Source organism: Malania oleifera, chromosome 4, assembly GCF_029873635.1.
Source record: "Malania oleifera isolate guangnan ecotype guangnan chromosome 4, ASM2987363v1, whole genome shotgun sequence".
Taxonomy (NCBI): domain Eukaryota; kingdom Viridiplantae; phylum Streptophyta; class Magnoliopsida; order Santalales; family Ximeniaceae; genus Malania; species Malania oleifera.
In genome coordinates this window covers 41,303,902-41,448,080 of record NC_080420.1, presented here as the reverse complement: position 1 = coordinate 41,448,080, position 144,179 = coordinate 41,303,902, and the positions used below count along the sequence as shown (strand labels likewise).

Sequence of the window (144,179 nt, the reverse complement as noted above, 5' to 3'; positions counted from 1 at the left end):
ATATATTCTTGTTATTGGGTTACCCTAACACGATTAGGGTTAGCCTTTTATAGCTAGGTTTGAAATCTAACCGTTTTCCCAAGTTTTGGTAACAATATATTTCAAAATCAAAAAGAAATCATGTTGTTCACAAAATATATTGCGCACTTCAGTCTACTAAACTGGGAGTTTGGTCACCCGAACCAATTAAAAGTATGAATTTTGAAGCAAGTAATAGCCTTTCGGTTGACTAAACTCTTGATTCGGTCACCTGAACCTGTTCGTTAGGCTGAACTATCATTTCGGTCGCCTGAACCAATACTATTTGGACTTTAAACAATGAAATTAGCCATTCGGTCAACTGAACCACTTGTTCGGTCGCCCAAGCTCTTTAATGCCAAACCAGGTGTTTCATATTCTTACATTCGGTCGATTAAGCATAAGCCTCATTTGTATCCGTTTGAAAAAAATATTTGGACCTAGAAAAAAAAAATTTCAAGTTATTAAAACAGGTCTCTAAGTCCAATAATTAATCCTTAGAGCTTCACAACAAACATAAGTTTGAGAAGTATTTACATGAGACTTATATTACACTATACATGAAATATTATCTAAGTCTTTTGTCTTTAAGTTTGATCTTCATCCAAACTCTTCTTCAATATCAGTAGCCATTCTTCATTTTGCTTGTGTTCTTCATGGCTTTAAACTTAAATATGTTCCATTATGCTTGTAAGATATAACACCTGTAAATACACTTGAAAACACAATCAGATGCCTTGGTTTATCATTATCAAAATGAGATTAAGCCTTGTTAGGCCAACACAATAGTCCTCCAATAGAGTGTGTCTCCCTACAACCAACTTGGCACATATCTCTATATAGCCACGCAAGTGCGCCGCTACCCTAGCTATAGTTGGATGTCCTCTCCAAGTTGCCGAGGGGAGGTAGGAAAATTAACAAGGCATAGTATTACAACTTTTTGATGAACAATAATTCATAAATGAGGCGCAATATGTATGCTCGGGTATGCTACATCATTTCCTCCTCTCAGCACACCACTACGTGTCTAATGTGTGTGCACACTGACATGCTTCAAAGGTGTTAAAATGATTATCCTCTCATGCTTTGTAAAAGGGATGGAAAGCCCCTAATGTCAAGATCGAACGATCGATCAGATTAGGATTTATGTTGTGGAAAGATATGAGAAAATAAATACATCCTTAGTTAAGATGTTTATTAAGTATTAAAGAATTTTAAATATATATATTCAAAATTTTTTTAACTAAATATTATATTAGAGCATGAATCGAGATTTTTTGGGCTAATATTATAATTGTATTTGTGGTTATTTTAATGTAGAGTTAAAAGAGTGAGTAGGTACATGATATAGAAGACTGATGAATTTTTGAAACAATAACAGAAGGCATAAAAATTTAGTGGTTCGACTATAAAGCCTATGTCCACGGGAACCGGGTTATTGTTCCACTATTAAAAAAAATAGTACATCAGGGAGATTATTACACTACATTTACAAAAATTACAAATGGAAGACAAACAGTATGCTAGTAACATGTACAAAGATGAACAAAAAATTATAAATAATATACACATTAAGTGGACATCAATGTGATGATCTAGCTCCATCGTGACCTATAGTCCTCCTTGGACATCGATTGGGTTGTGACCTACTTTGTGGCAGAAACCACACCTTATCTTCCTCCTACCTTCCCGTATGTCTATTTTATTGTGCAATCTTGAACTCTTCAGTCAACCTTTCTCTCTAATCAACTGTCGATTCCTAAATAACATTGATGCTACTGGATTTGTCCAATTATCTTCATAGAGGAGTGGGATAAAGTCCATTGCATATGTAGCATAGTGCTTCATTGTTGTGAAACAAGGCTCAACATAGCGGTTGTACCTCAATCTCCTAAACCCACACACAACTAACAAATGTGAACAAGGGTAGTGTAGATTTTACCACTTCCCACATTTACACTGTTGTTCCTTTATGCCAACAAATTGAACATTTTGACCTTTATTTGGTTAGCGCGGTGTTGTTTGAATGCTAAACAATCCCCTTTTAATATTAAAGTTTATAACCTCATGTCCAGCATATATCATTTCCCTCTTTTGCATTTGCAACAACAAATGTGGGGTGTAACCATTCCCCGACTCCATTACCTGGCGAGACGCCTCCTACGGGGCACTAAAATACTGTGTAACACGATAAAACGTCATTTGTATAATGGAAGTTATCGGTAAATTGTAAGTTCCTTTAAGGACTAAATAAAATCATTTAACCAAATTAGTGGTCATTCTTTCATACCTTCGACCACCATCATGGCATTACCTCCACATGTAAAGGGGGATCTTTAAAAAAAAATGATTTCATAGGTGGCCACCTTCACTTAGGATCCTTTCCATCATATTATTAAATTTCCTAATTTGGTGTTCCCTTCCAATTATTTCAACCATCCTCTTCAACATCGTATTTTTAACTCTCTTATTGAAGTTACTAACTACATGCACAAGCAAAACTTATGATGTGGACGAGGCAGTTCAACATTATGATGAACGACACCAGCAATATCGAGGCATCTATTTGATATAAGACATAAATCATCATGGTCAGTCACTTTATCTTGAATGCATTGAAGAAACCATGACTATGTTGGCAAACTCTTCTTATCAACTATTGCAAACGCTATAGGAAATATATGTTGGTTTGCATTAGGGGCTATTGCAATTAGTAATTTCCCTTTGTACCTCGTGTATAAGTGCATTCCATCTACACAAATAATTGGAGGACAATGAAGAAATCCCTAACAAACACATGTCAACATTGCAAATTTGTTGGAATTGGAAATATCTCTTTATACTCACTTCACTTTTGTCTTAGGATTTAACTCACACATAGTATGCATCCACTTTGACAGCATTTGATATGAAAGATCCCAATCTCCAAAAATACTTGTAAGTGTCAATTGCTTTCCAAGCCATACCTTTCTATAAGATACAAGATACTGATACTTTGACCTTATGTGTGCCTACAAAGCTACAATTGAAGCACCAACATCACTCTTAATAATTTATGTTATTTTGTCCATAACCAAGGATGACTTCAACTATAAATGGTCTTGCGAAAGAGTCTTATTGATGCATGTATGGGGGCCTCTATACTATGTAATTTAAAAGAGCGCATATTGCCTACATGGACAGGTACGCAAGCTCCAAGCATAGCTCTCATTTGCATTGCGCCTAATAATCGATGCTTTGGGCTCAATTGCACCACTTTGAAGTTGTGGAGTGTTTGCACATGGTGCATGTGCACAGAGTGTATCAAATCATCCTTTGTGTCAAAAATCATACCCTTACAAAATTCTAAAACACCATCCTATCGAGTTCCCTCAAGGGAACTCTCAAAATGGTTTCCTATATCACCAGCTTCAACGTCGATCACGTACGCAAATGGTAGCACATCATCTACCCATTTCTCTCTCACAAATATATTCTTAGGAGGCATGACAACTTCTTCATGCTCAACCCCATAATAGTTAGGTTCACCCACCTCATTTACCCTGCCTTCTGCCTCTTCAAAATCCTCCTCTAAATTGTCTTCTTCCTATAATTCATAGTCACATTCAATGTCAGGTTGCATTCACTCGACCTTATATGCCCTCTTTCGTTCATTACAATTCATGGAACCATTTCAAAGTCTGACATGGACAGAGCTCCAGCTGAACTTTGGTCACACCTATACTCAATTGATGGTAGTAGTTTATCATGAAATTTGGGTCTCTTATTAAATTTGTGAAATTTTTTCTCCTTACGTGCAAACTTCGTTAAAAACAATTCTGACTGAAATGACGTACCTAGCACATTATTCAAATCCAAAGCTGTTGTCACCTGTGCAAGGTGATCATACAGCTTATTAGTCTCAACAATATGGAATTCATTATATGATTGATGATGAAAAATGTTTCCCTCTATACAGTTGAAGCTCCACTCATACTCCTAATTCGAGGGACATGTTTACAAAAATTTCATCTATATACACATAAAAACAAGAATTTTGCGCATCTAGTGCAATTAGTACATCCAAATCATCCTTTATTGGCATATCAACATACACAACACTTCCACCACCTCCTCGTTGCGGATATCTCGAACTCAATTCTAATATGTAATCATTCTAATCAATGTTTAATCCTTCATATATTTTCCATTTAGGACTTTCTATCTTTATCCTCCTTCTAACTCGAATCGCCTTCGTTGGCCCACTACTATACTCAATACTGGTCGGCCCATATACAATCTCACCGTCAACGTGTAATAAACCCACAATTTTGTTAGCTAACGAAGTTGACATCATTCTAAATTTTCAATACCAAATCTCCATCACTTCTTAATTCTATGCAATAGATTCTTCTTTGATACTATTCTAAAATTATAAACAATAAATAACTATCACTAAAACACAATTACCATAACTAATTACTAAGTCACGAAGTCACTATTTAATATATATGTTTTACGTAATTGAAGTCAATAATTTTAACTCTATAATTTGAAAACAAATTAAGATATTTAAATTTTCAACTAAACTAATACTTTATTCTCAGAAAAATTTAAAATTAATGACAACTTACATATTATTTCAATTTGACAGAATACAATATTATTTCCCATGTAACAACTAAACTTTCAACTCAATATATTTTACTTAATAATTCCAAATCAAATTCTTATTATTCCAAATTTCAACTAAATTAATGTAACCTAATAATTACTTTTTCCTCAAATAATTATTTTTATCTAAAAAAAATTGAATATAAATAAATTCTTTAACAAAACGTTAGTGGTACTGAATTTTTTTTTTTTAACAATTATTAACTTCTATTCCAAACAAAAATCTGAGTAAAAATTTCTCAACAAATATGAATTCCTATTTGCTTCAAGTCAACATCATTTCTAACAAAATATTAACAAATAATTATTTTCAAGTCAGTTAGAACTATTATTTTCACAATAATAATCAAGGTTTAAAAAAATAATTTCATGTGTAATAAAGTATTACAAAAGTACAGCACAATAATAAATATTACAATTAAATCATAATAATATCAAACAAATCTTATTTTACATACATATTTCCTAATCTCACAAAAATATATTAATATAAATGCACCATAATCATAAAAAGAACTCAATATAAAATGAAATCAATGCAGGAAATCAAGGCCCAAACTTAAAAACAACAAAAATATTCTTTGACAGTGTGTTGAGTGTTGATTGAAAGAGAGTTGTTGGATAAGCAAAAGGGGGAGGGAGGATGCAACTTTGCTAATGGAGGTTGGAGGGGAAAGGAAAAAGAAGGAAGAAGGAGGAATGCGCAAGAGGAAGGGAGAAAAAAGGGAAGAAATAGGGTTGGGCATGTAGGGGAGGGGGCGGGGGCACATGGGGTGGCAGTTGGGTAAGGGGCACATAGGGGGCAAGGGGAAGGGGAATGACATGTGGCAGTAGGGTAGGGGGTCTAGGGGAGGGAGTGCGGGAGGCAGGGGCCATGCGTCGCGTGACGCGTGACAGCGGGGCAGAGGGGGAATGACTCATTTTATTTTATTTTTTTATGTTAGAATCGACTTTTGGAAAGTCGGTTATGACTTTGAGTAGACAACACTAGCTTTTTGATTTTTTTTTGTTTTTTTTTTATGGGAATCGACTTTTGGAAAGTCGGTTCTGGCTTTCTATTCTGCTCCTTCTGTTATTTAAATTTTTTTTATATTGAAACCGACTTTTCAATAGTCTGTTGGGATCATTTTTATAATTATTATCCCAACTACCCTACAATTATATTTATTTTATTTTATTTTAAATATTTTTGAAAAAAAATCAAGTGGGAACATCCAACAAAATAAAATAAAATGGAAAAAGTCATGGTAACACGTAGCCACCTTGTAGAACCCACTAACATGGAAACATGGTTCCAAACCAAGTGCTAACCGCCCAAAAGGGGGGGGGGGGGGAGAGAGAGAGAGAGAGAGAGAGAGAAAAAAAAAGAGAGGGAGAATGAAAATTTTTTTCCTACCCAACCTATTCCTCTTCTCAAATTGCCATCACCCTACTTAACAATTACAAATTTATATATATATATATAGATATATATATATATATATATATAAATTTGTAATTGTTAAGTAGGGTGATGGATATATATATATATATATATATATATAATTTTTATAATTTTTAATCAAGGGGGATTGTCAAGGTCAAAAACATGGAACCCACTATGGCTATGAAGTTTGCCAAGATAATTTGTTAAAGTTAATATTTTAAAAAATAAAAATAATGAAAAGATGTGATTTCTTTAAAATCTACTTTGTATGTAATTGGCTCATGTGATTCATATATGATCCAACTTGTATAAATAAAGCCCTTTGCGACCACAAAGAAATACAACCATCATTCATTAAATCTTTATGTTTGGCTAACAAACATCACTTAAAGCTTATAAGCTTCATTGTGAAGAAGTAAAATAATATGACACAATGACAATTTTTTGTTGAACAAAATATGACTAATTTGTGATAGTAAACTCTTAACTATAAAATAATTGATATACCTTATGCAATTCTAATAAGAATTTATTTAATTACGCATTTATTCCACACTGAAAAGTTTTTTAAGTAGATGATGGGTGCTTATATGCATGATTGAGTTCAATATCTAATATGCTTAAACTTTTGGTTCAAATTGGTACTCATCCATTGTTTATTAAAATTGGACGAGAACTCCCACATAACTAATAAGTGGTATTAGAGTTGATAGTTTGTGACTTTGGGCAAGTGATATCATGAATTTAAGGTGCAAAGTTAATTCTCTAAATGAGCTAATAGTTGAAGGGTTAAGTATGTAACCAAGGTCAATAAGAATCATCTAGGTCTGATACATACATTCAAACATAATCAAGTTGTGAGAAGTAGGACTGATTTGAAGGCACATAAGGCATGGGGATAAGGCCTAATTGACCAATTATTGGAGAATTGAGCTTACACCCAAAGAGATGATTTTCTCTTAATAAGGAGAGTTTGAATTGGGGATGAGTTTTCATGTATGTGGTTGAGTAGATAATGGATGTTTATATGCGTGGTTGGGCCCAAGACCAGATAGACTTAAACTTTAGGTCAAGTTGGTGCTCACCCATAAACAAAGCCTGGAGGAAAACTCTCCCAAAACAAGCAAATTCCAATAGAGAGAATGTGACTTTGACACAAGTACAATTTTTTCATTTCTTGTTTCCCTTACATCAAGGCTAGAATTTTAAAAAATTGTTTAATCTTTGCTTCTTCTACTCTTTTCTCTGTTAAATTTAAGTGGCAAAGTACCTATATATGTTGTTTTCATTCTTTTATAAGGCAAATATAATTTTACATTTCTTCCTTTGAAGCAAATATAATTTTACATTCAAATAAATCCTATGATGTTGACTTTTTGAGTTCGATCCCTATTTTGATGCACTTGGAACTAATGTGTGTGCTTAGTACTTGAACAGGTTAATATTTTAGAACACGCACATGAAAGAGGATTGATGGAAGCTTGAGGAACATAAAGATCATACCGCCTAGCGTATTCCATGATCAGAGGAGAAGAAGAAGAAGAAGAAGAAGAAGAAGACCTTTATTTCTCTTTGTAATTACATTTAGTTTTTTTCTTTTTGGTGTGTAATAATGCATGACATGCATGGTATGAATGAAAGCTCAGTAATGACCGTAGACAGACCGTAGGAAAATCAAAAGACCATAGAATCGATCGACGCCAGGTTTTTAGGCTTAATTAAAAAGCCTAGGTCGTAAACTGACCATAGGTCCCCAAGCACCTTATAGAAAATGCCCCATAACTCAAAAGTTATAACCATGTGAACAGGGGAGAATTCCAATAAAAAACAGGACCTAAATCTTACTTTCAAAGGGCTTTAGGCAACCGACCATAAGGAGTTATAAATGGCCCGGTCGACCGAACTGGTAGAAAGTCAACATGTTGACGAAAGCCCAAGCAACTGAACCGAAATTGAACTAAACGTCCATAGTTGACCAAACCTTAAAGCTAACTTTTTCTACCGTCCCTGGGCGCCCAAACCTGTAGTTCAAAAACACCCTGGGTGACCGAATTGGGAGGTTTGGCAACCCGAACTATAGGTCAAGCGCCCAAGCCTAAGAAGGCTGGGAAATCACCTTGGCTTCAGCCAATCGAACTCACCCACAGTCACCCAAACCCAAAAATAGGCTTGTGTTTATTCGGGCGACCGGCCCTAAAGATCAAGTAACTGAACCTCTCAGGTTTATACATTTTTACCGTGGTAATTAGGGTTAAAACTTAATTAAAGATTTTTTAAAATCCCAAATGTCCCTAACGGTCAAAAATCCCCCAACTCTATATATGCCCCTCCATTACTCATTTTTAAATATGAGATTAGATTTGAAAACACTCCCAAAATTATTTTTGATTTTAATTTCCATACTCTCTTATTTCTTTTGGCTTGAAAATCTTTTTAAGAGAGAATTTATTTTGGGCATTGATCTTTCATATCAAAATCTTTTATCCTCCTTCCCACACTCATTTTAAAAATTCTTTTTGAAGGAAAACAAATTTCTTGTGGGCATTCATTCTTCATCCAAGGCATAATACTCTCTCTTGTTTTATTAGTTGAAAATCAATTTTGAGAGTATAGCTAGAAGTTTCCCCATATATTTCACTTGATAAATATTTTTGGAAAGAACTCATTATAGCTTGTGGATCTTAGCATACTTTTTGCAAGATTCTAAAGCTTATCTTGTGTTTATTGAAAATATTTTTGGATAAACTAATTTGAAATATCTCTAGTGCTTTATATTTGAAAATAATATTTGAGATATCATTTAGTCCATTTGGATCTTTGAAAAGCAATTTCTGATTATTATACATTTGAGTCAAAGATCACTTTTGTTGTCATCTCTCACACTACTTGACAAACATATTTGTGAGAGATAAATTTGAATTACTCTACTGAGCATAACTCACATTAAGCTTCATATTCATATCATACGTGAGTGCGCGTTGTGCTTATTGTTGTACATTTTGCTTGTGTAAGAAACATTTCATAGTATAAAAATATTGATATTTGTTGTATTCCCGACGAGTTGTTGAAAGAGGGAGACTAGCCCTGTGAATAGTCACAGACTTGTTCAGACCCGGTTAGGAGAGCACCGGACTAGTTCAAAGCCGGTTAGGAGAACTAGGTGCATCATCTTGTAAGGTGCTGTATTCGGTGCCGCTCCACCCGTTAAGCGAGCCTGAGTAGAATCCTCTTGCTTGTGGGCTTGAGGCAGGGACATAGACAGTATTGGTCGAACCCTGATAACCTTTCTTGTGCCTGATTTTAATTTCCGCAATTTATTTTCTGCACTTGAATGTTTATGTTTTTATTATTGTGAATGATTGAGAAATACTGAGACTGCTTTAATTGTTTAAATATTTGCTCAATTAATTACCAATGTGTTTGAGATTGCATAGATAGACCCTAGGTTGCGAATTGAATTTAACTAAGGTATAAATTTTTAAATACCCAATTCACACCCCCCCCCCTTCCTTTGAGAATACACCAATTCCAACATATGATTTGGTAAAAAAGATGAGACTTCCTTTGAGACTTAAAAAATCAATGTACCACCCTTGAGGCTTGACAAACACATGCATAACTCCTTAGAGGTTTCAAAAATCCCAAGCGCTTTCAAATATTTGATTTTTGGAACGCTTATATACTAATTGATTTTTTTTTTTTTTTTTTTGGCCAACTATTAGGAGTAGTTCATGTTTTCTTGCAAAAAAAGTCTCTAGATCCATAAGATTTAAATATCAAGGGAGGTTTACGTTTTTTTGACAAATCTCAAGGGAGATTCATGAAATTTTGAAATAAGATTACATTTTTTTTTCTTTATTTGATTAGGGGAAAACAAAAAATACTTACCTCCTTTGAGGTTGGCAAAAAAAAATTTGACCATTCTTAAAGCTTGACAAAATGGCGTATCTTCCTTGAGGTTTCAAAAATCTTGACCTTCATAAGCATTTGATTTCTAAGATTAAGGTTTCAAAATAAACTACTTTTGAAGTTTAGCAAAGGATGTGAGCCTTCCCTATCTAAGCTTTAAGGGTGAGATTTTTAAAACTTTAGGTAAGTCACTTGATAAAACCTCAAGAAAAGGTATGTCTTTTACCTTTTATTCTTAATACTCTTATTTAATAATATTACTATAAAGATACAAAAGTATGATAGAATCGTATGGTATAATAAAATAAAATTGTACTTATTTGTTATATTATTATCATATTAATATATTTATATACCATTTATGATATACATTAAAAGTGATAAGTGGGTGCTTTTTCGTTAATACATAGCACCCCTTTTACATATTTTTAGAGAAATGTGTTAACTTTTTGAGTCTTATCCCTGTTTTAATAATGACAAATCACAACATCTTATTTGTGCATTAAGCGTATGAACAAGTTTATAGTTTCGGAGCACAAATGATAGATGAAAAATGGAAGCCATGAAGCTCTTACATGGACATCAATTTGGCGTATTCCATGGAGATTGTTTTTTTTTCTTTTTCAATAGTAATAGTAATTAGGTTTAATTTGTGCATGCATTTCATATGATTTAAATTGAAACTTATATCGACCTTAGATTGACCTTAGGAACCCAAGTTTTTCATGAAAACCTTTTATTTATAAAGTCAAACTTATTTCAAAAGGTTTAAAGGGGTTTTGAAATTAAACAAGTGTAATTTAAAAAGTGTTAGTTGACTGGCTAGTTTAGCCAGGTCGATTGAATAGTGTAAATGGCCAAATGTCATGTTTTTGTAAAGGCTCAGTCGACCAGACTCTTAAGCCCAGTTGACTAGACAGAACAAATGGTCAAAGCTCGTTTTTGTAAAGGGCCAGTCGATCGGACTCTAAAGCCTAGTCGACCAGACTTCGTCTGAGGATGATCCGGTAGACCAGATCATAAGGCCCAACCGACTGAAGTACGTAAAATTAGAAAATTACCTTTGCCTAGTCGACCGAACCTCTGGTTAGTCGACTGAAACTCTTGGGTCGAGGCTATTTTGTGCTCCAACGGTCAGATTTTTCGAAATAAATTATTATTATAAACACCCCAACGGTCATATAACGACTATATTTTGAAATTCTCTAAATATATATGGACAAATCACTTGAAGAAGTTGGGAAAAAATGTTGGGAGCATACTTGCATATTTTTTTATTCTCAAACATATTTTCTTATACCCATCTTGCACATCAAAACCATACTTTTCCTATTCTTCTTTGAATATATATATATATATATATATATATATATATATATATATACACATATTTTGGAGAAAATTTTTTAGGGTTAGTTGAAAACTTTTGTAAAGACCCGGAAAAATAATAACAATAAAATAATAAAGGAATTTTAAAAAGAGACATCAGCAAGAATTCGTCGACGAACTCAGGGTCCTCGTCAATGAACTTATTATCTTCATCGATGAACACCCTTCTACGGTTCATCGACGAGTACCCGTGTCTCGTCGACGAAGCCATGTGGCCATCCGTCTATAAAAATGCAAAAATCACATTTCAACGAGTGTTTCAGTCTTCTTACCTGTTTCTCTCTCTATAATTCGGCCCACCCTCCTTCTCTCCTCTAATTCGACTCTGTTTCTCCCTATTTAGATGATCAAAAGTTGCTACGATGATCTCGGGGATATTCTCTACAATTTAGCCGGAGTCTAATGTTGATTTGAGTATCTTGGGCACCATCCCAAAATCATGATAAGTAAGTAATTTTAGGGTTTATATGCTTATTCGGAATTGTAGAACCTAGAAAATGTGTTAGATGTTAATATACTGGGGTTTGAGTTGAGTGAATTGAGGTGAATGTGATTTCAGGGTTTGGAGTTTGGAACGTAGTAGGCGTGATTTAGGGATTTTAACAGGCTTCATAGGAATCAAGTAAGGGAATAGATTAAGTTAGGTATTTTCAGAAATTTATTTATAAATTAATGTATTTTGGAAGTACTGGTGTTGAATAGAGAAAAAGATTTTATAACATATTATGGTATAATACATAATAGTACCCACTCATGTGGCATGAGTATAAATTTAATGTAATATCAGTATGTTAGAAATGTTATTATTTCAAAGAATATGTATGGTTTTTTAGTAATTTTTAGAAGATCATAGACAGTATAGATGTTAAAGATATTTCCAGTATATTATGATATAATAACCGACGCAGATGCCGAGATATGATAGCCGGCATAGATGCCGAGATCAGTTTTATTATAATGATTTATTAAGAAAATATGAAATAACAGTTTTTATTCAGAAAAATATAAGAGCCAGATTTTATTACAGAAATATGAAAATGTTATTTATGAACAGAAATATATTATGTGAAATGTATTATCTAGTAACAGAACCTGGATGGTTACGTATATTAAGAGCATGGTACCGTAGCTAGTTAATCAGATCAGTGTAGTAGGATACCCACTGAGTGTCGACCCCCATAGGTTTTCGGTGAGTACGTTGGGTGGACCAGTTTGGGTATAGCCGATAATGCAACCACACTATTCAGGATGTGTGGGTTGGTGGTCGATTAGCCCGAAAGTGTAGGTGGTGTAATAGGATACCCACTGTGTTACTGACCCTTAGAGGTTGTCGATGCAGCAGGCTGGGTAGGCCAGGTTGGGTGGGCAATCGTGCATAGTTATGTTATGTTTGATTTAACCTAGAAGGCCAGCTAGCGTTAAGTCCAGCCTACGGGCCGCACAACCCGAATCATAAGGGGTGGAGTCATGATACACAAATTTACATCCAGGGTATGAAAAAGGTGAGAATGTTTAAAAGGGGTTTGAGGCATGATATCCATAAACAGGTAGCAGTCCTAAAGGTACAAGATTTCTATGAATTAGTGGACAGGACCACGGTAGCAGAGGAGAGCAGTTAAAGGGATATAGAGACGTTGAATCATAGGAAGAGGCTCGCACCTCCAGGATTCTAAGCAAGGTCTAGGTGAGGCCTTTGGAGGGGAGATAGATATGGAAGAGCTCCGAGGCAGGAGACTAGGAGACAGGAGTTTTAGGGTGAGCAGGTGTATCCAGTTTATCCTACATGTGGAAAGAGACACCAGGGAGAATGTCGAGTAGGGAGGAACATCTACTACCGATGTGGTGGACCGGGTCATGTAGCACGAGACTGTCATATGCAGTATAGTACTGCTTCTGATCCCAGACCATTTGAAGGGAATATCCAGACACCCAGGGGTGGTGGCCAGTAGAGAAACATGGTCCTGGAGAGGGTTTATGTGCTAACACCAGGAGATGCTGAGGTAGCAAGCGATGTCGTGACAAGTATAATTATTGCTTTATCATATAAAGTTGTTGTTTTATTTGATTCAGGTGCCACCCATTCGTTCGTATTATTGGGATATGTCAAGTTGACTGGGGTTGAGACACAATTGCTAGATACTGATCTGTCAGTAGTCATGCTAACCTGATCAGTAGTGAGATGTAGAAGAGTATTTAAAAACTATCCAGTGGCCATTTAGGAGAAAATATTACCAGCCGATCTTGTAGTGTTAGACATGCAAGGATTCGATATAATATTGGGTATGGACTGACTGACAGCTAACTACACCAGCATTGATTGCCATTAAAAAAGAGGTGATTTTCTGACCCCTGGGAAAGCGGGAATTCAGGTTTGTGGGATCGCGTGTGCATGTCTCGCCACAGTTAGTGTCTGCTATTTAGGCTAAGAGGCTACTTCAGGGTGGTTGCCAAGGGTATGTTACTTATATAAAGGAAATGCCAAGGGAAGAATTGAAACAAGTTGATATTCCAATAGTCAGAGAATTTCCAGAAATTTTTCTAGAGGAATTACTTGTTTACCACCAAATCGAGAGATTGAATTTGCCATAGATCTTCAACCAGGATCGGCACCGATATCTAAAGTACCCTACAGAATGGCTCTAGTTGAATTGAAAGAATTGAAAGACCAATTGCAGGAGTTGTTGGATAAAGGATTTATTAGGCCTAGCGTGTTGCCTTGGGGAGCACCAATCCTATTCGTGAAGAAGAAAGATGGGATGCTAAGAATGTGCATCGATTATAGGGAGATAAATAAAGTGACGATCAAGAATAAATATCCTCTACCTAGAATCGATGACTTATTTGATCAATTACAGGGGACCCACGTTTACTCCAAGATTGACCTTCGGTCTGGATATCACTAGGTGAAAGTTAAAGCAGAGGATATTCCAAAGACGGCATTCAAGACCAAATATGGCCATTATTAATTTCTAGTTATGCCATCTGGTCTGACTAATGCACCTGCAACGTTTATGGATTTGATGAATCGGGTGTTCCACCCATACTTGGACCAATTTGTTGTGATATTTATTGATGATATACTAGTCTACTCGAAGAGTTTTGAAGAGTATGAAGATCATCTTAGATTAGTACTACAGTTACTAAGAGAAGTTTCCTTGTTCTGGCAGGGTACTACCACTGTTTTGTGGATGGTTTTTCCAGAATATCGAGTCCATTGACACGACTCACCGGGAAAAATGTAAAGTTCGAATGGACCGATGAGTCTGAACAGAGTTTCTAAGAGTTGAAACAGCGGCTTGTCTCTGTACCAGTGTTATTTATTCCATCAAGAGAAGATGGATTTGTTATATGTAGTGATGCGTCCCAGAAGGGACTTGGATGTCAACATGGGAGGGTTATTGCATATGCTTCTCGGCAACTTAAAGAGTATGAAAAGAATTACCCTACCCATGATCTGGAGTTTGCTATAGTGGTCTACGCGCTGAAAATATGGAGACACTATCTCTATGGAGGTAGGTGTGAAATTTAAACTAACCATAAGAGCTTGAAGTATTTCTTCACGCAAAAAAAAGTAAATATGATGTAGAGGATTAAAGCTGCTCAAAGGAATTATCCAGAATTGGAAGAACTAATGGATAAAGTGTAGAGCGGACAGGGAGAGGAGTTTAATATTTCAGATGATGGAGCTCTGAGGTTTTGTACCAGGCTGTGCATATCTACATATGCTGAAATTAAGAGGACTATTCTAGAGGAGGCGCACAGATCACTTTACACAGTACATCTTAGAAGAGCTAAGATGTACAGGGACCTCTGAGAGTCTTTTTAGTGGAGCAGTATGAAGAGGAAGATAACTGAGTTTGTGGAATAGTGTTTGACGTGGCAGTAGGTAAAGGCTGAGTACCAGAGACCTGCGGGACAGTTGCAGCCACTCCACATTCCTGAGTTGAAGTGAGATCATATTTCTATGGATTTTGTTACAAGGCTACCACCGGCGTTGCATGGGCAGAATGTCATTTGGGTGATTGTAGACCGGCTGATGAAGAATGCTCATTTTCTTCCTATTAAAGTCAACTATTCCATGAGTAGGCTAGTAGAATTGTATATTCAGGAGATAGTTCGACCTCATGGTGTGCCGGTATCTATGGTATTAGAACGAGACTCACGATTCACATCAAGATTTTGGAAAAGTTTACAGGAGGCTTTGGGGTCTCAAAAATTATTCAGCACAACATTTCATCCTCAAATAGATGGACAAGCGAAGAGGACGATCCAGATACTAGAAGATATGCTCCAAGCATGCATTTTGGATTTTGGGGGTAGTTGGACCCAGTATATGCCGCTGGTTGAGTTCGCGTATAATAACAGCTATCAGCCCAGCATCGAAATGGCACCTTACGAGGCATTGTATGGTAGGAGATGTCATTCTCTGCTATATTGGGATGAAGTGGGTGAAAAGCGAGTTTTGGGGCTAGAGTTAGTGCGGTAGACATATGATAAAGTTCAAATTATTAGAAATAAAATCGGTGTAGCTAGAGTCGGCAAAAAAGCTACGCAAATAATCACCACCAGAAGTTGAAATTTGATGTGGGAGATTAGGTATTTTTGAGATTATCATAGTTGAGAGGAGTTATGAGGTTTGGGAAGAAGGGTAAGCTGAGCCCTAGGCTTATTGGCCCATTCGAGATACTTGAGAGAGTGGGTTCAGTCACCTACAGGCTAGCTTTACCACTAGTTCTATCTGGGATTCATGACATATTTCATGTTTCCATGCTGAGGAAATACGTTCCAGATCCCTCCCATGTGATCAGCTATGAGAAGTTGGAGCTTAAAGATACTTTGGCATATGAAGAAGTACTAATGCAGATTCTAGATACGAAAGAACATGAGTTGCGCACCAAGAAAATTCCACTAGTAAAAGTATTGTGGAGGAATTATGCAATGGAGGAAGTTTCGTGGGAGCTAGAGGAGGAGATACGATAGAAGTACTCACATCTGTTCAGGTAAGAAATCATGTCAATAAAAAGATTTTGTTTTTGTGCAGGTTAATCAGTAATATGTAATAAATTTTCTATTTTGGTTTGGTTTTGGGAGAATTTTTGGTTGGTTATTGTAATCTCCTAGAACCGTAAATGTAACCACTGTATTCTTCCACCATAAGTGAGGGTAATTAATAAAATAAGTAGCGATTTTTTCTTTAGGGGATGGTGTATAGCATAGATGACAAATTTCAAGGACGAAATTTTTAAAAGAAGGGTACAATATAGAGACTCGGAAAAATAATAACAATAAAATAATAAAGGAATTTTAAAAAGGGACATCAGCAAGAATTCGTCGACGAACTCAGGGTCCTTGTCGACGAACACCCTTATAGATCTCGTCAATGAAGTACACATATCTTGTCAATGAGAAGATACCGAAAGCATGAAATTCAAGCCATTAAGGGTTCGTCAATGAACTTATTATCTTCATCGATGAACACCCTTCTGCGGTTCATCGATGAGTACGCATGTCTCGTTGACGAAGCCACGTGGCCATCTGTCTATAAATATGCAAAAATCACATTTCAGCGAGGGTTTCAGTCTTCTTACATGTTTCTCTCTCTAGAATTCGGCCCACCCTCCTTTTCTCCTCTGATTAGGCTTTGTTTCTCCCTATTTTGGCGATCATAAGTTGCTACGATAATCCCTAGGAGATTCTCTACAACTTAATCAAAGCAGAATGTTGATTTGAGTATCTTGGGCACCATCCCAAAATCAGAGTAAATAATTTTAGGGTTTATGTGCTTATTTGGAATTGTGGAAACCAAAATATATGTTAGATGTTAATATACTGGGGTTTGTGTTAAGTGAACTAGGGTGAATGTGATTTCAAGGTTTGGAGTTTGGAACGTCATAGGCGTGCTTCAGGGCTTTTAATAGGCTTCGCAGGAATCAGGTAAATGAATAGATTAAGTTAGGTATTTTCAAAAATTTATTTATAAATTAATGTATTTTGGAAATATTGATGTTGAACAGAGAAAAAGATTTTATAACATATTATGGTATAACACAGAATAGTAGCTACTCGTGTGGCATGAGTATAATTTTAATGTAATATCAGTATGTTAGAAATGTTATTATTTCAAAGAATATGTATGGTTTTTCATTAATTTTTAGACGATCATAGATAGTACAGATGTTAAAGATATTTCTAGTATATTATGAAATGATAGCCGACACAAATGTCGAGATATGATAGGCAACGCAAATGCCGAGATAAGTTAGTCAGTGCAGATGTCGAGATATAACAGGCGGCGTAGATGACGAGATCAGTTTTATTATGATAATTTATTCAGAAAATATGAAATGACAGTTTTTATTTAGAAATATATAAAAGCTAGATTTTATTACAGAAATATGAAAATGTTGTTTACGAATAGAAATATATTATGTGAAATGTATTATCTAGTAACAAAACCCGGATGGTTACGTATATTAAGAGCACGGTACCATAGCTAGTTAATCAGATTGATGTAGTAGGATAACCACTGAGTGCCAACCCCCAGAGGTTGTCAGTGAGTAGGCTCAGCGGACCAGTTTGGGTATAGCCGATAGTGCGACCACGCTGTTCAGGATGTGTGGGTCGGTGGCCGATTAGCCTAGAAGTGTAGGTGGTGTAGTAGGATACACATTGTGTTACTGACCCCTAGAGGTTGCCAATGTAGTAGGCTGGGCAGGCCAGGTTGGGTGGGCAATCGTGCATGGTTATGTTATGTTTGACTTAACCTGGTAGGCCAGTTAGCGTTAAGTCCAACCTATGGGCCGCACAACCCAGATCATGAGGGGTGGAGTCATGATACACAAATTTACATCTAAGGTATAATTTCAGTAAAATACAGATTTAACGGATGATTTTAAGATATGGAAATTCATTATGATATAGTATGTTTAAAAGTAGAGATTTTCATATGATATCAGTTACAGCTTAAAATATGTATATATTACAGTTACATTATTTGCAGTATATGTTTATAGTATGATAATAGTGACATTGCCACACACTGATATTAGTCTATTTCCCTTATGGAGAGGTGTCTCACCCCGGCATTACAAATATTATAGGAAATCCTGACAGACGGTGGAGCGAGCTCTGTGATAGAGGAGTTTGTAGGTACTACCCAATTGCAAGGTAAGTAGTCGGGTCAGACTCATGATGGATTTTGGGGGTATATATGTGCATATGTAGAAATAGTGAAACTCTAGTATTGTATATATATGTAAGCATAATTTAGTTCCTCTGCTTAGGTAATATGTATGCATAAACAGGTAAATCCCCGGTACTTATGGGTCTGGGTTGACTTTGACTGTGTATTATGGTATCAGAGTATTATTAGAGTATTTTGTGTGAAAAAAAATGGTTCTAAAGTTAGGGCGTTAGAGCTTTGAACATTATTTTATTTTCATATTCTCTACATCAAAGCTTTATTATATTTGATATTTTATATCTCTTTTAAGCATCAAATTTATATTTCTCCTATTTTGAAAATCATTTTTTGGGAAAATATTTTGGAGGTTTTTTTGAAAGGCTTGAGCATATATTTACTCTCATATATATATATATATATATATATATATATATATATATATATATATATATATAAGCCTTCTTGCATTTGATATTACAAGGTTATTTGAGCAAATCATTTTTACTCTATTCTTTTTACTTGAAAAAATATTTTAGAGAGAAACACCTTACTCTATTAAGCTTCAATTTGCAAATCATTTGAGAGTGCATTTATATTTTATTTAATTGGACAAATTGGCTTTTTGAAGAAGCAATCAATGTACGAAAATTTTATTTTCATTCCTACTCTTTGCAGTTCGGGTTGTGAACCGTGGACCAAGTGAGGGGATATCACTAGGAGTGGTGGCTCTACCTAGAAGGTGTGGTTTACGGTGTGATCCGTACTGAGTAAGGGTACATTGCTCAAAGAGGGGGGCTCTACCCTATTGAAGGAGTGCCGAGCATGGGGTATCGCTTAGAGAGGTTGGTCTACTTATAAGGACTGGTGAAGAGGGTGACTCCGCCCTATTGAAGGAGTGGTATAATGAAAATCCTTGGGGGGTTTGCTCAAGGCGAGGACGTAGGCGGGGATAGCCGAACTTCGTTAAAATCTTTGTGTTTTTCTCTTTATCCCTTATCTCTTTTTATTTCCAAACATATATGTTGATTTATATTGTTGTGATTGTTTTACATACACACATTTAGTTTTTGATTGGGATATTGTTTGGTAAATTGGTTAAATATTTCGTAATTTCTTTTTTTTTTAATTCCAATTCACCCCCTCTTGGGATTACACTAATCCTCATAATTGGTATCAGAGCCCGGTTGCAATAAGTTTAAACATTTTTGTTAAAGATCACATGACTCATGTTGGTGTATCCCCGTTTTGTGAGGGACAATCATTTTTCAAGGCCTCCAATTTTTTTTGTGGTGAAAATTTTACTGTTTGGAAACTAAGAATGAGTACTTTTATAAAATCAATGGATTGTAGGGCTTGGCAAGTGATTATTTAAGGGAATTTTGTGCCAATGAAAATTGTTAATAATATAGGAATTCCCAAGTTAGAAAATGAAATGAATGAAAACGATATTAGTTTAAAACAAATTAATTCTAGTGCCATGAACATGTTATTGTTGTGCTTTAGATACTAATGTCTTTCATAAAATCATGGCATATCAAAATGCAAATGAAATTTGGGAGAAGCATGATAGGAAATATGGAGGAACCAAAGAGGAGGAGGCCACCACGCCAAATATTTAGAGCTTAAATGATTATGAAGGAGATAAGTGTTGCTTTATTGCTTTGACTAACGAAGAGGTACATCTCTCTCCTTCTACTTTATTGAATGATTCATGCAATGATTCTTGCAATATATCTTGTGATAATTCTAGTGAATCATGTGATGATTCTGGTAGTGAAAGCATGCCTTCTTACGAAGAACTAGAAAATGCTTTATTTAAAATGCATAAGATTCTAGTTAAGATGTCCAAGAAGAAAACAATCTTGAAAAATGAAAATAAAAGGTTGGAAAAGCAATTAGAAGGTTTAAAAGAATATCATTGTACTTTAGAAAAGAAAAAGATTGAGAAGGTTTTGAGAATCACCTGCTTGGAGAGAGAAATGGAAGATTATTTTGGAATAATATCCTAAGCTACAAGTGTAAAACATAACTCAAATAAATCCTTAGGAGTTAAAAGAAATAATTTTTCCAAAAAGGAATTGAGTTCATCTCATGGATTCCATAGTCATTTTTATGCCTCATCAAGTAAAAATATGTTTAATAAGAAAAATCTTTCACATGAAATAACATATACTCATATTGTGAGAGAAAAGGGCACATTCGATACACTTGCCCATTTAGAGGTGCTAAAGGCAAAAATAGGAAGATGATATGGGTAATCAAGGGAATCAACCCCTTGGGACCCAAGGAAGAATGGATTCCAAAAGGAATTACATAATCATTTAGAACATTTCTTCCTTAGATTTTAGGATTGGTTATAAAAAAGGGTAGTGATAATTAAATGATTGGGAAGTGGTTTGTGCTTAAATTGTCAAGTCTTAGTATACTCTATTATTATACTAACCATAGAGTAGCAAGCCAATATGAGAACTTAAGTGATAATATTCAATTAATCACTAAATGTATATATCATAATAATTGGTTAAAGTATGAAAATATTGGTTATAGCATGCTAATTTTGAACCCAAAAGGTATGAGAGTTGCATCTGCTAGAATGGGACATTCGTCTCCACACAATTCATATCATTCCTTTGAAATGTTCAAAGTAAAGGTTAAGGGCATAATTGGTTATAATGTCAAGAACCTTAATTTTCTGAGATGAATAACATAGATAATCATCAATTCTATCAGAAGCATGCTTGGGAAAATTCACTTCCAATGGACAAATGTGGCTTTCGTAGTTAAATATTTCTCAATGCTATATATATGCTTAAGTATGAATATTTTAAATATAACACATTTTGTTCATCACACAAAATTGAGCTTTAGGGAACTAATCTTATACTATGTATCATATAACCCTAAACTCATTGTGGAGCTTTATTGCTTGATCATACTCAAGGGCTTTCAAAACTCATCCCTATAATAGTTAATTTAGTCAACACTGAAAATTCACGATCTACTAGTGAAACCTTCTCAATCATAAGCATTGATTTTCATAATCATTTCTAAATCTATCAGTGCTTACTAAAATCCCTTCGTGATCAATTTAGAAGCATCTAATAAGGGATTCAAGGTCTTCAGTAAATCGATGAAAATATTTCTTCTATGCTTAAATAGCGATAAACCTCTTGGCTACTATTAATTTAAAAAGTCCTCTCTTCTATAGGAACTACGAAACATCGATTATACTTGGTAACGGAGTCACTTTCGTTATTTTGTATCCTTGCTCAAAGAAGTAAACATGTTGAAAGGATACCTTCCATTAGTGATAAATCAGGAGAAAATGTTCTCTCACTATCAAGCATTGGTAAAAAAATATTCGTATAATTCTAGCTTAATGCTCTTGGTTGAAGCAGTTAGGACTTTCTCATCACTACCATGAAAAATATCCTAGTTAGTCTGAATATTCTTCTGAATTCATTATTGAATTATTCTTTAAGAGTAGTTATGCATACTCCCTTCACAAGTTCTGGACTATAAATCAAATTAATTAGATCTTTAGAATGGTGTTGAATGGCTAAGATGGTTGTAATAGGTTTCAATCTAGAAGAAGGAAAAAATTTGAAGGAGACCTATGCAAAACCAGTTAAAATGGAAAGTCATTCGAACTTGTGTCATTCACATGCTGCAAAGAAGCAAAATTAGGCTTACTTCTTTGAAGGGACATAGTTTGTGACTTTTTGGTCCCTTAAGCCTATGTATGCAAAGTTAAATTTGAATTATTGAAAACTGAGAGCATAAGATGGTAGTAATGACTAGGCTGCATTACTGAGGGGGAGCAGCAGAATTGAAATTCATCTAATAAACACATCATGGTTTTGTGCTTATTTTCGAAATATCTTTTTGCTTATATGCCTTGTAAGAACAGAACTACAACTTACTATCCATTCCCTGCTACATAGTTTAATTCGTTTGATGGATAGTTGATTGCTATTACAACATGAACTGATATTTTGAATATACTGAATTGCATGCTATAGAGATAATTATAATACTCGCATGCTGATTATATTGGATGCCATCTACATGGCTGATGCATAATCTTGTGAGCTGCATGCTGATAGTTGTTTGGGTTGTTGCATGCAAATTGATTTGAAGACCATCTGCATGGCTAATGCAGACTTTGTGTATTGCATGCTGGTTAGTGGACACTAGGATGATGCTTGAAAAGTTAAAGTGATGTTGTGTTATATTCTGAATACCGAAAGCACAAATGAAATTCATCCCGTGCCTTAACTAAGAAATTTAATCTCTTCAATACATAAGTTTTTTTTTTGGAATTCAAATATCTTGACTAGCTTTATGTGCAAACAGTATAGGCTCATGATCAATCTCATACATGACTGCTCATTTGTTGTTTATTGTTTTTGTATGTTGATTGGATAAGAATAGGAAAGCTACTACATGTTGATTAAGTATAGGCTTAATGGCTATTGCATGTGAATTGTAGCATCTTATGCAAGTGACCGTGTGCTAAATGATTTAAAAATATGAAGCATGCTGAATTGTTTTTCGTAAAGGATGTTGTATAATGAATAGAATTGATAAATAAACTTCATCCTTAACTGAAAATGCTTTTAAGAACTTACAAAGGAGCTAAGCTCCATCTTTAAGGAAAAAACATTGAAATAACTACCTTATGGACTCATATGCATAGTATTTGTCATTGTTTTATTTTTGAGTCCCAAGGATCTTTTGAAATCCATGAACATCATATCCTGCTTTCATGTCATATTTAGATATGGATTGTTTTTGGGATATTTGAACACTACATTAGATTTATTCTAGTGTTTTCTGATGCATGCGTGTTTTGTAGAAATGATTACTGGTTGGATCATAAATGTGCTTGATCTATAACCAATAGAATTGCCTTAAATAATTCAAATTGATTTCTTACACTGTTTAACACTTAATGAATTCTCACAATTGGTATCAGTATAAGTGATAAACTGCAACTAAGCTCGTATTCAAATCAAAAGGGGGAGCCTTTAAAATTAAAACTCTATCTTTTTAAACTCTCCTAACTTTTGACTTAGATCTCTTTTGAGTTTACTATGGCATGTACGTTTAACATGATGATCTCTCTTTGCTCACAGTGAATTGTAAGTGAAAATATGGTACTTAGGCATATTTTCTCTTGACTTGCCATATGATCTTGCATTGAAATTTTCTGATTTTTAGGATCTATATGGTTGCCTTTTTCTAGTTATAATATGAAATGTTCTTAAATGTTTACCAAAAAAATGTAAGCTTGCTTGACCTTAGTGTTAAGATTATTTCTTTAGCAAGCATAATCCCTTATTCTTATCGATAATTTCAAAAGGGATATATTTTCAACAAAATGAAATCTTTGTGGCAAGAAATGAACTTATAAATGATAAATCTTAAGTCTTGTTGCAAGCTTGTATACTTAATGGCATTCATAACATGTGCTATTCGAAAAATTATATCTTTTTTGTCATGAAATTCATAAATTTTAAGGACTCTATTGTTTAGCCCTTTTGCTTATGGCAAAAGGGGGAGAAGGCCTTAAAGCAAAATTATTTAATTCATCTATAGATTGTATGCTCCTGCCTTGATCTTGAAAAGACAGAACTGAAAGTAACATAAGGGCAAAGTAGGAAGCATTGAAATTAATGAGAGGCTGTATAGACACAAAGGGTACTCATTGCTTTAATACAGAATAAGAAGATAACAGTAGCCTTTGTAGCAAACACTTTGTTTTACCTGAATTTTTTTTTTTCAAAGAAAGCTTCAAATACAAAATGTACATTGAACCAAACTAAACTTAAATTCTCAACTTGAAAATTTCAGAATTCTTCATCTTGTATATGCTTGAGTTATATTGACTATTTTTTTTGAATTTATGCATATTGTAAGGGGGAGCCTTGTCAGGAAGACCTTATTTTGCTCTTGTGTTTGTCATCATCAAAAAGGGGGAGATTGTTAACTTTTTGAGTCCTATCCCTGTTTTGATAATGGCAAATCACAACATCTCATTTGTGCATTAAGTGCATGAACATGTTTATAGTTTCAGAGCACAAATGACAGATGAAAAATGGAAGCCATAAAGCTCTTACACACACATCAATTATAGAAACTCGAACCCAAAAAATAAAGAAATAAATAAGAAAAGAAGAAAATGGAAATTAAAGAGGGCATAACAGTAGGCTTCGTCGACAAATCCCTTATTTTCATCAATGAATGCCCTTTTGTGGTTCGTCGACGAAGTTCAGGTTGTCATCGACGAAGAGATACGGAATGATTGAAAGTTCAGGCTTAGGGTTCACTAATGAAGTTCCTTCTTTCGTCGACGAACGTCCTTTTGTAATTCATCAATGAAGAATTCATTTCATCGACGAAGGTGACCTGGTTAAAGGATTATAAATTGATTTTTTGGTTGCTTACTCATTAAGAAACATAATTTCTCTCTCTCTCTCTCTCTCTCTCTCTCTCTCTCTCTCTCTCTCTCTCTCTCTCTCTCTCTCTCTCTCTCTATGATTTCTCACCACTCGTTGCCAGATTTGACGATCAAAAGTTACTACAAGGATCTAGAGGAGATTCTCTACAAGTCTAGCGGAGCGGATCTTTGATCTAAGCTTTTCAGGCATTACTCCAAAATCAGGGTAAGTAGGATATTTTAAGGCTTTATTGTTTCTTTGGGGTATAGGGAGCTTAGGAAATACTAAATGAGGAATATTGTGGGGTTTGTGTTGATTTATCTGGGGGGAATGTGGTTTCAGGATTTTGAGTTGCAAACGTCGTAGGGCATGGATTTTAGGGTTTTTAATAGGCTTTCTTGTAGGCCAGGTTAGGGGATTTGTTTACATTAGTTATTTTTGAAATGTGAACTGGTTAAACTGTAATTTATGGTTATAGGTATGATATGTATATTTATTTGGAAAATTTCACCTGGTGGAATTGCCAATTTTTTGGGTTTACGGTTTCATGAAAATTAGGGGTTTTGGGGTATGGTCTCCATTTTTCTTAAAACTTATGTTTTGTATTAAATTAAAGGTTGGAGATGCTTGGACCCTTGTTTTTAAATTAAATTATATTTTTCCTAACCATTTATTATACTATTGTGTATTAAATCAAATGAGTGTGGCATGAGATGCTAAATGGAAATAAATTGAACTTGTGGAATAATTGGTTTCAAACGTGGGAACTAGAGTTCCAAATTGTATTCAGGAAATGTGGAAAACAAGGTGTCAGTTAAATGTCGAGAGCTATGTGTGTCTGGGTTAAATCGAGAGCTATGTTGGCCAAGTTTAATACCGAGAGTTGTGTGTGACGGTTAATATCGATGAATGAATGAGTTTGTGAAAAATACTAGAATTGCTTAAATGCTTTATGGAATGAAAACAGGTTATTGTGCTTTCATTATAAATTTTATATATGATGTATGAACCACCTGAGGAACTGGTTACTATGAGAGCACGGTACCATTGCTAGTGATTGATACAGTGCAACCACACAGTACTCTGAAGTGTGGGTATCTGGAGAGTAGATTGGTTCAAAGGGCCCTGGTGTATGATCCAGGGTGGGGTTGGCCAAATTGGACTTGTAATTGAGTGAAGTGACTAGCCTGGTGGGCCGCCAGTGTTAGATCGGGTCTATGGACCGCACAACCCTTACCATAGGGGAAGTAAATGGTATTCATGTGAGGTTCCAAAAGAGGGATGAGTTTGATATGCATATACATGATTTAAAAATAAAATGGGCAAAGTTACATCTTTGAGTACCAAGCAGAGGGATTGTACAATGCATGGGCCTGTATTCTACCCCAACCTCGGGAACTCTCGCTTATAATAAGCCGAACTATCTTTTACAGGAAAAATAAAAATAATATATATATATATATATATATATATATATCCTATATTACAGAGTTGAGAATGTCTTAACTGCATAATTCATTTTAGTTAAACTTACTATTGTTTTCTGTTGGAATAAACTCACATAACCACACACCGATGTAATCTAATCCACCTTACTGAGAAGTATCTCACCCCAATATACAAATCTTATTGCAAGTCCTACAAGAAATCAGACCTAGCGTTCTAGAGGGTTCTGGAGCATAGTATTTTGTGAGTTGTTGTACGTACTTGTGTAAGTACTAGATTATGGCCAGGTTGTCTTTTTGGAATTGTAATAGAAATACTAAAGGTATTTATGAAATAGTATTGACTTAGAACTCTGGTATGGTATTTTGAGAATGAATGTTTTCCGCTGCTTTATTGTATATTGATTATGGTATCAGAAAGTACTTTTATGTTTTCCTAGCACTTCAGGCCCACGTGGTGTGTCGGGGCACTACAGGTGGTATTAGAGCTAACCAGGTTGTTAGGTCTTGTAGACTTGGTTAGACGAGGTTAGGAGGTTATACCAAAGTATAGGAAGATAGGAACGGGTAGAATATGAATGATAAGTTTTGCTTCGTAAGCCTGGAGGCAAAAATTTCTTAACAGACTTCTGTGTTTTTCTAGATCAGTCGACGAGTTCGTAAAACCACGGCAATCCATTGATGGTTTTGTTTGTAAGTGGAGGGGCAGGAACTTGAAAATTAGAACGTGAATATGAGATTGGCAGAGTATGTCGTTAATTAGGGGGGAAAGGACTTAGGCCGCTAGTGAAATTTATTTAAGTAAATATTTTAGTGTTATAATTGCAACATACATGTTAGGATATGGCAATTCTAACTCGTTTGGTTCTTTCTTCAAGATGGACTCCAGGGACAGTAATGTTGTCGCCGGAGGTAGTAGCAGCGAGGGAGCTACCTATAAGGGTGGCAGTGATTCTATAATGGAATTTTGGGATTTTGCTCAACATTTTATGGCTTAAGTTACGTGAAATTCTTGGGGGCAGAATCATCCCATTGCTAAGTTGGGAGATTCTATTGAGAAATTCACTCGATTGAAGCCTCATACTTTTGTGGAAAGCACCAACCCAATTATTGTGGAGAACTGGATTTGGGAGATCGAGAAGATTTTGGTCGTACTACAATGCACCGACAGACAGAAGGTGCTATATGCTGCGTTTAATTTGATCAGAGAGGCCAAGAGATTATGGGAAGTAGTAAAGCTGCTAGAGGAGCAAAGACACCCGGGTGAGTGTCGATCTGGGCGAGGTATCTACTACCGATGTAGGGAATCAGAACATATGATGAGAGACTGTCAGGCTCATATTGGAGTTGTTCCCACTCCTAGACCTACTCGGGGAGGCGATCAGGCACCTCGTAGAGGTTAGCAAAGGAATATGGCTCCAGCGAGAGTTTATACTTTGACGCCCGGTGATGCTAAGATAGCAGGCGACATGGTGACAGGTATGGTTAGCATGCTTTCATTTAAAGTTATTGTATTATTTGATTCATGAGCCACACACTTATTCGTGTCTATAAGGTATATTAAATTGTGTGGGGTAGAAATATAGTTGTTAGACACTAAACTGTTAGTAATCACACCGACCGGGTTAGCAGTGAGGTGTTGTTGGGTGCTCTGAGGCTGTCCAGTTGATATCCAAGGGAAAATTTTGCCTGCTAATTTGATAGTGTTGGACATGCACGGGTTTGATATAATATTCGGCATGGATTGGCTAGGAGCTAATTTTGCCTGTATAGATTGCCGTTCAAGAGAAGTGATATTCAAACCTCCGGGAATACCAGAATTCAGGTTTATAGGTTCGTGAGTGCAATACCTGCCTTAGTTAGTTGCAACTATTCATGTGAGGAGACTACTCCTCAGTAATTGTCAGGGATTTGTGAAGGAAATGTCAGGGAATTAATTGAAGCTCACTAGTACGCCAGTGGTAAAAGAGTTTATAGATGTTTTTCTAGATGAGCTACCAGGCTTACCACTTGATTGTGAGGTAGATTTTCCTATTGATCTGCTTCCAAGTACAGCGCCGATCTCTAAAGCACGTTACCAAACGGTGCCAATAGAGTTGGCAGAATTAAAGAATTAGTTACAAGATTTGCTTGATAAGGGTTTTATACGGCCTAATGTATCTTCGCAGGGAGCTTCAGTGTTATTTGTGAAAAAGAAAGATAGGTCCATGAGGATGTGTATAGATTATAGGGAAATTAATAAGGTGACAATCAAGAACAAGTATCCTCTACCCCGTATAGATGATTTATTTGACCAGCTCTAAGGTACACGGGTGTATTCCAAGATTGACCTTAAATCAGGTTATCATCAAGTAAAGGTAAGGGCAGAAGATGTATCGAAGATAGTCTTTCGGACCAGGTATGGGCATTATGAGTTTCTTGTTATGCCTTTTGGTCTAACGAATGCTCTTACAATATTCATGAATTTGATGAATAAAATCTTCCACTAATATTTAGACTAGTTTGTTGTTGTGTTTATTGATGATGTACTGGTTTATTCGAGGAGCTATGAAGAGCATGAGACGCATTTGAGGTAGGTATTATAAACGCTTAGGGAAAAGAAGTTGTATGCCAAGTTCAGCAAATGTGAATTCTAGCTCGAAAAGGTTGTGTTTTTAGGGCATGTCATCTCATGGGATATATTTCTGTGGATCCTAGTAAAATTGATGCGGTAGTAAATTCGGCTAGACCGAGGAACATCCAGGAGATCAGGAGTTTCTTAGGGCTGGCTGGTTATTACTGTCATTTTGTTGAGGGATTCTTGGTGTTATCAGGGCCTCTAACGTGATTAACTAGGACGAACATTTGGTTTGAATGGGATGACAGCTATGAGCAGAGTCTCCAAGAATTGAAGCAAAGGCTTATCATGGCACCAGTGTTGATCATCCTGTCAAGGGGTGAGAGTTATGTTATTTATAGTGATGCTTTCTTAAAGAGACTTAGTTGTGTATTAATGCAGTATGGTAGGGTAGTAGCATATGCTTCTAAGCAGTTGAAAGAGTATGAAAAGAACTACCCTACCCACGATCTTGAATAGGCTGCAGTAGTACATGCATTGAAGATTTAGAGGCATTACCTGTATGATGAGCGATGCGAAATATTTTTTGACCATAAAAGTTTGAAGTACTTTTTTCACTCAGAAGGAACTAGACATGAGGCAGAGAAGGTGGTTGGAGCTTATTAAAGATTTTGATTGTACTATCAGTTACCACCCAAGAAAAGCAAATGTGGTAGCTGATGCACTGAGTAGGAAGTTCGTGGGACCAGCGCTAGTAGTTATGGAAATTCAGTATCTGATCATTATGGATCTGGAGAGACTCGGTATAGAGTTGGTTGAGAGTGATTCTCAAGCATGTATTTCCAGTTTAGTGGTGCAACCTACTCTGCAAGAAAGGATTAAATCTGCTCAGAAGGAGGGTCCAGAATTAGTAGAAGTAATGATCAGAGTACAAAGTGGTCAAGGAGAGGAATTTTGTATTACAGATGACAGAGCTTTGCGGTTCCATTCTAGATTATATGTTCTTATTGACGCTGATATCAGAAAGACCATTTTAGAAGATGCTGATAGATCTTTATACACAGTTCATCCCAGTAGCACGAAAATATATAGGGATCTGCAAGAGTCTTATTGGTGGATTGGTATGAAGAAGGAGATTGCTGAGTATGTAGTACAATATTTGACGTGCCAACAGGTAAAGGCTGAGCACCAGAGGTCGACAGGTTAGTTATAGCCACTTTTTATCCCAGAATAGAAATGGGATCACATATCTATGGATTTTGTTTCAAAGCTGCCATTGGCATTGCATGGCCAGAATGCAATCTAGGTGATTGTAGATCATTTGACTAAGACCACCCATTTCTTTCTCATCAATATCAGCAACTCCATTAATAGAGGGCAGAGATATATACTCAGGAGATAGTTCGTTCTTATGATGTGCCTGTGTCTGTAGTGTCAAATTGAGACCCGCGTTTCACATCACGATTTTGGAGGAACTTGTACGAGGCTCTAGGGTCTCAGTTATCTTTCAGCACGGCGTTCCATCCTTAGTCAAATAGGCATATTGAGAGGATGATTCAAATATTAGAAGATATGCTTCAAGCATGCGTGCTGGATTTTGGGAGTAGTTGGACTCAGTTTATGCCGCTGGTGGAGTTTGCACACAATAACAGTTATTAGGCTAGCATTAGCATGACACCGTTTGAGGCACTTTACGGTAGAAGGTGTCATCCTCCTTTATATTGGAATGAAATGGGTAAGTGACGAGTTGTGGGACCAGAGTTAGTACAGCGAGCATATGATAAGGTTGGGCTCATCTGAGATAAAATCAGTGCAACTCAAAGTCGACAAAAAAGTTACGTCGATACCTGCCGCAAGAAATTGGAGTTTGATATCGGTGATTATGTGTTTTTGAAAATAGCTCCGTTAAAAGGGGTTATGAGATTTGGAAGGAAAGGTAAGCTTAGCCCTAGGTTCATTGGCCTATTCGATATTTTAGAGAAAGTAGGGCCGGTTGCCTACAGGTTAACTTTACCACCTGTGTTGTCTAGGATACACGATGTATTTCATGTATCCATGCTGAGGAAATATGTCCTAGACCCTTCTCACATAATCAATTATGGTGAATTAGAGCTCAGTGATTCCTTAGTTTTTGAGGAGGTACCAGTACAGATTATGGACAAGAAAGAATAGGAATTACGTAATAAGAAGATTTCTCCAGTAAAAGTCCTGTGGAGGAATCACACAATAGAAGAAGCTTCTTGGGAGCTTGAGGAACAGATAAGGCAGAAGTATCAGCATTTTTCAGTGGGGTTCAGTTATAATTAGAAAAATGTAAATGGTTATGAAATGTTTCTTTTGCAAGTTAGGCAGTACATGTCGAAGTTTAGTTAGTAAGTAGTATTTTAGTTTTGGAGGAAATTTATTATATATATATGTAATCTCCCAGAACTCTGAATGTAACCATGGTATTCCTTCGTCACAAGTGAGGGTACGTAATAAAATAAGTAGATTGTTTCTTTTTAGGGGATGGTGAACCATATTGATATTAAATTTCGAGGACGAAATTTTTATAAGGAGAGGAGAATATAGAGACCCGATGAGTTATATTAATTAAATAACAGGAGGAGAGGAAAAGGAAATTATAAATTGAAATTCAACAGGGTCTCATCGGTGAATGCAGCACGTTCATCAACATACACGCTTGATAAAATCGTTGGCGGGGACACGCATCTCGTCGACAAGAAGTTATCGAGGGGCTATTTTCAGTTCTGAATTTCGTTGACGAGAAATAAGCATTCGTTGACGAACTCCCTTCATGTCCTCGTCAATGAAGTGACGTGGCTTGTTGACGAAGGCAGGTGTATAAATAGCCCTAAACTCAGATTTCAACGCAGATTTTTCAAACAAAGCAGAGGTTCTCTCTCCTATTCATCCCTTCTTCCTTCTTTCTAAGATTTTGGGTCCGTTCTTTGTCGGATCGACGATCCGAAGCCACCACGCTACTCCTGGGAAAGTTCTCTTCAAGTCTGCTGGAGTAGATCGTTGGTGGGGCTAACTTGGTCTCCATCCGAAGTTTAGGGTAAGGCTTTGTGTTGAGTATTTGGCTTTCCTACAATTGTAGAATAGGTGGTACTTGAAGAAATACTGAAATTTTGTTCGGGGCAATGTTGTTTTCAGGGTATTGAACGGGGAACCCTGCGGGTGTAGGACTAGTCATTTTAGGGGCTTTTCAGTAGTCAGGTAAGGGAGTAAACTAAAACAAGAATTTTTCATGAAAATTATTATTAATTAATAGTAGATTAATTTTCAAAAAACATGTATTGTGTATGAGTATATTTGGGAAAATATATATATTTGGGAAAATACTGCTGCTACATAGAAATATGCTTTTAGTGTAAAATGTCAGAAAATATGATTTTAGAACAGAATTCATGTTTATTTAGTTTGTGTGGCGTGAATATTATTTCACGTATATTATACTATGTTAAGTCGGATTTACAGAAAAAACACGTTTACGGTTATTTTCAAGAATAACATGATAAAACAGAAAATTATGATTTCAGAATATATGATAAACAGTTCTTATGCTCAGTTCAGTATTTATGAAATGTTCGGTGCAAGGCCGTGATTGATAGCCGGCGCAAGGCCGTAGTTATGTATGTATCCGGCGCAAGGCCGTGATTATTTATGTTATGACAAAATTCAAAAAATGCTATCAATCTATTTATGATAAAAAAGTATATTATCATGTACTATATGTTATCAGAACCCGGATGATTGTTCAGATCAGTTATCAGGAGCGCGATACCGTAGCTATACAGATCAGTTCAGTTCAGACTTGTGCTAACTACCTCTGCCAGTAAAGGGGGTGGGAGATGGATAGTCGATGTGGCTTTCAATGTAGAGTTGTAGATGTCCACCTGAAATTTTGGACCAAGGTGTGGTGGGTCCATCGTACTTATAGAGAGGAAGGAAATAGAAATTGGAAAGGAAAAGAAAGAGGCAGCAGGCCTCGTCGATGAAGTTACAATTGGGCTCGTCAACGAGGGTACGTTTCGTCGACGAGAAAATATTGAGAGAGGTTTTGGGTGATTTTGAATTTCATCGACAAGGAGAGAGCTTATCGATGAGTTGTCTTTATGACCTCGTCGACGAGGTGATGTGGCTCGTCGATGAAGGCCACAGTACAAATAGTTATAAACACCATTTCTTGGCTGAATTTTGTCGCAAAAATCCTCTCTCTCTCTCTCTCCTCCTTTGGTTTCCTTCTCTTCTCTCTCAATTTCTAGGCCGGATATCCGCCGGTTCGACGATTCGAAGTCACCACGACGCTCCTCGAAAATTTTTCTGCAAGTCTACCAGAGCGGATCGTTGGTGGGGCTAGTTTGGAATCCATCTCAAATTTTGGGTAAGGATTTCTACTCAATATTTGACTTCCTGACAGTTGTAGAAAGCGTAGTATGCATAGAAATACTGAAGTTTAGTTCTACGAAATGTCGTTTTCATGGTGTTGAATCGGGAACCTTGCGGGTGTGGGACTGCTTATCTTAGGGGCTTTTCAGGAATTAGGTAAGGGGATAAACTAAGCTAGTTATTTTATGGAAATGTATGTATGTTATTATAGCATCTGATTTCAAGAAAATAAATATATATAGTTATATATACATGTTTTATATTTGGGAAATACTGCTGAAAATAATGGTACATTAAATATACAAAAAACCTATTTCGTGTGGTATGAGTAGAATTTATAATGAAATACTATTTTCTAAGAATATGATAATGATATGGATATGATTTGTCGAAGTATGGGCCGTGCTATGGATATGATTTGTCGGTGTACGGGCCGTGCTATGGATATGATTTACTGGCGAACAGGCCGAGCTATGGTAAAATATGAAATACCGGCGTATGGGCCGATGATTTTTATGATATATATAAAGATGCAAAATGATGTGATGATATTGATTTGGCAATTAATAGTATGAAATATCCATGTATCGCAGTTTTGTTATATGCTATATGTTATCAGAACCTGGTTGGCTTGATTTAGGCTAGCACTTGCACGGTACCAATGCTATGTGTTCATGATTTATCTTGATATTTGTATTAACGCAGCTGTACAGAGTAGCGTAAGGTTGGATGGTCGATGTGGTTTTAAGAAGTGTGAGCACCTCTGGTGTACGAACCAGGTCTGGCAGATCCATCGAACTTGCAAACTGTACTATTGACCTGGCAGTGGTCGGCCAACCATTGTCAGGTCCTGCCTTCGGGCCACACAACCCAGTCATGTAGGGGTAATACATGACAACAGCCAGCTAACCTACTAGGGTTGTTTTTGTATTATATTATATGAGATGAATTATGTTTATGAAAATCTTGTATGTTTGCCATGATATGAGAATATATGTTCCCAAATATGATAAGAGGCTAGGTTAAGCAGGTAAAATATAAGGATAGGATTACTGAGTTACAATTGTTATTTTTTAGGATGGATCCAGGGGGAGGTAGTGCACATGCGAGTGGCAGTGATGGAACAGGGCCATCAGGTGTAGGCGGGACGGACTCTGATGCGGTATTACATAGCATGGCTCAGCAGGTTATGGATGAGATCACTAGGAGCTCCAAGGAGTAGGGTGGTCCATCGATTGGCCATGGGTGCACTATCGAGAAGTTTATGAAGATGAATCCTCTGGCCTTTTTAGGAGGAGTCCATCCTGTAGCCACTAAGAATTGGATGCAAGAGATCAAGAAGGTCCTGGTCATATTGCAGTGTACTGAAGAACAGAGGGTCCTCTTCGCCACCTATAAACTAACAGGGGAGGCTGAGAGATGGTGGACTGCTATGAGACTTTTGGAGCAGTAGAGGACTACGCCGATAGCCATAACTTGGGATCGGTTTAAGGAATTGTTCTTCAATAGATATTTTCCAGCTATTGTTCGGGAGGCTAAAGTGGAGGAGTTCCTGAGCCTGAAGTAGGGACAGTTATCAGTCCAGCAGTATGTGGCGCGTTTCATCGAGCTCTCTCGTTTCGCCCCGTATATTGTCCCTGATGAGGTGAAGAAAGCAAGGACGTTTGAGAGAAACTTGAGGCAAAGTATATTCAAGAAGGTGGTAGTGCTACGAATCCAGGATTTTGCTGAGCTAGTTGATAAAGCAACCTTGGCAAAGGTTGGTGAGCAGCTAGATGCAGAGTAGCAGGGACAAAGGAAGAGATTTGCATCTTCAAGCTACCAACAGGGTCCTAGACAGAATTAGTGGAGGAAAGGAAACCATAGCAGAGGACGGAGGTAGGAGACTGGAGGACGCGAGGTTTAAGCAGTACAGGGTCCTCCTGTCTGTCAAACTTGTGGTAGGAGACACTAGGGAAAGTGTCGAGTAGGTAGGGTGGTCTGCTATCGTTGTGGTATACCAGGACATATGGTGAGAGATTGCCCTATACCACCAGATGCAGCTCCTACTCCCATACCATACCAAGGAGGTTATCAAGCGTCACGTGGGGGCCAGCAGAGGAATACGGTTCTAGCTAGAGTGTTCGCTCTAACGCCAGGTGATGCTGAGACGGTGGGTGACGTGGTGACAAGTATGGTTAGTATGCTTTCTTTTAAAGTTATTGCATTGTTTGATTCAAGAGCCACACACTCGTTTGTGTCTTCAAAGTACACTAGACTTTGTGGGACAGAAACACATTTGTTAGACACTGAGCTATTGGTATCTACACCAACTATGTAAACAGTAAGGTGTAGTAGGGTACTCCTGGGTTGTTCAATTAATATTCAAGGGAAAATTCTGTCTGCCAATTTGATAGTGTGTGATATGCATGGATTCGATGTGATCTTTGGCATAGATTGGCTAGCAGCTTATTTTGCCAGTATAGATTTCATTCACGAGAAGTGATATTCAGACCTCTACGAAGAGCAGAATTCAAGTTCGTAGGGTCACGAGTGCGATCCTCGCCTTAGCTAGTTTCAGCTATTCAAGCTAGGAGACTACTACTGAGTGGTTGTCAAGGGTTTGCGGAAGTTGTGAAGGAAATGTCAAAGAATGAATTGAAATTTGCTAGAATGCCTGTGGCAAAAGAGTTTGCGGATGTTTTTCTAGAGGAGTTACCAGGCTTGCCACTTGATCGTGAGGTAGATTTCTCTATTTATCTACTTCCAGGTACAGCGCCGATTTCCAAAGTACCTTACCAAATGGCACCAGTAGAATTGGTAGAATTGAAGGATAAGTTGCAATATCTGCTTTATAAGGGCTTCATACGAGTCAGTGTATCTCTGTGGGGAGCTCCAATTCTATTTGTAAAGAAGAAAGACGGGTCTATGAGGATGTGCATAGATTACAGGGAGATTAATAAAGTGATGATCAAGAACAAATATCCTCTACCCCGTATAGATGATTTGTTTGACTAGCTCCAAGGTACACGGGTGTATTTGAAGATTGACCTTAGATCCAGCTACCATCAGGTAAAAGTGAAAGTAGAAGATGTCTCAAAGACGGCCTTCAGAACTAGGCATGGGCATTGCGAGTTCCTTGTTATGTCATTTGGTCTAACGAATGCTCTTGCAATATTTATGGATTCGATGAATAGGATTTTTCATCCATACCTAGACCAGTTCATTGTTGTCTTTATTGATGATGTACTAGTCTATTCGAGGAGCCATGAGAAGCATGAGATGTACTTGAGGCAATTTCTGCAGACACTACGAGAAAATAAATTGTACGCTAAATTCAGTAAATGTGACTTTTGGCTTGAGAAAGTCATGTTTTTGGGGCATGTTATTTCTGGAGATGGTATTTCTGTGGATCCTAGTAAGATTGAGGTGGTTGTGAATTGGGTTAGACCAAGGAATGTCCAAGAGATCAGGAGTTTCTTGGGGCTAGTTGGGTATTACCATTGTTTCGTTGAGGGATTCTCAGCATTATCAGGGCCTCTGACACAACTGACGAGGAAGAATGTTAGATTTAAGCGGGACGACAGCTGTGAGCAGAGTTTTTGGGAATTGAAGCAGAGGTTAGTCACAACACCAGTATTGGTCATCCCATCAGGAAGTGAGGGTTATGTCATTTATAGTGATGCATCCTTGAAAGGACTTGGCTATGTATTGATGCAGGATAGGAGGGTGGTGGCGTATGCGTCCATGTAGTTGAAAGAATATGAAAAGAATTACCCTACTCATGATCTTGAATTGGCTATAGTGGTACACGCATTGAAGATTTGGAGGCATTACTTGTATGGCGAGCGGTGTGAGATCTTCTCTGACCATAAAAGTTTAAAGTACTTTTTCACTCAGAAGACTGAATATGAGGCAAAGAAGGTGGTTGGAGTTAATTAAGGATTTTTACTGCACTATCAATTACCACCCAGGGAAGGCTAATGTGGTAGCTGATGCACTGAGCAGGAAGTCCGGGGAATCAGCATTGGCGGCTACGGGGATCTAGCATCCGATCATGATGGATCTGGAGAGACTCGGCATCGAATTGGTTAAAAGTGATTCTTAGGTATGTATCACCAATTTAGTGGTGCAACCTATTCTGCACGAGAAGATTAAAGCTGCTCATAGAGAAGACCAGTATTAGTAAAGTGATGGATAGAGTGCAGAGTGGTCGGGGGGAGGAATTCAGTGTTGCAGATGACGGAGCTTTATGATTTCGTTCCAGATTATGTGTTCCTGCCGATGCTGACATTAGGAAGACTATTTTGGAGGAGGCTCACAGATCTTTATATACAGTTCACCCCAACATTATGAAAATGTACAGGGATCTGTAAGAGTTCTATTGGTGGAGTGGTATGAAGAAAGAGATTGCTGAGTATGTAGCCTAGTGTTTGACGTGCTAGAAGGCAAAAACTGAGCACCAGAGGCCGGCTAGGCAATTGCAACCATTATTTATCCTTGAGTGGAAGTGGGATCATATATCTATGGACTTCGTTTTAGGGCTACCATCAGTGTCGCATGGCTAGAATGCGATTTGGGTGATAGTAGATCGGTTGACTAAGGTCGCCCATTTTCTCCCTATCAAGATCAACTACTCCCTCAACCATTTAGAGGAGATTTACATTCAAGAGATAGTTCGTTCTCATGGGGTTCCAGTATCGATTTTGTCAGATCGAGACCCATGCTTTACATCACATTTTTGGAAGAGCTTGTAGGAAGCTCTAGGGTCTCAGTTGTCTTTTAGCACGGCATTCCATCCTCAGTTGGACGGACAGACTGAGAGGATGATCCAGATATTGGAAGATATGCTCCGAGCATGCATATTAGATTTTGGGGGTAGTAAGACTAAGCTTATGCCTCTGGTGGAATTTGCGTATAATAACAGTTATCAGACCAACATTGGCATGACACCGTTTGAGACTTTATATGGTAGGAGATGTCGTTCTCCTTTATTTTGGGTTGAAGTGGGTGAGCGGCGAGTAGGGAGACCATATCTTGTTCAGTAAGCGTGTGATAAAGTTCAACTCATCAAAGAAAGAATCAGTACAGCTCAGAGCCGACAGAAGAGTTATGCTGATAATCACAGCAGGAATTTGGAATTTGATGTTAGTGATCATGTATTTTTGAAGATAGCTCCGTTAAAAAGGGTTATGCGATTTTGGAAGAAGGATAAACTTAGCCCTAGGTTTATCGGTCCATTTGAGATTTTAGATAAAGTGGGACCAATTGGCTATAGGCTAGCTTTGCCACCTATGTTGTCCAGAATCCACGATGTATTTCATGTTTCCATGTTAAAGAAATACATCCTAAATCCTTCTCATATTATCAATTATGGTGAATTAGAGCTCAGTGATTCACTTGTGTACGAGGAGGTGCCAGTACAGATTCTGGATAGGAAAGTACAATAGTTGTGTAGCAAGAAGATTCCTTTGGTAAAAGTTTTGTGGAGGAATCATACAGTGGAGGAAGCTTCTTGAGAATCTGAGGAGCAGATGAAGCAAAAGTATCCGCATTTATTCTAAAAGATTTGACAAGTAAAATGTAAGTAAATAGGTAATTTTTCTTTTACAGGTACATGTAAAGTTTAGTTAATAAGTAGTACTTTAGTTTTGGGAGAATTTTCTTTTATATATGCAATTTCCCAGGACTTGGAATGTAACCACGGTATTTCTCCACCATAAGTGAGGGTAAGTAATAAAATAAGTAGACCGCTTTGTTTTTAAGGAATGATGGGTTGTATGGACAGTAAATTTTTAAAAACGAAATTTATAAGGAGGGGAGAATGTAGTGACCCAAAGATTTTAGAATATTTAAATAATAATAGAGAGGGAGGACATAGAAATTGGAAAGGAAAAGAAAGAGGCAGTAGGCCTCGTCGACGAACACTTTGCGTTTGTCGACGAAGTTACAATTGGGCTTGTCGATGAGGGTACATTTCGTCGATAAGAAAATATCAAGAGAGGTTTTGGGTGATTTTTAATTTCATCAATGAGGAGAGAGCTCATTGACGAGTTGTCTTCACGACCTCTTCGACGAACTTGTCGACGAGGTGACATGACTCATCGACGAAGGCCACGATATAAATAGTTCTAGATGCCATTTCTTGGCTGAATTTTGTCGCAGAAATCCTCTCTCTCTCCTCCTTCGATTTTCCTCTCTTCTCTCTCAATTTCTGGGTCAGACTTCCGTCGGTTCGACGATCCGAAGCCACCACAACGCTCTTGGGAAAGTTCTCTACAAGTCTGCTGGAGCGGATCATTGGTGGGGCTAGTTTAGAATCCATCCCAATTTCAGGGTAAGGCTTTCTACTCAATATTTGACTTCCTAACAGTTGTAGAAAGCATAATATGCATATAAATACTGAAGTTTAATTATAGGAAATGTCGTTTTCAGGGTGTTGAACCAGGAACCCTGCGGGTGTGGGACTGCTTATCTTAGGGGCTTTTTAGGAATCAGGTAAGGGAATAAACTAAGCTAATTATTTTATGGAAATGTATGTATGTTATTACAACATCTGATTTCAAGAAAATAAATAAATATATATTATGTTTTATATTTGGGAAATACTGCTGAAAATAATGGTACGTTAAATATACGAAAAACCTATTTTGTGTGGCATGAGTAGAATTTATAATGAAATACTGTTTTCTAGGAATATGATAATGATATGAATATGATTTGCTGGTACGGGCCGTGCTATGGACATGATTTTTTGGCGTACAGGTCGTTCTATGGATATGATTTACTGGCAAACAAGCCGAACTATGGTAAAATATGAAATACTGGCGTACGAGCTGATGATTTTTTTGATATATATAAAGACGTAAAATGATGTGATGATATTGATTTGGCAATTAATAGTATGAAATATCCATGTATCACAATTTGGTTATATGCTGTATGTTATTAGAACCTGGTTGGCTTGGTCTAGCCTAACACTTGCACGGTACCGATGCTATGTGTTCATGATTTATCTTGATATTTGTATTAACGCAACTATATGGAGTAGCGTGAGGTTGGATGGTCGATGTGGTTTTAAGAAGTGTGAGCACCCCTGGTGTACGGACCAGGTCTGACAGACCCATCGGACTTACAGATTGTACTATTGACCTAGCAATGGTTGGCCAACCATTGTTAGGTCCCACTTTCGGGCCACACAACTCAGTCATGTGGAGGTAATACATGACAACAGCCAGCCAACCTGCCAGGGTTGTTTTTGTATTATATTATATAAGATGAATTATGTTTATGAAAATCTTGTGTGCTTTGCCATGGTATGAGAATATATGTTCACAGATATGATACAGATAGTTGTATTGATATGTTTATGTATGATTTTATATAGAATACGGAAATACCCATGTTGCCACACACTCGTATTAGTTTATTTCCCTTACTAAGAGGTGTCTTACCTCGAATTATATGAAATTTTCAGGAGCCCCTGATAGGAGAGTGGGTAAAGCTTCGCTGAGATAGTACTATTGATCTGCCTTTTGTGAAGGGTAAGTTTTGGTGGGTACGATTGGATTTTGTGGGAAATATCCCTAGGGCTTTCTTTTTGGGATGTGTATATAAATGTAATGAATGTAGTAACTCTTGTATTGTGAAGGATGGTATTGTATATGATATTATGGATTATTTATGATTTTATGTTTCCTGCTGCTTAGGCTTTCGTGTTATTTTCTTATATGTCCCTGGTACCCATGCGTGCAAGTTGAGCATGATCTGCTAAATTGTATTATTTTAAAATATATATATATATATATATATATATATGGAAATTAAGCAGGTCGTCACATATTGTATATTTAATATAGCACCTAAATATTCATGTTGTCATACAGCTGTATTTAGTTTTTTTCCCTTACTGAGAGGTATCTCGCCCCATCTTAAACCATTTATGGGAACCCAAAAAGACAGGTGCACCGAGCCTGCCATTGAGGCAGTTTTTACTACCCCACTAGGAGGGTGAGTTTTTGAACTGGGGTCAGTAGGTTTCTAATGTAAGATCCTAGTTTTATCTTTTGTATTTTAAGGATAGTATATATACAGAAATATGGTGGTGTGTAAGTAACTCTAGTATTGTATTCTATGGTTGGTTGAATGATATTTATATTTATTGCTGCTTAGGTGTCCACTGTGTATAACAGGTGTGTCCCCGTTACCTACGGGTTCGGATTGATTTTGTTATGTTATAAGTTAATGGTGTCAGAGTATTTAATATGGTTAATTATGTAGTAAATTAAGCAGGTCGTTATAGTTTGGTATAAGAGCCTAAGATGCTAGGTTCTGTAGACTCTAGAATGCAGCAGTAATAATACCAAAGTATAGGATAAAAGAATTTGAGGTCTGGTTTTGTAGTCTAGATGCAGGACTTCCATGATGGTTTGTGTGTCTTTCCTGGGGTGACGATTTTAGGAAAGTCATGGTAAACTATTGTCGGGTTGGGTATCTAGGTTGTAGGATTGAACCTTGAATTAAGATCAAGGATGATGAATCAATTAAGGATATAATATACTAGTTAGATTATATAATATACATATCAGCGTACGGTAATTAGCCGCCACTAACTGTTTTACAAAATACCTGGAACAATTACATACAACCATACATTCCACACTTATTTGGTTGATGGAAAATCATATCATTTTCCAAATCAAACATACAGTTTTATACAAATATGGATAACAGTCATCTTAATAATACAGTTTAAGCAAAACAACCGGTTTTCCAAACAAAGCAGAGATGATACCCAAAATCCCCAAATTTTTCCAAAAACTATAACCCAAAAATCTCATATTTTATCCGATAGATTTTCCTAAATAAGCAATCAAAACATACATACGATCATAACATACAAGCTTACCGATCTCGATTTCAAAAAAGTAACTGATATAAATTGAATCCCCTTACCTTAACCCGAATTCCAACTACGAACTCTATGGTCCCTAAAACTACGAACGGAGACTCCAAAACCTATAAACCACAGTACAATATACGCTTACAGCTCATACTACTACACATATTTTGAATCAGAAAAGAAAGTCGAGCCTTACCTCGATTTTAGCCCAAAACTCGAAACTGCTCGAAACGAGGTTCCGATCCACTATTCACGAAGAGAATCTCGCCTTGATCTACGCGGTGACATTGGATTTACTAATCAGGCGAAGAACGGCGAAGAAACGTAAAGTGAGAGAGTTCTTCAAGTTCTAGAGAGAGAGGGAGAGGATATTCTTGAGATAACTTAGTGATTAAACAAAGGAAAGTGATATTTATAGCCCTTGACTCGGTCGCCCTCGTCGATGAAACGGTGCCCTAGACGACGAGCCACTAAAGACGCCTCATTGACGAGACGGTGACTTCATCGACAAGCCTGAGATTCTCAGTTTCCTGAAATCTCTCGACTTCTCCTCATCGACAAGCCTCTGAATTTTGTCGATGAGAACAGAAGGGATTTCGTTGATGAACTTTGGCCTCGTCGATGAACTCTACTCAATTTACCAATTTACCCTTCCTTTACATAATTAATCCACATATCATGGTTCGGGTTCTTACAACCTCCCCTCCTTACAAAATTTTGTCCTCGAAATTTGCAATCTCTCATTACAAACTCAATTATACTACTGAATACATAATTACTCTAAGAAGAACTGGTGGCCATTTATAAGTTACCATACATACATACATACATACATTCCCTCCCTTATGGCGGAGGAATACTGTGGTTACATACATACATGGTCTCGGGAGCTCACAATAATACAGGACTCTCCCAGTGACTAACCACCCAATAGTACTACATATATACATACATACCCATACCGACCCTACTATCTAACTACTACTCAAAACAATTGCGGATACTTTCGATGTATTTCCGTTTCTAACTCCCAAGAAGCTTCCTCAACCGCATGATTCCGCCATAATACCTTTACTAACGATATTTCCTTAGTACGCAACTTTTGAACCTTCCAATGCAGAATCTGAATAGGTACCTCCTCATACGCCAAAGTATCCCCAATCACCAAAGACTCGTAACTAATAACATGCAACAGATTCGACACGTATCTCCTCAACATGGAGACGTGAAATACATCATGGATCCTCAAGAGCGCAGGGGGTAGTGCAATCCAGTAAGCCACTCGACCTACTCGTTCTAGAATCTCGAATGGTACGATAGACCTCGGGCTTAGCTTGCCCTTCTTCCTGAATCTCATCACTCCTTTCATCGGAACAACTTTCAAAAATATCTTACCCCCACTTCGAACTCTAACTCGCAGCGGCGAATATCTCCATAACTCTTTTGCCAACTCTGAGCTGATTTAATCTTATCCCGGATCAAACCCACCTTCTTAGATGCCTTCTGTACGAGTTCAGGTCCTAACACTTGACGTTCACCAACCTCATCCCAAAACAGAGGAAATCGACACCTTTGACCATACAATGCCTCAAATGGTGCCATCCCGATACTAGTCTGGAAGCTGTTGTCATAGGCAAACTCCACTAAGGGCAGAAATTGGATCCAACTACCACCAAAGTCTAATACACAAGTCCGTAACATATCCTCCAAGATTTGTATCGTCCTCTCCGACTGTCCATCAGTCTGGGGGTGGAACGTTGAACTGAAAGTAAGCTTCGTCCCTAGGGCTTCCTGCAAGCTCTTTCAGAATCGAGAAGTAAACCTCAGATCCTGATCTGAAACGATAGACACAGGTACTCCGTGCATTCTAACTATTTCCTGCACATACAGGTCTGCTAGCCTACTCAAAGGGTAGCTAACCTTCATTGGTACAAAGTGAGCAGATTTCATCAACCTGTCCACGATTACCCAGATAACACTCTGCCCGTGAAATGCTGGTGGCAATCCGATAACATAGTCCATGGAAATATGCTCCCATTTCCACACTAGAAGAGCTAAGGGCTACAACAGCCCCACCGACCTCTGATGCTCAGCTTTCACCTGTTAACACATCAGGCATTGCTCTACGAATCGGATAATCTCTCTTTTCATACCACCCCACCAGAAGGACTCGAGCAAATCCCGATACATCTTCGTATTACCCGGATGTACCGTATACAAGGAACAATGCGCTTCCTCCAGAATCATCCTTCTGATCTCGTCGTCATTTGGAACACATAGTCTGGTCCTAAACCTCAACATACCTCTCTTAGAGATGTTAAAATATGCAGTCAACCCCTACTGCACCTTCTCTACAATCTCAGCTAACTCCGCATCATTAGCCTGCGCGGCTTTAATACGCTCAAACAAAGTCGGCTGGATCACCAAGCTAGCAATGAAAGTCTGATGGTCACCAGACACCAACTCTACGCCAAGGCTTTCCAGATCCCATCTGATATGATGCTAAACTACAACTGCAGATACTGCTGCATGCTCTGACTTCTGACTCAATGCATCTACTACCACATTAACCTTCCCCAGGTGATAACTGATCATGCAATCGTAGTCCTTGATCAACTCTATCCACCGCCTCTGCCTCATATTCAGCTCCTTCTGCGTGAAAAAATACTTGAGGCTTTTGTGGTTAGTGAAAATCTCATACTAAACATCGTATAGGTAGTGTCGCCAGATCTTCAGAGCATTAACAACAATAACTAACCCTAGGTCGTGCGTAGGGTAATTCTTCTCATACTTCTTAAGTTGCCAAGAAGCATAAGCTACTACCCTTACCCTGTTGCATAAGCACACATCCCAAACCCTTCAGGGATGCGTCGCTGTAGATCATAAAATCGCCATCCCCTGAAGGAATGGTTAATACTAGAGCAGTAACCAAACGGTGTTTCAACTCCTGAAAACACTGCTCGCAATCACTGGTCTAGTCAAACTTCACCCCCTTCTTGGCCAATCATGTCAGAGGTCCAGACAATTTAGAGAAACCCTCTACGAACTAACAATAGTAACCTGCCAGTCCTAGAAAACTCTGGAACCTCTTGCACACTCTTCGGTCTCGCCCAGTCAACCACAACTTCAATCTTTCTAGGATCAACTAAGATACCGCCCTTAGACACCACATAGCTTAAGAATGTAACCTGATTCAACCAGAACTTACACTTCTTCATCTTGGCATACAACTTCCTTTCTCGCAGAATTTGTAGTACCAACCTCAGATGGTTTTCATGCTCTTCCGAACTCCTCGAGTATACCAAAATGTCATCGATGAACACCATTACAAACTTATCCAGGTACTCAAGGAAAACCCTGTTCATCAGATCCATGAACACTTCCGGAGCATTAGTCAAACCAAACGGCATAACCAAGAACTCATAGTGGCTATATATGGTTCGGAAAGCAGTCTTTGCTACATCCTCATATCTAACCCTCACCTGATGATACCTTGATCGCAGATCGATCTTCGAAAATACGTGTGTTCCCTGCAGCTGGTCAAAGAGATCATCAATACGAGACAACGGGTAACGGTTCTTCACAGTCACCTTGTTTATCTCACGGTAATCGATGCACATATGCATCAACCCATCCTTCTTCTTCACAAACAAAATTGGAGCTCCCCAGGGCAAAACACTCGAATAAAACCTTGGTCCAGTAGTTCCTGTCATTGCTCCTTCAACTCTCGATGTTCTATTGGAGACATCCGGTACAGAGCTTTAAAGATCGGTGCCTTGCCAGGCAGCAACTCCATCGCAAACTCCACCTCACGATCCAGAGGTAAATCGAGTAAATCTTTAGGAAACACATCCGAAAATTCGTTGACCACTTGAATATCCTCAAGCCTCAACTCTTTTCGCGGTAGTTCCTTCCGCAAGCTAGGTACCCCTGACATCTGTCCAAGAGTAGCCTCCTCGCCTGTAATGCCGACAGAATCTATGGCGTCAAACGCACACACGATCCCACGAACTCATACTCTTATTTCCCAGGAGGTCTGAACACTACTACCTTCCTGCGATAATTAATCACCGCAAAACTGGAGAATAGCCAATCCATCCTTAGTATGATGTCAAAACCAGACATGTCGTACACTACAAGATTCGCTGGTAGCAGTCTCTCCTGAATTACAATTGGGTAGTTTCCTAACATCTTACTACAAATTGTTACACTCCCAGTTGGCGTAGCCACAGACAACCTCTCATCCATCACTCGGGTTTCAACCCCACATAACTTCATAAACTAGAAGATATAAATGAATGAGTTGCTCCCGAATCAAATAAAAAAACAACTCTATTCGAAAGCAATAACATGGTACCTGTCACCACGTTCCCAGCATGTTTCGCATCTGCTGGAGTAAGTGAATATACTCTCTCCGGAACCATGGTTGCCTGATACATCTGATTACTCCCACGGTTCTAGCTCTATATAGGTGTATCTCTCCTCGGCGCCTAACAGCTCCACGACAGGTGGCCTAGTTTGCCACAATTGTAGCAATTACCCTAGAATGGCTAACATTCGCCATCGTGCCATTTACGACACTTGGCACATGGTGCGGAGGATGGATTCCCTTGATAACTTAGCCACTCGGTGTTCTGCCGATAAGCAGAGCTGTAGTTCTTCTTCTTCTTCCACTGTCCCTGCCAAGGACCATTCTAAGAACTAGAAGATACTGGCCTCTTCCTCTAATCCTGCACCACCTCATCTCCCCAAAGGTCGGTCTTAACTATGGTGGTTTTATCCACCAAAACAGAGAACTCGCAGATCTGCAGCATCCCCACAAGACAGCGGATGTCTTTCCTCAGACCCCTCACAAACCTCTAAGCCTTCTTGTACTCGTTCAGAACCAAGTATGGCACAAATCGATACAACTCGATGAATCTGGAAGCATAACTCTGCACCATCAGGGTATACTGCATCAGGCCTGAAAACTCATCGGCCTTTGCATTACGAGACCGAAAAGTATCTCTCAAAGAATACCTCCTTGAAGCAGCCCCACGTCATACCCAATGGACCAACTCTCTGCTTCTCAAGCAACCTCACTGCAGTCCACCAACGCCCCGCCTCTCCAGGCAAGTGGAAAGTAGTGTAAAGGACTCTCTGCCTATCAGTGCAGTGGAGGACTTCTAGAATCCTCTCGGTCTTCTTGACCCAGTCCTTCGCTATAATCGGATCGGGTCCTCTTGTAAATGTCAGAGGGTGCATGCGTGTGAACCTCTCGATGGTACACCCCGCATCAGTAGGAGAGCATTCATGTCTCCAAATGCTCCACTCAATCTCTCGCACAACCTGCCTCGTCAACCCACGAGGCACAAAAGGAGTTTCATCACTCGCAGTTCCCTCAGAACCACTTCCCAAGTTATTATCCTTGGGCTCCATTCTAAAAATAGAATAGGAATTAGTTATAATTCCTATATCGTACACAGTTAACACAATCGATCACCTAATCATGTTAACTACCAATCCCATGGGTCTAGGCCTGTCCTGTCACACTAATATGAATCTATTATCAATGGTTTGCCTTGATCTTTTTGAAATCGTCATTCCAGGAAGGACACGAAACACCGCCAATGAGTCCCCGTCTAGCAACAACACAATCCTCGACCTACACTACCCATTTCCTACATCCTTTACTCTGGTATGTACATATCAATACACCTAACCAAGTCTACAAAACCTAACAACTTGGTTAGCTCTAATACCAAGTTGTCATGCCCTGAACCCGCAGAAGGGTCCCAAGTGTGAAAATAGTAACCTAACTTGTCTCTGTATCAATTAAAACATACATGATATAATACAATAAGAGGGTCCGACCCCGTGGGGTATACAAATGCCCTATACACATACATATATACATTCACACTTATCAAATACATAGCGAAAAATGTTCATTCTATTCATATAACATACCATACCAGAGTCTATACAACACTAAGATATACAAACCCATAATTACAATACATACTCCAAGTGTCTACAAAAACCATCACGACAACCCGGTAACAAAACACGTACCTAGTTAGGCACTAAATGTACCTAAACGACAAGCCCACTTCCGGATGCTAGGATGTTAGTTACGACTACCCGAAGGACCTGGAAACATTTGTATATACATTTGGGGTAAGAGACCTCTCAGTAAGGAAGAAAACAGGTTATATCAGTGTGTGACATACCAGTGTTATTTTACATAAATCATAACACCATACAATACGATACAGTTTAAAACATTTCCATACAGTTCCAGTATTTTCACAAATCCATTCCAGTACACATGATACTAAACATACGGTCAGTGTCGTCACACGAATACGCAACTACTCTATGAAACCCGAAACTTCACAGCGATTACGTTGCCAATACGAGCACCCAATACCCTATGGAAATTGAAGCCCCATAATGATACCGTTGCCACTATGGTGTAGCGCACACCCATCGGTGACCAGCCAGAACACACAGGCGATATTTCAAACCCTCGGATATAGAGCCAAACACTCTCGACCACGATTTTGACACCGGTACATGGCACAGCGTACGGTAATTAGCCGCCACATAGTTGTTTTAGCGTATCGTATTTAGCCACCACTAGCTGATTTCACAAAACCTGTAATCATTTTGGAGCTCACACTCCTATACATATTAGTGTACGGTAATTAGCTGCCACTAGTTGTTTTACAAAATACCTAGAACAATTACATACAACCATACATTCCACACTTATTTAGTTTATGGCAAATCATATCGTTTTCCAAATCAAGCATACAATTTTATACAAATATGGATAATAGTTATCTCAATAATACAGTTTGAACAAAACAACCGGTTTTCCAAACAAAGCAGAGATGATACCTGAAATCCCCAAATTTCCTGAAAACTATAACCCAAAAATCCCGTATTTTACCCGATAGATTTTCCAAAATAAGCAGTCAAAACATACATACGATCGTAGCCTACAAGCTTACCAATCCTGACTTCAAAAAAGTAACTGATATAAACTGAATCCCCTTACCTTAACCCGATTCCAATTACGAACTTTACGGTCCCCAAAACTACGAACCGAGGCTCCAAAACCTATAAACCACAATACAATATACGCTTACAACTCGTACTACTACACATATTTCGAATCAGAAAAGAAAGCCGAGCCTTACCTCGATTTTGGCTCGAAACCCGAAACTGCTCGAAACGAGGTTTCGTTCCACTATGCACGAAGAGAATCTCACCCTGATCTACGCGGTAACGTTGGATTTATGAATCAGGTGGCGATGAACAGTGAAGAAACCTAGAGAAAGAGAGATTTCTTCAAGTTCTAGAGAAAGAGGGAGAAGATATTCTTGAGATAACTTACTGATTAAGCAAAGGAAAGTGATATTTATAGCCCTTGACTCAACCGCCCTCGACAACAAGCCACTGAAGACCCCTTATTGACGAGACGGTGACCTCCTCGACGAGCCTGAGATTCTTGATTTCCCAAAATCTCTCGGCTTCTCCTCGTCGACAAGCCTCTGAATTTTGTCAACAAGAACAGAAGGGACTTCGTCGACGAACTCTAGCCTCGTCAACGAACTCTGCTCAATTTACCAATTTACCCTTCTTTCACATAATTAATCCACATATCACGGTTCGAGTTCTTACACAATCGAGTTGGATTTTTTACTAATCCAAATTCCAGGACTCCAGGTGTAATCTGAAAGTTGAGGTGTAGTCCTAAGAGGGGGGTGAATTGGGTTATTAATGTAAGAAACCGAATCGAGAAATTTGAAATTAAATAAATAAGAAAAAGGAAGGAAATTTATAAAGGGAAAATCAGCAGGGCTCGTTGACGAGCCTCCTTCTCTCGTCGACGAAGTCCCTTCTACAACTCAGCGACGAAATTCAGAGGTTCTTCTATGAGTGAATGCCAAGAGATTTTGGGAATTCTGAAATCTCAGGCTCGTCGATGAGTCAACTTTGTCATCAACGAACTCCCTTCTTATGCTCATCGATGAGGACGTTGTCTCGTTGAAGAGGCTGGCCTGGTCAACTAAGTTGTAAATATCTATTTCATTTCTTAATGGAGAAGAAACCAAAATCCTTTCTCTTTCTCTCTCTCTCTCTCTAGAACTCGAACCAACTCTCTCTCTCTCTAAGATTCGGGCTATCTGTTACCCGAATCGACGATCCGACTTTACTACGTGGATCAGGAGAGGAATCTCTATGGTTATAGCGAATTAGATTTGCATTCCGAGGATTTTCGAATTTTATTCCAAAATCGAGGTAAGGGTCTGATTTCATTTTTGGTTCGGTATATCTGTAGTAGATAGGATTATCTTAAAGTTGTGTTCTTCGATTTTTAAGTTTTGGGAACTCGGTTCGCTGTTTAGGAGCAGTATAGTTCGTGTTTCGATTTTCATAGAAAGGTAAGGGGTTTCTATTTATATCAGTTATTTTTGAAATCTGAATCGGTAAAACTGTGGTTTACGATCATACGAATGTTTTGGCTACTTATTTGAGAAAATCTATTAGGTGAAATTATAGAATTTTTGGGTTTACAGTTTTTGAAAAATTGGGGTTTCAAGTATCATCTCTATTTTTGTTGGAAAATTATATATTGGTATAAATTGTAATATAGAGATGACCGTACCATTAATTATGTTAAACTGTATTTTCGAATTATCTGTTATAAGATTATTTGTTTACCCAAATAAGTGTGGAATGAGATGATAAATTGAACGATGTGTTTTGTGGAAAATCGTGCCAATTAACTACCATAGGCTGTGAGTTATTGAAATGAGATATAGGAATGTGAGTTCCAAAATGTTCCAGGTTTTGTGAAAATGCTAAGTCAGGATAATACCATAGAGGATATATCAAAGCGAGCCAGATTAAAACGCCGTAGGCTGAGATATTGAACTGAGTCGGAATAATACCGTAGGCTCTGATGTCCAGCTTTTGTCGAAGAGTGTGCAATACCACTAGACAAGCTGGTTTTTACCAAAGGGTGTGAGAATACCATATTTGCACCAATTTAATGTTGTGGGGGCTTTATGCTATGCCAGGTTACCGGGGGCACTGACTTTTGCCAAAGGGTGTGAAATACCACTAGACAGGCCAGCTTAGGCTGAAAAGTGTGATGACGCTAGATCGTATTGCTTTATATCGTATGTATATTGGAACTGTATTGTGAAAATACTAGAATTGTGAAATGTTTATGTTTTACTGTTGAAATAACACTCATGTGCCACACACTGATATAACTTGTTTCTCCCTTTGTAATGCCCTGAACCCTTAAACCCGGGCCCGGTGCGTTATACCTGATCATATCCCTAATAAATCATAATTAAACCTAACATACGCAGCGGAAACATAAACAAAATCTCCATATAACACAATACCAGAGTTTACTAATTTCTATCTATAATCCAAAGTATCCATCCAACACCTGCATTCCCATATATACATACATCTCTAAAAGCATTTCAGTATTTTCACAACCATCCTGTTCTCAACAGGCTTAAAACATAAAAACTTAAAACATAAATATTTACATTCCCCCAAAGTGTTTTGAAAATATACCCTTTCTCTTTAAGTCCCTCAAAATGCTAAATACCCTCGAGCTCCCTAAGCTCGACCTCGAGGATGTCTTGAAAAAGAAATAATCATATTCGGATGAGACACATCTCAGTAAGGGAAGAAATATACATATTAAAACAGCATGTGGCCAACATGAGATAGATAGATATCATTTTTATTTCATTTGAAAATCATCATATAATATTGAAATCGTTTTCTAAACCTAAACAATCACATGCAAATATTTAACCCACGAGATTACCCAAGGATAGGGGTGATTACCCGCCCATAAAAGTAGCACCCCTCGGCTCTGATACTTAGGTAACCCTAAGGTCACAATTAAAACATATCAGAGCACTCACCTTACCCAGTAAGCCCTCAAGTGGTAGATTAATCTCATACTCACACAGTTCAACAATAGTTTACCGGCAAAGGCCCTAAGGATAGGGAATCCTACCCGCCCATACAAGTAGGTTCCTTTTGCCCTAGTGTGTTATGCAGCTACTGCCACATCTGAAGCTACTAGTGCACTCGCCTTACTCAGCAAGCCCTCAGGCGAAGAGTATGCCTCGCCCAATCATAACATGTTCTACATATATACATACTTCTATTAGCATAATATATCATTCTGTTCTGTCATTATACATTCATGCACATTCATTCCTATTCATAACTTTGCATTTCGTTTCACTTTAAGTGACTTTTTCCCATTTACATCATTTGCCTTTGTCATTTCATTTCATTGCCATTTCATCAGTCATTTCATTGCATAACATTTCATTTCATTACTTCGTACTACAGCTGGTCTTTAGCCATCATTAGTTAGTCTACGTAGAAACGTGCTAAATCTGCTAACATAGCTCCTTTTAGCTGTCATCAGTTAGTCTACACAGAAGTGTGCTACATTTGCTAACATGGCTCTCTTTCAGCTGTCTTACATTTACATGGTTGCATTTAACATACACAGGCAACATTGTCCATATCATATTTTATTCCCATTGTTTTACTTACTTAGCCTGCATCTCATACATTTAACATATAATTTGCACAGATTCTCATGCCACACAATTTAACTGTAAAATTCATACATATTTCTCATAAAATAAGTCAACCCACATTTAACATTTACATGCTCAAAATACACTTCATTTCTTACATAATTCCTTAGAAAATTCCTTTCACTTTCGTTTGTTTACTTTCACACATACATAACTATATCGACAATCCTAGGCTCAGAAAATATAAATTTCATGGTTGGCATTTTAAACCTACAAAAAAACATATATACATAAATAACACATGTTCATTTTTTTTAATTCATGAAAAACCTGATTTAATATATAAATTTCTCCCTTACCTTGTTTCTTGAACTACGCCAACAAGGACCCTGAAAAGATGCCTGTGGCGTTCACTCGGATCCTGAAATTAAATTCCTAGTTCCAATAAATTATTCCTAAATAAAATATTATTTTAATAATTTCTAGGCCCATGAATTCTAAATAATTAAATATATCCTTAAATATAACCAAATTACCAAATTTCCCAAATTAATTAATTCATTTCCCCAAAATACTACCCATCTAGCCTTCCCTAAGCTCCACACACCTCAAATTAACATTTAAACTAATATTTAATACTCCCACTTAACTTTCTAAATTATGCCTGTGGGGCCCAAAATTACACCCACGGCACTTACCTGAGCCCTGATTTAAAAACCCTAATTTCATTTAAATTATTCCTAAATAACGTACTATTTAAATATTTTCTAGGGTCAAAATTTTCAATTTACAGTTATACCCGCATATTTAACTAATTTGCCAAATTTTCCAAATCCCACTTTCGCTTTGGAGTAGAGCCTAGAAAATCCCAATTGAAAAATTACCTACGTCAAAATGACGACAACGACGACTAGGACCACATGGTAGTACCCGTTCGCCGATTTAACAGTAGATTTAAAGCAAAATTGAGAAAATGAGGAAAAATTACCTTTCCCCAGGAGCAGTGCCTAAGTCATTCTTACGACCAATCTACTCCAATAGAAATGTCAGCAGCGGAACCAGGAATCCAACGGCACCTTTCATTTCTTGATCCGCTGCAAATTTACTGAGAAATTGAGAGAGACAGAGACGGAGACGGAAGTGGCTGCGGCTGGCAGGAAAGAAATTTCAGGGGGGTGGGGGGCGTGCGCTACTTCTTCTTTCTTCTTCTTCTTTCTTCTCTTCTTATCTTCAGTAAAAGTAACTTTACATATATATATATATATATATATATATATATTAACTTACTTATATATATATATATATATATATATATATATATCTTATTTTAATTATTATTATTTTTTTAAATCCGATGTAATAATATTTAATTTAACAACTAATAATTTAGTTAATTTAATTAATTTTAATTTTTTTTAATTTTTTTCCATGTCATTCCTTTCATTTATTTGTTTGTTATTTTATTTATTTTATTTTTTTTAATTATTTTAATCTTTTTAAATTTTCGAGTCTTTACACCCTTACTGAGAGGTGTCTCATCCCTATCATACAAATATTTTTCAAGTCATTCGAGTTGTCGACACTAGCGTCCTAACGTTTCAGGAGCGTGGTTGTTGGTTAGCTTTGTAGAAGTACCTGGGTAAGCACTGATCTTTGGCCTGGTTGTCATTTTAGGTTATGTAGAATGTTATGTATTTTGGGAATTAGACTATGTTTTGTATAGACTTTGGTATGATATGATGGTATGAAATGAATGTAAGAGGTTGTATAATTCCACAACATATGTTGTGTATGTGATAGTTTATAGGGTATACGTGAACCCTACGGGGTCAGACCCTTATATTGTGTAGTATCATGGATGGTTGTATGATACAGGGACATGTTAGGTTACTAAATCACACCCTAGGACCCATTTCCGGGTTCAAGGCATGACAATTAAAATTTTCTTTTAATTCTTTTCAAGAATCTTTAAACACTTATTGATTTATCAAACACACAGTAAAGCTTTTTAATCACTTAATCAATCCACAAACCAATACTTAACACACCGCAAGTAAACACAACTTAAACATTCAACCAACCAATTTTCAATTAAAGTAATCAACCATAAAATACCCAATTAAGATATGGTAAGCAACTTTTTTACAAGTTTTAGCTTTTATAGCCCTGTGAATATATGAGTTTGTTTCAAGCCCTATATTGAATGAAATTGATTTCTCAATATGATGCACAATATGAAATCCAACACTCCTTCCAAGAACTTGGACTTTAAATAAACTTTCAGTTAATGAGTCTTGGGTGTTAACCAATCAACGTATTCCCTTACGGTATTCTCAATTTGTATTGATCAACCAACTTACTTCCTTTCGGTTTTTGCAAATCCCAAAATCAAATTAATATTTATTTTATTTAATATCCAATCCACGCAATGTATATGATTAAAAATTAAATTCAACCACGTAGTTAATATATGATGAAATTTAAAGAGAGTGATACCACGTTTTTTACGAGGTTTGGCCTATCCCCAGCTTACGTCCTCGCCTTAGGCCAATACCATCTAAGGATTCCACTATACCGTTCCTTTCAGGGCAGAACAAACCGTTACAAGTGATAACCCATGCTTAGTCACTCCTTCAATAGGTTAGAGAAATACCTCTCCAAGCAATACCCCTCACTTGGTACAACGATCCAACAACCTGGAATCGTCAAAGAACTACAAGAGATAAGAAACAAGATGGTGTACAAAGACACTCGCACACAGAGTTGATTAGTACAATTCAAAAGCACTAATATCCTTCAATATTTAAATATCAAAGGAAATAGAATGAAGCTAGAGTAAGATTTCACTAGTATCATTCTTGTTGGCCTTACAAGGTTTAAAACCTTGTTATCTTGTTTTGATGCTAACAAACAAGTGAAATTTAATGTATTTGTGTGAGTAATGATGTTTCAGGACTCATATATGAGAAAGCAAAGGTCAAAGTGCTCAAGAGGATCAAATGAAGCTTAAAAGAGTTCAAGCATGGATTTAAAGATGATATATTAAACCTTGAAGAATATGAAGACATGAATGAGTTGTTGAAAGCCAAGGCATATTAAAGTCCAAAGATCCAAAGAAAAGCAAAGTGATAAAGTTCAAAGAATATGAAAGCTTGAAGCTTGAAGAAACAAAACATGAAGACTCAAGAACCTAAAATGAGAAAAGTTTTAGAAGTTTTCATGTAAGTACTTTAAATGTTTAAAATATCGTTTGCAATATTTTGAAGCTCTTAGGTTAACTTCTTGGACCTAAATACATTTTAAAATATTTGTAAAATAATTTTATAAAGTCAAAAATTATTTTAAAAGAGTTAGAATCATTTTTGGAATAAAAAGCACCAAAAAGGGTTTTTCTATTTGCTGTCAATTTTGATACAGCCGTATTCAGGTGTATTTTTCACTATCAAACATTCATTATTTTAAAAAGTGATGAAAATTAAAGTTTTAGTATTTTCTCTTATATTTATTTTGACACCAAGAAAACCTAATTTGGAGTTATACATAAAAAGTTACGGCTAAAACACTGAAGGGAGGTCACTACTGTCAATCAGCTAACACTGTTCACGGGTGCGACTTCAAATGACTGAACAGATGACTTTAGATGACTGAAGATTAAGTTCAGTCAACTGAAGATTTGTTGGATAGAATATACAGCAGGCAGTAGCAGTTCAGATGACTAAACTTGTGACTTCAGTCGATTGAACTTGCAACACCAGATGACTGAACCCTGATTTCAGTCAACTGACCCTATATCTAGTTCTATATTTTTAAGGGGTTAAGAAACTTCAGTTGACTGACCGCTACACTTCAGTCAACTGAACACTGTTCAACGGGAAAATTTTTAAATTCTAATATTTTAAAATATAGCCGTTTGAGCTCCAAACTTTCTAAAATTTTGGGAAACTCTCTAAGGAAACTTTTGCAACATGGAAACAAGTTTGAAAGCCTATAAATACATGGTTTTGCAAATCAAAACTCATCCAAGAATTGAAAAATCTGCTTGTAAAGCTGAAAGCACTCTTTTTCTTCCAAAAGCTTTCTTGCTCACTCATTGCAAATCTATTTTGCTGAGAAATTCTGAAGTGCTAATTATTCCTCCTTTGAATTCCTACTTCTAATCCTCTTTTAAAAAGGATATTGGTGAATTCTACACTTGAGCTTCATTGTATTTCATATTGGTATTTTACATTCAAAGTATATAGTGCTGAAATTGTACTAACTTGCTCTTTGAGAGAGTATACTTGTATACAAATCTTATCTTGTGTTTCTTATAGTTCTTTGACGTTCCAAGGGTCGTTTGGATCGTTGGCTAAGCAAGGGGACATTGCTTAGAGAGGCGGACTCTAGCCTATGTAAGGAGTGACCGAACGAGGGAATATCGTTTGGAGAAGGCGGGCTCTAGCCTTAACCAAGGAGTGTTGTAATCGGCGTTGTTTCACCTGTCAACGAAACTGAACTAGTGAATCCTTTGGTGGTTTGCCAAAGGCGAGGACATAGGCTGGGCATAAGCTGAACCTCATAAAAATCTCCGTCTTATTCTCTCTTTCCCTTACTCTTTATTTTTAGTATATTTAAATTGTGTGGATGGTTTAAATTTGAAAATCATATAAACTACATATATTTGGAAATCAAACAAACTTAAGGTTTAATTTTGATTTGGGTTTGTTTGATTTGGGTTGCGAAAACCGAAAGGGAGTACGTTGGTTACACCATATCTTGCGGAAACCTTACGGGAGTATGTTACTTGGTTAACATCCCAAAGATAAATTTATCAAGAGTTTATTTGAGTTCTAAATATTTGGAAAGAGTGATTTGATTCATCTATACAGGGCTTTTCATCAGCAAACATAAATTTCCATTCATTACAGGGCTTGGTTCAAATTTGACAAATATAAACAAACAACCATCTTGAGTTGTTATATTACCAAAGTACTGAATACTTTATATCTTGGTTTGGTTGTTTGTTGTTTGACTTGTACTTGGAAAGTAAATTGATTGTTTAGTTTGAAGATTGTGTTTAATTGATTAGTTGTTTAATTAAGTTGTTTGGTGATTTGTGAAATTAAACAAATAACTTAAAGAATTGGTTAAGTGTTTAAAGAAGTTAAGGATTCTTAAAAGAAGTTAAAAGAAAGTTTTAAAACCCAATTCACCCCCCCTCTTGGGAAGCTATTCCTAATTTCAATTCTCTAAATGAGGATCAGTAGTAGAAATCAGTGTAGGATGGATCAACACTTCAGTATTCTCAGCAAATTAGATTTTGCAATGAGTGAGCAAGAGAGAGCTTTGAAAGAGCAAGTGTGCTTTCAGTATTTAAACAGAATTTTCAATTCTTGGTGTAATTTGATTTGCAAAAACCATTTATTTATAAACTTCTAAAAGTAATTTCATATTGCCCAAGATTACTTGGAGTATCTTCCAAGTTTTTAGAAAATTTGGGGCATAAGAAACCATTATTTTGATTTTAAAACATTTTAAAAAAATTAACTGTTAACAGTGTTTAGTAGACTGAAGTGTTGGGTTTAGTCTTCTGAAGTACCTTAAAACATTGAAAATTTTAGTCTGGATACAGGATCAGACTACTGAACTGAGGGTTTAGTCTTCTGAGGGTGTACTGCCTCTTTCGTGTTTCAGTAGAAAAATCTTCAACAGACTGAACTAATTCTTCAATCTTCTGATATGACTCTTTAGTCTTCAAGCAGTCAACCTCAGCTGTCTGGGCAGACCATTTTCTGTTTTTTCATTTTTAGTTTTCAAAAACATTTTTGCTCTCTTGCTTTGGTTTCTCATAAAACATTTTCCAGGATTTTAAATAAGGTCTCTAGGTCAATGAATAACCCTATAAGAGCTTCAGAATATTTCATAAGATTTTTAAACATGAAGTACTTACAACAATGGTCTTAAAGTCTAAAACTCTAATCTTCAAGCCTTTCCAATGTATTTTGCTTTATGTCCCATTTGACTTGAGCTTGAGTTGGCTTTGAGTTTCCACTTGCACATTACTCATGTTGGTGTTGCTTGAGCTTCTTTTGGATTACTCTACATATGAAGGTATCTTTTTGAGTCATTAGTGATCTTGAGCTTTCCATTGATTTTCTTTTGAGCTTTGTCTTTCCTAAAATATCATCATTCTAATAAACACATATTAAATCATCTTTTTTTTGTTATCATTAAAACAAGATTGAAAAGTCATGTTAGGCCAACAATCTCCCACTTTTTGATGATGACAAATAAGGAGCAAAGATGAGGGTTCTTTAGAAAAGGCTCCCCTTACTATAAGCATTCTTTTTTTTTTTAATAAGTTTGGAAAATAATGATATCAAGTTTAAAAAGTTCAAAATTGATCATAATTAACCAAATGAACCCCAAACAAGAATATCACATGAATACACACTTTCCAATATTTTGTAACATCTTCAAATTTACAATCAAGCATATGTTGCACAACATTCATGTTAGCCCAAAAGACTCAAAAGTCATATTTGTCATTCATAATTCATATGTGCTTGCAATCCATCTTTGTCTTTGCTTACAATTCATCTTTGTCATTGCTTACATTTCATCTTTGTAATTGCTTACAATTCATCTTTGCTAACAATTTCTCTTCTCCTTTGTCATTATTCAAAAAGAAATGAGGGATAGGAACAAAAGAAGTCACTACACACGCAAAGAGTCATTACAAGTAACCATAAATAAAAGCGAGGCAACACACAAACTAAGTGTTTGAATACATCCAAAAAGATCTAAAATTCAGTTCCTTAATATATCAAAAGGTCTAACTATCAGCATTGTCATCCTCTTCGTCATCTTCTTCATCTCTCTCTTCTTCATATTGCTCTTCATCCTCAGAGTCTTTCTCTTCTTCCTTATCTTTCTCTTCTTCATCACCACTTCCTTCCTTAGTGTCCTCATCATCACTGCAAGGAGCTGAACTTGTATCCATAGGATCCCCACCTCGGGAGGAACTAGTTTGATGCTCCTCAATACGAATGAGGTGGTGATCAAATGATGACACCTTCTCCTGAAGACTCTAAAGTCTGGACCTCACTTCCCTGCTAAAGGAGGAGAAGTCATTCTAAAAGGACCTAAACCAGGAAGGTGTGTCAACAGGAGGACCCTGGTCATCTGCTGGAGGAGGAGGAGGAGGAGGAGGAGCTACTACTGGTGCGCGTTATGATCTTCCTCCCCTGAGGTACCAACCTTGATCACCTTTATCATACCCCATTTGTTTCAAGGTGGTGGAATTGAAAAGATCATAACATGTGTGCTTGATGAATAATTCAGATGGAGTAGAGAGATTTAGCTGAGCAAAAATGAGGTTTAGGGCACCTCCATAGGGAAGAGTTACTCTAGACGCTTCTAACCTTGACCACATCCATTTTAAAATGAGACTTGACAAATTGAGCTTCTTTCCTTCAAGGAGACACCAAAGGAAAAGGCACTCTATGTAGGATAGATGATCAAAAGAACCAGATTTGGGCAAAATGTTGTATGAAACAAATTTATGAAGGATTTGGGCTTTGAGGTTCAGTTGTTTATAAAATGGGGGATGGCCAAAATACACTAGTTGATTTTCCGTAACTAAGGGAAAAAAGGCTTCAAGGGTGAAGTCTTGTTCCAAAATCTAGGACTAAGAAAAATTTGGACTATCAAATTCACCTGTTGTAACATTTAGAATAAGAGTTAAAATTTGAGGTGTTAAAATGATTTTCTTACCCCAAACCTCGGTGGATAAAACACCGTCACCATAAACCATGTTGGCATAAAATATTTTTATAAGGTTTGGAAATATGCCTTTGGCTTAATGGATTATTGTAGTGACCCGAAGAATAATAGCATTTTAATAATAATAAAAGGGAGAGAAAATAGATACAGAAACAGAAGGCGGTTGTAGAAGCGTTCGTCAACGACATTGCATTTTGAGGGAAGTAAAAATTTCATAAAATTTCCAAGGCTTTGTCGACGAACACAGGGCTTCATCGACGAGAAGATACTGAGAGACGGTTCGGGCTGCTCTGAATTTCGTTGACGAACACAGGGCTTTGTCGACGAATTTTATGAAGGGCTCGTCGATGAGGTGACGTGTCTCGTCGACGAACCTGGCCCTATAAATGGTGGAAACCCGTTATATTTCTCATTTCTCTCGCCGCTCTCTCTCTCCTACGACTCTCTCTCTCTTCTCTCTTCGATTCCGGCCCCACCAGTTGCCGGATTGATGATCCGAAGCTATCACGACACTCCTAGCGGAGTTCTCTGCACATCTGCCAGAGCGGATCGCCGGGAAAACAGAGTTGGATTTCATCCCAAATTCAGGGTAATGCCTTTTAGCTAGTTTTTGGCTTTCTGGCAGTTATAGGAAATGATATAGACGGAAAAATACTGATATTATGTTATGGCATATGTTGGTTTCAGGGTGTTTTGTAGAAGGCTCTGCGGGTGTTAGGCTTGTATTCCCTAGGGGCTTTCCAGTAGTAAGGTAAGGGAAATATGCTATGTTAGGAAATTTCTAAATATTATACAATGTATTTATTTATGAAAATCATGTATTAAACTATGGTGTGGCTTGTGAATATGTATGTAGTACGGGGATATGTTTTACGAATTGTAGTTTCATGATTTTTATGAATTTCAGTACCATGATTTTACGGATTTAAGTATTATGATTATGTGAACTTCAGTACCATGATTTTACGGATTTTAGTACCATGATTATACGAATCTTAGTACCATGATTATACGAATTCCAGTATTACGAATATGCAGTTCCATGTTATGATTATTCAGATTTTAGTACGTTTTGTAGCATCATGGTAATTATGATTACTTCAAAATCATGGTAAATTAGATAAATATGTATAGAAATATATTATATGATAGCAGACCCTGTTGGACATGCAGCTACAGAGCACGGTACCGTTGCTACAGATACTATGCTACTTTACGAGTGCAACCACCTATTCAGATATACGTGGTAAAGTCGACCACCTAGGCCCTTGAAGAGGTTAGGCTCCCTATCTAGATATGGGTTGAGGTGGGCAGGTCGACTGACGGAGTTCAGTGATTTATTCCTGGTTGGCCAGCCAGGGTAAATCCAGCCTACGGGGCGCACAACCTTGTCATGAGGGGGCATGTCATGACACAGACAGCCACAGGGAACAGTTTTAGTTATTATTACATACGTATGGATTTATAGATTTGGGGACCCTACTTATGTACACTAGAAGTATTTTGAATTATAACCTACAATACTGTTATGTTAAGCAATATGGAAAGGGGATGCATTTTATTACCTATACTGTACTTAACATATCCAGTTATACATGTTTATATGAAATCAGATTTTGCATAATATTGTTAGCTCATTTGCCACACACTAGTAATCGCATATTTCTTCTTACTGAGCGTTGACTCATCCCAGTGTTGAAATATTTTTTAGGTGATCCAGGTAGGCAAGTAGATCAGGCTCGCAAATAGAGGGGCGTCTGTAGTGCTCTGTCAGCAAAGTGAGTATGTTTTGGGAGGATTTTTGTATTACCCTAGCTAGTTGAGGGTATTTTGGGAAATTCAGATATATGTGTATATTTTGGAAAAAACATGGTAGCACTTTGGTATTGATATTGTATGATATGGATATGTTTATTTAGTTTATGCTTTTCGTTGCTTAGGTTTATGGATGGATTTATCCCAGCATGGTATCAGAGCATGTAAAATATTAGTGTATAAAAAAAAAACCATTTAATTAAGCTGGTCATGACAATTATGAAGTTGAACCAACCTATGTCCCTAAACAATGGAAGTATTTCAGGGAATTCTTCATTGAAGAAAGATGTATCTATGACCTTACCTAAAATATGATCAGTGGAACGAAGAGAAGCACGGTATCGAAGCTTAGCTTGAGATGCAACTAATCATCTTTCAATGTTGCTTTCATCCCTCCCAATAGAGGTTCCACGATTTGCCGTTGTCTTGGTGCGTGGCATTTTTGAATATCATAGAGCAAACAAATGCTAGGAAACCCTAGAATCCGTAGGTGGTGATTTAGAAATGTGTTTTGAGCCTTGGATTCAAGAGTTTTTGGGTGATAATGGAAGGAAAGAGAGAGAGAGAGAGAGAGAGAGAGAGAGAGAGAGAGAGAGAGAGAGAGAGAGAGAGAGAGAGAGAGAGGGAGCTTCGGAGAAGTGATGGAATAGGGTTCAGAAGGCTAAAGTTAGGGTTTTAAAGTTTTTAAATATATATACTCCGCGACTTCAAAAGACTGGAGATTTAGTTCAGTCTTCTGAAGATTTTTAGAACTAGGAAACTGAACAGGCAGTAGCACCTCAATCGTCTGAGGTTCAAGCTCAGTCGTCTGAGCTTACAAGCTCAGTCGTATGAAGTTTGTAAATTTTCAAAAATTTTTTTATTCTTATCCTGAAACCTTCCTAAATTACTTCCCTACTATACTTTATCAAATTGTTAGGTTTCAAGCATCTTTTTTAGCAGCGTCTTTTGAGACATATAGCTTCCTTATTCATAGAAGATAAGCCATGTTCAATTAAGGTTCTCTAGATTTGAGGCTACCAAAGACATTTTGTAATTATCTCATAAGCTCTTCTTTATTTAAACTAGTTCATTACCCTTGTCGAAAATTGGATTAAGGGAATGACTATTCCTAATATCTTTGGAGTCCTTAGTTTGTAAGGCCAACATAATCGACTGAAATCGAACCCCCGATACGTATACTTGATTGCTCATTGCTTTAAACCGTGCCATGCTCCTAGGGATACGAGTAATGTCTACTCTTCCCAACAACCCCAACAACCCAACCAAACCAAACCAAACAAACTTCCAAGCATCGTCCAAGCCAGCCCGGTCCGACACTCCAACCGAAACAAATTTCCCGGCATCATCCAAGCCAACCCGGTCTGAACCCCTACCCCGCCTCTCCCGTGAAGCCATGAGTCATGAAAGATAGAACAACCAGAAACCAAACAAATTGCAGAGAGACGGGAGAGAGAGAGAGAGAGAGAGAGAGAGAGAGAGAGAGATGCATCCGCGCTTCACATCCATAGTCCGATCCTTGAAATCCACCAGCGTCTCCTCCACCTCTCTCCCTCTCGAGTCCCTTACCTTCCTTCGCCACCTCTCTTCTCCTTCTGTGCCCCCTGCCGACGCCGCCCCTCCCCAAACTCTCGCCGCCCTCCGCCGCCAACTCGCCCTCGATTCGCCCTCCCTCACCGACTTTATCCGCCTCCAAGACTCCGATGAATACTCTGTCGAGGTCGGCACCAAGAAGAACCCCCTCCCCAAGCCCAAATGGATGAAGGAATCCATCCCCGGCGGATTCAAGTACGCCAAAATCAAGAAAAAGCTCAGGGAACTCAACCTCCACACTGTCTGCGAGGAGGCTCGCTGTCCTAACATGGGGGAGTGCTGGTCCGGTGGCGAGACCGGCACTGCCACCGCCACTATTATGATTTTGGGCGATACTTGCACTCGTGGTTGCAGGTAAATTCGCCTTTAGTTACTTTAATCTGATATGTTTTCTATCGTCTTGAGTTTATGAGGATGTGATGTGTTCATCGCCATTATTTTGTTTATTACTATGCAGACGGTTTCCATTGTTTAGATCAGGTGATTTTGTTGTATGATTTTGCACTCTTGTAATTATGATGAAGATTACAGAAAATAAAATGTTAAGAAAACAGAATGTCTATGTGTCTTAGTGGTAGAGGGGAGCGGGGGGAAGAAGTTAGTAGTGAATTGGAGAGATTACCGGGTGTCACGGGCCGACTATTTTCATACCTTTGTAAAGGGTTGTGCGGTGCTATCTAAAACTCTCTTACTTAACTAGCCAACTTATCGTTTACCAACATTCATCCCACGAAACACTTTCATTAGCATTCATTCAAATAGCAGTGGTAACAGTAATCAATTCATGAAAGCCACGACAAGCAAGCAGTAAACATTGAAATAAAGCATTTCATTAACAACTTTGTTGACATTGTGTGTTTAGCGAGGGAGACAAGTAGGCTAAACACGTTGACAATAAATAGTGAGTTTTACAATGATTGATGAACACTCACTCTCCCTAAAAAGGTTTTTATGTAATTATCATCTTAACATTAGGAAACATCAAAGTGACCAAGAAGTCATACTGTCTTATTTGACATACAATTAAATAAATACTGAAAAATAACCCTACACTAGCATTTACATGATGGAAACCCATCTAAAGCACACGAGACAAGCAGTCACAAGCAAGCATAATGCCCTGAACAAGCTTAGTTCGTGACACCGGGCAACGTTTCACTACAACTTTTGCTGCACTTGGCTTGCATCAATTTTTAGATCTTAAGGGCAAGAAAATGAATTTCCAACATGCTAAGCAAACCATATCAAAGCATACACCATTACACTTATAGTTGTAGGTAGTCTACATGGCCACCTTGGATGATGATATCCTCGTTTATTTCTTGGGTGGTTTGCACATTGGCCAACCTTTAGTATGTGATGTTCTTCAACATGTGAATTCTTCTTGAGAAGCTCCTCAATATCCTTTGACAAAGCTCGAACATAATGGGTTTTCCCACATGAAGCATGTGGAGAATAGCCTCGAGGGAGTCTGACTAAAAAATAATCCTTCTCAAACCCTTCTGCCAAGCGATTGCTAACCTCATTGCACACTTTAGTGGTATAGACATTTTGTATATTACTATTTATTTTTGTTATTATTACTCCTACTATTACTATTGCTGATGATCCTATAATAACAAAAACAACAACAATAGTTAATATAATTACTAGTATTGCCTTCGCCATTGTTTTTATTATTAAACACATGAAAGTACACTTTTATCACTTTCCTGTGGATTTCAAGGGCTTGGTTGAAAAAGTTGAACAATAGTTCTTGATCCCTTTGTAATAATTATTGTGTTGTTTTAAATTGCTTGAAAAGTGTTCAAGAAAAGAAAACTACTTTTATAAGGAGAGTGCTTCAATTTGTTTTGAGTATATAAAAGGAAGATTGAAAAGGAAGAAAAACTTTGTGCTCTGTGATATTTTATGATGTATGATTATTTCTTTAATTGGATTCAACATGTTGTAATTTTGGAGTTTTTTATGGCATGATGTTTCTTTGGAAATTCTGTTTTGTCTTATATTTACATTCAGATTCTGCAATGTCAAGACATCACGAACTCCTCCCCCACCAGATCCAAATGAACCCTCCAATGTTGCTGAGGCTATTGCATCCTGGGGTTTGGATTATGTGGTGATTACAAGTGTTGACCGAGATGATTTACCTGATCAAGGAAGTGGTCATTTTGCAGAGACAGTGCAGAAGTTGAAGGTGCTAAAGCCAAATATCCTGATAGAAGCTCTTGGTACAAATATTCTCTCTTGCTTTGATGAACAAATGCATTGTGTCGTCAATGTTGGCTACTTGGGCAAACATGCTGCGAATGCTAGTGATGTTTTGTGTAGTAGTGGTTGAGAAATAGTTACTCTTATTTTTTGTTAATACTTGTTATACATTGTTGACCCACAATCTATTATTTTAAGCTTTTAGATAAAGTGGTAATCTAACATGCTTTCAGAGCTGGTTATTAGGAGGTCTTGGGTTTAGTCTTGTTGCCCGGGTTTATTACGTGATGTTTAAATTGTGTGGTTATCTCTCCACTTCTTGTTAGGCTGCATGTGCATGGGAGTGTTTAATATTGACATACATTGTTGGCCCATAACTTAACAACTTAAGCTTTTAGGTAAAGTGGTGATCTAACATTGCCCAAATTAGGAACCGCCACCTTTCCCATTTAAATCTCAGATCTCCAAACATGAATTTACTTTAAGATCCAGTAGATTCTAATAGTTTTAAGTTTTAAGATCTGGTTATGTAGAACTTAAATGATATTTTTAAGAAACACAAGGTAAGAATAGTTAATGGCGTCTGAGATGCGAGACATGACTCATGAGTTTTCTCAAAGTGTTCTAGTGAAGGAAGAAGTGAGATAGTTCATCAGAGAAAATGAAGAAGGAGCTAAAAAGGAGATTCTTTCTAGAACAATATTGAAATGTGACTTAGCTGAACTTGAAGAACAAAATATTGGGTAGGTTGAAAGAGGAAATCGACATTGTGGTTAGTTTACAATCTTACTGGATTTTTAATTTAAATGATGTGAGGAAACTTACACTACAACAGAAAATTTTAAAAAAAAATACACTGAAGTTCAAAGAATTGATGTTAAGTCTAGAATCATGGAGAGCTCTTCAAGTAAGGGGTAAGGACAGATTGTTTTTGATTGTCCAAATTGCGAAGGGGTTTGTTTTCAAAGTAGATTTTGATAAAGCTTATGACAAAGTGAATTGAAGTTTCTTGGATAATGTCTTCGTGAAAAAGGGTCTTGGGGAGCATTGGCGTAGATGGGATTAGGGGCTGTTTGTCTAATGTGTGGTTCTTAGTTATTGTTAATGGTGAACCTAAATCTTGGTTTACTGCTTTAAGAGGCATTAGACAAGGAGACCTGTTATCCCCCTTTTTGTTTGTACTTGTAGTTGATGCTTTAAGTAAGATGGTGGATAGGGCGGTCGATAGAGGGTTGGTTAAAGGATAAGTGTGGGAATCGAGGGAGCGGTGGTTTCTCATCTTCAATTTGCTGATGATACCATTTTCTTTCTTGACGATCATAACTTGTTATTTAGAAGAATTTGGGGTATTCTTAATGTTTTTGAGAGACTTTCTAGGCTTAAGATTAATATGGGAAAAAGTGATTTAGTAGCCCTAAATGTGCCCTATGAGAGGACTTGAGATTGGGTAGGAGACACGAGGTGTGGTTTATTGGATTGGCTCCTAATTTATTTAGGGGTTCCATTGGGTTGGAATCCTAGAGGGGCGGATTTTTGGGATCTAGTAGTGGAGAGGATTATGAAGAGATTAGATGGTTGGAAAGGTGCCCTTTGCTCTTTTGGGGGTAGAATTACACTTATCCAGGCTTGTCTCTCTTGCATCCCTTTTGTATTTTTTTATTTGTTTTTAGAATTCGAGTTGGAGTCGTTAGCAAGCTTGAGAGAATTATGAGGGATTTTTTGTGGTCTGGTTTTGGGGGGGGGGGGGGGGTCATAGGGACCATTTAGTAAGTTGGGTGAAGGCTTGTAAGTCTAAAAAGGAGTGGGGTTTGGGTCTTGGTAACTTGGTGTCTAAAAACATGGCTCTTTTAGCTAAATGGTTGTAGCGCTTCTCCTTAGAAGATAATTCCCTATGACAGAGTTCTTCGTAGTAAGTTTGGATTGGATGAGAATGGGTGGGATACCAATGCTTGCTTGAGTTGTTCTTTGGGGAGTCCATGGAGGTCTAACTATTTTCACTCCTCACACTAGATTTGTAGTGGGGAGGGGATCCCATATTCGTTTTTGGAAAGACCTATGGCTTGGGAATGATTCTTTTCCCACTTCTTTTTCTTGTCTTTTTAGATTGTGCTCTCAGCCAAACAAAGTTATTTCTTTCTTTGTGGAAAATGGGAGTGGCTTTCCGGTATCTTGGAATCTTTATTTTAGGAGACCTTTGAACGATAGGGAGATGGTGGAGTTGACTTCCTTGTTGTCTGTATTGAACAATTGCAAATTATCCTTGGGAAGGGATGTTCGTTCTTGGTGTCTGGATCATTTAGGGGTGTTTTATTGTAAATATTTCTTTGATTTTTTGACCTATTCAAATTATCCCTTTCCTCTTTATTATGTTATTTGGAAGGTTAAACATCCCCCCAAAATTAAAGCGTTTACTTGGTTGGTTGTGCCTAAAAAAATTAATACCATAACTTGCTGCAGATTTGGAGACCTTTGAAGGCTCTCTCTTCAGATGTTTGCGTGCTCTATTATAGGAATTCTGAAACAGCCTCTCACCTCTTTTTGCATTATGATTTTGCATGGAGGGTTTGTAATAAATTGTTTGGTTTTATGGAAGAGAGTTGGTCTGCCCCTATTCAGTGGAAGACTTGTTAATCACTTCTTTTGCAGGCTTTGGAAGAAGGTTAGGGCAGCTTTATGGAAGTGTAGCAAGTATGCAGTTTTATGGGGTCTTTGGTTGGAACGTAATGCACAGATTTTTTCTTGGAAGAAGTTGAATTCATATTGGTGTGGGAAAAGATTCAGTTCTTGACTTCTTTATGGTGTATTGGGTTTGGAATTTTCAGAGAAGCTAGCTTTCAGGATTTAAATAGGGATTGGAAGAATTGGTTGGATTGATTTTTGTTTTTTGTTGTTTTAGTTTTTTTTGGGTTTGTCCTAGATTTTTTGGGAGATAACTTATTCCCCCACCTTGTAAATTCTTTGCCAATTAATGAATTTCTTTTGCTATAAAAAAAATTGTCCAAATTGCAAAATCTTCTTTATTCTAGAGGGAGATGGAAGATGGAGATGGCTCACCCACCTGTTTTGGTTAAGGAAAAAGAAGTGATTTATCCTAACCAAGGGGATTTGCATGTCACTTAAAGGGGTTTGAGTGTTGTCTTGAAGGAGATGAAGATTGGGTTTGGTGCAACATTTTTGACACGGATGCTACTCTAGTGGGAAGATTTGTGCTATTATTGATAGTTGATCTTGTGTTATTATTGTATCTATAGAAACTGTAGCAGAACGTGTCCTGTTTCGTTTCAATTGGTAAGGCGTACAATGATCATATTTGGTGTGATGTTATATCTATGGATGCATGTCATTTGTTACTTGGCTGTCCATGACACCATGACAAGATTACTTATTCTTTTGTGAAAGATGGTGTGACAAGATTATCTTGGGTCCTTCTAAACCTAAAATTATTTCTGAACATTTTAAGGGGGTGGAAATTAATTTGGTTACTTGTTCTGAATTAGAGAGGTGTTTGGGTGGTTTATAGACTAAATATGCTCTTGTTCTTTTTGAAGGAAATGTAGAAGTGAGTTGCCACTTGAAGTGCAACTTTTAGTTGATGAGTTCTATGATGTTGTTCCTGAAGATATACCTCCAAGTCTCCCTCCAATGCGAGACAGTTAGCATAGCATTGATTTCTTTCTTGGGTGCATGCTTCCCTAATGAGTCCAAAAGAGCTAGATGAGCTTATGGCAAAGGGCTTGGTGAGAGAGAGTAAGAATCCATGTGTTGAACCGTCCGTTCTTGTTCCCCAAAAGAATGGATCATGGCAAATGACTGCTAGTTCCTAATTTCTGACAACCCAATATCAAGAAATCATCTATAGAATTAGCTATTCTCATGTTTTTCTTTCTTGTCTTCAATTTGCATGTTGAAAGAAATTTGGAGTCCTGTAGGTTGGATTTGGAGAAGGCTTATGGGTATCATTGGAGGAAGTGAATCTAGGGATGCATCTCTTCAACTTCATTTTGTCCGTAATTGTTAATGGGGAGCCCAAAACTTGGTTAAGTGCAACAGTGCAACTAGGAGGCTTAGGCAAGGTCCTCTTTTTTCCTTTCTTATTTCTAAATGTGATTGATTCTTAAAGCTAGATTGTAATGTGCACTTAGGGGTTGTAGATTACTCTTAACCTTTGCATGGGGAGAGGTAAATGAGGTTTTAGATTTACAATTTTCTGTCTACTAATGGTACTATTTTTTTTTTGGAAGTGAATGTCATTACTGACTTTTGCTTTTGGGTTTTTTGAAGTGGTTTTAGAGATCAAGAACTCTGCCCGTGATGCATTTAATGCCCTAATTTTTTCACACATAGCCAGTCCCAAGCCCAGGTAAAGGAGGAGGGTTGCGTTAGGTAGTTAACAGTCAGCGTAAAATTTGTTAGATCACTATGATATGAATCCTTACCGAATATTTGCTGGGGCATCCCCTACGAGGGACGCGTTGCACTTGAACCACCCAGGTGTAGCGAAAAGTGGGCAAGGGTGGGCTAGGTCATTGCCTTGAAACGACGCGTTGTGTTGGCGCCTGGGTACGGTGTCAAATATGCGAGGGTTCCTGCATCATTCTGGACGTGGGCAGGTAAAGACGTTAGTTCAGGAAATTAGGATTAGATTAGCAACTTGGATTATAGGGACACTTATGGGTAAAAGTATGGAAATTGTGGATACAATGATTAGAAGAAAAATTAATATAATTTGTCTTCAAGAAACTAAGTGGGTGGGGGAGAAAGCTAGAGAAATTGATAAATCGGGATTTAAACTTTGGTACACTAGAAAAGAAAAACATAAGAATGGAGTAGGCATTATTTTAGCCAAAAACTTAAAAGATAGTGTTGTGGATGTAACTAGAGTAAGAGATAGAATAATAAAAATCAAGATGGTATTAGGACAAGAGATAATAAATATCATTAGTGCTTATGCTCCTCAAGTTGACTTAGCAGAAAATCTTAAGAGACAATTTTGGGAAGATATGGAAAGTATTAAACAAGGCATACTAGGGACTGAGAAAATATTTATAGGAGGAGATCTGAATGGACACGTTGGAAGAGATTATAAAATTATGAGAGGATACATAGATGATATGGATATGGAGACAAAAATGAGTCTGGGGAGATGATCTTAGACTTTGCTATGTCATATGATTTTAGTATAATGAATGCTTGCTTTAAGAAGAGAGAAGAACACTTAATAACCTTTAGAAGTGGACAAAATAGAAGTCAAATAGATTTTTTTTTAACTAGGAGGGCAGACCATTTATCATGCAAGGATTGTAAAGTTATTCTATGTGAAAGCCTAACCCCACAACATAGAGTTTTAGTGTTAGATATATGTATTAAAAAATGGAAGAAAAATGATAAAATAAACCAGTGTAAGAGAACTAGATGGTGAAACTTAAAAGGAGAAAATATAATAAAATTTAAAGATAAAATGATCAAATATGGGGATTGGATCATAGAGGATGTGATAGATACAAATACTCTTTGGAATAGATTAGCTAGCTCTATTAAAAAGATAGCCAAAAAGATTTTAGGTGAATCAAGAGGAAGATTTTTGAATAGCAAAGAGCTTTGGTGGTGGGATAAAGATGTACAAAAAATCATAAAGACAAAAAGAATTTGGTATAAAACGTGGCAAAAATGTAGAAACAGAGATAATTTTGAAAAATATAAGGAGGCAAGAAAAGATGCAAATAAGGCCGTTAGTGAAGCTAAATATAGATAATTTAATAGTTTGTATGATTGATTAGGTATAAAAGAAGGGGAAAGAGATATATTTAAACTTGCTAAAGCTAGAGAAAGGAAGAGCAAAGACTTAGGAAATGTAAAATGTATAAAAAGTGAGGATGATATTGTCTTGGTTAAGGACAAAGATAAAGAAAGATGGCGAAGTTACTTTAGTAAATTGTTTAATGAAAACCAAATAGAAGGCTTAAACTTAGAATTGTCAAATGAGGAAAAGACTAAAAATATAAAATTTATTTGCAAAATTAGAGTTAACAAAGTTAAGTTTACACTAAAAAAGATGAAAAATGGAAAAGTTATGGGACCAGATAACATCCCAATTGAAGTTTGGAAGTGCTTGGGTGATAACGGAATTATATGATTAACTAATTTATTTAATACAATCGTAAAAACTAAGAAAATGCCAGATGAATGGAGGAAAAACACTTTAATACCTATATACAAAAATAAAGGAGATATTCAAAATTGTAATAACTATCGTGGAATTAAACTTATGAGTCATATGATGAAACTATGGGAAATAGTAGTTGAACAAAGATTAAGGTTAGAAACGAAGATCTCAAAAAATCAATTTGGTTTTATGCCTGGGAAATCTACCACAAAAGCTATTTATCTTTTAAGAAGATTAATGGAAAAGTTTAGGGAAAAGAAGAGAGACTTGCATATGATATTTATTGACCTTGAGAAAGCATATGATAGGATACTTAGGGAAGTTCTATGGTGGGTTTTAGAAAAAAAAAAAGGGTGTATGTTGTAGGTATACCGATGTCATTAAGGATATGTGCGATGGAGTAATGACTAATGTAAGGACTATAGATGGAGAAACTAGAGAATTTCCAATTACCATAGGTGTACATCAAGGATCTGCTTTAAGTCCTTATCCTTTTGCTCTAGTGATGGACCAATTGACTAAGAGTATTCAAAAGGAGGTTCTATGGTGTATGTTGTTTGTAGATGATATTGTATTAATTGACGAAATTAGGGACGGAGTAGAGACTGAGTTAGAATTATGGAGCGAAGCTTTGGAATCTAGAGACTTTAGGATAAGTAGAAATAAAACAGAATATATGAAATGTAATTTTAGTAATAATAAGAGGAATATTGGAGACAAAGTTAAACTTGAAGATGAAGAAATAAATAGCACTTGTAGATTTCGATACCTTGGATCTATTATGCATGCTGAAGGAGAAATTGAAGATGATGTAATGCTTAGAGTTAAAGTAGGTTGGATAAAATGGAGAAGTGCTTCAAGTGTGCTATGTGATCGTAGAATACCCTTAAAATTGAAAGGGAAGTTTTATAGGACGGCTATAAGACCAACTATGCTATATGGATCGGAATGTTGGGCGACGAAGAAACATAATATTCAAAAAGTAAAAGTTGCCGAGATGAGAATGCTTAGATGGATGAGTGGTATAACATTGAAAGAAAAATTAACGAATGAACATATTCGTGGTAAGTTAGGTGTAGCTCCTATAGAAGATAAGATAAGGGAGGGATGACTCAGATGGTATGGACACTTGTAACGTAGGCCACATAGTGCACCTGTAAGGAAGCGTGACTTAGTTACTGTGGGGGGCAGTAAAAGGGGTAGGGGTAGACCTAAAATAACTTGAGAGGAGGTAGTGAGTAAGGATTTAATATCCTTGAATCTATCAAAAGAAATGGTCCATGATCGCATAAATTGGCGGAAAATGATTTATATAACCGACCCCACTTAGTTGGACTAAGGCTTGGTTTTGTTGTTGTTGTCGTTGTTTTAGAGATCAAGAGTAATGTGGTTGGTAGGAGTGTAATCGTTTAGTACGATTTTGATAAAAACTGGACACTAAATTAAACCAATTTGTTTTTAAAATTTAAAACCAATATTGAATTTGTCGCAATGTCTCGGAAAAGGGTCCAAAATGGCGAGAAATAATAATATTATAAGTTCGATGGAGTCGCCACTAACCTGTTATTTACCTAGGTGCTGTTAATTCACCTAATTACTAATGGATTAATATCTAAACTAATCATGGACCAAGGAATCAGTAGTCTCAGTCTGTATTTACTAGAGTTGGGATTGAGAGTTTAGTTATGCGAGAAGAGGGTACTAGCACCCCCTACACACCCATTTTACAAATGGTACCTAATTAAATATGAATTATCCTAAATTGAATCTAATTGGAGCAAAGGTTAGAGAACCTTCTTCTACTAGGTGGAGAATTGATCATGAGAATGGGGGAAAAAGGAAAATCAGAAAATGGGATAAGATGAAAGAGAAGCTGAAGGCTCAATTCCTACCCTAGGACTATGAGCTAACCTTGTACCTAAGGGTTAAAAACGTGAGGCAGCATGGGAATTTAGTCAAAGAGTACACTTGGGAGTTTCATAGTCTTTCATTGAGGTGTAATCTTGCTGAAAGCAATGCTGAAAGGGTTATTTGCTATGTGAGTGGTCTCAAGATGACCACACAAGACCAAGTACGCTTGCAATGCCCTTATAAGGTGGGTGATGCCTATCAGCTTGTACTAGAAGTTGTGTCACAACTTACCTTCAACATGCGTAAGAAACTTGGGATAGAGCACAGCAGTGGTGCATCAACTATTAACTCCTTTAAAATAAATAAATAAATAAATAAAAATCTAAAGGGAAAATGAAAAATAAAGTGCGATTTATGAATGTCTAAGAATACCTCTAAAGGAGGAGATTTTATTAGATAAATCTCCCTCAGAACGAATATAGGTGAGGTTTGAAATACTTTTTTACTCTTTGTTACTTAAATCATTGGGACATATACACACAAAAATAGAATATATACAGATAATAGTAAAAAATCATCAAATTTGAGCAAAAAGAGTCTTTAATATATTCCCAATTTTTTCTGAAAATTTTATAGATTTTTTCTAAAAATTTTTCAACTTTTTCTTTTCTAAATTTTTTTTTGGATTTTTAAAGTCTTTCTTCATTTTTTGGTATTTTTATTTTTCCATTTTTTTTATTTGAGTCAAAATAACTCAAATATTTTATTTATTTATTTTATTTATTTTTTTAAAATACTTTTTTTGATTTTTAAAAAAAATTAAAAATCAATTTTAAAAAAATTAAATTGAACCGGTGGTTCAAAAATCAGACCGGTTGAACCGGTCTGACCCGATTGGAGTGGGCCATGTGTCTGCCAGCCATGAGAAACGTGGCTTTATTTTATTATTTTTTATTTTTTTGAGTTTATTGTAGCAAGGTGACGTCACCTGCCAAGTAGTGATTTTTTATTTATTTATTTTTTTTTTGAATTTTCTATAGTAAAGTGACGTCACCTACCGCATGGTGATTGGTATGACCCGCCATGTGGCGATTTCTGGTTGGCTATGGAAGTTTGACACGGTGTGGTAACAAATTCGGCCGTTCGGATAAAACACAGACTGGACGGTTAGGATTGCGCCACTTCGCCTTCTTAAGGCGTGATCTTGGTTGGGTTGGTTGGTTTGGATTTGACTATGTTTGAAATGGGCCAAGAGCATGGGTTGATGGGCTTGAATTTAAGATTGGGCTGCAGGATAATTGGGCATTGGGCTTGAATTTAATTAAATAGGCTGCAGGACAATTGGGTTTGGCTTGGATTTAATTAAATGGGCTGCAAGACAATTGGGCTAGGCTTGGATTTAATTAAATGGGGCTCAACCAATTGGGCCAAGTCCAATAGGTGCAAATTGGGAAACTAGCTCATTGGTTTTAGTTTAGTCGGGCTTGGGATTGGGTTAAAGATCAATGATCAATGGACTTAGGTCCAAGTTGGACTTGGGTCTTGGGTCTTCGGATCAACTAATTAAGATTTGGGTTGAGTTGACTCATATTTGGGTCAGATCTTGCGTAATCGGGTATGGCTGTTTGGATCTAGGTTATTGAATCCGGATGTGGGTAATCAATCCGGATTAAAATTCCTATTTGCATTCAATTCACAAAATTTTGAATTTAAAATTTTGCAATTTTAATCATCCAAGAAACGAAACAGAACTAAATAAAATTAAAGAAACCAACCTTTGCCTTTTAACTCCAATCTTTAAGTCTGCTATTTGAATCTCCACTGCCAATTTTTCCACTACTTTTGCAATTCAAGCTTCTTGATCTTCTATCTTCCTTCACCTTCTCAACTTCAAGCACTTAAACTCTTAGCAATTCTTAAGCAATTCTTCTTTATGTTCGTTTGTGTCTCTCATCCTTAGAAGCCCACTATTTATAGGCTTGGGGGATCAATTCAATCAATTCTGATTTGATCAATTAGCACCTAATTTGATCAATAAAAATTGAATTGAATTGATTAATTTGTGCTTGCATTAAACCATACTTTCACCACATGTTTCGTATGTAAATTCCCATATATCTAATTTGTTTTTTCCTTTTGTGCTTCTAAGTTTAAAGATGAAGATGCTGGCCCAATTTATTTCATTTTTTGTTTTTTTTTATGTATTCAATTTTTTTCCCCATGTATTCAGTTTTTTTTTTTTCTTGTATTTTTTCATTTTATTGCATTAATAAATTCTGCCCATTTGTGTTACATAAGCCTTGGACAAAATTGGGCGTCTACAAAACCTATAGTTGATCATTTTGTAAATAAAAAATCAACTATCGGTTAATCAATTCAATTTGTGTGGTCTATTATTTGATGATCCAAAAAAATTTATTAATATCAAATTGGTCAATTTTTTTTTTAAATTGTTAAAATATAGAGACCACAAAAAAAGTGCTGTCAAAGTTGAATTGAATGGGTCTAACAAAAATGTGCATATCAAAGAAAACACAGAGTTTGAAGGGGTTTAAAGAGGAGGGGAGGCCCCCCACATCATCCACCATGATGTGGGATGAGGTGCGACCCAAAAGCCTTATGCGCTTGGATTGCACATGTGAAGTGGGTGGATTACGCAGTACACAAGAAAAGGTTATTTCAATTTCATAATTTTATTGTATTTTTCATAAAATCTAGAGTAGTTTTGCTAGGGTCATATCTTCGATATTATTATGTAGGAAGCAAGATTTTAGGGTATTATTATTTAGGAAGCTAGTATTTTAGTTAATTTAGGTTCTTAAATTAGTTTCCCTTATCTTCCAAGTATTGTATTAGTTTTATAGAAACTTGAATTGAGAATAAAAATTGTTCAATGATGGCGCTCTCATCAAGGGTTATTAGAGCAGATTTTGAGAAGGTTTACGATGTCAGTGTTGTGTTAGTTAACAAAGTTTGCAATTTTAACTTAAATCCCCGCAGTTGTCAGTGCTCAACAAGGTTGTTTGTGAGTTTCCACTTAAACTTTTAGGGTTCATGGTTGTTGGTTTTTGTTTCAATCATATCTTCAATATTATTATCTAGGAAGTGAGATTCTAGGGTATTATTATTTAGGAAACTAGTTTTTAGTTATCTAGGGGCCATTTGGTACCACTGCCAAGAATTGGAGAAACAGAAACTAGAAACGAAAACTAAAAACCAGAAACAGAAACTAAAAGCTAGAAACTTATTCGGTTAACATTTATAAAACTAATACAAATTAAAAACTTAATTAAAAAATGTTCATTTTCATCTTTAAATCAAATAATATTATAAAAATATAATTAAAATAATAAAATTACAAATAATGAACATTAATTTTACTTAATTGTTCTACTTCCAAAATTTATTTTACAATAAAAATTTATTGGACTTGACTATTGAAAAATAGTAAAAGTATTTTGTAATTGGCTTTTCTACTATTTTTTTAATTTATATATATTTTTATTTTCATTATATTTAAAGTCATATGATCATTTGATTTTGATTTTAATTTAATAGTGTATAAAATTAATAATTTAATCCAAGAACTATTTCAGGATATTTAAATTTTAGGCAATAGGTTGCCAAACGAACTAAAAACCATAAAATCTAGTTTTCAGTGTTTTGGCAAATAGCTGAAAACCGGCATCAGAAACAGAAAATTGATAAAATAAACAAATGCGTTTTTATAATCTGTTTCTTCATTGTGGAGAAACAAAAAAAATAGAAAACGGCAATGATAACAAACAGGCCCTTAGGTTTCTTAAATTAGTTTCTTTTTTTTCCAAGCATTGTAAGCCTATAAAAAAGCAGCCCTTCTATGTACTAGTTTGATGGTAAATAGTATTGAGAATTAAATGGTCAGACATTGGTCTTGCATCAAGTCATATGAGGGCAGACCTGTCATTTTTTTCTGGCAGGATTTGCTAGTTCAATTCAAATTGCCGTGTCTGTCTGTGTTTGACAGGGTTGTCTGCAAGTTAAGTCTCAAACTTGTAGGGTTTAAGATTTTGGCTTAGATTGCCTTGCGTTGCCTCTACCTCTGCCTCCACCACCATAACCATTTTCCAACCAGCTGCTGGACTATTTAGAAAAATTTTTACTTTTGCGGCCCAAACTACTTTATTGGGCAGCCTCTCTACCTATTGCTGCAGTACCCAGAGCCAGAGAACTCCTTTTGGGAGTACATTTGTTGTTCTGATTACTTTTCTCAGGAGCGTACACAAGCCTAATTGGATTGGATGTCCTTGCCTTTTGTCGTTGGTTAACAATGTTCCTCTGTCAGTCCTTTATCTTCGTGTGTGACTTACTCCTTCACTGATGATTCAGGAGGTTGGCATCCACAAGAAGCTCATTGTCAACAGGGAATCTCAAACAAATTCCCTCTGGGGCTATGATGAGGGATGCTGCAATAGAGCTTCTCTCACTGTCAACTTCGGGCGACTTAAGGAATAGCCCTTCAACAAAGAAGAAATTCTAAAAGCATCTGGAATCGTATTAAACTGAAACCCTGCCATCAGGACCAAAAAGGGGGGGGGGGGGGGGACAAGGAAAAGTAGCGGTTAACTTCACCTCAGCATTGGACAAATTGGATTCTAGGATTCTATGCTTCACAACCTATGGCGGGCGGGGAGGGGGGGGGGGGGACTGTGATCCGAATCAAAACTTGCCAATTCAATAATGTCCTGGATTGATGGGGTTCGGATCCAAATCTCTAAAAGTGACTAAAATTAGTTAAAAATTTTGATTGAAAAATCATATGAAAATATTCTGAAAAATTAAAACAAATTGTAAGAAAAAATTGCAAATTGAGTTTTGCTTGAACCTTGAAGGTAGAAACCTAGAACAGAGATGCAATTGCTGCCAGAGAACTGCTTAGAAGCCTGCAATGGTGAGGAGAGGATTTATGCTGCTCTGAAGCATGCGACACATAGACAAGGCTTCGGCGTCATGCTGCTCACCTGCTGTTAAGAGGGAGAGAGATGCTTTGGCTTCCTGCTGCTTGCCTGCTGTTGTGAGAGAGAGAGAGAGAGAGCTGTTTCAGTCGCAAGAGAGTGAATTGACTTTTCAGCTCCCATTTTTTAATTTTTTACAGGCAGTGGAATGCCAAACATCTGCCCTTGCAAGCTGTATAGCTGGAAATGATTAATTTTAATTTTTCTATTAATTTGTTTATTTAAAGAGTCCCACAAATCTGTTTATTTAGTAGTTAGAAAAAATTAAGACACTAGTTTATATTAAAAGAAATAAGTTAATTTACTAGGTAATTACTCTTCATTTAAGAAAAATAGAGATGTACTTATATTTCTGCAGAAATTTTGTAAAAACAAATTGAAAATGTAAAAAAAAAATAATTGTAATTGTTTGAATAATTGGGTAAATTGGAAGCCCTATTCACAATGATAGGTCTCTCCCTCTATTTATAATATTTGTCAAGTACATTCAAATAACCATAATACCCTTTCTAACTCTCACTTATTAACATAAAACTAACACGCTAATAATGCTACATTAACACTCTCCCTCAAGTTGGAGCATATATACAATATGCTTCTAGCTTGTTACAAATGGATTTAACATGAGCATGCCCCAATGCTTTAGTCTATAAATCTCCAAGATGCAAATTAGACTTCACATAAGTGGTGGTAATGAGCTTCTGTACACATTCTCAATGTATGGAGTTGATGTGTGATAGTCAAGCTGCCATTCATATTGCTTCTAACCTAGTTCTTCCAACATGTTTTTCAAACAAACAAGGTCACGTTTAGTGTTTGCCATGGCCCTATATTCTGATTCAACACTTGACTTGACCACCACAGTTCGCTTCTTACTCCTCCAAGAAACCAAATTACCACCAACAAAGGTTTAGTACTTGGTTATGGATCTTCAGTTGGAAGATGACCTGTCCTATTCTTGATATAAGAGACATCTTCTAGGTGCATCTTTGAGATATCTCAAGATGCAAATTATTGTATCCCAGTGACTTGCTCTTGGAGAATTAAGAAACTGGCTCCCAACACTTGTTGCAAAAGATATATTTGGAAGCCTTTCAACAAGTCTCCGATATCGTCTTTGGTTGGGCAACAAATCATCCATATCTGACACTAGCTTATTGTTAGGATCCATAGGTGTATCAATAGGTTTGGATTGCAACATCCGGTCTCTTCTAAAAGATCAAGAACAAACTTCCTTTGTGACAAGATGTTTCCCATACAAGGTCTCGATAATTCTATCGCCAAGAAGTACTTGAAAGATTCCAAATCCTTGGCTTGAAATTTAGTTTGCAGGAAATGCTGGCTCTCAACACTTGTTGCGAAAGATATATTTGGCAGCTTTCCAACAAGTCTCTGATATTGTCTTTCGTTGGGTAACAAATCACCCATATCTGCACTAGCTTACTGTTAGGATCCATAGGAGTATCAACAGGTTTGGATTGTAACATCCAGTCTCATCTAAAAGATCAAGAACATTCTTCCTTTGTGACAAGATGTTTCCTATACAAGGTCTCAATACTTCTATCCCTAAGAACTACTTCAATGATTCCAAATCTTTGGCGTGAAATTTAGTCTGCAGGAAATGCTTTATGCTCTGGATACCTTGATCATCATCACTTGTAATTACAATATTATCCACGTACACCAGAAGCAGATTCTTGCCAAAGGGAGTATGATGATAAAATACAGAATGATCTATTGCACACCATTAAAGGCCAAACTCAAGTACTACAACACTGAATTGACCAAATCATGCCTTGGGAGATTGTTTTAAACCATAGAATGGCTTCTTGAGTTGACATACTTTGCTTGACTCTTCTTAAGCAACAAATTCAAGTGTTTGCTCCATGTAGACTTCCTAAAGATCACCATGTAGGAAATCATTCTTCGCATCTAATTGATGTGGAGGCTAATGACAGTTGGTGGTTAAGGAGATGAACAAATGTACTGAGGCAAATTTGGTGACAGGGGGAGAATGTGTTTGAATATTCCAAACCATAGTTACCAGAAAATGCTAACACTCTAGTGAATCACATATTGTTACGAACTTTCCAAAATGTGGTACATCTTTGTCTAGAGCACTAAATATAATGATCCTACGTTTTAGTTCAATATTTTTCACATAACTTTTTTATAGGTAGAAGTGGGAATCATCACATTTTAGCTCTATTTTTATCATTTTAATCTATTCCACAATAGAAACTCTTTTCTAGATTTAGAAACAACTCAACGTCCTCTCTAAATACAAGTGTCGTTACACTTTTTTCACCAATATATTTAATTAAGTATGACCCTAATGTTCCACATTTTAGAACATGTGTTGTACTGCGATCCCATTCCACAAACCAAGTTGTTCCATGTTCTAGGTAACATTGGTCCAAACCATACACTAGAGTATGCCTCTTAGCGACAAGGCAGGCTTTCAATTGAGCCACATAACCATTTGGATTGACCTTTGTTGTGTACACTGTACACCCAACAACAACCAACCACAAACTTATCAGGAGGAAAAGGTATCAACTCCCAAGTATCATTATCTTGTAGCATATGCCTCTCTTCTATCGTTGCATTCCTCCACCTATAGTGGGATGGGACTTTAGAAATAGATTTTGGAAGAGCAACATAAGACAAAGTACTAATAAATTAGTTGTATGAGGGTGACAAGAAATCATAACAAACAAAATCAGAAATTGGATGTTGGGTACAGGTTCATTTACTTTCTCTAACAAAAATAGGAGGATCAACCACTTGGGAAATAAAATCATTTGACGAGGGAACTAGAGGCATAGAAGTGGAAGTTGGAGGAGGCTCTCCTCCCTTGAGTTGCCGTGTCTACACTTGCAAATTGGGATGATCTAAATGATGAGGACTCAAATTTAATGAAGATGTAGGAGGATTGGTGAAGAAAATTGGTTTGGATTGAAAAGCCTAGGCGGAGGAAGGGACTCATCAAAGTCAATAGAACTAAAGAAATCAAAATAGTATGGTGTGGACTCAAAATAGGTGACATTAGCTGAGACAAAGAAAAGATGTAAAGCAGGGCTATAACATTGATATCCTTTTTGAGTATAGGAAAAACCTAGAAAAATACATTTGATATCACGAGGATCCAACTTATCTGTTCTTGGCTTTAATTGATGAAAAAAGGACACATAAGTAAATATAAAGCGAGGAAGGGAGAACAATGGAGCCTAAGGGAAGACAATTGAATATGGAATTTTACCACCTAGAGAGCAAGCGATTAGAGGGTAAGCGATTAGGACAACAATACCCTAGAAAACTGTGGAGGCGTTCATTTGATAGAATATGGTTCGAGTGAATTCGAGAATATGTCTATTTTTCTGCTCTGCAACTCATTTTTTTATGAAGTGTGGGCACAAGATGACTGATGGATCATGCTAGAGTAAAAAATATAGGTAGCAAGTTGAGTATTGAAGTATTTCTTAGCATTATCACTGCAAAGTATCTAGACTAGCATATTGAACTCAATCCTTATTTGAGAATAGGTGGCACGAAAGATATTAAACAACTTACAATGGTCTTTCATTTTAAATACAACCAAGTCATTTTGGAATAGTCATTGACAAAATAACAAATTACCGAAACCCCAACTTTTGACGTGACACGACTAGGACCCCAAACATTGGAATGGACTAACATGAAAGGGCTAACGACTCTTTTATTGACTTGGAAAGCAAAGGGAACACGGTGATGCTTTCCTAATTGACAAGACTCACATTCAAGCTTAGACATAGAACTCAAAGTAGGAATTAACTATTTTAACTTGTCCAATGATGGACCAAGGTGACAATGGGTTTGATGTGGTGTGGCAGCGGCACTATAGACTATAGGAGAAGAGTTTGACTCAAAGGAGTAAAGTCCACGAGCCTTACGTATTGTGCCAATTGTCTTCCTCATCTTTTGATCCTGAATAAGAGCATAATTAGGAAGGAAGGCTGCAAGTAGTGACTTTGTAATTTTACTAACATACATGAGATTGAATGGGGATTTAGGATTGTACAAAACATGAGAAAGAGAGATGGAGGACGTAGGATTTAGTGTTCCTATCCCCTTAGCTCTAGTAGTGGACCCATCAGGAAGGGTAACTTGAGGTAGATTTGTAGAATACTGGGGAGCAAAAAAGAAGCTGGTGACAGTTGTCATATGGTTAGTAATAATAGAGTCGATAACCCATGGACTACTGGGAGAAATACCGGATGATATCTGAACGGTATGATTACTTTTTTGAGCAAAAGATGCAATATGATGAGATGATTGTGAGGATGCAAGATGCTGCAAGATCCTTTGAATACTCTTCTTCTGATACAGTTATAATATGTTGTTCACTCAAACAAGTGACTGATGAGAGACACACTTTTAGGATTTGGGGACTCCATCCTGACAACATGTTTTTTGGAATTCACTGACTCCGTCCCAACACTCACAACCTTTGACAACAGATGCAAACCACAAGCGCACGGCAAATGAATATGGGGACTCCATCCTGACAACATGTTTTTTGGAATTCACTGACTCCGTCCCAACACTCACAACCTTTGACAACAGATGCAAACCACAAGCACACGGCAAATGAATAAAAAACAAAGCAAATACCATCGTTCCCTAATAAACTTAATAAACATTGACAAACAGCTCTGGGAAGTATCAGACATTCATTCCCTAGGTGCTGCACATGAGCAACTAAAAAAGGTGAGATCCATGGATAAAAAACATTGTGAAATACTTTAATAATATGTTCATATAGGGATTCAAGAACTGCTCGATGAATTCAGGCCAGAAATATGTCTGAAATTAGCTTCATGGGCCAGTGCGTGCCTTCGACTGGTGCGTGAGGGTGCATGGCTGGAGATGGGATTTCAGTTTTTTGGGGGGGGGGGGGGTTGGTTGTTGGGAGCAAATGGGCAATGTCTTTGGGTGACTATGGTGTTTTTGAAAAATCTATAGAGGTTTTTGTTTTCCTGAACTGGCAGGGTCACCCAGGAAATTTCGGGCGACTGCTCTGGCTTCCAGCGGCTGCTGGCCATTTCTGCTGTCATACTCCTTGATGCAGAGCCAACATTTGACAACTTTATTCCCAACTCTAGTCTCGTAAAACTAATACATGGAACAATTTTTATTTTATTTTTTATAAGCTTACAGTGCTTGGAAGATATGGAAACTAAAGGAAATTAGTTTAAGAAACCTAAATAAATTAAAATAGTAATTTCTTAAATAATAATACCCTAAAATCTTGCTTCCTAAATATTAATATTGAAGATATGATCCTAGAAAAAATACCCTAAATAAAACTTACGAAAATACTATAAAAAACTAGGAAAGTAAAATAACTCTTGCTTGCATGCTGCATCCGTGGGCCTCCCATCCCTCTATATAATTCAGTCCCTTTCCTTCTTTTCTTTATTATAAGTTTTGATTGATTATCAGTTTAAAAACCTATTATTTGATAGATTAAAAAAACCGAACCAAATGTAAAACAGTTCAGTTTCAATCTGATTTCAATTTTTTCGTAAGTTTTTTGCACCCTAATTGTTGGATGAATTTAGATTTTGAGTTGGTTTTTGATTTTGGCAGGATAGACATTTACGCAGTGTCTGGTTGGCTTTTGTTGTAGTTCTTTTAAAGGGCTAATCCTAAGTAGATCTGATTTTGGAACTGGTTGTTGAGGGAATGAGTAGGCAACTTCAGGTTGGAAGAGAGCTTATATTTCTTTAGGAGTATACTAGACTTGCTTCTTCTTGTCTTTTGAGTATTCTTCTTTATTTTATGTCCGTTTACAAGCAGCGAAAGATGGCAGAGGGAGGAGAAGGGGAGTGAAGGAGAAGAAAAGAAGGAAAAAAAGACTTTTTGCCAGCAACAATGGAGGATGCTGACTAGTGGCATAGTCGAACTTTATCGTGGTAGAGTTGTTCTCTTTTTTAGTACGTGGGACTTCAGGTCTGGGGGCTTGTTTGTTGCAGGCTTGTTGGATGCTCATATGGTCAGTTTCCACTCAACTACTCAAGTGGGACCAATGGCACCTGATTGAGCTGCCATGGGGTAAATTGATTAGCCACGTCTTCCTTATGGATTTCTGATATCTGTTACTAGATCAGTGACATTGCAAGTTTAAAAAGCATTCCATAGTTGAAATTATGAGTAATCAAACAAGGATCAGAACAGAATTAAGTACTTAGTTCTGTGGCCATTGGCGCAATTTACCTGTGGCTTGCAATGTGACTTGAAGGCTGTTTCAATTTTATTTTTGTTTTGGTCTTTCTGGAAGATTTTTTATCTTCCTGTTTGTCTATTTTGGAGGATGAATTGTCACATTCCTTTTTCTTAATAAGCCTTTCTTTTTTATAAAAGAAATGTTGTTTGGATCTAGGTTCAGATAAAGTGCCTTACTGAATCTGTCTATTAATGCTTGTTCAATGTTGTGTCAAAAACTCTATTGTGTATGTTAGGGAGCATTGTCTAGGTGAGGCATTCTGAGACTTGCATGCTGATTATGTCTTAATGTAATATTAATTTTAACTGACATAATACATGTTTGATATTGTTGTAGATAAAAAAAAAATGATTTTTTTCTTAATAGTTTTTTAGGCTTTCATTTGATGGTGAATCTGTGCATGAAGATTGATTGGCACTAGGTGGAATTATGTTTATCTGCAACCTACAAAATTTGCTCAAGTAATCAAATGGTTAATTATTTATTGTAATTTTGCAGTGCCTGATTTTCGAGGAGATCTAAACTGTGTCGAGAAAGTTTCTAAATCTGGTTTAGATGTTTTTGCTCACAACATTGAGACAGTTGAGGAGCTTCAGAGCGCAGTTCGGGATCGCCGTGCTAATTTCAAACAGTCCATGGAAGTTCTAAAATTGGCCAAAGAATATGCTCCTGCTGGTACATTAACAAAGACATCAATAATGTTAGGATGTGGGGAGACACCCGATCAGGTTGTGAGAACCATGGAAAATGTAAGGGCTGCAGGTGTTGATGTCATGACCTTTGGTCAGTACATGAGACCATCAAAGCGCCACATGCCAGTATCCGAATACATTACTCCTGAGGCTTTTGAGAATTACCGAGTTCTTGGCATGGATATGGTATGATCTGGTCCTTCACCTACTTTATGCTTATATTAATCTGTCTGTGCAGTCTAAATCAATGTTTTAAAAGGTGGAAGCATAGGATGAGATGTTTTAACCCAAAAGAGGCAACACATAAGTGTTTTGAGAACTTTTTTTAGATAAAAATATGTAAATAAATTACATATATTTTTACAATAAAGAAAAAATTAAGAAAATTGCAAATATATATGATAACAAACAACAAACCAAGCCTTAGTCCCACTAGGTGCGATCATGGACAATTTCCTTCGATAGCTATTAAATTCTTACCCACTACCTCATTCCAAGTTATTTTAGATCTACCTCTATCCCTTCTATTGTCCCTCACAGTAACTCACTCTTCCTCACTAGTATATTATGTACAAGTGTCCAAACCATTTGGATTGTCCCTCCCTTATCTTATCATCTACATGAGTTACGCCTAACTAACTGCGATTGTGTTCATTTCTTAATTTATCTTTTAACATTACACCACTCAGCCATCTAAGTATTATCATAGTGATCTGACAAATTTTACATTGGGTGTTAGCTACCTAACGCAACCCTCCTCCTTTACCTGCGCTTGAGACTGGATGTGTGTGAAAAGATTAGGACATCAAGTGCATCACAGGTGGAGTTAAAATTACAAATATATGTCAAAAAAAAAAAAAATTATATGTAAACAACTTGTTGGCCATTCAAAAATACTAACTTGAATTCATTAAGTAAACCATGTCAGGAGATAGCTATAACATTACAAACTTAAAATTATTTTTAACATCTAAAGGTGCAAGTCTTAGTTATTTTGGAAAGATTGAGTTTCAAGAGCTTTAGAAATCAACTCATATTATGACATTCCTTCCATATAAACATGTAGTTAAAAAATTTTGTAGCTAAATCTAACTTGAGTAACTAGAAATTCATACAGCCAAAATGCATGAGCCTCAATTAAAAAGGTGCAAAATGTGTGCCTTTTGTGCAAATGCATAAGCCTTATGTATAATGCATTTGCATTTTTGGGATTTGGTGTTTTAGTATGAGCCTCAAGGTGTCTTAGGCATGCTTCGTCTTGAGGCAAGAGGCAAGCCTCAAATGAGCCTCTTAAACATTGGTCTAAATTTTATGATTGTTATCATTTAGATATTTATGTATCTGTGGTATTGCAATTGGTATACTCCATCACTGCAGACAAAATTGTTGCATGCATGAAACAAATTATAGTGTTGCTGTAAAATAGAATGAAAAAACGTGATTGCTTTCTTTCTATTTTTCTTCTTTGTGGCTACAAACACCACCCACCCACCCCCCCTCCGGTGCCCAAAAAAAAATGCATGAGCGCTGACTTTGGATTCCTTTCTAAGTTTTCCAATGCCATGGCAAGGCAATATGCTCAAATTGAACGAGTAAAGTGGTAGGGATCCAAGAATGGGCCACCACGTCTAATTAATCTAACTTTTTTAATAATAAGAGTTCATCTATCTTATTTGAGGACCACTGCCCCTAATCTTTAGGTCATATATATCCTAATGAAACCATTATTCCTTGATGACATCTTTAATTAGCAGGAACCCTTGTGCGATCATCAGCCTAAGTTAGCAGTCTTTGAATTTTTGGAGTCATCATCTTATTATTTTTGGGAAAAATAAGCAAAAAACCTAATTTTGACTCAAAACCTGGAAAAGTATCTTAGAAGGAAGAGTAGGGTTTAGGAATGAAGTTACAAATTGAGAAGAAAGACCCATTAAGCACCTTAGTTTGCTTTTTTAGTCTTCTTTTTGTCAAATTGGTAATTTTTAATCCTTAGTCTATCAAATGATGAGTCCAAGCAGTAAGGACATAACCATCCAAATCTATATTGATACTCTGAATCAATTTTAATTCAATACAAACTAAACTAAGCAAACGTGAAATAATGTGTTCTAATCTAAGGTAAGAAAACATAAAAATTAGCATAACCTAAATTCAATTCAATTTTCTAATAATATCATGCTACGGAATACAAATTTTTTTTTTTAATCCTTATGCTGTTCATAAATAAAACAGAAATTGGTACAGGAAACAACAGAAAACCGATAAAAAAAATCCCAGGCATGCTTCTAATCACATCAATTCATCTCTATTAATTTTCTTTAACAACATGGATGAAGTGAATCCAAGGATTGGGCAATATCCTTTTTTCTTGAATAAGCAAAGAAGATTGGCAACCTTGGTGGAAATCAAAGACACTTTAGGGGATTTGTTGTTTTTTATTTATTGATCTTTAGTCTCTGCTTTTCTCAATCCATTCTTTTGTCATTTTTCTCTAATGCTTCCCACATTCACCAGTGGTTTACTTAATAGGCAACAAAGAAAATGATAGGGGTTTCTCCAAGGATCACTTCTTAGCGACTGGTGCTGTTGTCAGCAGGGGCTGCTCAATGTTGGATTTCTGAATTTTTCCTTGATTTCTTTCCAATTTGAACCCAATATCTGATCTTAGCTGTGATTTTGTCAAATTCTGAATCTTTACCTGTTTCAGGGCCTGAAAATGCCACTTCCAACTGATGTTAATCAACGAAGAGCCAACATTTGTGCTTTGGGGCTTCAAATTTTTCTAATTTGCATGACAAACCCTCCAACTAATGGAAATTTACAAATATTTGAGCTTGCTGAAAATGAAGTGTTTTAATAGCCTTCGGTGATAAAAGAAATGAGGTGTTTATGGTGGCAGGGGATATGGCCTCTCTATATTGTTGAATATGGTTGTATTTGCTGAACTTTGGACCATAGTAGTCAAATCGGGATTCCAATTGTGCATTGAAATTCCAATTTTGGGTAGTGCGAATCAAGAATCAAATTGAATCATAAGATTCAGAAAATTTTCCAAAACCAATTCTAAACAACATGCATATATTGATATACAAACAACAAGAAAAATAATAAATTACATTTAAAATTTGATAATAAAAAATCATTCTTCATGGGTATGCTTTCCCTAAACAAATGAAAAGTAAGAGGATGAGTTAGGGAAAATTATGAACTTTTGGTGTTTATCAACAATTTAAAAAAAATATTTCATGCTTATTCTTTCTTGGATTAAAAATAAGAAATGATTAACCTAAAAAATGATAATAATTGAACAAACTACTAAAAGAACCAACTTTTGAATCTTAACAATACAACGAAACAAGAGTACTATGATAGGTCGAGAATTGCGTGAACCTTAGTCAAGATTGTTTCTCCTCTTCTCAATGGTAGAGCACTATACTCTTTCTAGAGCGAAGGATGGTTTTGTGAAGGTAACGTAAGACCCAAAATTTTATTTTCTCCTCTTTTTAAGCACAAAACTTGCATAAACAAGGAATGGAAGGTAATCATGTAAAAAATAAAATCGATGAAAAGGGAAGAAATGTGCTTTTGGGAATTCAAACTAATCGGGTTTGTCAGGATATGATAGGTCGAGAATTGCGTGAATCAATAGATTCAGATCGATTCAATAGATTCAGGAGGTGCATCGACAGATTTGGCAACAATTCAATTGACTTTTGATTCACTACTAATATTTGAATTGATTTGGGGTGGAATTTATACAAATCGTATGAATCGAATCATGGATTGTAAGATTCTAACAACTATGTGATGTAGGACAAGAAGCAAGACCTTGGGAATATCCAAGTTGGAGACTAATTAAGAAGAATTGGATTGATAATTGTTGGGTTTAATTAGTAGTTTATTATATATTTAGTTTAATTGGTATAATATTATGTGTATTTGGGGGCTTGTTTGTAATATTTGTGTAAATTAGGGGTATGTTTGTAATTCATGTAGTTTTAGGGGTATGTGTGTATTTTATGTGTTTAGGCTTTCTTATAAATAGTGTGTGAAAGTCATGTTGTAAATTAGTTGTTGATGAATTTGAATTGTGGATTGAACGTGAGTGTACCTCCTCTCTCCTCCCTTCCCCTCCCTTCCTCTCTTCTATTTCTTCTAATCTCTCTCATGGCAAAACCTTGATGCTGCCCCTGCATCACTTGGTATCAGAGCCCAACTTCAATCTCCATTCTTCCAATTTAATGCCCCCATTATCCCCTTCTCTCCTCTTATGCCCTGTTCTTCTCCCCCTCTTCTTCCCTTCTAATTTTATCTCATTATTCTCTGAATTTCTGACTTCTTCTCTTCTTCTCCTTTCTTCTCTGTTCTGATCTTTTGTTCTGTTCCTAATCCTCTGCTGCCCAGTAGCCTTCTGCTCTCTTTCTTCTCTGATTCCTTTCTCTTTCTCTTTTTCTTCTCTTTAATTCTCTACCATAACTCTCTTAACACTCATTTCTGAATTTTGTTGCCATCTCTTGGCAGTTTCTGTCCAGAAACTCCCCCAAACTCCCATCTTCTTCTTTTCTCTCCTTCGGTTTCTTAACTCTCTCTCTCTCTCTCTCTCTCTCTCTCTCTCTCTCTCTCTCTCTCTCTTTATTTCTGAATTTCAGTATTAAAACAAAAAAATGAAAAGCGGTTCTGCAGTTTCTGAACATTTTCTGGAATTCCATTCATGTCCCATGCTTCAAAACCCTAATTTCCAGCCTAGATTCTACAATACCACTCACATCACCAAAAACAGAACTCCTTGAAACCCTTCTTGTAACGCCCCGACCCGCCACGTGGGCCCGGGGTGTTATTTTTGAAATAAAATAAATAAAATTCTCTGATACCATAATACCACCACTTGCCCTCATAAGGGAAAACCGGGTGGTTCAGTCATAACTGAAAATAAAACCATACAGCAAAAGAAAAACACCTCAATCACATTACCAGAGTTCTAACTGCCCCCAGATACATATATAAAACTACCTGTCAATATATCACAACCCAAAAATAACAAGCATAATAGCTGGTGGCTCACCAGCTCTGTCTACCACTCCCAAAATTCTAATCTCAGCCCCACAGTAAGTTAGGTACGGTTCCCTGTAGGACCTGCAAAGTGAGATGGATAATGGGGTGAGACACTTCTCAGTAAGGCGGATTAAACTATTGTCAGTGTGTGACAGATGAGTTTTACTGCAATAGTTATCTATAACATTTCTTATGTTATCCTTACTAAATATGATTTCCATATAATTGAATCGTAACTATAAAATTCATGACACACATATCATTGCAATTCATAATAGACCTACCAACATGTATATATATTCAACAGCCTATCATAGATAGTACGATACAGTTTAATAAATCTACACTCTACATGATCCATTCACGGTTCACATTCGCTGAGATTGAGGCGTTACATCTCATCGCCCCTCAATGCAGCCATACTCGTCGGGCACTCACTGAGAGGCGTTACGTCTCACCGTCCCTCACATTAGCAAGCCTTCGGGTTAAATCCCGAGAATCGGGGTATTACGTATCGCCGTCCCCCTTTGCCTTTCTCAATAACCATCATCAGGGCGTTACGTATTACTGTCCCCCGAGACATTTTTCAATAATCATCATCAAAGCGTTACGTATCGCCGTCCCCTAAGACCTTTTTCCACACTTACTCTAACAATATCAGTATTTTCACAATTTTCAATCATTCAAGTAAAGCCTGTCATATCAGGAAACGGAATTAAATGGCCATATCATATTTGTCATAACATAACTGTCTCGGTGTCTAACCGGCATAACACATATCGACTATAGCTGTCACATCACAACTCGACTTATAGCCGTTATATCCTACTGTATCATAACTGTTTAACCATTCTGTACATTTATACCATTTAAAATCGTTCTCATACCACACAAATTTTCATTTGGTAAATCATAAATATACATAGCTGTTTGGGAAACATATAAGTTACTAAACATAGGGTTATGAGCATTTCTAGGGTTTAATTTAACTCAACTATACATTTTACTGAAAATAGATGTTCAACCCATTCACGTTAGTTTTCCCCAAAAACGTATAAAAGTCAAAACAACCATTTTCATCTGTCTGATTCATTCAGGAAATCATAAATACTGTTTCTATAAACATATATTGCAATTTAAAGGGTTCATATTCCAAAAATAACTGACATAATCTAATCCTCTTACTTGTTCCTGAAGAAATTGCCTAAAACGTTCAAAATCACGAAACTTAGCCGCTCAAATCTGCCGAAAATCAGCGACCTATGTGCCGGGAGGAGGGAGAGAGGATTGAGGAGCACTCGTGAGTGATCCGGGAGGCCTAGGAGAGAGAGAGAGAGTCTTCCAAAACCCTAATTAGAGAGAGAGAGTGAGAGAGAGAGAGAGAGAGAGAGAGAGAGAGAGAGAGAGAGTAAATGAGAGTCATGAAAAAAAAATGTTACTTAGCCCTTAAGTAACTCAGCACGCAGGGAAACCGTCAACGGTTTGGCCACTTACCAAACTTGAATGCCCGTGTAATGCTCTCGGTAGTTTGCCTTGCAGGAAAACCGTCGACGGTTTTTCTGAGCTCCCTAAAACCGTCGACAGTTTGGTCCTGTTCCAAACCAACTTCCCTCTTTTCTTTCCCTTTCTCTTTCCTTTTATTTATTTATTATATTTTCTTGGTTCAGGTTACTACACTTCCCCTCCAATTTTCATTGCTGTCCGACCACCAGAGGACACTCCATGCGCCAGCCAAAACATCTCCAAATGTCGGCTCTTCGAAAGCCCCATCCTCTTGTGCTTTTCTCATCACACCACCAACACCATGTACTCCCCATTCATTGATCTCCCTTCACTCTCAAAAATCATTGATGGAAAGTTGCCGCTGGCGACTCACGCGCCAGCGACTGTGAGTGGGATTCTGCCAGATTTCCCTCCTACTGCCAGAATCGTGAGAAATTGGTTCCCAGCTACAAGATATTGGTGTTTTCTCCGTGATATTTTGATATGCAGCATGGTATTTTGATCACGGACATAACATAATGCAAGCAGGTGCGATAATTTGGCACGGAACACTAGAGGTTGAAGAATTATTGTATCATCAGCACTTTGGAGCATGGAGTTGTCACTGCCAGCATAACAAATCAGTTTGCATAGCCGTGTTTATGAGTTTTCATGTGTTTATGAGTTTTCTTTGTGAATTTGATTCATTTCAGCAGGATAATCAATATCTAAGGTGAATTGAAGATAGTTTTTGAGAAATTGGGAGCAAGGCTTGTGGGAAATTGTGTTAAAGGATTGTGATGTATAGCTCCAGCATATATGTATAGGCATAAATTCAGCAACATGGTGATGAGTTATAGGACACAGAAATGCACTTATCTTACCTTGGGCACAATTTCAAGCTCTTCAACACTTTTCTCAAATGTTGAGAAAAGGTTTGCAAAATCATTATTGATGGAAGATGTCCAATGAATGTGGCTTTCTTAAATGGAGTCACTCAAGTGCAGCTTCATCCAGAACACTCACCCAGAGCCTTATGAAATGTCTTGGGTTGATAACTCTATTGTACATGTTTATGAAAGATGTTTGTTCCCATCCAAATGGGTGAATATTTGGCTAATGTTTGGTGTAATATCCTACCTATGAAGACTGGGCATACTCCTTGGTTCTCCTTGGTTGCATGATTTAGGTGTGACTAAAGGACATGAGAACACTTGTGTCTTTCACTATAATGGGAAGAGAATCATTTTGAAGTTCCCTCTACCAATGAACCAAGACAAAGAATCAGTCATAATTACTCAGCTTGAAGACAATACAAAGAAGGAAATGAATTTGTTTAGTGATGCAGGGGCGGCATCAAGGTTCTGCCATGAGAGAGATTAGAAGAAATAGAAGAGAGGGAAGGAAAGGGAGAGAGAGGAGATATTTGGGGGGGGGGGGGGACCTCACGTTCAATCCACAATTCAAATTCATCAACCACATGGCTTTCACACACTATTTATAAGAAAGCCTAAACACAAAATTACACACATACCCCTAAAACTACATAAATTACAAACATACCCCTACTTTGCATACATATTACAATCAAGCCCCCAAAATACACATAATATTATACTAATTGAACTAAATGCATAATAATGGTTTCTCTATCAGCAAGCCATGTGCTACTTGCATGTATGTGCCATTAATATCTCACACTTATAATTTTTTTTAAAAAAATTAGTTGATCTTTTTCCCAATAAATTCAGCCTTTGGGTAAATAACAATTTAATTATTTTTTAAAACAATTTTGGTTAATAATACTTGGAGTGAGGATTATGAGAGAGGTTGGGAAAACTTTAGATTCTATAAAAAACTTGACTGGAAGGCAGTGCTCTTGTAATGGATTTTTATATTTTAATTTTTTTTTTTCCTATTTTGGTATTTCCCTTACTGTTTATAGTTTTTCTTCAGCCTTTCTAGCTGGTTGGGGAGGATCTCTTGTCCTCCAAATCTTGTAATCCGTTTCTCAGTTTTAATAAAATCGTCTTTTTCTATCAAACAAAGAAGACTAGCATATTATGGGAGCTTGATAATTTGGTTAGGAAAGAGGAAGAAGGGAGCCTTGAATTGTGAGGCAGCCAAGTGGGTTTATTGAAAAATGAGTTAGAGGTGATCTTTAGGGAAGTTAGTTGGCTGCAGAAGACAAAATTTAAATGGTTTAGAGAGGGTGATTGCGATCCAAAAATTTTTCATAGTATGGCAAACAACAAGATGAGGTGGAACTTGGTTAAGGAATTCAAAGTTTTTAGGGGTTGGGTTGGTGGGTGGGTTGAGGTTACTTGTGACAGTTTGATCGCAAATGAGATTTCAGAGATTTTTTCTAGGAGGATGTTTGCAGGCCTGTGACTGAGGGTTTGGAGTGTTTCCTATTTCTAGTGCCTAGTTGACTTGGTTGGAAAGGCCTCTTGGGGAATGTAATGGAGGCTGTTATGATTGGGATGGAGAAAGATAAGGTTCTGGGTTTGGATTTTTATCTTTCTTTCAAGATCATTGGGATGTGATTAGAGAGGATTTATTAGAAGGTTTTTAATGGGTTTTACTTTAACAGGATTTTCAGTAAAATTGTTAATCTACTTTTAGCAGTTTGGTGCCTAAGAAGAATCGGTCTATTAAAGTTTCTGATTTTCAGCGTATCAATTTAGTAGGTAATGTATATAAGATTATTGATAAGGCTCTTACAGATGCAGATAGGTTGAATTTTGTTCTGAGATACTATTTCTCAAGCCTAAAGTGCTTTTGTAGGTGTACCAGATTGTGGATGTGACCTAGTAATTGATAAGGTTGTGGAGGATGTTTTTAGAAGGAAACTGAAGGGGGCTGTGTTTACACTGGATATTGAAAAGGCTTACGATTGGGATAGTTGGAACTTTGTGGTAAGATCTTTGTTAGGAAGGCATTTGGTGAGAAGTAGCGAGATAACGGGTGCTTGTCTAATGCATTTTTTTTTAGTCATTAAAGAGAACCTATGTCATGGTTAAGGGCTTTGATAGGTATTGGGCAAGGGCATCTGCTCTATCTTTTTTTCTTTTTTTTTTGTTGTTGATGTCTTGAGTAGATTGGTTGATAGGGCTGCGGATAGAGGGTTTTTTGGGAGGAATTGGGGGGGTTGTGGTGTCTCATCTTCAGTTTGCAGGTGATACAATCTTTTTTCCCCCTCCTTATATGGTTGTAGTCTTTTGTGAATGTGCTTCCCATTTTATGACTTCATGAGCGGGTTTCTGGTTTAAAAATAAATTTGAGAAGAGTGGGATTCAAAGCATTTATCTTAGTTATAATAGATCTTTGGAGTTTACTTCTTTATTTGGGTACGGTATGTTAGAGTGGCATTTGATTTATTCTGGGGTTTGTTTGGGTGGTAATCCTAGGTCTGCAGGTGTTTTGAATAGTGTCAGAGAAGTTGTCTAGGCATTTGGATGGATTGGAGGGTGCTTTATTTTCTTTAGTGTTTGTCTATCAGGATCCCTTATTATTTGCGTTACTTTTGGAATATCTATAAGGATAGCTTGTAAGAAAATTATGAGAGATTTCCTTTGGCCTGAGATCGGGGAGAAGAGGGATCATTTGGTTAGTTGAGATATTGTTTGTGGGTCTAAGATGGAGGGGGTTGTCTAGATATTTGTAAGTTGATGCCTGAAAAAGTTGCTTTAATGGGTAAATGGCTTTGGTGGTTTCCCTTAGGGGAGACTCTGGCATAATGTTATTATAAGTAAAATTGACATGCAAGTAAATGAGTGGGATGCAAATATGGAAATAAGACATTCTTTTGAGAGTCCTTGGAGGTGAATTTTGCATGTCTATTCTCTCTTTATCTCTTATACCAAATTTGTTGTGGGTAATGGTTCTTGAATTTGCTCTGTGTAGACATTTGGTTGGTACTTATTTGCTTTTCATGCCTTTTCATCATCTATATCTTCTTTCGTCCGTGCATAATGGTGTCATTTCTTCCTTTTTGATCTCTAATGAGTAATAGTATATCTTGAGATTTCCATTGTCATAGGTGTTTTAATGATAGGGAGGTGGAGGAGCCCTCTCTATGTTGCTGTTGTTAGAGGTTTGCGGTCCTTCCAATAGGAGGGACATTCAGTTGTGGGGTTTAGACACTTTGGGGGGTTTTTTCCATGTAATCCTTTCTTGAGAATTTGATTCATGTTAACATGTCCTTTACGCCCCGTTGTATTATTTGGAAGGCTAAAATCCCCTATAAAATTGAGGATTTTATTTCATTGGTTGTTCTTAATAGAGCTAACACCAGCAACTTGTTGTAGGTTAGGAGGCCTTTGGAGGCTTTATGTCTGGAAGTGTGTACTTCACGTTTTGACAGTTGAGACTCTGCTTCTCATCTATTTTACACTGCTCTTTCAACTGGATTGTTTGGTATAAGTTGTTCTGTTTATTTGGAGAACTGGATTTGTATGGAATTAGCGGCGGATTTGTTGGCTATTTTGGTAGGAGTGGAGATGTGGGAATTTTTTAGTTTTGTGGGGAATTTGGTTGGAATGGAGCACACATCTTTAGGTGAAAAAGATGATGTGTTCCTTGCTCTGGGATAGGATTCATGATATGGCTTCAGTAGGTCTTTTGCAGCTAGTTGTTTTCTTGATCTTCGGTGAGATTGCAGCTTTGTTATTTTGATTGTTGTATTGTTTTCTTTTGTTCATAGGAGGATTTCTATTTCTCCGTTTTAAAAAATAATTCAACTTTTATATGTTCAGTATTTATACATGGATAATTTCCAGTTCTTAAGGTAATTGGTGCTGATGTGCATGTTATGTGCTTTGAATCATGAATCATTGCCATCTTATTCTTCTTCTTCCATTTTTTTCCTCTTCATTTCTGTTTTTGCATAGTTCAATGGCTTGACCATTGTTGAACTGATTGAAATTTTTTGGTGAAAATTGTGTCCACTCTTTGGAGGTTTTCTTGCTTCTCTCTTTCAGAGGTTTTTCAGGGAGCAAGGATGTTAACAGATTGTTGTGTAACTTGTGTTTTGCTGTGTTCCTGTGATTTGGGGCATTTGTTTGGAAAGGAGTTCTTGTATTCCAAGTGGACACTATTTGGTTTATATCTACTCTGCTGGGAATAGAACTGGGTTCAGGCATCCTTTGGGATTTCTTTTCTGAGTGTTTTAACGGAATTTGCTTTTGACTTCAAGAGAGATTGGAAGACATTTCTGTCCCAATGTACTCTTTGTTTCTTTTCTTCTCTCTCTTTGTTTTTTTTTTTCTGCTGTTTTTTCTTATTCTTATGATTTAGGAGCATGACTTATCCTCCGCTTTGTATCTCTTCTTTTGAGTGATTTTTTCTAATAAAAAAGGTAGTTGACGACTACCTTAATTATTGCTTCTATGTTTCATTAGGCTACATGAGATCTTTCATGTTTGCAGTCTTTGATGCTTCATTTAATTCTATCTAATGACAATTGATTTCAATGTGATTGTTTTTTTGTTATCTCAAATTTTAGATCCATTTTCTGGGCCAATCACTGCATAGCAGAGCACGGGGGTCAAATTTTTTCTTGTGCACAAAGTGTGCATTTTTGCATGCCAACTTTGTTTTTGGTTTTTTTTTTCTTGATATTCTTCTATTTTCTGAGGTCTGATTGGATTTATCTTTGCAGACAGATTGAGTTTTCACCCATTTACCTTGTTGTGTCAGGCTAGTTGTGGTGTGGTAGGAGATTGCTTATATTTGAATTCCACATCTAGACTATGGTTGAACCTATTTGGTTAAAATTGAATTAACCAACCAAACGGGAAATGTTGGTTAGTTATTGGTCAATTTAGTGTGGTGTGGTAGTTTTTGAAATTCCAGTTTTTGATTATTTGTTTGGTCAATAAATTTTTTAACAGATTAACCAAATTAACTGAATTATTTATGTACCTATGGATATATATATTATTATATAGAATGCATCTTATATAATATATTACAAATTAGTAAACCAAATCCACCTATTGTATAGCTAGTCCCTTTTTCAGTGCACAAAACTCATGACTAAGCTTTCAAGCCCCTTCCTTTCCCCGCCACCCCAATCATTTCTCAGATCAGCCAGATGTAGGCTCACAACCACTCTGCTCCGTCAGTCATAATTTGGTGCACAACCCCTAGCCCCTTTCCAGAACTCTTCAATCATAAGATGTGATGGTATTTTTATAGGGGCAGTGCTAGTGAGTACTGTGACACAGTCGGTGATATGCAAATGGGATGTGTTAATGAAATATTGTTTAGGTCATTGAACCGATGATGGGCTGCTATTCAGGGAATTTTGATTATGGTGATGTGCTTTGCATGTTGATGATGGATTTCAAAGGTAGTGGTTGGGACTTGTGACTTGTGAGATAAAATTGATGAGGGTGTGTTTCTCAAATATGTTGATGGGGTTTCCCATTCCAGACAAGTTTCAACAATGGACTGAACATTGGAACATGGTCTTAGGCAAGTTTGAGCTTCTCTCGTTGTTCTTCCCTAAAGTTCTTTTTTGGTTTTTTGATTTTTCTCTTCGAGTGGTTTGTGGTGTGGTCATGTGTGTTGGTGATAGCGATGGAGATGGTGGCAGCTTGATCTGGTGGGTCTAGGACTGGGATTCACAGTTGTTGCTCATAATGATTTATGTAATGTTTCCACTCTTGACTTTTTTGTATGTTTTAGTTTTCTGATTTGTGAGCAGTGTGTGCACTTGCATGTTCTGATGTGCTGGGGAATTGACCAAAATTTTTTTTTCCTGTTAATCTTATTTAATTACTCATTTTGTTTGGTTCATTTAATCCAAATTTTTTGGCTAATTCAGTAATTTGGTGAAAGAAATGGAAGCAACCGAACACTCAGCTCTAACCAAGACTTTTAGCCTATATTTTACTATACAGCCCCTCTGTTTATGGTTTAACTAGCATCAATTTGGTGCTTAGAAAACTAACTAGTATCAAATTGGTGATCCCTAGGAATTCTTCTTTAGATGGTCTTTTTCCTCCCATTATAAAATGAGGTCGCATATTAGGCACCAGTTTGTATCCATATGTGATTTAAGTTGCCTGAATGATCCTCTATTGCTTAACAGTCAACACACATTAGTTTTGGATGTATTTTGAGTAGACCTGGAAAAATAGATAAAAATCTGTTAATCCGAACTGAATTTGACCCGCTTAAACTGACTCATAATCGATCCGCACATTAAATGAATCGAATATGATTTAAACTTTTTTTATCCGCCTCTAAATGAGTCGGTTGGCGGATTTGAGATTTTATATAATGGATATTCGCTTATGTGCTAACAACTAATGTCTAAATTCATTGATAATCCATCTGCCCTTGCTTATTAGGTATCAATTCAATTAGCATAAGCTACAAGGTTGTTAGAATTGGGATCCTACATAGGATTGTTGGGAGGGTCCGCAGGATCAGATCATAGGATCGGATTGTGGATCGTAAGATTCTACTTACAATGTAAAATAAATTAAAAATTTATAGATTTGGTGATTTATGACAATTATCAATAAAATAATCCTAAAACTTGGTAGTAAGTTTAAGAAGTTAAAACAAATTTTAGGAATGTAGCTAGCTTGCCAGCTAGCACCTAGCTGGTTTTTTCTTAACAATTTTGAACCTGAAAAAAAAAAATCTAAATAACCTGAACTGCAAAGTGCTCTGCAAAGGGTAGAATGTTACTGGCTTATTTTTTTTAAATAATTATAATTAAAAAGAAAATAAAAAATAATGAAGAGAAGATGGAAGAAGAAATTTCTAATCTTAATTCAATGAACTGATGTAAATTTCTCAATTTTCACAGGTTTGTCATTAGACCATAACAAGAATAAGAAGAACAAAAAAAAGAAGGAAGAGGAAGAACTTTTTTGTTAATCTCAAAGAAAAGAAGAGAAGAGAGCTATATGCTCTTTGCTTTGAGAAAAAAAAAAAGAAAAAAGAGATAGGTCTCTGGCTTATCAATAACAAGAGGGAAATTAAAAAAAAAAAAGGAAGAAAGTAAAAAGAACTACAAAAATAATGCATAACTGCTACAAGCTTGCAACTTTAAGCTCTCAACCTGGACTGTGCAACTCCCTAATTATTGAAGCTCTATTCTGATCTCAAAGCTCTCTGTTGACCTCTACTGTTGCTGGAAGAAGGAATAATCCAAGCCTATAGACAACTTAGGATCCATCTATCAAGAACTCTATGCTCTCAAAGAGCTTTCAATTTTGAAGGAAGAGAGCTTTCAAGAGATGCTTAGCTGCTCTTTTGACTTTGGATTGAACAAATCCTAGAACATGCTTGTTATGTTGCCCTAATTTGATGCATTTAGCTAACTAGACCAAATTTTGTATCTTGTAAAAGTAAAGTGTTTGGGCCAATAAAAATATGTATTGGGCCTTTTTTGTTAAAATCCTAAATCAGAAAAATCCATATTCCATTGCAAAAGTAGGATCACTAGGATCGCAAGTATGATCGAGATCCTAAGATTCTAGATAAGATCCTACTGAGATCTACTTTATTAAGATTCTACTTAAGATCTAGATCGATTAGTCAAGTATGGATCATAGGATTGCATGATCCAGATCGCAATTTTGATAACCATGATAAGCTCTATTGGCCAAGGTCCAGTTTCACACTCCCAACTCTTATAATATACTGTATGTGCCTGTGGGTATGCCTCATGCCCACATTCAAACTCAAAGCCCTAATATTTAATTTTCCCATGATAAAAAAAGCCCCTAAATTCGTGATATTAAAAATAAAAAATTTATAATTTTGTTATTGATTATTAAATGTTTACAGTTATCAAATTCTAATTTTATAAATAATTTCTGTTATTATATTATAAAATAAATTGTTCATCGAATGGTGAGAAAAAAATTATATTAGGGATATGAATGACAGATTATACATCATCCGTCATGAATTATCCAATCTGAACTGTCATAAATCCGTAACTTAATTGAGTTGGATGTGGATTGTAATATCCTCACCTGATAATCCACCTAATCCGCTTTGTCAGGTCTAAATTTGAGCTTGGTAAAAATAAATAGGAATGGCCATGGAAAACACTCAGTCATGTTCTCACAGGCTTAGAATCTGGGTGTTTTGCTCATGGCAGTCGGACATCTTCAAACTAAATCAAGTGGCTCCTCTTTTACTGTTGGACCACTTTTGATGAATTAGTCTGCAGGTGCTACTACCCTTTGCTATTTTCTTTAGTGGCAAAACTTTCTTAACCTGCTTTAAGTTTTCCATCAACACAAAGGCTGCCCTGCTCCTTTTTTTTGCCCCTTAAATTAACCACCATGCTCCTTATTTTGGTTTGGATCTCCCTTAAGATATGTGCGTGCCCCTCTAAGCACACTTTTGTGATTGTATTGCAAAGTGTCTCACTGTACTGTACGTCTGTAACCAATGATTCCAAAAGGGTAGAGAGCATTGGATACCACCCCGGACCACACGAACTGGGGCATATGAATAATTTTCTTATTTAATGCACACTAGTTGCAGAACAAACTGACTCTTATCATCATGGTGTATTAGTTTGTGAGCGCATACTTCAATCAGTACCTTCCTGGCATGATTTTTGATGAAAATATGCCTGACCAATGTTTTTGTGGACCTTTATTTTTTTAACCTTTTGTCTTGATCATTAATAGTTTTTGGTGGCCTGCCCCGACAGTTTGTCAGTTAATTGGAGTCATCAATGATAGCCAGTGTGAAAATGTATTCTGCTCGTGCCACCTCATTGTGAATGACACTTGGGTGCTGAAATATTGGGAGGGAGGGTCTCCAATCTTCAGACCCTCTTCCCCCTCACATGGCTGGGATGGGTCCTTGGGAAAAATTGTTATGAAGAATCTACTGCAGTTGCTCCTTTTCCCTAATATTTTACTTTGCATCATAATATTAGCCCTTTCGCATTTTAAATAGGAGCTGTCCATGGATGATTCTGTGCCAATAAGCAGTTAACAATTCAGTTTCTTTCTATTATGTTTCTTTGCAGTGGTCATGATATTATTATCTTATATTCAGAAGGAAACATGCTTTTGTTGTTTGTTTTATTAAAAAATTGTATGCACCTGGGTTGTGGTGGGTGCAGGGATTTCGGTACGTGGCATCAGGCCCCATGGTCAGGTCTTCATACAAGGCTGGTGAATTCTACATCAAGTCCATGATTGATGCAGATCGCGCCTCTTCTTCTTCATCTTCTTCTTTCTCGTCAGTACTCTGAATCCATCCCCATCTATTATCTTCTGCTCACTCTCTGTATTTTTGGTAGTAGTGTTCTCTGTTTTCCTTCCTCACTTCCCCCTTTTCCCCACCTTGGGTGACCTAGCAGTGTAACCATATATAATCTCAACTCAAAATTTGATTTCAACTTCTTCATTTGGAGACATCACACTGTAATGAGTTTTTGAAATTGGAGTTGGAACTTGATGAAGCCTGATTTGGCTATTGAATAATATTAAATATATGAATGCATTAACTGCCTTGATCACATGCAGAAGGTCAGAAGAAGGCTCTCATGCTAGCAAGTCTTTGCAATAATAAGTGTCGTGTCACGTAACGTTGCATCATAAAGAAGAGGTCATGCTCCTGTTATCTCATTCAGAATACATGAGCTGTTGAGTTGCAAAAAACAAACATACTTAAAACTGGCCAAACTATTTTAAGAACAAAAAACAAAATATTTGTTACTAAAACAAATGTATATAATTTTTAAAAAAAATTTAAAGAAAAATTATGTTGAAACACGATTATCCTGCCAACATATTTTAAGAATAATAAAAAGAAAACCAAACATTTACCATCGTTAAAAGAGATGAATGTAATTTTTAAAAATATAAATAAAAATGCATTTTAAAATAATAAAAAACATTTACTTATTCTATAGATAGATAGGTTTCCGGAAAAGATTACAGGAGAGAGAGAGAGAGAGATCCAAATGCTTGATGGGATTTGAGTAGGAATCCGTACAAAAGGGGCAGGAGTTTGGGGACCCACCCAAGTATTAGTCGGATCCCCCACCCGAGAAATTTGTTGAGATCCGTGTCCAAGACTTATCATTACCCCCTTTGTTTATTCAGTCCTCCGTGAATGGCTGCTTTTGGTTTACAACTTTACACGTCTGGGTCCGCCCCCTAAGATTTGAATTCATATTAAAACGGAATATAAATTTAAACTATATTTCATTTAAATTTATATAAGTTCAAATTCACCTTTAAGAATTCAAGTGGAGCAAATTTTTTTATTTACTTTTACACGATATTTTGACTCATTTTACTAACTTTTACTTGATGTAGAAAAGCTTAATAAATTAAAAAGGCCAGAATAAAAAGTTAATAAAATGAGTTCGAATAATCGTTCGTCGTTAAATAAGTTTGATGTAGAAAAGTTTAATAAATATATCGCTTTATTGTACTAACAACTAACACATACTCGATCAAAAAAAGGGTCATTTAGCATTTTAAGTTATATATGTTGTGTGTTAGTGTCTGTTACAAACTAGATTCTCACATATACTAATTATATTTTGGAAAATCAATGCATGTTTTGATGAAAATTGTAAAATATTCCTTTTCATAAGAAAAAAAAATTAATATAATGCTATTTTTCCAAACAATAAATACAGGTATACATATTTCAAAAAGTTGACCTTAATTTTCAATACTATTTTTGAGCACATGAAAATAGCTCAATTAAGCTAATATTAAATTTAATAAATATAAAAATCTAGAAACTATAATATCATAGATTCTAATTAATTAGGATTAAAATTGTGTTACCTAGGCATTGGTTTCCCCTGATTAAGTTTGGTGGAAACACATAGTAGTTGTATCATACTAGATTGACAAGATAGACATTAAAAATATCATAACCAAGTTGACGGTGCATAGAACATAGGATCACAATCAATTGTCACGTGCTTACAATAGCATATTCTACTTACATTTTGGTAGAAGTACATGATTGCTTTCTCATTTAGCTCTCTAAACAAACATCTATGAATCAGTTAATGCATTTTATTTTTTATTTTTTTGGTTTTAATTTGAAGAAACAGTTGATGCATGATAGGTACACCATAACTTCATTCAGCTCTTATGACATGACACTTCCACTCCCTCCGCCCTTCATTGTAACATCAACTCAACTATAAACTTTTTTCACTTGCAAGTGACTGTATACTCTTTCTATTAGACATGTATATTTGGCTAGATTCGAGAAATGCTAGCCATTGGTTTGTTACTGTTGATATGATTACAACTTTCAAATATAAGCATTAACAATCAACGTGACTAAGAAAGGAGCTTGATGCAGCCACACTTGCATGCCTCATTTTTGCCAAATCATGCACCCTATTTTACCATTTTACACAATTTGAGTATGTTGGTGAGGTCATTTAACCTCTTATTCATTTTTTTCCCATCAAGGTAGAGCTTCACTTGACAAGTCACTCTTTGTTACTAGTTACATTAATGCAATCGATATTATATCACTCTTCCAGGACCTCAATATGATACTTAAGGTGTCCATATAATTGTGTTTGTCAATGATATTATGTATTTAAGTCCTCCCTCTCTCTCTCTCTCTCTCTCTCTCTCTCTCTCTCTCTCTCTCTCTCTCTCTCTCTCTCTCTCTCTCTCTCATGCACACACACATAGAGGTTGGAGCTTCCAATGTCAAGTTATATATGCACTTGGTTGTGACTCCTTCACTAAACACAAATACACAGCATTGGTGATGCACTTCATATTATATTAATTATTTTTCCAAATTTTAATTTATTAATGTATCTTATCTTCTTCTCTTTTCCTTTTAATATTTAGATGGAGGATGATGTGACAAATCCCTTGCTCCTGTCAACAACATAAGAGTGTATGTAGTTGATATTATCACCTTCCTTCACTTGTTATATCATATTATATCCTTTTCCCCCCTAAATAATAGTTAAATTACCTTAATTTCTACACTAATAGTTTATAAAATGAAGCCTCCTATTAATATATATATATAAGAGGGGAAATGCGAGGAGAGGAAAGGGTGGTTTAAATTGGGATGAAGCTAGATTTTAAAATTTGGTCATGTAGTTGAAATCAAGTTTTTCAAACTCCACTTCTATGCAAGTTTTTAAAAAAGTAATCTAGTTTTAAACATTTGACTTTACAAAATCGTTTTTATCTTTACAAAGTAATCTAGAACAGTTCGGCAAGAATACCCACGAAGAGCAGTTCAGCAAGAATGCCCATGAGGAGTAGTTGGACAAGAGTGCCCATAAAGAGCAACTGGGCAAGAATGCCTATGAAGAGTAGCTCGGCAAGAATGTCCATGTAGAACAATTTGGAAAGAATGCCCAGGAAAAGCAGTTCAGCAAGAATGCCCACGAAGAGCAGTTCGATAAGAATGCCCAAGAAGAGCAGCTCTGTAAGAATTCCAAATAAAGAGCAGTTCGGCAACTCGGCAAGAATGCCTATAAAGAGCAGCTCGGTAGTTTAGTAAGAATGCTCAATAGGAGCAACTCGGCAGAGTTCCCATGAGGAGCAGCTCGACAGTTCGGAAAGAATGCCCCATAAAGAGTAGTTTGGCGGCTCGACACAAATGCCCCACGAAGATCTGCTCGGCACGAATGTCCCACGATGAGCTGCTTGACACAAATGCCTTATGAAGCCTTGCTTGGCACAAAATGCTCAATGAAGACCAGCTAAGCATCATCGGCTCGGCACAATTCGCACACAAAAGCATCAGCTCGGGTGAGCCGGCATCTTAGTACATTTAGCTTGGCAAGCCACACCCAAATCTGGCTCAACAAATCGGCTCGGCAAAGCCCTGTATGCCTCTACCTCGACTCGGACTAGCCGACTCCCCCTCGAGTTCGACTTGGCAAAGCCAAGAGCGCCACAAGATCGGCTTGGGTAAGCCGAGCATACCCCAAATCCGGTCCGGCAAGCCATAGATAAAAAAGTAGCTAAAGAGGTTGTTAAAAAAAAAATTCCCTCCATGGACTAAGCCTGAGTAAGAAATCTCCCATTAAAAAATCACACAACATTATTTCGTATCGTGTCATCATCCGGATAAAATGCAACTAGGCTTCGCAAAATCCTAATAGGAGCAACTTTCAAACTTTGGAAAAAAACTTCAAAATTCGAAACTAAAGGGGGGGCAACTGATATATCCTAAAAGTATATCACCTTATAAGTCAAGAGGAGACTAAGACCCAACATTGATGAGGGCAGTTACTACCCAAGTCAATCGTCTTGTCAGAGCAATTGTCATCCGCCTTATAATGACTAGAGTCATCCACGCCAACAAGGTAATAATTGGAGCAATTCATGTCCGCACCATAATTCACCAATAAATGGCATATCACCCTCAGGTCAAATTCCTTCACTATAAATAGGGACTCAGAGAAGAGATTAAGGTATCTCATGCATTCTAAATCATACTTTACTGTTGCTTCATACCTCTCGAAGTCAATCCCTAACTTAGGCATCAGAAATATCCCCGGAATACACCCCAAATTCTCCAAGCCAATCTTCTCTCCATCCCTTTCAGGTGATCGAGATCGGAGAGTTCATCGGAGGTCATCGACATTTTTATTCAACAACATACACTATATTTTCTTTAAATCTACGAAAATCCAAATTTGAATTTTGAATTCCATGCATCTAAATTTAGTATTAGTGAATTGAGTTTTTGTTGACCTTATTGGTCACGCCCGGTTTTGATTATGACAAATACTCATTGTATCTAATGAACGTTTTTGAGGTTTTGTGTAGGAATCAAGAATGATAAGATCAAGATGTGTACAAAGTAAGAAAAGCTTGAAAACCAAATCATATTCTTTGTAATATATTTATATTGGTCTGTAATAGTAATTAGGGCATTCGGTTTGTAATAAGCTCACGCACATCACATGTATGATTTACTATGTAAGCTCAAACCGAACCATGGATGAGATAGGACCTTAGGGTGCACCTTCGGTCAACTGAAGGTCGACCGACACCGGACTTTCTCGGTGTTTCCAAATTGGACCCCAAGTGACCTTAGGACACACACATATGTCACATATGTTTATTAGGCACTTGAAATAGACTTATTTGGGTCAATTCGGGACCGAAATGCACACTTGGTGCACTTTCGATCGACTGGACAATTCAGTTCAATTTGGCTCGGTCGATCGAAACCAGTCCGGGTCAACTATTTGACCCAGGCCTGGTCGACCGAACCACCTGGGAGTCAACAGTTTGACCTCCCGATCGACCGACCAGATTTGTACTCCAACAACCTGGTCGACCGAGGGGTCTTGGGAGAATTCCCAACGGTCTGGTCGACTGAGCCCTTTAGCTCAAAATTGCCCCAATCGACCGAACCTCGGAGTTTTGGAAAATCGCCCTTACCCGGTCGACCGACCACTCAGTTCAAAATGCCCCTAGTCGACCGAGCCACTTGAGTCCTGGTCGACTGAACCATTTCTGGTCGACCGGACCTCTCGGGTTGGTCCAATTTTTACCGTGGTTAATATTTTTCTAAACAGGGTTAAAATGCCTTAAACATCATTAAACTTTTCTAATAATACCCTATAGGTCCCCAACGGTCATATTTCCTTCCATGGCTATATATATGTGTTCATTTGCAAAAATTAAAAAATATTAGCCACTTTGATTAGGGAAAATTCTTTGAAAAACCAAAACCCTATAATACTCATTTGATTACTCAAAACCACTCATACTTGCTTTCTATCATTGCCTACATATTTTGTAAGTTGATTGAGTGTTTAGTTTAATAGGTTTGCTCTCCTTATGCTATTTGTTTGACATGATTTTCTTGAGAGCCAAACCTAAGGATTCTTAAGAGGCTTTTGCTAATAAGCATTTCCTAAGAAAACTTTGTTAGATCTTCTAAGCTTGCACCTTCATTGCAAGATCTTGAGAAGAGTGTATTTGTTTTTGTTTGCAAAAACTTTTCAAACACTTCCAAATATCTATTATACTTTTATATTGCAAAATACTTTGAAGAGATATTTGCTTGTGTGATTGTGATCTTTGTTGCAATATTCTTTCACTCATATATTATTTGCTGAATACAAAGATTACACGTCTTTTGCAAACCAAGCATATACATCGTTTAATACATACATGCTTGAGATATCTTAATGATTGAAATACATAAGACTTAACATCTTTGTGTGAAACTATTTGTTGAATATCTTGTGATACAAAGATTGTTTGTTTGACACTCTCACGTACGCTTTACACCGATAGAAAATACCTTTGAGAGTTGAATCATCTAGACCACATTGAACTTACATATTGAATCATATTTGTGGTGTATATTATTGCGCGAATTTGGGTATTTATCTGCTTTACTTGAAAGCACAATCACTGTACCATTTCATTGTAATACACTTTGGTTGTATTTCCAGGCACGGGCTTGAAGAGGGAGACTAGCCCTGGAATAGTCTCGGATTGGCTTAGACTCAGTTAGGAAAGCTAGGTGCGTCGTCCTGTTAAGGCGTGTAGGTTGAGGTCAGCCCCGCTAATTGACCTGGTTAAGGTTGAGGTCAGCCCTGTGTTAATTTGACCTGGTTGTAAACGGTGTTGCTCCACCCTTAAGTGAGCTATTAGTGGAATCTTCCTGCTTGCAAGCTTGAGGCGGGGACGTAGGCACGGTTGGCCGAACCCCGATAACATATCGTGTGTTCATTTATATTTCCGCACTTTATATTTACCGCACATGTATGTTATGGGTGAATGATGCGTATGACTTAAATTTCATATTATATTTATCTACGCATTTGGAAATTGAATAGACAGACCCTAGGTTGTGTATATACTGTTATAGGATAGATCAACCTAGGAGAAAAAAGTTTTAAATTCCAATTCACCCCCCCTCTTGGGAAAACACCAATTCTAACAGTTTCAAAAACTGAATTTTATTTTTTTGCATCTTTTGGGAAATTTTTTATGCAATGCATCATTCTCAAGAATATTATTAATATATATATATATATATATATATATATATATATATATTATTTCGGGAAAAAACTCTACGTTAACTTCTCTAGTTCTTGTTGCTTGCAAATAGCTTGACTCAAATAAGCTTGTCCTTGGTATTGCTTAAATATTTTAATACCTTTTACTGCAGTTTTAATTATTATTTTTTCAATATAATTACCACTTTCTATAAACTTATATATATGAAAAAAAAAAGAAGGTAAAAGATACTCACTCCTCCTAAGATTTGGTAAAAAAATAAAACCCTTTCTTAAAGGTTTTAAAAATTTCAAAAACCTTCCTTAAGATTTAATGAATTTCGTAAACCTTATTAAGATTTGTTAAGAGGACATAAATCTCTTCCTATATTTGATAAAAGATAAACTTTTTAAGGGGCGTAAGTATTCTAAGAATCAAATTTTAGGAGACTTGTGAAAATTTCAAATCTTTTGAAATTTCATGAAAATTCCTTTTTCTTAAAAAAAAATTAAAGAAAATTTATTATCTTTTGTCCTAAAAAATAAATATACAATAAATATAAATATTTTTAGATATTTTAATTTAAAATTCTTTTTTCATATCTATCACCACTAATAAAAATCTTATAATTTATTTATGGGTAAAATTCAGCAACATCCCATCACTTTTTAAAAAATCAATCTACCCCTTGAGTTTTCGAAAATTACCACACAACCCCTTGAGATTTAATTTTATTAACAAAATGAACTTCCCGTTAGTTGACTGTTAGTCAACCGTTAAATTTAGTGAAAAATTAAATTTTATCCCTAATAAATTGGTAATTTTACCCTTTGACTTAATTTTATAAGATAGAATAAGAAAATAATATTAATTTAATAAATTAAGTTGGGCAAGTTGATCGGTTAATTACAATATATTTTGAAAATTAAACTTGCTTGTGATCTAAATATTCCTGAATTAAGTTGAATCAATCAGTTGACATAAACATGATAATATAATTAAATTATTTTTAACAAATTAAAAATTATGAAAAAATAAATAATACAAATAATTCAAAAAAAGACTTAAATAACTATGTTGTTACAAAATATTTGTTATATACATTTCTTGAAAATAAATAGACTACATATATTATTGACAAATAAATTATAGTTTAAAAATATTGATTTGGATCAAACAATGGATCAATATATGATTTTTTTTTTTTTGGATATGACTGAATATAATATTTGATAATATAACAACTTGAATAAAATCAGGAAAAGTTAGGTAAATTTTCTCATATAATGGTCAACCAATTAATATGAATTTGAGTGTTTTTTAATACATTTAACATTCATTTTATAAGTAAAAGAACTAACATCTCGTTTTATAAAGATTAAATTTTGAAATTTTATTTTATTTTTTTTAACATTATGTTTGATAATTTACTTGAATTTAAAAATATTGAACTATGTTTTATTTATTTTATGATGTGTTTAGTCATTAAATTTTTATAGATTTAACATCTAATAAATATTTTATAGTATTATGATTACTAAGCATTTTTATGATTTATTACTAATTTTTTTATTGTGATGATGTCAATTGATTAATATAAAACGATTTAACTAATAGACCAATTAATTTCAAAATTAATTAGGTATTTAAGTCGCTTAGTTAGCTTTCAAGATATTATGTTAATTATTTTTTGTAAATTTAATTTATAAATAGGTTTAATTTTTAAAATATTATTTTATTATGGTTAGAATTAATGAAATATTTTATTAATAAAATAAAATAAAATATTAAAGAGTTCTTTGGTAGTTAGAAAGGGCAAACCCAAAGCGTGGGGTCAACACGTGTTTCATTTATGTCATTCCCATTGCGAGGGTCAAACTTACAATTAACAAGATTCACGCAATAGGCCATAGCCCATAGGGGCACCCACCCTGCATGTCCTTTTTAATCCTCGCACTCCGGGACCCATCTCGGATCCTTCGCACCGGTCCCATACTCTCGGACCCGGCCCATCTTCACTGTCGTGGGTTGGCGGGTCGTTCATTCTGTCGGGTCACATGGGACCGATCCAAATCCAAGGGCGTCCAAATGCTCCACCGCAGCTTCTGCAACATGCGCTGCGCATAAAAAAGTTCATGATGACCACCCATCACGAGACTCCCCAGAGAGAGAGGATAAACAGAGGAGAGAGAGAGAGAGTCGTTGTTACTTGTTAGACCCGAGAGGTCTTTTCCCTTAAATACATTTCATTGTCTCCCACTCACTGGTATGTACCGGCCCAACAGCTCAGTTTCCCAGTCTCCGGCGAACCCATTTTTTGACCAGAAGAAGCTTTTCTTTCTGAGCTAATCGGTCAGCAATGGAAGAACAATGATGAAGACATAGGAATTCTGTTAGTAGCAGTACTTTTGGGGGTTCTTTGCATTCGAAATCCAGATGGGTTGTTGTGTTAGCACCCCCAAAGCTTCGGTTCAGCAGGCGAAAGACCCGCGTTGCTCGCCCGGATCTGACCCTCCCAACGGAGTCGGCGGCAGATTGCCTGTCCTGGTGGAAGAGGAGACTGTGAAGGAAGTGCTGTCGGAGACACCGACGGCGACCAAATCGGGGTCACTTGCTGTCAAGGTAGAAGAAGAGAAGAAACCCTCCGTTCCAAAACCCTACTGTGCAAAACCCCCATTGCAGATGATTAATGATGAGAAATTGTCCGATACTCCAAATCCACCATTTCTGAAGGTTGAAGATGAGATAATGTCGTGTATTCCGAAGCCCTCTCTTCAGAAGATCGAAGCAGAGGTGGCCATGGTCAATTCTGAGATCTCGGAAGTCTCCGAGATTTGCAGCGTGAGCGAGAGCGTCTCCACGACCACCATTACCGAGGGGAGGGACGAGGAGGAGGTTCGCCGGAGAGTGGACAGAACCCCGGTCAAGTTTCCGAGAAACCGTTCGTTCTCCGGGGAAATGGGCCGTCCAGGAAGAGATAGAGGGGTGCGGAAGTCGCCGGTCTCGCCGGCCCGGCGGCAGGAGCCGTCGCCGGGTAGAGCGCGGTCGGGGTTGAGCAGACAGGCGGGTCAGACGGCAGGGAGGCGCGACGGCATACGGAGAGACCTTGGGGAGAACTCCGGGCGTAGGTCGAGGTCGCCGGCGAAGGGTGCAGACGTGTTGACTTCCAGATCCAGATCCAGATCCGGTCGGGGTCGGAGCCCGTCGGCGAGGAGAACGGCGCAATCTCCTGGTCGGATCCCTCCTCCGGCGCCGGATAATCCACGGAAAGCAGCGGAGAGTTGTAGCGGGGAAGGCAAGGAGAATGAATCGCTCGAAAATCCTCTCGTGTCTTTAGAATGCTTCATCTTTCTCTAACATTTCAAACTCAAATTGGGACATTCCGGGAGAATGTCGGGCGAATATTACTTCCGGGACGGCAATGTGGGTCAGATTGGGTATGCAAGTCGCCGGAGTAATGCTTTTCCCGGCGCGTAGTGTTATGGTCTCAAAGGTAATAGGGTTACTGTTTTTATTTTTTATTTTTGTAAAGTAGGGAGAAGTTGAGTTTAGGAATTGGTTGGGTACATAATGCAAGTATGAATTTTAGTTGAATTCTTTGGGTTATTCTCTTTGAATCTTCTCTCGTGAGGGGATAAAAAAAAATTAAAGACAAGAATAGATCCCATCTATGAAACTCAAGACAACCCAATTCAGATTTTAAGTTATAAAATACAATTTTATAGTATAAGGTAGCGAAAATCTAAAATTTAAAATTTTACCTTACTTTTTTTTGTGTTAAATTTTAAAAATGTAAGTGCGAAATAAAATACTTTAATTTCATTGTGTGTCACATCACAATTGCCGTGGTGCAGAGTGCGAAATAAAATACTTTAAATTTAATTCTAATTTTTTTAATTTCATTGTGTCACATCACAATTGCCGTGGTGCAGCTGTGCATCAGTCGACTGCAGCGCAGATTTTCCCTTGGCTTCTATTTTGGTGGATGGTAAAACCAGATTGATAAGCTACTTGATTCTTCTTTTTGAGATGTCCTTAATGGTAAGTAATGTGTATGGCTCCTCCCCCCACCCTATCACTATTGAACACGTGGAATTATCCCATTTGCACATTTGTATAATGGTCATTGGCCCATTTGAAGTTTGATGTTTTTTGGGCTTTACACTTTCCAAGGCGTCTGTGGACTGCGGGCTAAACCATAACTAAGAGGATTGTTAAAAAAAAACCTAGACTGTAAGAAAAGGACATTTGGGGAAAAGATGCAGGTTCAAATTTGAATCTTCTTCCCTTCCAATAATAGTATAGATATTATAAATTATTGTATTATTTTTTTCTAAGGTAACACAATTTTAAATTTAAGGTCTTAGATTAATACTCAACTCCCAAAAATCTTATTTTTGATAAAAATACTTCTATTTGGTTCATGTCTTGGGATTCTTAGGAACCTACATTATGACAGATTTTGAACTTTAGATTTGAATTTGGATGGATTTAAGCAAATTTTACTATAATTTTGTGTTACATTTTATCCAAATTCAATACAAACTCATATATAAGGTGTTTCCAAACATAGGATAAACGCACTCATGAACAAGCAATAATATATAGTTAAACGCTCCCACGATATGATGCGGTGGAAAGACATCAACAAGTAAGAAGGATCATCGAGGGTTCAATTCCAGGTAGATACACTCACTGAGTCAGTGGTACCTGTGGATGGTGAGGGTTTACTCTATGAGTTAGCGGAGACCGTGAATGGTGAGAGTTCGTTCTGTGAGCCAACGGGGACAGTGGATGGTGAGAGTTATTTGTAAACCAGCGGGGACCGTGGAAGGTCATGAAGATGTGTCCTGAGAGTCGGGTTGGCCGAATATTCAATTGATGCACAGAAGCCGTGTCTGCATTCGGACTTTACCCTAATCAGCGAGACCTGGGGGCGGAGGATGCTGATCCGTAGATTTGGTGCGCACCAGGGGATTCGAAGGGCTCATTGGTGGCTGGAGTTCCTATGTAATAATAATAATAATAATAATAATAATAATAATATAGTTAAACTTACTAAAATTATGTACTAAGTTAAATCTAGTATGAAATTTCAAGCATTGTAAAAAAAAAAGTTCAATACATAATAATCTGATTAATAGGAATAATAGGGCCAACACGGTCTTAAAATTTTAATAATTTTTATACTATTAATATCACTTATCATCTTTTTATTGATTTCTATATTTATTATTGTATAATTTATTAGCATAAATAAAATACTACAGGGGCATTAAAGTCTAACCAAATAAAAAAAAATAGGAACAATTTAATCCTAAAAATAGGATACCTATAAAAGAGAGTTCGCATGAAACTTACTCATGGTAAATACAGGAACTAGATTTTCTTATTTGTGTCTTTTGTTTCCAAAAAATATAAATTTACTATTTTGTTCTATTAGAACCCAAATTAAAGTGAATATGAAAAATGAAATGTCATAAATATTATATTTTCGGGAATGTTAAAGATTTGTTTAGTTGTGAAAAATAAATTTTATTTTTTTAATTTAATTTTTCAAAAAATTATAAAGAAATGTTAATTATTTGTTTTTTCTAGTTTTATTATTAAAAAAAATATTAAATAATACTTTGATTGGGAAAAAATTTTCCAAACTGATGCTCACGTAATTTCGCAACTTGATACTGCGAGATTTAAATTAATGGACGAGTGGGAAAGTGACGTGTGACACGGGGCTGAGCAAATCTCACAGCACCAAGTTGCGAGATTTAAAGCGACTAGTGATCGGGAAGGTGACGCGTGGCACGAGGCTCTGCAAATCTCGTAGGACCAACCTGCGAGATTGTCTGTGCAAAAGTTTATTGAGCTGACGCATGGCAAATCTCGCAAGTTGGTCCTGCGAGATTTGCTTCGCCCATTCTTCAGCCCCTTCCTGCTTCATTTTTTTTTTGCGTTGCAGAGTAGAGAGCAGAGACCAATAATTTTCTTGGCGTTGCAAGTTACCGTTGGCGAACGACCGTTGCTGGCAGGAGTTGCTTGAGAAGGAAGATTATAAAAGGAGGAGGGGGTAAGGCCTTGGAAACCCTAAGCTCATTATTTTTTGAGAGGAAAATACATATTCTTTGATTGATTGGTTGATTTGTTAGTGTGCATTATTTAGTCCGAATTACCTTCAAATTGTTGATTGTATCCCAAATTTGAGGTATGTATTTTAATTTTGTTCGGTTTCCATTTAATTTTTCTATTGCAATTTTTATTATAAGTGTATTGGAGATATATATATATATATATATATATATATATATATATATATATATATATATTTATTTATATATAACAATCATGAGATGATATATTAATAATTTTAGTCCCAATAATTAATAGACGATTTTTTTCTTAATTTTAAAATTGAATTATATTGCATCACTAATTAATATGTTAAAATATATGATTAGTTTCTAATATGTTTTACACTAAAATTAAGAATATTTTTAATTAAAATTTTAATTGATAATTATGTTCTTATTATTTTAACTAACATTAAAATGTTTTTATTAAATGATAATAATAAATATATTATTATGTAATAAAAAATAATCTTATTCTTGATGTATATATATAACATGTTATAAAATATGGTACCTGTGGGAGGAGAGGACAAATTAAGAAGCATGCATTTAGATAATAATTTTTCATAATTCTAGGTCATATTGTGCATAAAGTGATAAAGTACTAATTGAATTATATTTTTCGAAATGAGTTTATATAAATGACTCAAAACTTCTCAAATTGTAGTTAATAAGAATTTCTGAAGAATTTAAAAATAAGTTTTATAAAAACTTACGAAACTGTCCAAACTTTAATGAAGAATACATAGAAGTACGTGGCAATGTAAGTTTAATTTTTTTAAATTATATTGTATTTATATGTAATAAATATATAAACATGTAAAAATAAATAGCAAATTCAATCTCATTCTTGTTAATTATATTCTATACATGTGTTTGAAAGAGTGGTTAGTTTCATGACAAATCATAAGTAGAATACAAGTCATGGCTGATTGAACTCGGTATCCTCACGTTATTGTCATGATTTTATTAAAAAAAGTTTCATAAATTTGTCAAGATTCCATTTCTCATCTATTACGTATCAAGATTGTTGGTACTTAGGTGATAAAGTGAAGGGGTGAAAATTATTTATTTAGTTTAGAGCTTCCATTTAAAAATTAAAAATCAAGCAACTTATTTTTAATATAACTTAATTAATTCTTAATTGAACAAAAAATTAATAATAAATTTGAGTGGCATATTGATCTAAATGCCTCCTACACGGCTGATGTAGTGATGTGAATTGTCTACTGGTAGATATTATAGGTTTTCGCATGCTCAAACTATGTTATTACATTGCTTGCAAACGTTTCAGGGTCATTGTAAAAATGAATAAATGTTCAAATTACAGCTCGCATGCTGCCGAAATTTCGGTAGGACTTTTCTTAGAAAAGTCATAAATGCATGCAAAAATATTTTTGAAGTGACGAGTGAAACATTTAGGGAAGATTGCATGCCACGAACATAGTGCAAATAATTCTTGATTACTATTGACTTATCATATCACTTATACATACAATTATTGTTTTGCATAGGTCTTTTATCTTTCCCGATCGTTGATCTAAATGGCAGGAAGTTCAAGCAGTACTCCAGTGACGATATTGTTGTACATAGGGGGTCACATTATAACCGGACAAACCGGTGTTAGTTATAGTATTCCGCCAGTTCGACCTATTCGAATTGGCTATAGGTGTAAATTAACTAAATTGTATACGAAGATATATAAGTATTTGCATATTGATCCAAATCAATATGCATTACGGGTAACCGCAAGATACCCGATTCAAGGACATCATGATACAATCCTCTATGAGGCTGTTCTCGTTACTGATGATTATGGTTTGCGCATTGTGTTGGATGCACACTGCGTAGGGACGACATATTTAACTGTGCAACTATATGTCGAAAACATTCCTTACATGGGTGTTGCCGCAGATGGGCAAACGAGAACGTCTATTGAGCATGTGATTGAAGCGGAGGAAGAAGATGTAGATCCATACACAAGTACAGATGTTGGTGGGATGCCTGTTGTGGATATGAATGAATATTTGGGATCGTCGTTCAAGCCACACATGTACGAAGGACCTATTATTGACACGAATGATCATGGTGTTTGCGAAGAAGTTCTAGCAGAACGATCAGGATCTTTGTTCGCCATTGCGAACAACGCGTTAGACGAAGGGATGAACATCACGAATGATGTTCATTTACAAGATGACACATACGAGCAGGAAATTGGTGAAGGGACGAATGAGTTCCCCGATGATGTCGACCCACCCCCCTGTGAAACGAATGATGGTACGTATAACGCCGAGTTCATGGACGAACCTCCTATGTATGGTGTAATTGACGTAGATGCTGCAGATTTGTCACATGGTGAGGAGCTTCCTATACGGGTAACTCGTTGGGATGAATCGTAAGAGCTGAGTAAAGGGATGCTATTCGGGTCGAAAGATCAGTTGATAGCTGCTGTGCGAATATACCATGCTCGAACGCACCATGACTTCCACGTCATGCAGTCAACCCCATTGTTATGGGTTGTTAGGTGTAAGAACTCTGATTGTAGTTGGAGAGTGCGTGCGATGTATCGTCAGAAATACTGATTTTTCGAAATCACTCAATATGGTAGTCCGCACACATGTTTGAACGAACTTCTCTCGCAAGACCATAACCAAATCACGTCGTCCTTCATTGCAAGGGAGATAGTGAATATGATAAGGGGTGATGCGTCGACATCAATCGCTACATTGAAAGAGTTCATAGATTGTCCTTTCGGCTATTCCATCTCATATAAGAAGGTTTGGTTGAACAAACATAAGACAATTTTCCAAGTATTCGGCAATTGGGAGATGTCTTATCAGACTTTGTCTAGGTGGATGGAAGTAATGTGCGCGTATAATCCTAGTACTGTTGTCCAGTGGGGTGGACTCCTATATTAGGTAGCGATCAGACTGCAACATTTGTATCAGTATTTTGGGCGTTCGCAGCATCTATTCAGGGTTTTCCCCACTGTCCTCCTGTTATATGTATAGATGGGACACACTTGTACGGTAAGTACAAAAGAAAACTCCTTATTGCGACGTGCCCGGATGCAAATAGGAAAATATTTCCCCTTGCATTCGCTATTGTGCAAGAGGAAAGTTTGGACACATGGAATTGGTTTCTGTGTTGTCTTCGTTCCATTACCGACAGGGATGACATTTGACTTATATCAGATAGACATCCAGGGATCCTCGTTGCAATGCATTGCAATCCCGATTGGCAACCACCACCGATTCTTTCTTCGACATGTGGTCAGCAACTTTAGCACGAAAGTGCATAGTGTCAATCTTAAGCGAATGGCTGAGCGAGCGGGAAGAGAGCATCAGGTAAGAAAGTTTAACATGTGGATGGAGAGGATATTCGATGAGGGTGGGGAACCAGCAAAGACATTTTTTGATCAGATCCCTCCTCATATGTGGACTCAGTGCCACGACAATGGTAAAAGGTATGGGAACATGAGGACTAACCTCATCGAATGTTTCAACGCAATCTTGAAGGGTGCTCGTAGCCTCCCAATCACTGCCCTTGTGCAACTGAAATTTTATCGTGTTGCACATTATTTCAACAGCCGACGGGAGGCTGCTCGTAACGCAATATCGAGAGGAAATGCATTCACTCCTCATATATTGCTAGCGATGGAAAGAAGGAAGTTGAAGGCGATCGGACATCGCGTGACGACGTTCAACTAGTCTAGGGGTACTTTTAGCATCACGACTGCGCAGTTGGGACCTCATAAAGGAAACAACATGCAAACCTTGCACATTCAGGATACACACGAATGCTCGTGTGGGAAGTGGCAAGCGTTACACTTTCCATGCTCCCACCTTCTCGCTGCATGTGCAGAAACACGACTGAATGCTATGCAGTACGTTGAGTCATGTTGGAGCACCATCGAACACTATGTGACATATGCGGAGGATTTTCATCCGATAATGCATGAGGCATACTGGCCAGCATCCTCGTTGCCGACTATACAGGCAAATCCAACGTATGCTTGACATAAAGGTCATCCTAGGAGCTCTTGTATACACAATGAGATGGACGCAAGGGAAGATAGGAAGATGAGCACGTAAAGTTTATGTCATCAAGAAGAACATAATCGCACAAGGTATCCAAGAAGGACCCAACTCGGGGATGCAGTTGGACCGTCGCGTTGATTTCGTAGGTAGTTTGGGACTCATTCAGACCCTTCTTCTTTTGTATATACTTATTCTAATGTGATGATACATTTTATAGGATTGATCCATGGCCGTCTAATCCGAGCGTATTGATGATGGGCGATGATCATAGGGCTAGCCGAGCGTGGGCTGATGGGCATGCCGACCCTTGTTTTGCCGAGGAGGCATGCAGTTTGCGGAGTGCTGGTTGGAGGCAGACCCCTATATCGTCCGCCTGATACGTGATGCGGCATTTTATGGCATTTATCGGATTGCCCATATCCAGCTCGATTAACATCTCGTCACAGCTTTGGTGGAGTGATGGAGACCCGAGACGCACACGTTCCACCTACCTCATGGCAAGACGACCGTCACACTACAAGACATTGCTGTTTTGTTCGGGTTGCTGATTGATGGGCGAGCCGTGACTGGTCGCACTACCAGACCAGTGAAGGGACCTACAGACCGTCAGGGACGACTCGCCTTACGTACTATGTGCGAGCGTTTGTTAGGGATCGTTCCACCTAACAGCGAGTTGGTTGGTGCATACATCTATATGCGGTTCCTCAAGGGGGATACATTTTGTCAGCTCCTGGCATATTCAGATGCACGAACAATAGCATGCCACGCACGAGCCCACTTGTTGCGTTTGATCTGTGGGGTGATATTTTTTTATGTTTTGGGAAGCTATGCGCATCTGATGTTCCTTCCACTCCTTGAGGACTTCGGAGCGTGTCACTCGTACAGTTGGGGGTCCGCTACTTTGGCGTGGCTGTACAGGGAGATGTTTTGCGCTGCTCACCACTTGAAGACACAGATTGCGGGCCCCCTTCGCCTACTCCAGGTTTGGGCTTGGGAGAGATTTCCTTCCTTCGCGCCTACGCGGCAAGGTTTCCTACAGATTTAGAGAGATCAGGATAGTTGTTCAGTTGATCCACTCCCACTCGCATACCTATTAGTATCAACTTCATCTATCCCTCCTCATTCACTCTATAAGTACTACGAATACTAATTCGTAGTACGTACTAGTCGTTGCATTTGGAAACTTACGTTTCATCTTATACATATGGAGGGACGACTTGAGGGCACCGATGGTTGCGCTTCACACATTGCCCTGGTACAGGTTCGAGTTGGACATGCACCGGGAGCATGAGGTATAAATCAATTAAAGTATAGCACATGGTATTTTTTCTTTCTTTCAGTTATTTATAGTTCGCTTAACTTTTGTTTATATCTAAGTGCAGTTTTTATGGATGCCCTACATGGCTGAGATTCCAGCCAACCTGCCGCCTGACAACGCAGAAGGGAGGGACTTGTGGGTAGCCCGAGTGCCACTCATATGTTTTCATATTATTGAGTGGTATCTCCCTAATCGAGTCATGCGATAGTTCGGGTATCGACAGGGCATTCCCATCCGATTTCTGACGTCGGGGATAGATATAGTTGGGGATGACCTCCACGACATGGATGGGCGCGGTCGAGGGGTCACAGACTGGTCGACTATACACACAATATTCGTCACTGTGTGGGAGCATCAGCGAGACTACATCGTACCAGGAGTGGCGGAGGACGGTCTAATGCGTCTAGATGACCTATACTTCACTTGGTATAGGTCTATCACACGCCGCTTCATCAACAGGACCACTGCTGTATATTTGAGCCTCGTATGAAGACTTTAACCCATAACTCATTTTGTTATATATATGTTACGATTTGCATGCGTTAATCAAATATTTTCATATCGTGCAGGCTGACATAGTCATTAAGGCAGACCAGATCTCGTCCGATCCTACGATCCACCGACTGATAAGTGTTGCACCGGACCTCGTCCACGAGAACGGTCAACGGATCCCAGCATGAGGAGGTCAACTAGCTCTAGTAGGAGGAGGACGACATGCCTCCTCTAGTTGTCCAGTGACTCCCATCTCCTCGCCACCGGTTGTACAGGCAAAGTACATGTTCGGCCCGTCAGCACCGTATGCACCTTCCACTGCAGCTGATATTGCTGGACCGTCGAGTAGATCAGCTGACGCCCCATCCGACTATGCTGCTATCCCATCGATGTCATTTTTATTGGACGATCTTTTTTATGGGGAGGAGGTTGATGCACCCGCTATGCCGCCTTGTCTCGTCCCAAGACATCATATCAGTTCTCATCACGTGTGCTCTGCATGGATGATGATTATGCAGTACCTCTTGGCGGAGAGGATCCACATCCCGGACGATGGTACAGGACACCTGATGTTGTTGACCAGCAGGGAGAGGGCAGACTGCGACCACCATGACTTTGGAGACGACCTCGCTGCGGCACGGAGTAGTTTAACATTATTTTCATTACATTTCATTTGTATGTATATTATTGATTATTTTGATTTCATTTGAATAGTATTGATTATTTTTATTTCTTTTGTATATATTATTGATTATTTTCATTTCACTTGTATAATATTTGATTATTTTAATTTCATTTGTATAGTCATGTGTCTTGTGCACACTTCATACTCTTGAAGTTTATTTATATAATTTTTCAAATTAAATTGAGATGAATAAAATAACTTTTATTTAACTAAATAGTGAAAGATTCGACCTTTGCGCCAAAGAGTTAAATATTGTCAAATGTAAAAAATGACACATAACAGTTATATATATGTTGCAACATGCAAAGTGTGAAAACCTTCACCCAAAATGACAATGGATAACAAATTTTTGTTATTTTAAGTTTGAATGGTATCGCAACATCTACAAGTGTCTAAGATTGCTGGAGGTCATAATAATCACTTTAATTTCATAGAATCGGTACCACCCTATTATTTTGCTAAGTGAATTTAGATAACTTTATTACTACTTGTTGATTGGTTTGTACACTAATTATAAATTCGGTTTTAATTTATCTTGACAATATAAAACAAATAATAATGTGATCTTTTTATGAGTTTATGAAAAATAATATATAAAAATTATTTTCAAAATAATAGGAGTATGAGCTATATATATATATATATATATATATATATATATATATATGTATGTATATTATATATTTTAGATCGAGTGAAGTATGATTTTTAAGGATTTTACCCACTTAGATAAGTCGAAATAAATTTTTTTCATTTTTATTTAACTACAGCCAATTTAGTAAGTAAAATTAGATTCATAATTATCTATCAATATCTTCTAATTTCTTTTTTTAAAATGTTTGTAAATATCACGTTCTTTTGATTAATACTTCAATTTTACGATAATAGTTTGTCATTATGAATAAATTAGTTTGCATCGGTTGATTGGTTCTTATTTTTAGTCTTGTTAAAGACCATTAATAACATAGTAACTTTGGTAAAGTCAGTGAAATTTTAGTTTACATTTTTTTAATACTATATTTGATACATTACTTGACTCTAAAAATATTAAATTATATTTTATTTATTTTATAATGTGTTTAATTGTTAATTTTAAATATTACATCCAATAAACATTTTGCAGCATTATAATTACTAGCCATTTTTATAACTTATTGACAAATTTTATTTTTTCCAATTATATTTTTTAAAAATTTTGAAATAATACAAATTATTTTGTCATAGTTATATAATTAGTAGACCCAAAGTATCAAAGCAGTCAATTCGATATTTTTGTTCGGTCCCTAATCCACTTATTTGACTTTAATCATTATATTAATCATATATATATATATATACTAAATTAATGTCATTTTAAAATATCATTTTATTAAGGACAAATTTTGTTATTCCACATGCACTTAATAGTTGACTAACAAAATATTCATTCGTCAATAAAATTAAATTATAGGAAATTTTTTAGTATTTTTTTGAAAATTCAGGGGTTAGAGTCATATTTTGAATTTTTTTTGGGATTTTATTCAAATTTTTATGACAAAATACTTGTTTATAATCAATAATTTCTTTTATGTGAGGATTTTATTTTATTTTATTGATCAAGTTGCATTTGGCAATAATTAATTATTGGATAATCACTTTTCTTATAATTGAATGTATACAAACACTTCCATAATAAAATACAAATAAGTTCTTTTTAATATCATAATAATATATTATTTAAATTTAATTTTTGCAGACACAGTCGGTAATTTCACAGGACTAACCTGCGAGATTTACTCAGTGCCACGCGTCACCACCCTGTCCAGATGAGCCTTTAAATCTTGCAGCTTCATGCTGCGAGATTTTCTCTGCAGTCATGTCACGCGTCAACTTCTCACTCGCTGGCCTTTTAAATCTTACAACTTGGTGCTGTAAGATTACGTGAGCATTAATTTGGGAAATTTTTTCCCAATAAGAGTATTATTTAATATTTTATTTATTTTTAATAATAAAATGGGAAAAAACTCAAGAGAGTTTGCATGAAACTTACTCATGGGAAATACTGGAACTAGATTTTCTTATTTGTGTCTTTTGTTTCCAAAAAATATAAATTTACTACTTTGTTATATTAGAACCCAAATTAAAGTGAATATGAAAAATGAAATGTCATAAATATTATATTTTCATGAATGTTAAGGGTTTGTTTAGTTGTGAAAAATAATTTTTATTTTTTTTATTTAATTTTTCAAAAAATTATAAAGAAATGTTAATTTTTTTTTTTACATAGTTTATATGAAATAAATAAACAAATAAACAAAAAATAAGCAATTCTGATAGCATTTTCTTGTGAAATGGTTTTATTTTTATTTCTAATTTTTAAAATAATTATAAGAAATGCCAACTTATTTGAAAAGTTGAAAACATCTTTTCATTATTTCTCTAACTTTCTAACTTTCTACAGTGATTTAAAAAAAATTAAATTAAATTAATTAATTAAATAATTAATAAGTATTATTAATTATACAATAATATTATAATATAATATAATATAATATTATAATATATATATATAAAGTAACTTGAAGGATCCTTCAGGATTCAAATTGAATACCGAGACACCCCCCCTTTCTTGCCACTCTCTCTCATCGTCTCTCTCTCTCTCTCTCTCTCTCTCTCTCTCTCTCTCTCCCTTCAATTTTCTCGGTGAAACCTGCGTTGATTGAAGAACATAAAATATCCCTAGGTTCCAATTTCGGCCACTAATGTTTTAATCAGGGAGATTTCGTGATTTAAGCGTCGTAGGCACCACTCCTCTGACAAGGTAAGCGGAATAAATTATGTCAGTTTATTTTAAAATACTTCCGATTAAATTTAAGTACGTGAATTTAATTAACTTTATGTTAATTAAAATATGTTTGAGTTAAATTAAATTGCTGGGATTTGATTATATCATATTTTTAGGAATATTTTGGAATTAAAACAAATTACAGGAATTTGATTATATCAAGTTTTCTGAATTATTCAGGCATATGGAAATAATGTTTTGTTTAGTTATTATATATGTATTTGGGGAAAAGCAAATTGAGTAGGGTAATCATCTCCCATTTTCCTGAAAAATGTATATTGTGAGTTAAATAAAATTATGAAGATTATCAGACCTTTGTTTCCTGTAAAAATATATTTTCCCCGGACAACTTATTATATTATGGTATAAGCATTTAAATTGTGTGACATGAGAACAATTTATTATAATTGTAGAATTAAATCGGTCAGAATTCCTTTTATGATATTATACAGTGAAATTGTGATTTTATACACAAATGTGATTTTATGCTAAGTATGAATTTTATAATGAGTTATGAATATATACAGAGTTGTGATTTTATACTAAGTTATGATTGTATACAGAGAATGTGGTTTTATAATTATCAATGGAAACATTGAGAATACTGTAGAATTGTGAGAAATGCGAGTTTTATATCGAGTTGTGAAAATGAGATCATGCTGTTGTTTTTATCATGAAAAGTGCAATATAACATTGGCAGAATATAAGGAGGTCGTTATATTGTTATTATATAATATTATGTAAATTGTAATATAATGTTGGCAAGATATGAGGAGGTCGTTATATTGTTATTATATAATATTATATAAATTGCATTATATGGTTTAAAAATCCGAATGGATCAAATATGTTGAGAGCACAGTATCGTAGCTAGTGGAATTGTTAATGCAGCCACACTGTTATGGAAAGTGTAGGCGGTAAATAGTCAATTTGGTCTGCAAAGTGTTGTGGACCGCCCTGGAGTTCGAACCAGGTTGCGTGAGGCAAACTGGACTACAGACATATGTTACGTCGACTTAGCTTGATGGTATGCTAGCCATGGTTATGTCTAGTCTTCAAACCGCACAACCCGATTATGTGGGATTAATACATGATGTTATATGATTGTCCATTTAGGGAGGTTCTTTTATGCATATATGTAAATTGATGCAAATGGAGAAATTTATAAAGCCAAATCATAATTTTGAGAAAAAGTATTTATTTTTAGTTATATAGGTGTGAGTACAAATTTTAAATGCAATTTCATTTTTAAAGTTAATTAATGGATATATTGTTTACGTAAAAACTCATTTGCCACACGCAGATAATAATCTATTCCGTCTTACTAAGAGGTGTCTTCAATAAATATTTCAAACTTTTCAAAACCACTAGGAAATCAAGCCTAGGAGCTCAGGGTCAGGGTATAGATAATACAGTTAGGGTAAGTGCTGGTATAGATCTGCGTTATATAAACCTTTTTGGTAATTTTGGGTTACAGTATGGTTTTTGGGAAATTGTATGGTAATGGTTGTGAGGTAGTATTGGTATGTATAATGTTTGGAAGGTTTATTTTTGCTTCCGCTCGCTATGCAATGGTACAGATGTAATATTCTAGAATATTGTGAAAATATGTAATATTGTGATAATTATGAAACTCATGATAGTTGTGGTATCAAAGTAGTATAATTTTGGGGTCTTTACAGTTGTGGTATCAGAGCTTAAGTTGTTAGGTTCTGTAGACTTCAGCAAATAACAATACTAGAGTATAGGAATGAAGTTTGATGAGGGTAGAAAAAGGGAATATCAGGATTCTAGTAAAACATTATTGGGGGATAAGATAGGAATTTGAGGTTTCCTCTCGCAGCCTGGAGGCAGGAATTTCGTGGTCGTTTGTATTGCCTTGACTTGCCACGTGGGGCCTGAAGTACTACTTTAGTAACGTCTGTGTACCTGACACCCTATTCATCATATAAAAATAGCGGAAATAAATGATACATTCTCCAAAACATTATTAGAGTTCTAAACTTCTAACAAACATAGAAGTCTCCCAATATTCATATTACATCCCAACCAAAAGGAAGAAAACTAACTTAGTCCATACTACCATATTACATATCCAAAAACTTCAAACATAACTTAAATACATTAAAGTTCATACAGACACTCACAAAAACTGAAACTAGTTATCACTCAGCCTCGGAGTTCACTAAGCACGATCTCGGGATGGTCCTGAAAAAATGATTTGTATATTGGGGCGAGACACTTCTCAGTAAGGAAGATTGAGTTAATATCAGTGCGTAGCCAACGTGAGTTTTAATGTTTAAAAAATATCATTAGTTGTTAATTAACCACAGTTATAAAATCATTCTCAAACCATACCAACACACTCACACAACTGTTTATAAGTGAAAGTTCCCGAGGATAAGGGAGATTACACTTCCATACATGTAGCTTCCCTCTGCTCTAATACGTTATGTAACCTGGTATGGCGACAACTAATACTTATTATGGTACTCGCCTTTCTCAGCAAGCCCTCGGACGGAGATTTTACTTCGCCATAACATTTATGCATTTGTTTCCTCAATATAAACTAGTTCAATAAATAATAAAACCATTTACATAAATCAATATATATGCGTAGAAGACACTCCCTAGGACTAACACACCATTTACTTCCCCCATGGTATGGGTTGTGTGACCCGAAGGTTGGACTTATGACCTGGGGGATCAACCCAGACACAGTCAAAGTAACCATCTGCAAGTGCGTCTGCAAGCATCCACAACTCAGTTGCAGGTCCAATAGCCTTACCACTTCCTAGTTCGATCCCCAAGAAAAGTACTTCATCCTTACGCAGACTAATCGGTTAAGACCACCCTACACCTCTTAGTACAGTGTGGGCACACATGATCTCATAATAATTCCCTAACAACGATACCGTACTCACAATACAACTGGTTCGTCAACGAAATGTATGGATGATTCGTCGACGAAGGCGCCATCTCGTCGACGAGGTTGGCCGGGTCAAAGGGGTTATAAATATCCTATTGCTTTGCTTAGTTACTAAGAAACCTCTCTCTCTCTCTCTCTCTCTCTCTCTCTCTCTCTCTCTCTAAAACTAGTGGGATCTCTCTCTCTCATTCTCTCTTCGATTCTTCATTGTTCGTCGCTTGATTCAACAATTCGACATTACTGCGTGGATCAGGGGAGGAATCTCTACGTTTTTAGTGGATCAGAAAGTCGTTTCGAAGATTTTTAGGTTTTGACCCAAAAATGGAGGTAAGGGTCCGATTTTAGTTTTGTTTCGGTATACGTGTAGTAGTAAGAATTGTAGTAAAGTATAGTTCTTGGATGTTTAGGTTTTGGGAACTCGGTTTGTAGTTTTAGAGCCATAAAGTTCGTATTTTGGTATTCAAGAAAAGGTAAAGGGATTCTATTTATATCAGTTACTTTTGAAATCAGGATCGGTAAACTTGTAGTTTACGATCATATGTATGTTTTGGTTAGTTATTTGGGAAAATTTATTGGGTAAAAATGCGGGATTTTCGGGTTGCAGTTTTCAGAAAAATTTGGGAGTTTCAAGTATCATCTCTATTTTGTTGGAAAAATCGTATGTTATATTAAAACTGTAGTATTGAGATGACTGTACTTATATTTGTATTAAATTGTATTCTTGAAATGAAACGATGTGATTTGTTGTATACTCAAATAAGTGTGGAATGAACTATTGTATGTAAAATGTTCTAGGTTTTGTAAAATAGCTAGGGGCGGCTGATTACCATACGCTGATGAATATAAGGACATGAGTTCCAAAATTGTTCCAGGTTTTGTAAATCAGCTAGGGGCGGCTAATTACTGTACGCTGAATCAGCTAGGGGCAACTAATTACCATACGTTGACGCCATGTCTCGGCTAATTACCGTGGGCTAGAGTGTCCAACTCATTATCCGAGGATGTGAAATATCGCCTGTTCTTTCCGACTGGTCACCGATGGGTGTGAGCTACACTATAGTGGCAACGATATCGGTGTTAGGCTTTGGTTATCACAGGTTATCGGGTGCTCATATTGGCAACGTTATCGCTGTGAGGCTTTGGTTATCGCAGGCTAATTGGGTGCTTAGTGTGATGACATTGACCGTACGTTTAGGTATCGTATGTACTGGAACGGATTTGTGAAAAATACTAGAATTGTATTGAACTGTATTGTATTGTATTGTATTGTATTGTGTTATGTTTTACGCAAAAATAACACTCGTATGCCACACACTGATATAACCTGCTTTCTTCCTTACTGAGAGATGTCTCACCCTGAATATACAAATATTTTTCAGTTCCTTCGAGTAGTCGAAACTAGAATCCTAGCGTCAGGAAGTGGGGGTGTTGGTTAGCCGCGTTTAGTACTTGTGTAAGTACGAGTTTCGTAACCAGGTTGTCATTGTTGGGTTTTGTAGACACCCGGAGTATGTACTGTAATTTTGGGAACGTATATTTTAGTTCTGTATAAACTCTGGTATGGTACTTTGTATGTGTTAGTAAGAATATTTTCGCTGCCTATTTGATGTGTATTTGATGAGTATGGATATGTATGCGAATGTGTATAGGGTTTACGTGTACCTCACGGGGCCGGACTCTCAATCAAAGTAGTATCATATATGTTTTAATTGATACAGAGACATGTTATGTTACTATATTCACACCTAGGACCCATCTGCGGGTTCGGGGCATGACAACATGGTATCAGAGTTAAATTAGGTTGTTAGGTCTCGTAGACTTGGTTAAGCGTAGTTAGGTGTACATACTAGAGTATAGGATGTAGGAAGTGAGTAGAGTAGGTTGAGGGTTATTTTCGTTGCTAGATGGGGACTCATTGGCAGTGTTCTGTGTTTTTCCTGGAATGACGATTTCAATAAAATCATGGCAAACCATTGATGTTTTCGTGTCGGTGTGGTAGGACAGACCTAGACCCGTGAAAGTTGTAGTTAACATGACTAGTTTTCAACGATTGTGTTAACTGTGTACGACATAGGAATTCTGACAGATTCCTATCTTATTTTCAGAATGGAGTCCAAAGATAACAACTTGGATAGTGGATCCGAGGGGACTGTGAGTGATGAGTCTCCTTTCGTGCCTCGAGGTTTGACGATGCAGGTTATGCTGGAGATTAGACGAAGTGTTAGGAGACGTGAGTACTCTCCTACGACTACGGGTTGTACCTTAGAGAGGTTCACCCACATGCATTCTCCGACGTTTACGGGAGGACCCGATCCGATAGTGGCAGAAAACTGGGTGCAGAAGACCAAAAAGATATTGGAAGTTTTGCACTGCACCGACCAGAAGAAGGTTCTCTATTCTACCTTCCAACTGGCAGGAGAAGCGAAAAGATGGTGGACGACGGTGAGTCCACTTGAGAAGCAGAGAACTGGTCCATCTGGTATGACGTGGAGCCGCTTTAAGAAGGTATTTTTCGAGAGATATTTCCCGGTTTCCACTTGTGATGCAAAGGCTGACGAGTTCTCGAGCCTGACGCAGGGAACCCTAACGGTGAAGAGATATGCTTTTAGATATAGCGAGGTATCTCGTTTCGCACCATACTTGGTCTCGAACGAGGATGAGAAGGCTCAGAGGTTCGAGAAGGTTTGAGGAAGGACATCTGCAGGCTTGTGGGGACGCTGCAGATCCGAGAGTTTTCTTTTCTGGTGGATAAAGTTGCCATAGTCAAGGCTGACCTCCAAGGAGATGAGGTGGTATAGGAGTGAGGAAGAGACCAACATCTTCTAGTTCTCAGACTGGTCCTCAACAGGGACAGTGGAAGAAGAAGAGGAACTATAGTTCGGGTTATCGGCAGAATACCGAGCGGTAGAGTTCTCAGGGGAATCCATCCCCCACACCATGCGCCAAGTGTCGTAAATGGCACGCTGGTGAATGGCAGCCGTTCTGGAATAACTGCTACAATTGTGGCAAACCAGGCCACATGTCTCGAAACTATCATGCATAGAGCAGCGATATGCCTGCATAGAGCCAGAACCGTGGGAGTAATCAGATGTCTCAGTGAAACTATCAAGCAAACTCGACTCCAATGAGGGTGTACTCTCTTACTCCAGCAAATGCGAAACATGTTGGGAATGTGGTGACAAGTATCATGTTATTATTTTCGAATAGAGCTGTAATTTTATTTGATTCGGGAGCAACTCATTCGTTTATATCTACTAGTTTTGTGAAACTGTGTGGGGTTGAAACCCAAGTATGGATGAATGGTTGTCTGTGGCTACACCGATTGAAAGTGTAACAATCTGTAGTAAGATGTTAAGAAACTACTCAGTGGTTATTCAGGGAAGGTTGCTACCAGGGAACCTAGTAGTGTACGACATGTGTGGATTTGATATTATACTGGGGATGGATTGGCTATTCTCTAGTTATGCAGTGATTGATTGTTGTAGGAAGGTAGTAGTGTTCAACCTCCTGGGGAGAAGGAGTATGAGTTCGTGGGATCGTGTGTGCGTTCGACGCCACAAATTCTGTGAGCTATACGATCTTCCCTCGGAGTTGTTTGATTGCTTATTGATGCGCTCGCCTCTTTTGGCCTTGCAGAAGTTATAAGAACAGTTTAGACAAATTATTAGATAAAGAAATTATAACTCATATTAAACTTAATTAAGCAACGAATTTATGATTATTTGAATCAGATAATTTATTACAAATGATGGATAATCTTTCATTCTCATTTTAAGTTCAAACTTTTTTTTACAAACTTTTTTTTACCATCATAATTTATTTCGTAATATAATAACTAAGTTATTTTTAAAATTATAATATGAAAAAATGTTATGTGTATATATATATTCTAAGTCATTTAATGTATAAATTAATTATAATTTGATTCTAATTAACAAATTTGTATTTGTATGATTTGATCTAGGCTTTAAATAAAAGTTTGCTCTATATTGCATGATATAATGAGTAACTTTTTAATGTTGAAAACTATTAACTATTACTCATTAGTCATTACTATAATTAATTTTGTTCCTTGGGAATAGTCAGGTTGTGGGATAGTCGCCTATAAGGGCGTCGCCGTCTTCGGCGTCGAGTCCATTGATGACTTCTGATTGAACAGGGCATTGGAACAAGACAACGAACACAAAAGCAAATGAATAAATAAAAAAAAATTACACAGAAGAATTTATTATCTATTTATTACTCTTGTCAGATTCATTACTGCAATAAAAGAATTTATTTCCCGATTTATTACGTAGAAGAATTTATTATGCAGAAGAATTTATTTCCCAATTTATCATTTAAAAAAATATTAAATAATATCTTTTTTGGGAAAATAATTCCCGGAATGACACGTGACAAATCTCGCCACTTCAAGAAGCGAGATTACGTTAGAGTCATTCTGAGAATTATTTTCCCAAAAATGGTATTATTTAATATATATTTTTTTTAAAAAATGATAAATCGGAAAAAAAAAAAAAAAAAAAAATCTCTTTATTGTGATAGCCAAAGTGCAATTCATTTGAGTAGGAATTCTATCTTCCATTCAAAGTCAAAACATATTGATGTTAGATATCATTGGATTTAAGATGTGTTGGAATAGAAATTATTGAAACTTAACAAAATTCACACCAATGATAATGGTTCGGATATGATGACAAAAGCATTGTCTAGAGACAAGCACGTGAAGTGTCGAGTTTTGGCTGAATTGGTGGAGTTGTCCCCATAAGTCGAGATTTGTTGGGTGTCCTTCCTTGTGGGGCCCAGTATCTTGAGAAGGTGCCCCCCTTTTTTTAATGCTCTGTTGGCTTCCCAATGGAAGTAAAAATCTAGAGTCGTGTTCAGGAACTCCAAAAAGAAGTCACGTGTAGTAGTTGCTCTCCATTTTGTTTGGCTATTCGTATTCAGCTTCTTTCACTTGCAGCAGCTCAAGTCTACACACGTAGCAAGCCACAACTCCTCCATTTTGTTTTCACTCACAGCACTTCACCAGCTCCTCACGCCTGCAGTCAACGCTGGCCATCTACTCCACTGCAGCAACGTACTGCTGCCCCTCTCTCCTGTGACTCCGGCTGTGGATTATTATTATCAGCATATTGGGATTTTTCGATTGTGCTCTACTTTGGTTGATTTTTTTTTCAACTTTGCTCACAACATTTGGTGATGTCTTTCATCTTATTCCATTTGTTATACACTTTTGTATATTTGTAAGGTTTGTGTCTTTTGTACCTATTTTGTACGAATTTGGTGATAATGGATTTGGACCGTCGTGTCCCATGAACGTACCTCAATATTAGAGGAAATTACGTTAAATTTCTTATGTCTCATTTTATTTATTTATTTGTATTACACCATTAATTTCCTCATGGAAAAAACAGCTATCAGATACTTCTTCACCTCAGCTTCTTCACCAAATTTCGGTAGAAGCTGAGCCACAATTACTTGCAGACATCAAGGCCAGCGCACTCCAGCAATTTCTTTGTTAAAACCAATTTCTGTTGTATTTGTTAAAATCAAATTTTGTTGTAAATCTTGTTATTCTTTCAGTTATTGTTTTTGTCATTATATTATATAAATGGCTTGTAATCAATGAGATGAATATACATGAGAAGATATATTTTCTTCTTTCTTTACATGGTATCAGAGATTTATTTCTGCGAACTCTTTTGAAGTTTCTGTTTTCATGGCATCCACAAATTCTTATACATTTACTAATTCACCTACTGTGGATGATTTCACAAATCCATATTATCTCCATCATGGAGATAATCCTAGAATTGCTCTTGTAACTTCACCTCTTACAGAAGAAAATTATCATACATGGAGTCGTTCCATGATTACTTCTCTCCATGCCAAAAACAAGCTTTCATTCATCGATGGATCTCTTCCGCAACCTGATGTAAATGATCCTCTTAGATCTGCTTGGGGACGCCATAATTCCATGGTTGTTGCATGGATTACAAATTCATTATCCAAAGACATTGTATCTAGTGTCTTGTTCTCTGATAATGCACAAAACATATGGCTGGATCTGCAACATCGTTTTTCAAGATGTAGTGCACCACGGGTTTATCAATTGAAGAAATCAATATCAGATCTTTCTCAAGGACAATTATCCATTACTCAATATTACAGTCAATTGAAAACTCTCTGGAATGAGCTTCAAAGTTATCGTCTAACTCCATGTTGTTCTTGTTCTCCGTCCTGTACCTGTGGAGCACTTCAGAAAATTTTTGATCGTGAGCAATTTGATTACACTATTCAATTTCTCATGGGATTAAACGATTCTTTTTCAGCCATATGGGGACAATTGTTAATGATGGGTCCTCTTCCCACCATTAACAAGGCATTTTCTCTTCTTCTTCAAGATGAAGGCCAACGACAACTTACATCTGTTTCAACTCCAATTTCTTATTCTGCTGCTATGATTACAACTTCTTCACCATCATCAAACATATCCAAATCTTTCAAGAAAGACAAACCTGTGTGTTCTCATTGTGGAATTTTAGGCCATACAGTTAATAAGTGTTACAGACTTCATGGTTTTCCACCAGGTTTTAAATTCAAAAAATCCAAAAGAATTGTTTCTTCTGCAAATCAAGTCACTTCAGATGTTCATACTTTACCTTTCACCGAAAAACAATGCAATCAATTGTTGGCTCTACTTCATCCTTCACCTCCATCATCTTCAGCTCTGGTTGCATCAACAATTTCCAATGGTAGTCCTTCTTTAACTTCGATGTCTATGATAGGTATATCTTCAAATTGTTCTTCTTTTTTATCTTCCTCCATTTCCTGGATTATAGACACAGGTGCAACTGATCATATTGTTGGTGATATTTCTTTATTAACAACCATAACTTCTTCAGTTTAATCTTTTGTTAATCTCCCAAATGGTACTTGTGTTTCTGTAACTCATATAGGAACTGTCTTATTGTCATCATCTCTAATTCTACATGATGTTCTTTGTATTCCCTCCTTCAATTTTAATCTTATTTCTGCTAGCAAATTATCATCATCTTTAGCATGTTGTCTCAGTTTTTCTTCTCTTTTTGTTATATTCAAGACCTGAAGTTGTGGAGGACGATTGGACTGGGCCAACTGTTTAATGGCCTCTATTACTTGCTTCCATTCTCAAATGAAAATCATTCTGCTTTATCAACTATTAATTCTTTTTCTTCAAATAATGTACACCAATCGTTTGATCTTTGGCATCAACGATTAAGACATATTTCTTTTCAACGATTACATATGTTACGCCATTGTGTTTCTTTTTCACCATCAACTAATCATGAATCTTGTAATATTTGTCCACTTTCTAAACAACACAGATTACCATTTCCACTTAGTAAATCTGTATTAACTTTTAATTTTCGATCGATTCATGCTGATATTTGGGGTCCATTTGCAACTCCTTCATTACAAGGTTTTCGTTATTTTTTGTCCATTGTTGATGACTTTTCCAGTTGCATGTGGATATATCTCATGAAATCTAAATCTGAAACTAGTATGCTCCTTCACTCTTTCTTTGCATTCATTTGGAATCAATTTCAGATCACAGTTAAAATTATACAAACTGATAATGGTTCTGAATTTGATATGTCAGAATTTTTTAATTCAAATGGTATTACACATCAAAGATCATGTGTTGCAACTCCACAACAAAACTCAGTTGTGTAAAGAAAACATCAGCATTTGCTTAATGTTGTTAGATCACTTCGTTTTCAAGCTCATTACCACTAGTTTTCTGGTCTAACTGTCTTTTGGCTGCTGCTTATATCATAAATAGGACACCTACTCCTCTTTTATCAAATAAAACTCCCTATGAAGTTTTATTTGGTAAGTCTCTTTCATACTCTCACATGCGAGTTATTGGTGCCTTATGTTTTGCTTCTACTCTTCCTTTCAATCATCATAAATTTGATGCTCGATCTCGTCGTTGTATTTTTCTTGGTTATCCTTTTGGTATCAAAGGATACAAATTATTTGATCTACAAACTCATCAATTTTTTGTTGCCCAAGATGTTATTTTTCATGAGAATGTTTTTCCTTTTGCCACTTTACTATCAAATTACCTTACAAAACAATTAACTTCTAATATAGCTCTACCTATTCAGTCATCAGATATTGTTCCTACTGAAATCAATTTTTCTTCTAATTTTCCATCTTCAGTCATTCCCTTATCTTCACCTTCCAGTCCATCTACTTCACATGATATTCCTCTTCGACATTCAACAAGATCCAGAAATCCACCTTCTTTTCTTCGTGACCATCATTGTTCTTTGGCCAAAAATTTTACCTTAGTTCCTTCTCCTCTTCACAGCTCAGTTCAAAATATTTCAGGTAAACCATATTCTTTATCCCCTGTTTTGTCATATTCTCATCTTTCTCCATTTTATTGTTCTTTTGTATTAAATGTTTCTATGCACTTTGAATCTCAATATTATCACCAAGCTGTAAAATTTCCTGAATGGCATAATGCTATGAATGCTGAGCTACAAGCACTTAAGGAGAACAAAACTTGGTCACTTACATCATTACCTCATGGTCACAAACCTATTGGCTGCAAATGGATGTACGAATAAAATATAATTCAAATGGTTCCATTGAGAGATTTAAAGCTCGTTTAGTAGCACAGGGATATACTCAACAGGAAGGTATTGACTATTTTGAAACATTCGCTCCAGTTGCTAAAATAGTTTCAATTCGCTGTTTATTAGTTGTTGCTACTACAAAACACTGGTTTGTTCATCAGCTTGATGTAAACAATGCATTCCCTCATGTTGATTTGTGAGAAGAGGTTTATATGAAGTTACCTCTTGGTTATAGAATTCAAGGATAGAATGATTTGGTGTGTTGTCTTCATAAAAGCCTTTATGGCTTAAAATAGGCATCGCGACAATGGTTCTCAAAGCTTGCCACAACTCTTATCGATTATGGATTTATTTAGTCTAAGTCTGATTCTTGTCTTTTTATTCAACAGTCTGCTACACATTTTACTGTTCTCTTGGTCTACGTTGATGATATCATCCTTGCAAGCTCCAGTATGACATCCATTAATGACATTAAGCAATTTCTACATTCCAATTTCAAAATTAAGGATCTTGGCTGCTTACGATATTTTTTAGGACTTCTAAGTTGCTCAATCTTCTAAAGGATTCTTTCTTTGCCAACGAAAATATATTTTGAATATTTTACAGGATACTGGTTTTCTTGGTTCTAAGCCAGTCTCATTCCCAATGACTCAATATCTCAAGCTTTTCAGGTCTCATTTAGGTTAAATTTTTTAGAGGAAATTACTCAATATTAGAGGAAACTACGTTAAATTTTTTATATTTTATTTAATTAATTAATTTATTTGTATTACGCCATTAATTTCGTCGTGGAAAACACAGCAGCCATGGTACCACTCACGCACGCGGTGAGGAAAAACAGAGGGAGGAACAGGGAGAGGGAGAGAGAGAGAGAGCAAAGACTGGTCACCCGACAGGGACCACGAGGGCTGGTGGCAGTGCGGCAGCGCGACATTTGAAAACAAAGTTGGATTCTGGAGCTTGCTTTTATTAGATTAGATGGAGGAAAGAAAAATCAGCCAGTAGATTAGGGAAGTAATTATATTTGTTTAAACAAAAAGGTAGTTAGAGATAAACGTTTGTAAATCCATTGTAAGATTAGGGGCATGTTGGGAAATTAAAACAACAAACCAGAAAGAGGGCTGGGAATTTTTTAGATGATTTTTAGTGTCACCTTTTAAAAATATCAAATTTATCTCAATAACTACGAATTATTATTCAAAAATACTTTTTTAATTATGCCAAAATACTCTTATACTATTTGATTTTTTAATATTTTTTTTATAATATTTTAAAAGTTTCAAAAAATAGAGCACAGATGGACCTAGTATATGCCCATGACTAGTTTCTAATAGTTGAGATAAATCTAATTTTTAGTAGTGATAAATAATGCTATTAAAAGAACAAACTCTTTTTTAGGGGAAGGAGGAAGGAAGGTTTTGTTGAAGAAATTATTAGGTAAATTAACACAATTTCACCATGTGTATGAACAAAATTATAATTGTCTAATTTAATTAAAATACATACAAAAAATATCATAGTGGTTATAGTTTATATACCTAATATTTTCTCGCTTCCGCTAACCTTTTCTCGCAACCTTTACAAAACATCATATCCGCTTTCCTATTTAAAAATATTATTCTTTAGAAATTAATGATAAGCTTATGCTCATAAAAGTTTGGGTGAAATTCTATTTAGAAATACAATTTCAATTTTTTGTGTCTATGACTTATATTTTCATTATAAAAGTATGAAAACTTTAATATTGATGTTAATTTAATTAATTTTAATAGATGGAAATTAGAAATAAATCTAAATTTTTTTATGAAAATCTAAAAACTATTTTTAAAAAAAAAAAAAAAGAGGGCGGCACCTCTATTTATTTATTAATATACTATCATTTTTGAAAGAGGAATATCGTGGTTACAAGATAAAACAAAAGGGAGAGTACAGAAAAATTTTCCCAAAAAATCAACACCAGCAACCAACCAAACTAAGTCAACAAAACTAAACATAATGTGCTCTACCCACAATACAATAGTCATAAACATATTTAAGTAAAGTAAATATTAATTATTATGATGCAGATAAAGCTATTCTTGACATAAATTTTTTAATAACCAACTATAAATTTTTTTTTCCCAAAAATTAGTTTTTTAAAAAGTTATTTTTTAAATAAATATTTATTAGTGACATGTATTTATTTATTTGATTATTCATTTTTTGTGCAAATAATCAAAGGGAGGCTGAGTTACCACATTAGCTTTCTCTCATTTATATTAGGACCAAAAGCAAAAGGGCCTAGACTACAAAGCAAATGTTTTTTTTTACTAACCACAATTAAATACATATTATTATGGGCATCTAAGACTTTACATATATATATATATATATATAAGTTTTCAAAATTTTAAAATCTTTTATTTTGAAGCATTTGTTCGGAACTTAAAAATATTAAAAAAAAGCAACGGCAAATATGAACTTAAATATTTTATACTTAGTTATGGAAAGTGAAAAAGGAAACAAAATATATAACAAGTAAATTCACAAAAAATTAATTTTGCATGTTATAAACATATATTTTTTCTTAATTTTGAATAATATTTTTTATTTTCATGATATTTGATATAGAAACAAAATATAATAGAAGATTAATTTCCTATTTATTTTTCTTTTCTTTTATTTCTTTAAATTAAAATTCTTCATCCTGATGAGACATAATAAATTTTAACTGAATAAAACCCTATATTAATATTATTTAACTTTTAGTGATGATAATAGTCATCAAAATCAACATTATCGACAAACTCTTTCTTAATACACATACATGCACATACATATAAAAACAAATATATATATATAATATTACCTACTCGACCTATTGATCCGACCGGTCAAACCAACCTAGTGACTTCATTGAGTTGATCCTGAACTAGTGACTTCATCGAGTTGATCACCGATCTTAGTTTTGAAACCATGATACATGCTTGTTTGTTCTTTTTTTTTTAAGTTGTTTTTTGACTAATTTAAAACATGCATTAGTGGTGGACTTCACTATAAGACTTCACTATAAGAGCTAACTTATCTCCCATTGCATACTCTTTATACATTCCTCCAATAATTTGAACTTTAAACCTTCATCATCAAGTTTCAAACTTTGAGCATTGAAAATGAAACAACATATAAACAATATTGCAACAAGTCTCAAGTCAATCCTAGAATATATAATTAATCCCTCAAAATGTGAGGGGTATACTTTGTTTCTTTTTTAATATATATACTCTTGAATATTTTTGAAGTTCCAAACTACTGGACCATCAAAATACAATCATCTCTTCAAACATTAACAATAATAACACATAAGTCTTAGATCCCACTAAGATTCATTTATAACCCCTTTTCCATCATTCTAAACCATCAAGGAATACATCCTCAAAAATAAAATTGTTGTCAAATTCTTAAAAAGCCTATTTAATGTTACCAGACAATTAAAAAAAATCTTTCAAAAAACCATAAAAATATGATCATATCTTTCATCCAAAAACATGACAAAAACTCAAATCTTCATACTCAATATATATACTCAAATTTTTGTACAAGAATGATCCGGTTGATGAGCAACCAAAACCCATCTCTTCGAATCCAAGTGACATTTAAAAAATATGCAGAAGATGGAAACCCAGAGGAAGGTGCATGCAAGTTGAGCAAGCCTATGTTCCCAATCAACACTAAATGCTTGCTATATACATGAAACGAAGAGTTTAATGGTAGGAAGGCCCAACCTCATCCTATAAATTCCACATGCTTGGCTTGCACATCTTCAATAAAGAGATGGTTTGACTTCACACCCAACAGGTACTCCCTATGCTTGGTTTTCCAATACTAGCTTGAGTTTGAGCTTGTGTTTGAGATCGAGCCAGCAGCGAAATTGGGCACTGAGTTGTGTTGACAAAGAGGCCGCGGAGTACGTTCAGGGGGGCAACGCACTGGGGCTGGGCGTGCAATGAAGGTAGGCATATCTTCCCCAGGCATCAATACTGATACTCCGCTGGCATACATGGACATCTGCAAGTACAAAACTCAAGATGGAATGAGGGGTGGATCTTGGCAAAACCATATTATAATTTGGAAGCAAAGAGCATAAAAAATGTTGATTTACCTAACTCAGAGAGAAAAAGAAAAAAGGATTACATGAATAAAACTAAAGGCAACTTGTCAGAAAAACTGGAGGAATACTCCATTCTTAGGAGCAAACTCACTGAAGTGAAGCTCATGGTTACAAATAACATGATATACAGGGATAGAGCATAATAACAAAGATGCCCGTGGGGAACTCCCTTGTACAAGCATAGCTGGAGGCAAAGGGACCATCATTTTGTTTGGATTGAGTGATTTGGAGAGAAGAGAAATCAAACTTTCCCCCACCAAATCACTCATTTGGATTATGCTTTACAAAATAAATAGAAAGTGAGGGAAAAGAAAGGAGAGAAACCCCTATGACCCCCATTTTGATTGTCTCTGAAAGTAAAGAAATTTGGAAAGAAAAGAAAGCAGCTTTATAATAAAATCCCTCAGGACCCCTTTCTTCAATTATCCAAGAGCCATAGGAAAGAAATTCTCCTATCTCTTCATCTCTCTCCAGTTATTAAAGCAAAAAGAAAAGAAACTACTATCATTTCTATCCTTTAGTCTCATCGCTCATCTAGAGATAGTGCAAGGGCATGATATATGTTACACTGTTACTGCTTTTTTTTTTTTTACTTTTTTTTGTGATGTGGAAACAAACTCTTGCAAAAATGCAAGGTAATGCTGCGTACTATTGATCTATCGTGGTCCACCCTTTTCCCGGACCCCACATATATGAGAGCTTTGTGCACTGGCCTGTTTTTTTTAATTTAATTTTATTTTTATTTTTTATCATTAGGCAAGGTTTCTAAGCAACTCTTGGGGTTAGATTTCTAAGTGCCTCGATGGCAATACGCAATCTAACTAGTCAGATAAAGGCAGCAACCTTGAGGAAGAAAAAGATGACAATGGTACATTGTGAATGAAGATAAGTGCATATTGCATGCAAGCCCATATAAAGGAGAAATGGACAGAGCTCAGCAAGAAAAATTAATAAATGTAGCCTCATCTGCAAATGTTTTATTTTTAAAGTTATAGTTAACAAATAAATAGTACTCTATTTCAGAGACATTAGATCATACAGCGGAGACCTGTGAGGCACAACTGATTCCTGAAACACCACAAAAAAATCTACCCAATAATGCATAGGAACCTAATTGCACAGCCAAAACTAGCATGGGACCAAAATCACTTTAAATTAGATGAAACCATAACTTAATAAGCAATCCAATAACGAGCCGGTGCTAGTCCAACCAAAGCAAGAATGTAAAGTATTTTAATTATTTTGCCACTCCTATCACCGGCTTTGAGCCAAAAGGAGTGACAAGCAAACACAAGAAAGGGCAGAATAAGGACAGCTTGTTTCATTTTGCAAAGCACAATGTCTGATTAATAATATCATGCATCCACGTAAACACATCTAAGATTATTAAAACAGTTGGTGACTTACTATGATAACCCAAGCCAAACAAGTACAAGGAAAATACAAATGAGATGCAATTCTTGAGGGAAAATTCTACTAGATTTATTGATATCAAACAGTTAACTAAAGGTGCAATTTTCTTCTGGAACATGCAAATAGAATTCTGCAGCTAAAATATATTCGTTATCATCAAATACAACCAAAAGAATATGAATCAGGTGGTTAACTAATCCCATTAACTGCATTAATACAAAGTCATATATTAATACTTGCTGGATAGACAGCCCCACAACATTGTATAATATAAACCAAGCATAAGTATGTTTTTTTTTTGGCTGTTAAATGCTGAAGTACTCTAGCGATAGTTTGGAATCACTTATAGAAAAGTACTTATCTGATAAAGTACTTATCTAAAAGTAGTCTGGTATTGCTTATTTTGAGTACTTTTTCAGATGAGTACTTTCTTTAGAAAAATATGTTTTAATAAAATACTTATTTTCTTAAAAGAATAACGTAGTTTGGAAAAGTATTTTTTAAATAAGTACTTATTTAAGTGTAAATCCAACACTACTTATTCACACAAGTACTTGTAATAAGTATTTTTCTGAAAAAGTACATATTTTTAAAGACGTTCCGAACAGGGCTAAATAGAGGAAACAACAAAAAAACAACATATTAAACAGTCACATGGTTGCACTGAATGGTGCTTCTAAAGAAGCCAAGGAAAGAACACTATATTTATGCGAAGGGAAAAGAGAAAGAATGTTATAGTGAAAAATGCCCAATATTTCAACATTCCATGTACAATGCAGGATCAGGAGGTGATAAAGAAGAAATAAATACAAAAAGTCAGGCACACAAACTGGAATAACAGTACAGGAAGTCAGAAATAATTACATTTGCGGAGCTTATGGTCACTTTCCTAGAAGTAACACCAAACTCTAGAATTTTTTTGTGGAGAAAACCAGCATGGCTTCCAAATCTGGTGGACACCATTCACCCTGGACTCAATAGAAGTTTTTATCTAGGCATTTATTTTCGTTTGTCTTGAATTCTTATAAATTATTCTTTTCGCAAACATTTGTCAATATCAGTTGCATCTTATAATCATCACAGCACTAGAAGCATCTTACCTTCACAAATAAGGTAATATTTTGCACTATGGAAACTAAACATGTTGTTCAAGTAGAGCTATAGAACCGCATCTCCAGTTTTCATTTCATATGTTAGCAGTTAGTGTTTAACAACTCATTTATCTGACAAATGCAGTATCTCCTTGTCATTGTAAATGGTGATTGGAAAAGAAGGCAGAAATTTGGATCTTAAAGCGGCTACTCCATTCCAACCTGTTATGATAATTTCAGTGTCTAAATTTTTTTCCTACCTATACAACCAAATGGAGCATAAATGGATGTCCCCAGTCCAGAATTGAACTGACAATCTGAAACACAATACTTTAGCAAGTCCTATTTTCCTCGTACTTTATAAACAATGGTCCATGATCATTTGGATTGACAAGCTTCCACGCGCTGTCTGCTTTGTCCAGATGCCTAAAAAACCAATAATGAGCTCCTTATATGATTTACTTGGACAAGTTTGACATTTCAAAACCCTAAATTTTGCCTTTTGTCTAATCGCATATATGACTCTTGATTAAAAGATTGAAAAGTATAGCAACACTAATTCATGGACTGGGCTATGCCATCCGCACAAAATGGTGGGACAGGCATGTTCCACAGGAAGCAAACAAACAAACAAACATCTTCTAAGATGCTTTAAAACAAATCAGATACACGTAATTTGCCTCTTCACATGATTCGAAAAGAGAAATAACATACACAA

The 144,179-nt window shown here is 36.4% G+C and overlaps 4 protein-coding genes across 4 annotated transcripts in view; 2 read left to right on the top strand and 2 right to left on the bottom strand.

The window, feature by feature from the left end:
• Window positions 1-59,699: 59,699 nt before the first annotated feature.
• On the bottom strand, window positions 59,700-63,862 carry LOC131153771 (uncharacterized). The gene is made up of 2 exons (XM_058106230.1): window positions 63,647-63,862; window positions 59,700-59,945 (listed from the first exon to the last, which is right to left on the bottom strand). Exons 1-2 carry the CDS (start codon window positions 63,860-63,862, stop codon window positions 59,700-59,702), a joined length of 462 nt encoding a protein of 153 aa, XP_057962213.1.
• On the top strand, window positions 63,819-103,286 carry LOC131154439 (lipoyl synthase, mitochondrial). Its single transcript, XM_058107223.1, has 4 exons — window positions 63,819-64,411; window positions 66,077-66,288; window positions 86,043-86,422; window positions 102,888-103,286. Exons 1-4 carry the CDS (start codon window positions 63,951-63,953, stop codon window positions 103,017-103,019), a joined length of 1,185 nt encoding a protein of 394 aa, XP_057963206.1. The 5' UTR covers window positions 63,819-63,950; the 3' UTR covers window positions 103,020-103,286.
• Window positions 103,287-111,600: 8,314 nt separating this feature from the next.
• On the top strand, window positions 111,601-113,355 carry LOC131154438 (uncharacterized). Its single transcript, XM_058107221.1, has one exon. The coding sequence runs from the start codon at window positions 112,198-112,200 to the stop codon at window positions 113,116-113,118; it is 921 nt and encodes a 306-aa protein (XP_057963204.1). The 5' UTR covers window positions 111,601-112,197; the 3' UTR covers window positions 113,119-113,355.
• Window positions 113,356-140,340: 26,985 nt separating this feature from the next.
• The window catches only part of LOC131154437 (uncharacterized protein At5g65660-like), a 5,993-nt gene continuing 2,154 nt past the window's right edge, over window positions 140,341-144,179 (bottom strand). Inside the window, exon 2 of the mRNA XM_058107220.1 lies at window positions 140,341-140,854. Coding sequence (XP_057963203.1) covers window positions 140,672-140,854 — 183 coding nt within the window. The 3' untranslated portion in view covers window positions 140,341-140,671. The remainder of the gene's footprint in view (window positions 140,855-144,179) is intronic.

Coding starts and splice junctions, on each gene's coding strand:
- LOC131153771 (XM_058106230.1), bottom strand. CDS start 63,862: ATGGCTTCACGGGAGAGGCGGGGTAGGGGTTCAGACCGGGTTGGCTTG. Junction 59,946..63,646: donor TTAAAGCAATGAGCAATCAA/GTATACGTATCG, acceptor TAGAGTCTTCAG/GAGAAGGTGTCATCATTTGA.
- LOC131154439 (XM_058107223.1), top strand. CDS start 63,951: ATGCATCCGCGCTTCACATCCATAGTCCGATCCTTGAAATCCACCAGC. Junction 66,289..86,042: donor TATCCTGATAGAAGCTCTTG/GTACAAATATTC, acceptor GTAATTTTGCAG/TGCCTGATTTTCGAGGAGAT. Junction 86,423..102,887: donor GAGTTCTTGGCATGGATATG/GTATGATCTGGT, acceptor TGGTGGGTGCAG/GGATTTCGGTACGTGGCATC.
- LOC131154438 (XM_058107221.1), top strand. CDS start 112,198: ATGGGTTGTTGTGTTAGCACCCCCAAAGCTTCGGTTCAGCAGGCGAAA.